The 141222-nt window shown below is 47.1% G+C and overlaps 6 protein-coding genes across 11 annotated transcripts in view; 3 read left to right on the forward strand and 3 right to left on the reverse strand.

Annotated features, from left to right (window-relative positions):
- Positions 1-4922: 4922 nt before the first annotated feature.
- CLDN19 (claudin 19) lies at positions 4923-17026 on the reverse strand. 2 transcript variants are annotated; one of them, XM_083628998.1, is made up of 5 exons: positions 16641-17026; positions 10002-10166; positions 8054-8138; positions 5684-5830; positions 4923-5507 (listed from the first exon to the last, which is right to left on the reverse strand). In XM_083628998.1, the coding sequence occupies exons 1-5, from the start codon at positions 16861-16863 to the stop codon at positions 5429-5431; spliced, it is 699 nt and encodes a 232-aa protein (XP_083485124.1). In that variant the 5' UTR covers positions 16864-17026; the 3' UTR covers positions 4923-5428. The 2 variants fall into 2 exon arrangements, with proteins under 2 accessions (XP_083485124.1, XP_083485125.1); XM_083628999.1 differs by having other exon boundaries at positions 4923-5321; positions 16641-17024.
- Positions 17027-24559: 7533 nt separating this feature from the next.
- P3H1 (prolyl 3-hydroxylase 1) lies at positions 24560-50151 on the reverse strand. Its single transcript, XM_083625921.1, has 15 exons — positions 49600-50151; positions 44210-44362; positions 42596-42785; positions 41595-41726; positions 40741-40880; positions 39521-39610; positions 39158-39210; positions 37502-37623; positions 36836-36963; positions 35398-35493; positions 32496-32646; positions 32057-32174; positions 30066-30141; positions 28351-28491; positions 24560-25380 (listed from the first exon to the last, which is right to left on the reverse strand). The coding sequence occupies exons 1-15, from the start codon at positions 50089-50091 to the stop codon at positions 25138-25140; spliced, it is 2325 nt and encodes a 774-aa protein (XP_083482047.1). The 5' UTR covers positions 50092-50151; the 3' UTR covers positions 24560-25137.
- Positions 50152-51172: 1021 nt separating this feature from the next.
- LOC310768487 (uncharacterized protein C1orf50 homolog) lies at positions 51173-55781 on the forward strand. Its single transcript, XM_083626611.1, has 4 exons — positions 51173-51367; positions 52479-52565; positions 53149-53280; positions 54482-55781. Exons 1-4 carry the CDS (start codon positions 51203-51205, stop codon positions 54665-54667), a joined length of 570 nt encoding a protein of 189 aa, XP_083482737.1. The 5' UTR covers positions 51173-51202; the 3' UTR covers positions 54668-55781.
- A 4702-nt stretch (positions 55782-60483) lies between these two features.
- LOC310769546 (uncharacterized protein C1orf50 homolog) lies at positions 60484-65091 on the forward strand. Its single transcript, XM_083629024.1, has 4 exons — positions 60484-60677; positions 61789-61875; positions 62459-62590; positions 63792-65091. Exons 1-4 carry the CDS (start codon positions 60513-60515, stop codon positions 63975-63977), a joined length of 570 nt encoding a protein of 189 aa, XP_083485150.1. The 5' UTR covers positions 60484-60512; the 3' UTR covers positions 63978-65091.
- Positions 65092-67429: 2338 nt separating this feature from the next.
- CDC42 (cell division cycle 42) lies at positions 67430-89416 on the forward strand. 5 transcript variants are annotated; one of them, XR_014551668.1, is made up of 6 exons: positions 67430-67555; positions 77488-77629; positions 81262-81334; positions 82895-83004; positions 83117-83860; positions 83900-89416. XR_014551668.1 is itself a non-coding variant. In XM_083629022.1 (6 exons), exons 2-6 carry the CDS (start codon positions 77525-77527, stop codon positions 86606-86608), a joined length of 576 nt encoding a protein of 191 aa, XP_083485148.1. In that variant the 5' UTR covers positions 67430-67555; positions 77488-77524; the 3' UTR covers positions 86609-89416. The 5 variants fall into 5 exon arrangements, 3 of the variants coding, with proteins under 3 accessions (XP_083485148.1, XP_083485146.1, XP_083485147.1); XM_083629022.1 differs by having other exon boundaries at positions 83117-83314; positions 86519-89416; XM_083629020.1 differs by having other exon boundaries at positions 83117-83314; positions 88020-89416.
- Positions 89417-112805: 23389 nt separating this feature from the next.
- The window catches only part of WNT4 (Wnt family member 4), a 53511-nt gene continuing 25094 nt past the window's right edge, over positions 112806-141222 (reverse strand). Inside the window, exons 2-5 of the mRNA XM_083628899.1 lie at positions 123905-124140; positions 117795-117926; positions 115858-116000; positions 112806-113879 (exon numbers count right to left, since the gene is read on the reverse strand). Of these exons, the coding sequence (XP_083485025.1) occupies positions 113412-113879; positions 115858-116000; positions 117795-117926; positions 123905-124140 (979 nt within the window). The 3' untranslated portion in view covers positions 112806-113411. The remainder of the gene's footprint in view (positions 113880-115857; positions 116001-117794; positions 117927-123904; positions 124141-141222) is intronic.

Here is a 141222-nt window from a genome sequence, read left to right on the forward strand (position 1 = left end):
AAATCCATCTTAGTCTGGTATTCTGTTGCCAACAGTGGCCAGCGGGATCAGGGGTGGCTGGTGCCCATTGGACAAAAGGGAGGGAGCCCAACAGTAGGTGGCGCTAGAGCCAATGACAGGCAAAGCCAAGCAATGCTAGCTTTCTCCCCATCCTCTTCCCTGCTGAGTTCTACAAGGGGTGACCCTGAGACTAAAGAGGAAGAGCACTCAAGAGAGAGACAAGATGTCAGGAGAGCAGGCAACTCTTAGTCTCAGGGCTGTGGGTTCAGGTTTCCTACATTGCAGGGGGTTTGGACAATTGATGCAAACGGCCCCTTCCAAATCTACAATTCTATGACCTGTGATTAAGACCACATCTTTGATGCAGAAAAGGCCAAAAACCTCTCCCTCTCTTCCTGTTTCCCAAGTCTGCAGCTGGAATTGTCACACGTGCTTGTTCCCAGTGCCTGCAAAGTGTGGGTGCCTCCTCTTGATGCTGAGTGTTCAGATAACAGGTTGGGGCTGCCATTGTTGCCATGAACAGTTAAATCATTCTCACTGCTGCTTCATTTGCCTTGAGCATCAGACAAGAGGCTGCTTGCTGGGCCCTTCCAAACAGAAGTGTCTGTTAAAGCGGAAGAAAGAGCTTCTGTGTTTGGTATGAAGCATTCTGGAGCTCTGCCAGACAGCTCAAAGTCTTGAGGCCGGTTCAGGAGGGCCACGTAGATTGCTTTGTTGCCTGGGGTTCCGAAAAGGTTCAGAGAAGATCATTTATCAGACTTTTCAACCAGGTCCACCCTCCCCCTCCTCTTATCTGGACCAAGGATGGATAAGTCCAAAACCTCCTGCAAGATGAGCTTTGATGTTCAAAGACAGCGCAGGGCACACCAGCTATTGGGGGACGTAAATCTTGAGCTGGGAAGTCTGGCCTGACTCAAATCTGATTTTTCTTTTCATTGCCATGAACTCACTAGGCGAAGGTTGGCAGGTCACCATTTTCTCAGCCCTGACTTCTTTTGTTTGTGACATGGGAAGTAAGAGCACTTGTAAGTTTGTAAGCCGTTACGTCCTTTGCCCCACAGGTTTAAAACACATGCCTTCCCACAAAGATTCCTGGAAATGGTTGCTTATTATATGTGCTGGCTGCTGTGGGGGGGGGGGGGATGACAGTTCCCAGGTGTCTTCCGGGAATACATGTCCTTTACATGTATGGTGGGTGGGCAGCAGAATTCACTTTGGGTATCCTTTGGAGGAGAGCATGCTGCCATTTTTAATATACTGTATGTAAAAAGGTAAAGGGGTAAAGGGACCCCTGACCATTAGGTCCAGTCGTGACCGACTCTGGGGTTGCGGCGCTCATCTTGCTTTACTGGCCGAGGGAGCTGGCGTACAGCTTCCGGGTCATGTGGCCAGCATGACTAAGCTGCTTCTGGCGAACCAGAGCAGCACACAGAAACGCCGTTTACCTTCCCGCCAGAGTGGTACCTATTTATCTACTTGCACTTTGACGTGCTTTTGAACTGCTAGGTTGGCAGGAGCAGGGACCGAGCAATGGGAGCTCACCCCTTCACGGGGATTCGAACTGCCGACCTTCTGATCAGCAAGTCCTAGGCTCTGTGGTTTAACCCACAGCACCACCTGTGTCCCATACTGTATGTAATACTGGCTTATTTACAAATATATACATGCCATTGGTGGAAGTGCAATTTTCAGAGTCCTGGGCCAGGGGTCAGTGTGTGCCATGTATTTGTTGTTTTGCATGCCATTTTCAGAGGGGAAATGCCGAAGAATGCAGATCATTCTAGCCTTCCATTTGAAAGTCTGTTTGGTCCAAGTCTGGTTTAAAGACAGAGAAGCAGAAGAAAGGAGATAAGCTAGTTCAGTGGTTTTCAACCAGTGTGCTGTGGCACCCTGTGGTGCCTTGAAAAACGGTCAGGGGTGCTGCAGGAAACACTGGCATCTGCCCCTCCTTCCCTCCCTTCTCTGATGCCCTCTCTTGTCTTCCTCCCAAAGGCTTGCACAGCTATTTGTTGCAGCAGCCCTAGCTACAAGCTCCCCAGGCGAATGGTGCCTCTAGGGCTGACCAGGGGGTGCTTCCCAGATCCCTGTGGGGCAGTGGGAGGAGACACCTCTCTATGGGGCAGGGAGGGCAGCTCAGAGACCAAGGGCGGCGGCATCGGCTGCCTGGAGGACTCCCAAGGAGAGGGGAGAGGAGGCTGAAGGAACACTCCACAAGGGAGGATGTTCAAAAAAGGGTGAGAGGCTGCCAGCTCTGCAGGCAAGGGGGGACATAACTGGGCTCCTGAGCCCCATAGTGTTGCCGCAGAAAGAATGCAGTTGGTCAAGGGAGCTGTGGACTCAAAAAGGTTGAAAACCTCTGAGCTAGGTAGACTGCAGTCTTCATCTGTATCCAACAGCAACCTGCTCCACTACTGATCGACACCCCTGTTTAGATGGCTTAAAGAAGAACTGAGCCCAAACCAGTTTCAGGCTGGCTTGACACCCGAACACATACACACACCGCTTTCGGCAGCTCATGATATCTTTGGGCCCAGCTGGTTTTTGCAGAGGCTTCTGAAGCTGCCTAGAACTTCGGAAAAGCAGCTCCAATTAGCCCACATTAGGCACAAAAGCCACAGGGGAGAAGATTACCTCTCCTTTGCCCCCCCTCCCTTCCCATGGCATCCTGCGTGTGCAGACGGATTAGGTTAATTAGCGTTTCCTGCATTCATCAGTCCACAAAATGGGAGGAAAGGTGGGGGAGAGAGAGGAATGAATGATTTGGCTCAGAGTGGCTAGTTACAGGCGGCAGCAAAGCTGAGGCTCCCCAGTAGCAACTGGACGACTAGCAAGTGGGGGGGTGGTTCCATCAGAAGCCAAGCAAAGCAGGATGCTGGCACACCAGACACAACATTATGGGGTCAAGAGAACCAAGCTGGCTGGTGGTGGGAAAGCCAGGAGTTAATTTTGTCACCAGGGATCTGCAGCTACAACCTTGGGTTGGCTGACTTTATTGGTCTTCCCAATACAGTGGTACCTCGGGTTAAGTACTTACGGTAATTCGTTCTGGAGGTCCGTTCTTAACCTGAAACTGTTCTTAACCTGAAGCACCACTTTAGCTAATGGGGCCTCCTGCTGCCGCCGTGCCACCAGAGCACTATTTCTGTTCTCATCCTGAAGCAAAGTTCTTAACCCGAGGTACTATTTCTGGGTTAGCGGAGTCTGTAACCTGAAGCGTCTGTAACCTGAAGCGTATGTAACCACTGTATGGGTTTCCCCTCAAGCTATAGGGATAGGCAAAGCATCCACTTTGCATGCAGAAGCTCCTAAATCCAGTCCCTGGCATTTCCAGACCGGGCTAGGAAAAGGCCGCTGTCCAGAACCCTGTTTTGCCACTCTTGACTAAGCAAGATGTACGGGTGATCTGACTCAATGTAAAGCCACTCCTATGTTTATATGGCTGTGTACGCACCATGCATTGAAAGCACATTTCTCTCTCTCCCCACCCCCACCCCAGTTCCAAAGAATCCTGGAAATTGCGGTTCATTAAGGGTGCTGGGAATTGTAGTTTTCTGAGGTGCCGACTGCAATTCCCAGGTTCTTGGGCTGTGTCCATGCTGAAGTACATTCAAAGCACCTTCCTGCCCTGAATGAATTTTGGCCGCTGTAGTTCAACCCTCAGGGACGCGGGTGGCGCTGTGGATTAAACCACAGAGCCTAGGGCTTGCCAATCAGAAGGTCGGCGGTTTGAATTCCTGTGACAGGGTGAGCTCCCGTTGCTCGGTCCCAGCTCCTGCCAACCTAGCAGTTCAAAAGCACGTCAAAGTGCAAGTAGATAAGTAGGTACCACTCTGGCGGGAAGGTAAATGGCGTTTCCATGTGCTGTTCTAGCTCGCCAGAAGTGGCTTAGTCATGCTGGCCACATGACCCGGAAGCTGTACGCCAGCTCCCTCGGCCAGTAAAACGAGATGAGCGCCACAACCCCAGAGTCGTCCACGACTGGACCTAATGGTCAGGGGTCCCTTTACCTTTAGTTCAACCCTCACAGAGTTACAATTCCCAGCAAGCCTTAACAAACTGCAATACCCAGAATTCTTTGAGAGAAAGAATTTGTTTGTTTACTTTAAATATAAGTATTTTACCTGCATGGTTTTTACTGCTGCTGTAACTGAAAACCGGGACACGGGTGGCACTGTGGGTTAAACCACAGTGCCTGGGGCTTGCCGATCAGAAGGTCAGTGGTTCGAATTCCAGCAACGGGGTGAGCTCCCGTTGCTCTGTCCCTGCTCCTGCCAACCTAGCAGTTCAAAAGCACATCAAAGTGCAAGTAGATAAATAGGTACCGCTCCAGCGGGAAGGTAAACGGCGTTTCCGTGCGCTGCTCTGGTTCGCCAGAAGCGGCTTAGTCATGCTGGTCGCATGACCCGGAAGCTGTACATCGACTCCCTCGGCCAGTAAAACGAGATGAGCGCCACAACCCCAGAGTCGGCCACGACTGGACCTAATGGTCAGGGGTTCCTTTACCTTTACCTTTAACTGAAAACCAGTACAAGTCTATGTAGTAAGTAAACCATATTTTAAACTTGCTTTCCAGTCTGTTCTCTGATATCTTTGTTAAGCAGAGTAAGAAGGGGAAAGCTAGCCTAATTCCTCTGCTTCAGTTTTGCTGCTATGGGTGGGACTTTTAAAACTCTGTTCAGTCCACACCTGTTTTGCATGCAGAAGGTCCTGTGTTCAATCCCCCGCATCTCCAGGTAGGTCTGGGAAGGTCCCCTATGTGAAGCCCTCAATGCAGAGAATATTGAGCTAGCCTGGCTGAGTATATAAGTTTCTTTACTACCCGCCTCCCCGCAAAATGTGATGGGTAGTGAACTTGCTGGACCGTTCAGTTCAGCACTTATAAGGCACCCCAGAATCTGAGGAGGGATACAACAAACTTTAGAAAGCTGGCAATAAAAATATTTTAATAAGACAAATGTTTAGTACAAACCATTAGAAACATTTATATATTTTGTTGTTGTCGTTGTTGAAAAGGTAGAACCATATTGTCAAGCAGTATAAACGGTACCATGGGGAAAAGTTAATGCAACCTTTTTACATTTCGAAAACGAGCAACTTTCATTTTCAAAGATGCATTTCTGGTTTTTCATTTTTCTCTCTCCCAATAAGGAAAAGGGGTCTTGGGGAAACACAGTGGGGTGTCTGCTTTGTGTTTGTTTTTTTAAAATGTCCTCGCTATAGTCACTTTGGTCTCTTGGATTGAAAAGCTCAGGCCCAGAACCATGTCTCTCTCTTCCCCCCGAAGGCATTACACGGACTGATCTCCCCTTTTTACAGGGGGCCTGAAAAATGAAGGGGAAATAAAAAGAGAGCTGTTAGTTTCAAGCCCACAGATACACAACAGGTGGGTGGAAAACATATCACGAGGTTGGGACTCCCTTCCCACCGCTCACACGGGCCCATCTGTGATGCCATTTTGCAGAGCTGTGGGTGGGGAAGACGTTCCAAATCCCTTCTTGCGCATGAATCTGAGAAGGAACCAAAAATAACAATAATAACAACAACCCCTGAGATATTGTGCCTCTGGACTTTCTAGCCTGCTTGGAGCTGCAAGAGGCAACTTGGCCCTCTCCATTCCACAGACATGTAAAGGAACCACCCGTCACTTGTCTCCACTCTTTCTTCCCTTGGGATTCAGACGTACTCTCTAGCCGTGGAAGGCTGCGACTGCCGGTAGTACTGCTGCCCTCTCTCTTCCGGTTTGGGGCAGGAGCAGGACAGGAAAGCTCCACCCAGCATGGTCAGGCTGCCTGCTGACCACCCCACAAAGAGAGCAGGTCCAAATTCATACCTAAGGCCAAAAAAGAAGAAGAAAAAGTGTAGATTATAACAGCAGACATGTTGAGGTGTACATCCTGATAAATCGGCTCCACCTCTTTGTGGGGACGCGTTGTGGGCAAGCCGCCAAGCCTCCCCTCCTACAGGGAACCAGGCAGAGGACCTTCTCGGTAGTGGCACCCGCCCTGTGGAACGCCCTCCCACCAGATGGCAAAGAGAAAAACAACTACCAGACTTTTAGAAGACATCTGAAGGCAGCCCTGTTTAGGGAAGCTTTTAATGTTGAATAGGTTATTGTATTTTAGTGTTCTGTTGGAAGCTGCCCAGAGCGGCTGGGGAAACCCAGCCAGATGGGCGGGGTATTATTATTATAATTATAAAAAATTATAAATTATAAATTATAAATTATAAATTATAAATTATAAATTATAAATTATAAATTATAAATTATAAATTATAAATTATAAATTATAAATTATAAATTATAAATTATAAATTATAAATTATAAATTATAAATTATAAATTATTATGGCGGGCGGGACTGTGTCCCGCCTTACACTGGGGAGGCCCGGCCACGCCAGTTAGCCAAGTGGCCAATCAGGCGGCTTGGGGGGCATGTCTGGGGTCAATTTAAACCACAGCACAACGCTGAATCACCCCTTTTCAGCCTCACACCACGGATCTCCTGCCCTCCCACCCTTTGTTCAGGTTGCGTCATTGGCCTTGCCATGGACTTCGGTTGGTCGCCGTTGAGGGGCCTGGTAGGACTTTTTCCACTTGAAAAATTGGCACTGGCCACTTGGTTTTCGCCTACCTCGTAGCAATCGTCACAACTTTGTAAGGTTAGGCGGTTAGACACTGGAATAGCAATGTGGGGGTGAGGGGAGGTGCGGCCATCATCTGCCCCTCCATGCTCAAGAGTATTCCGTTAAAGCATGGGTAGACAAACTAAGGCCTGGGGGTCGGATCCGGTCCAATTGCCTTCTAAATCCGGCCTGTGGACGGTCCGGGAATCAGCATGTTTTTACATGGGTAGAATGTGTCCTTTTATTTAAAATGCATCTCTGGATTATTTGTGGGGCCTGCCTGGTGTTTTTACATGAGTAGAATATGTGCTTTTATTTAAAATGCATCTCTGGGCTGTTTGTGGGGCATAGGAATTTGTTGATTATTTCTTTTCAAAATATAGTCCGGCTCCCCACAAGGTCTGAGGGACAGTGGACCGGCCCCCTGCTGAAAAAGTTTGCTGACCCCTGTGTTAAAGTAATCCAGGGGTGTGGATCTCGTCCAAAGCCCGGGGAGGGACTAGGGCCTTGCCACGACCCCAGCGGGAACCCAGGGGATGCTCGAGTCGATCCACATTGGTGAGGCTCCCCCTGCTGGTGGTTTACCCCTAAAAGACTCCCTGCAAGGAGGGCAGGAGTCTGATATAGTCTGTTGATGCCAGTGCCTAAGCCAATACCGCTCACATTCTGTAATCAATAAAGTTGTGGCCTAAATTTTGCCCATTAACATTAACCTAAATTCTGTGTCCTTGTGTCTTCATTCTCCTGGGGGTGGCTTGGGGCTTTGACATGAAAACTCAGTTGCCTCAAGATGGCAAAAAATAAAGGGCCACAGTGGAGTGGCAGAAGAACAGAACACCTGCTTTGCATGCAGGAAGGGCTGGGGATCATTCCTTGGCACCCCCTGGGTAGGGCTAGGTGACAACCCTAGTCTGGAACCCTGGAGAGCTGCTGCCAGTCTCTGTAGACAACTGAGCTAGATGGTGTGACAATCAGCTCCCTGTTTCAGGAATTTATGGGAGGGATTGAAGTGCATATCAGAATTTGTGTTTGCACCATTATAGTGGGTTAACGTGCTGTGTTGTTCTGGTGCATTAAATCAGCGCTGATTTCCAGCGAGATCTCAGACAGCGAGGGCATGGTGCCGGCCCCATAGAGATGGGTTTGGGAGTGTGTATCGAAATTAGCCTGGTGTGCAAAGGTAACATTTACATTCATCCCTTTTCTCTACAGTCTTCCACAGCTGGCGTGTGGCCCTCAGAAGGTTGCCCAGAAGGCAATGTGGCCCTTGGACTGAAAAACGTTCCCCACCTGTGATTGAGGGGGGATGCTGTACACAACTGGGACAATCTCTCTGCGTTTTGAAAGGCACACATCCGCTGCTGTGATTTCTGGTTTGACAAGAGGTGTAAGAACGCACACTCTGGGTTGGCGCAGGCCCTGCTCTCACCTGGCGTTAACCGGCGTGCTGGGATTGAAAAACTCGTACGTCACCCGTGCCGCGTACCATGAAACAGCCGTCATAGTGCACAGACCTGGGAACAGAGAAGGCAACACAAATTATTTAGTTATTAGGAACTGGGGGCCAAACTACACATTACACTCATGTTCCAGGATTGGGAGTCATCATGAGAACATTCTGCTGAATCAGATGAGGAACCCACCTAGTCCAGCATTCTCTCAGTCTCTGATCGCATGCCTGTGGGAAGCTCGCAAGCTAGACATGAGTGCAACGGCACTCTCCCCACCTGCGATACCCAGGAGCTGGTATTCAGAAGCATAATATCTCTGACAGTGGAGGTAGAGCATAGATGATGTGGCAAGTAGCCACACTGAGAGCCCTCTCTTCCCATGAATTTGTCCAGTCCTCTTTTAAAGCCATTTAAGTTGGTGGCTTTCACTGTCTCCTGCAGGAGTGAGTTCCATAGTTCAACTAGGGGCTGCGTGAAGAAGGACTTCCTTTTATCTGTCTTGAATCTCCCAACATTCAGCTTTATGGGATGTTCTAATGTTGTGAGAGAGGGAGAAGAGCTTTTCTCTGTCTGCTTTCTCTATGCCATGCATTGTGTTATAAACAAGGGGTGGGGGGCAGAGGAGAAATACAAGCAAGCCCAGGAACCCGTTCTTAAAAGTAGTAAATGAACAGCTTGAATGGAAAATGTTTGAGGGGAGGAGCAGCCAAACAGAGATGGTCTCTTAGCAGAGCCAATAAGAATGGGCCCTGCAGGCCTATATGTCCTATGGCTGCTGCTGTCTTGTGTCACATGTCTCCAATTCCCCCAATATTCAGTGGTCAATGTACTTCATAAGGCTTATCTGCAGGCACAGGACCAAGGAGAAACTGCTATGTTGCCTGACCTACTGCCCTTACTAAGCCTCAGAGCAAGCTGCTATATCTAGCTTTTTCCTTTACTATCTTGAACACATGCTTGTGTTCCCCAAATCATCATTTAAGCACCAGTATAACAAGAACTTTGATATGCATTTCATGCTCCAAACCAGGATGTGCCCAGAACAGGTGCACCCGATAACCCTCTTATTGAGGAATAATCCACTTCATTAACTTGTTTCCACAAAGTTGTATTTGTTTTGAGCCACTTTGAGCCCACCGAATAAAACAAGGGTGGAGTGTATTTTTCAACCCCATTCTCTTCTGGGCAACCTTTGGGGGGGGGTATGTGCCAGTGGTGGGCAGCAGGCCAGAAGCAAAAGTGGGCGGAGCAATAAATATTACTCTTGTCTTACTGTATAATAGCAATGTAAGACTGTCGTCAGGCTGCAGTTCACTTGGCCACCAAGAGGTGTCACTGTCCACTTCAGTGTAGTGAGTGGTGGCAGATAGGCAGACAGGGAATCCGTGGGGTGACAGCAAGAGCACGCTGCAGCAGCCACCCAGCTCACTGGCTCTCCCACCTGCCAGCCTCAAGGGCCTTGCCCTCAGGATTCAGATACCTGGGCTGACCATTGGACTGCTGGTCACCTACCCCCTCTGCATCCCACCTTGGAATCTGTTGCTATTGATTAACAGGTAGAATGACAGGAGAAGCAGAGAGGTGGAAGATGCCCGGAAACATAGTCTGGCCTTGAATACTGCAGGAGCAGCAGCATGGAGAAGGCACTCAGCAGTGGCAGCCAACCAGCCTCCAGATCTGTAGCACAATCCAGTTTCCACGTGTTGTCATACACACACGTCTGTCCTCCATCCAGGCAAGCAAGAGGGATTCTCAGAGTTTGAGGACACAACCCAGCCAGACAACAACACCCAAGGAGAGTACAAATAGAGCAGGCAAGGGACCAGGGAGAGTCCCCAGGTTAGAGGGAGATGCCCAGAGGGCCCCATTTGGCACCCAGGCTGGGACAAGGCCCACAGGGTATATATTAGCCTTCAGCTTACTTACCTGCTAGTAGGAAGAAGACACCCCCCAACACAGCGATCCAGCTTTTCACCACGGGATTCTCGTCTCCAACTTTGGTGCATTTCATTCCGATCACGCTAACAACAGCCCCCACGAAGCCCAGGAGGATGGAGACCACCATGAGTGCCCGGGAAGTCTGGATATGAACTGGAAAACAAGAAAGTGCCTGTCTTTGGGGTGTCCAAGGGGGGAAAGAGGCAGCTGCAATTGCAGGGTTAAGTTGCTTAAAATGGCCCATAAAGGTAAAGGGACCCCTGACCATTAGGTCCAGTCGTGGTCGACTCTGGGGTTGTGGCGCTCATCTCGCTTTATTGACCGAGGGAGCCAGAGTAAAGCTTCCGGGTCATGTGGCCAACATGACTAAGCCGCTTCTGGCGAAACAGAGCAGTGCACGGAAACGCCGTTTACCTTCCCACCGGAGCGGTACCTATTTATCTACTTGCACTTTGACGTGCTCTCGAACTGCTAGGTTGGCAGGAGCAGGGACCGAGCAAGGGGAGCTCACCCCGTCGCGGGGATTCGAACCGCCGACCTTCTGATCGGCAAGTCCTAGGCTCTGTGGTTTAACCCACAGTGCCACCCGCATCCCTTCAAAAATGTCCCATAGGGTTGCCATATTTTGAAGAGCAAAAGACAGGTCACATTTGCTGACTTCTACTTTTAACTATAGGGACGCAGGTCGGTCACGACTGGACCTAATGGTCAGGGGTCCCTTTACCTTTACCTTTACTTTTAACTATGGATCACTATGATGACTCTAAACAGCGGGTGGCGCTGTGGTCTAAACCACTGAGCCTCTTGGGCTTGCTGATCAGAAGGTTGGCAGTTCGAATCCCCACAACCAAGTGAGCTCCTGTTGCTCGGTCCCAGCTCCTGCCAACTTAGCAGTTTGAAAGTGCACCAGTACAAGTAGATAAATAGGTACTGCTGTGGCGGGAAGGTAAATGGCATTTCTGTGCGCTCTGGCTACTGTCATGGTGTTCAGTTGTGCCTGAAGCGGTTTAGTCATGCTGGCTACATGACCCTGAAAGCTGTCTGGCATGAAAGCGAGATGAGCACCACACTCCATAGTCGCCTTTGACTGGACTTAACCTTCCAGGGGTCCTTTACCTTTACCTTTTTACCTCTACCCATGAAAAAGAGGATGTGACCTGGAAAAAGAGGACACATGGCAACCCTTCCAGGAACTAATTTTTAACAAAGGCATTTCATTTCATTTCATTTCATTCCCAATTAAGAGTGCCTTGTTCCAACCTCTGATGTATGGGCAAAGGGCTCCCTTACCTGTTAAAGGCCTCTTTGACACATTAGCTAAAAACTCTTTACAGCTCTACCCAATGACTCTCGCCCATTGACACATAGGCGAAGGGCTCCTTTAACAGTTATATGCAACACTTATGAAAAAGCTCTGACACAGAGGTGAAGAGCTATTTAACCCGGGCTCTACACCTTGAATCAGATCCACTGGCACACAGGCCAAAGGCTCCATCTGCTCTGAAAGGGGTCTCCAATGCAGAGGATAACAGACTCTCTCACACTGACACATGGGCGCCATTTTGAATCCATCTGTCAGGCCCAAACTCCGCCAATTTGGATGCCTCTGAAGATTTCCTAATTCCAGTTTGGCATGATGGGCTCCCGATAGTGAGGAGTGGGTTTTGGTCTATGTTTCTTAGATTCCTGGGGCAACACCGGGTGTACTGCCAGCTAATAAATAATAGTTAATCCTCAGCAAGCAGTTGCACCCATGCAAGAACATCGCACGCGCACAGTTACTGTTTTAGATCTTCGCTCTGTTCAGGGTTGCTTTGCCCATGCAAAGCACTTAGAGAAGAGAGCTGGTAGCAGAGCGATCTGTTGAAGAATCAGCATCCCTACTGACTGGTAGCTTTCCCCCTCCAGGGGATCTTCCACAATCTAATTGCATTAGTCAAAGCTGGCCCATCCGTGAGGCGAATCAAGGCCGTTGCCTCAAGGCGGCAGGCTCCAGACAGCCACAAGGAGTGTCAAATCCAGCTGCCAGGGAATGTGCACCATGACTGTCAGGCTCCTTTTCCACTGCATGCCCACCTGGCACGCTGGCACACAACAGCGGGCACACAGCAGTGGAGAAAGCATTTCCCACTTTGTCTCTAGCAGCGAAATGTCCTGGCCTGGCCCTGGCCCTGGCTTTAATGTTGGGTTTATTCTGGAAAGTCCATACACCACTCCTCTTTACAGTGGTACCTCGGGTTACATACGCTTCAGGTTACAGACTCCGCTAACCCAGAAATAGTACCTCGGGATAAGAACTTTGCTTCAGGATGAGAACAGAAATCGTGCTCTGGCGCCGCGGAAGCAGGAGGCCCCATTAGCTAAAGTAGTGCTTCAGGTTAAGAACAGTGGCAGGATTCAAGTTGAACAAGTCAAAGACTAAGGTTCTTGAGAAAAATTTAACACCGATTGAGAAAGAGAGGTTTCAGAAGGAGACGGGATTAACTTTGGTTAAGAAAGTAAAATACCTGGGGGTTAATGTGACTGCTAAGAACTTAAATTTGTTTAAAGATAACTACGAGAAATGTTGGTCAGAAGTGAAAAAGGATCTTGAAATATGGTCAAACTTGAAGCTTTCCTTGTTTGGTCGAATTGCTGTTATAAAGATGAATGTATTGCCAAGAATGTTATTTTTATTTCAATCATTGCAAATTTTGGACAAAATGGATTGTTTCAAGAAGTGGCAGAAAGAGATTTCTAGATTTGTCTGGCAGGGCAAGAAGCCCAGAATAAAATTTAAAATATTAACTGATGTTAAGGATAGAGGTGGATTTGCCCTGCCAGACCTTAAACTTTACTATGAATCAGCAGCATTTTGCTGGCTGAAAGACTGGCTGCTTCTTGAGAACACAGACATTTTGGATTTAGAAGGTTTCAACAATGTTTTTGGGTGGCATGCATATCTGTGGTATGTCAAGGTTAAAGCTCATAAAGCATTTAAAAACCATATTGTCAGAAGAGCATTGTTTAATGTCTGGACAAGATATAAAGACTTACTTGAAAATAAAACCCCAAGGTGGCTATCACCGATGGAAGCGAAGGCTCAGAAAAAGCTCAATATGGAGGCCAAATGGCCAAAATATTGGGAGATTTTGGAACAAGAAGGTGACAAATTGAAATTGCAGAGTTTTGAGAAACTAAAAGATAAAGTGCGAGACTGGCTTCATTATTATCAAATAAGGGAGGCTTATAATATGGATAAAAAAAATGGCTTCCAGGTGGAAAAATCAAAAGTGGAAACAGAACTGCTAGATCCCAAAACTAAGATACTATCAAGAATGTATAACTTGCTGTTGAAATGGAATACGCAGGATGAAACGGTTAAATCTGCTATGATTAAATGGGCACAAGATGTTGGACATAACATAATGTTTGCTGACTGGGAGCAGTTGTGGACCACAGATATGAAATTTACGGCATGTAATGCCCTAAGAGAGAATATTATGAAAATGATATACAGGTGGTACATGACACCAGTCAAGCTTGCAAAAATTTATCATTTGCCCGATAATAAGTGTTGGAAATGTAAGGAAAATGAAGGTACATTCTTTCACCTTTGGTGGACGTGCCCAAAGATTAAGGCTTTCTGGGAAATGATCTATAATGAAATGAAAAAGGTATTTAAATATACCTTCCTGAAGAAACCAGAGGCCTTTCTCCTGGGCATGGTCGGCCAATTGGTGCCAAAGAAGGATAGAACTTTTTTTATGTATGCTACAACAGCAGCAAGAATACTCATCGCGAAGCATTGGAAGACACAAGATCTACCCACCTTGGAAGAATGGCAGATGAAAGTGATAGATTATATGGAATTGGCGGAAATGACTGGCAGAATCCGCGACCAGGGAGAAGAGTTGGTGGAAGAAAATTGGAAGAAATTTAAAGATTACCTGCAGAAATACCGTAAAATTAACGAATGTTAAAATGATGCAGGATTGAAATGTGATGGTTTTAGTAACAAAGTTAAAAGAATATGCAAAAAAGGATTGTTAATTAGATGAAAATATGATGTTTAATATGTTAAGATTTGTAATTAAGATAAAAACAAAGAGGGAAAGGATTTGCTGAATTAACTATGTGAACTGGAATACAAAAAAGGGAGGTGTGAGGAGGTCAAGAAACGAGTAATTGAAATATAAGAAACGAAAAGAATGATTTATTTTTAATTGTTTTTTTTCACATATTTTGTATCTTTTTCTTTTTCTTTTTCTTTTCTTATATTGTAATTTTCTTTGTTTGTGAAATCTCAATAAATATCCTTTTTAAAAAAAAAAGAACAGTTTCAGGTTAAGAATGGACCTCCGGAACAAATTAAGTACTTAACCTGAGGTACCACTGTATTGGTTTTTTTCTTCAATGCATCTCCAACATTACTGCATGGAGGGGTGCTCTTGCAGAGCAATGACAATGGGATGCACCCCCACCCCACCCTGGATATTGAATACTGCAAAATAATAATTATCAATAGTAATAGTTTGTATCCAGAGTTAGTCCCACTCAAGAGTAAACCGGCTGAAGTTAGTAGACATGGCTAACTTAGGTTCATTACCGCATTGGCCCAAATATTAGCCTCACTTTCCCCCCAGATTCCGACTGTGGAAAGTCAAAAGTGTGGCTTATATTCGCGACCTTACGGTATGCAGCCAGGAGCTCCAGGAGCCAGTAGTCCCCTGTCCTCTTCCCCAAGGCAGGGAAGGGAGAGAGCGAGGAAGGGGAAAGGCCGCTGGCAATGCAGCACGGCTCGCCCCCCCCCCCCCAGTATGCAGCCAGGAGCAGCGAAGAATGGAGCAGCTTATATTTGGGTATTTTCCCTTTTTTTCTTTTCCCCTCTCCAATTTTAACGGTGTGGCTTATATTGGGTTGCGGCTTATATTCGGGCCAATATGGTAATTGCAATGGGTCAGCGAGTAGCACTTACTTGCAGACAGCCCCCAAATAATAAAGAGCCACCACTGTCACCCCGAAGCTTCCTTTGAGGCAAGGTTCACCAGGGGTCACTTGCAGCACCTTTACATGATGCCAGGGCTCAATGTGGATAGGAAATAGCACTAAATGTTAAACAATAATAAATATCACCTTGAGCCTTCCCTTGAGACAAGGCTCACCAGAGGTCACTCGCAATGCCTTTATATGATGTCAAGGTTCAGCTTGGATATGAAAGAATATGAAAGCTAATACTGTAATAAAAATAAAAGCAAAAGAGGAGGAGGAGGAGATATCAACTGTGTGGCATTTTAACATTAACAAGAACACAGGGAGTCCCGACAATCATGGATTGGCATAACAAGCTACAAGAATTTGCTGAAATGGCACAGCTGACAAATAGCCTGAGAGGCAACTCGAAACAAAAATTTATGGGAAAGTGGGATAGATATAAGATATACGTTCAAAAATACAGTAAAGGTTCACTATCTATGCAAGCATTTGATTGACTTTGGGGAGAGACTGAGTTGAGGAACAAGACCAAGGATACATATTGATATAGGAATGTATTAAATAAAATGTAAAGAAATATACAATAATAAGAGTCCATTCTTTCATTAAAAAAAGTAATATACAAAAGGATAGACAGCAAATCCAAAGTGTTGGTATATATATGATTTTGGAATAAGTTTGGAATAGCTTTTTCTTTGGGTTTTTTTTCCTTTTCCTTTTCTCTTTATGTATATAAAGTATACATACAGGTTGAAAATCTCAGTATAATAAGTTTTGTGATGTAATATGACAATGCCTGACAATGTAAGGTAAGAACTTAAACAAACAAACAACACAGGTCTCTGCCCCTAAGAATGTACAATTCAAAATTCAATGCACTGGAGACAATCGAAGGCAGTTTTTTGGTGGGGGGGGGGCGGGAGCTTTTCTTTTCTAATTTAGGAGAAGAGAGAAGCAGAGCGCTCAGCCGCCACCACCACTGCGTAGCTAAAACCCACCACACACAAACACGCAGCACGTTTGAGTGGGAAGGGGTTCCAGATCCGGGGATGCTGCCACGGGCGTAGCCAGGATTTATAGGAGGGGGCGGTAAGACACCCACCTGCCATCAACCTCTTTTTAGCAGATTCGGAATCAAATATCTCAACATTAGTGGTTTTAAATTTCTTTTGACCCCCCAAGTGCTCAGAAAAAAAAAATCTGTCCAAATCTTTCTACAATGTCTACTTTTAGTAAATTGCTTTTATTCATTTACAGTGGTACCTCGGGTTAAGAACGTAATTCGTTCTGGAGGTCCGTTCTTAACCTGAAACTGTTCTTAACCTGAAGCACCACTTTAGCTAATGGGGCCTCCCGCCGCCGCCGCCGCGATTTCTGTTCTCACCCTGAAGCAAAGTTCTTAACCCGAGGTACTATTTCTGGGTTAGCGGAGTCTGTAACCTGAAGCGTCTGTCACCCGAGGTACTTGATTTAGAGGGGGTACCTCGGGTTACAGACGCTTGGATGCTGCGCTACATCCCGTCAGGCGAGAGCCCCGCTTCCCGTACCCACCCGCAGGCTGTCTGCTGGACGCCAGCGAGGCGCAACCGCAGCCCTGGCTCTCCCTGCGCGCCCGCTCCCCCCCCCCCCCCGCCATGCACCCGTGGGACGCACCGTCGAGCGAGAGCAACGACTCGTGGAGCTTGCACTGGACCTGCCCGGTGCTCTGCGAGGCGCAGCTCATCCAGAGGCCCTCGTACAGCCCGACGGCCGTGATGATGGCGTCCCCGGCGTAGGAGCTCTGCTTCCACTGGGGCAGCGCCGACGAGCAGATGGAGCCCACCAAGCCGGCCAGGGCCATGAAGTAGCCCACCAGCTGCAGCCCCGCGCTGGCCATGGAGAGAGGGAGAGGACCACGGGGAGCGACGGCAGGAGGAGGAGGAGGAGAGGGCTCGCCTCTTCCGACGGGGCGATCTGCGGCAGCGACTGCAGCGGCGGCGGCCGACGATGTCAGGGGCCGCCCCCGCGAGGGAACACGCTCTGGCAGCGGACGAGCTCGCCCGCCCGCGCTCCCTTGCTCTCGTCCTCTCTCTCCCCCCACCCCATAGCAAGGCTGGCCCCGGAGCGGGAGGAGCCAGCCCTCGAGTCCAGGCAGCCTGAGCACCGCTGGGCCCTTCGCAGCGATGAGCAAAAGGCATCACATAGAACCGCAGAATGGTACGGTGGTACCTCAGGTTACAGACGCTTCGGGTTACAGACTCCGCTAACCCAGAAATAGTACCTCGGCTTAAGAACTTTGCTTCAGGATGAGAACAGTAATCGTGCTCTGGCACAGCGGGAGGCCCCATTAGCTAAAGTGGTGCTTCAGGTTAAGAACAGTTTCAGGTTAAGAACGGACCTCCAGAACGAATTAAGTTCTTAACCCGAGGTACCACTGTAGTTGGAAGGGACCTCCAACCCCAAGGCAGCAGGTTCTAAGTCCCAAGGGATGTGAGTAAATTTGTAGAGGATCAGGCTGTAAGGAACATTCTCATGCACACATGGAATGATGACCGAGGGCTTCCCCCACAGATATGCATCAAAAACTGGTGCATGCCAAGGGTATCTATTTGAATAAAATATTTGGGGGGGGGGCAGGTAGGCATGGGCGTAGCCAGGAATTGGGGGCGGGCAGTACACCCACTTGTCATCATCCTCTGTCTTGCTCTGTCTAGCAGATTTGGAACAATATTTCTCAACAACTGTTGTTTTAAATGACTTTATTTTGCCCCCAAGTGCTCAGAAAAATCTGTCCAAACCTTTCTACAATTTCTACTTTTAGCTAAGGTGGTTTTAGGAAGGGGGCGGCTGCCCTTCCTGCTTCCCTGGCTACACCTATGGGGATCACATAAACCAATCACAAGTTGCAGCACACACACGCACCACCACCCCCCATTTGAATGTGGCGCTGTGGTCTACAGAGCCTAGGGCTTGCCGATCAGAAGGTTGGCATTTGAATCCCTGTGATGGGGTCAGCTCCTGTTGCTCGGTCCCTGCTCCTGCCAACCTAGCAATTTGAAAGCACGTAAAGTGCAAGTAGATAAATAGGTACCACTCCTGCGGGAAGGTAAACGGCGTTTCTGTGCACTGCTCTGGTTCGCCAGAAGCGGCTTAGTCATGCTGGCCACATGACCCGGAAGCTGTCTGCGGACAAACGCCGGCTCCATCAGCCTATAGAATGAGATGAGCGCTGCAACCCCAGAGTCGTCCACGACTGGACCTAATGGTCAGGGGTACCGTTACCTTTTTACCCATCAACTGGGGAGGGTGAGGGGCAGTGCCAGATTATCAAATTAGAAGAGTAGGCACCGTCCTATGGACCCCACACTTTTGAGGGGCCCCACAACAAGAAATCGAAATAGCGTTGATTTGATCTTGAAAGAAAATTACAGTGAAACCGAGTAGAAGCTTTGAGATAACTTGCAAGGGGCCCCCTGAGATTTTGACTGCCATGGGGCCTCCACAGGGTTTAACCCAGCACTGGGGGGGGGGAGGGCTCCCAAATATTTTATTGGGGGGGGGCAAAGGGAGCTGGCTCCTGTGGTACATGGGCACATTGCAGTCAGTGTCAGGTGCCTCGTTTAGCAGGATCAGGGCCTCCGAACACAATGGCATTTGGAAAGTTTGACCTGCCCCACTCTCATTTCTTCAACTCCTGCCCTTTGTCTAGTAAAGTAGCCCTGAGCTGCATGCTAATGAGCATAACCTTTCCCTCTCCTTGTCCAAAGGCTTGCTTTGTGCCTAGGCCCCGTACGTGGGGGGCGCTTGGCATTTGGGCTAGGAATCCGGGTGGGCTCTGTCCGTAAACAAAAAACCTTATTGACACGAGACCGTTGGGAGTGTTTGGCTTCCTGCTGATTACATTGACTCTCCCCACCCTGCAAGTATGTGTGTAAAAGAAAGAACGCTTTAAAAAAAAAAAAATAATCCTGGTGAAAAAAACAAAAACCACAGTCACAAACAGACTATATCTTGCAGTTCAGTGCACGCAGCCTCTGCTGCCCCCAGCGTGAATCCTGGCCCGAGGCCAGAACTCAATTCGCGCCCTGCGCATTCCTGCCTAAAGCAGTTTGGAAAATTGCTCTGCAGGGTTGCCTTTGAGAGAATTGCTGGTGCGCTCCACCAAGACACATGATTTTTAGAAGTCGGTAGAATTATGCATGGAGTAGAGAAAGCAAAGAGCAAAACGTTTTCCTCCCTCTTCATTAACACCAGGACTCCAATAGACACCGGATGAAGTGGAATGTTTGGGGAGGGATAAAGGAAAGGACATTGTTGTGCAGCGCTCGGTTAATCTGTGGAACTCCCTCCCGCAAGGAGGCAGCGATGGCCAGCAAATTGGACGGCTGTAAAAGAGAACCAGACAAATTAATAGGAAAAGGTTATTGATGGCGACTAGCTATGATGGCCGGACGCGGGTGGCGCTGTGGGTTAAACCACAGAGCCTAGGACTTGCCGATCAGAAGGTTGGCGGTTCGAATCCCTGCAACGGGGTGAGCTCCTGTTGCTCGGTCCCTGCTCCTGCCAACCTAGCAGTTCAAAAGCATGTCAAAGTGCAAGTAGATAAATAGGTACCGCTCTGGCGGGAAGGTAAACGGTGTTTCCGTGCGCTGCTCTGGTTCGCCAGAAGCGGCTTAGTCATGCTGGCCACATGACCCGGAAGCTGTACGCCGGCTCCCTCAGCCAATAAAGCGAGATGAGTGCCACAACCCCAGAGTCTGCCACGACTGGACCTAATGGACAGGGGTCCCTTTGTCTTTACCTTTACCTAGCCATGATGGCCACAATCTGCCTCCATGGTTGGAGGCAATAGTGCTTCTGAAACCACAGAAGACAGAGAGGGCTCTTGTGGTCAGATCCCACTTGCTGGTTTATCCCAGACATCTGGTGGCTACTGTGAGATCAGGAAGCTGGGCTATAGGAGCCATTCGCCTGATCCACCAGGCTCTTCTTAATGTTCTTATGTGCAAGAGGAAGGCCTTTTGGAGAAGCCTCAACGTGGGGCTACCCTCTAAGATCACAGAATCATAGAACTACAGAGTTGGAAGGGACCATGCGGGTCATCTAGTCCAACCCGTCAATGCAGGATTTTCTGCCCAAGGTCAGACTCGAACTCGTGACCTTGAGATTAAGAGTCTTATGCTGTACTGACTGAGCTGTTGCAGATGGCTTGGAAACTTCAGCTGACACAGAATATATTCATAGGCTAATAGGTGTGGAGAGGCAGGTTTTCTGAGGGCCCGTTTCACATGTTCTTGTCGTGCATTCTTCCTGACCTGCTTGCACACAGCTTATGCAGAGGTTAGTTTAGCCTTTATTGAGCATTCGTTAAGATAGGTGTGCATACAGTTATGCAACCATGAGCACTTACATTCATGCTCTGATTCGCTTGTGGGGCACTTACACGTTCAGTCGTTGTTTCGTTCCAAACTTTTCACTGCATTCCCACCCCCCAGTCCCATTTCACTTAGGGCAATTTGCAAAGGAAGGGCTATAGAGGAGGCGGAATACTCCTGCCTTGCATGCAGAAGGTGAAATTCACAGAATCTCCGCCGAAAGAGGATGGCACATTAGCAGACCTGGGGAAGAATCTGGAGAAGCAGTAGACAAAAGTGGGCGAGATACCATCAGAGTTGATATAATGCACAGCCTGGTATCCTTCCTTGAGGGAGGGGCATAGTTGAGGAGCAGGAAACCCACTTCGCATTCAGAAGGTTAAACGTTGCACCATTGCCATGTCCTTTACCTGAAGCACTGGAGACCTCTTGCCAAACAGCACTGAGCTAAGGGGACCTGGGCTCTAACATGGTATAAGGCAACGTCCTTACATGGCTCAAAGGAAGAGCACCTGCACTGAGTGCAGAAGGTCCCATGCTGCAACAGCTTGAGGCAGCTATGTTCCTATGAGGGAGAGGGTTGTGTATAACTGTGTGTGACAGTTGTGCAGCTGGAATACAGTCTGTTGCCACATTTAGAGAGGTAAGACTACCGCTTGGACTACTGCAATGCGCTCTACGTGGGGCTACCTTTGAAGGTGACTCGGAAACTGCAATTAATCCAGAATGCGGCAGCTAGACTGGTGACTGGGAGTGGCTGCCGGGACCATATAACACCGGTCCTGAAAGATCTTCATTGGCTCCCAGTATGTTTCTGAGCACAATTCAAAGTGTTGGTGCTGACCTTTAAAGCCCTACACTGCCTTGGCCCTGTATACCCGAAGGAGCATCTCCACCCCCATCGTTCTGCCCGGACATTGAGGTCCAGCACTGAGGGCCTTCTGGTGGTTCCCTCGCTGCAAGAAGTGAGGTTACAGGGAACCAGGCAGAGGGCCTTCTCGGTAGTGGTGTCCACCATGTGGAACGCCCTCCCAGCAGATGTCAAGGCAATGAACAACTATTTTACTTTTAAAAGACAACTGAAGGCGGCCCTGTTTAGGGAAGTTTTTAATGTCTGACTCTGTATTGTTTTTGGTATTTGGTTGGAAGCCGCCCAGAATGGATGGGGTATAAATAAATTATTATTATTATTATTATTATTATTATTCTTCTTCTTCATATCAACTGACCTGCCCACCTTTAACACCCAGCCCTTGTCCACCCCTGGAATGTGGCCCCCAGACTGTTCTCCATAAGGGAATATGGCCCCCGGGCTGCAAAAGCTCCCCACTTCCTTAGAGCACTTGGATTCTTCTCCTTTCCTTTTTTGCAACGTTCCCGGCCGTGAGATAATTACTTTTGGGGGCCCACCAAAACATCATGCACCCAAAAAGCTGTTGAGACTCGAACCACAGTCTGATTCCCCATCCCCACAGCTGAGAAATGGCCCCTGGCCGAGAGTTGCCCTCTGGGCCTGGTCCTTGCCTGCCTTCCTCTCTCTCCTCCACCTCCGAGCTGCAAATATTTAACTCTCCCTGCTCATTAGCAATCTGCTCACGCTTTGCAATCTGGCTTTCACCTTCTTTCCTCACAAGGAGAGCGTGGCAGATTCTCATGTGCTGTGAGGAGGCAGCGTAGACATGATATGAGGTTTATAGAAGGAACCAGAGAGATATTCTCCCCACACCCTTATTCAGTTGTAATGCCCAAAAGCAGACAGAGGACAGTCAGAAAGGCAGAGGGGCTGTTACTCTATATTTGAAGTGTGGTGAGGTCCAAATCCAGCTTAAAGGTAAAGTTAAAGGGACCCCTGACCATTAGGTCCAGTCGTGGCCGACTCTGGGATTGTGGCGCTCATCTCGCTTTATTGGCTGAGGGAGCCGGCGTACAGCTTCCGGGTCATGTGGCCCGCACGACAAAGTCGCTTCAGGCGAACCAGAGCAGCGCACGGAAACGCCGTTTACCTTCCCGCCAAAGCAGTACCTATTTATCTACTTGCACTTTGACGTGCTTTCGAACTGCTAGGTGGGCAGGAACAGGGACCGAGCAACGAGAGCTCACCCTGTCGCGGGGATTTGAACCGCTGACCTTCTGATCGGCAAGTCCTAGGCTCTGTGGTTTAACCCACAGCGCCACCCGCATCCCTTAGCTTAAAGGTAGAGAACCTCAAAAAGGAATAGGAGTGAGCCTCACAGGTGCTCTCCATAGCAGGCACCTGGTCAGCACACAGTGGATGCCTGGACACAGTTTTCCCCTATGTGGTACACAATAATCTGCCTTATAGATTCAGACCGCTGGTCCATTTAGTTTATTATTGTCTGCATTGACTGGCAGGAGGACTCCAGGATTTCAGGCAGGGGACATTCCCAGCCCTACCTGGAATGCCAGGTACATCTGAGACCAGATGCACTAGCCCTGACCTCTGGTCCTTCCCTTAAACATAAAGATTTTGGTCCTCCTGTTTCTGGATAAAGGGCTGATTTATATAGGAAGCTGCTTTCTATTAAACAAAACCACTGGTCTGTGTTTAGATCAGTGTTGTCTATGTTGTTTGGCAGCGACTCTCCTGAGTTTACTCTCCCAGCCTTACCTGGGAGATTGAACCCAGGACCTTTTGCATGTGAACCACTTGCTTTGCTGCGATAGCCCCTTTGTAACTGAAAGACAAGGGACGCGGGTGGCACTGTGGGTTAAACCACAGAGCCTAGGACTTGCTGATTAGAAGGTCGGCGGTTCGAATCCCCACGATAGGTGAGCTTCCATTGCTCGGTCCCTGCTCCTGCCAACCTAGCAGTTCGAAAGCACATCAAAGTGCAAGTAGATAAATAGGGACCACTCCGGCGGGAAGGTAAACAGCGTTTCCGTGCGCTGCTCTGGTTCGCCAGAAGTGGCTTAGTCATGCTGGCCACATGACCCAGAAACTGTCTGCGGACAAACGGTGGCTCCCTCGACCAATAAAGCGAGATGAGCGCCACAACCCCAGAGTCAGTCACGACTGGACCTAATGGTCAGGGGTCCCTTTAGCTTTAAGTGAAAGACATCACATTCCTCCTCTCCAGGCTCCCATTGGGCCTTGTTCTTTCCATTGCTCTCTTCACTGTCACTGTGTTTATTGTCCTTTCTTCTCTTCACTAGAAACATCCTTTTTCTCCTTAAGAAAGCGCTTCTCTCCCCTTCATCTGCTTCTACAGTCCCTTTGTGTGTCTCTAACCTTGCAGACCTCCTCCCGTTTCGTATAACTGCTTATTTTTATGCCGCAAAGCCTTAATTAGGAAATGACATTCCTTCAAATATCCACACCGCTCCACCTAAAAACTACTTTTGAAGAAACCTCCTAGAACAGGGCAGTCCAGCTTTTCATACCAAGTGGACAGAAAGAGTATTTTGGCACAGAACCTACGGGCTACGTGCCGAATTAAATTGTCCCTATTGTAAATTGAAGGGTTTGCAATATATTTAAACTCATTTAATATACACCATGTATTTAATTAAATACATATTGAAATACAAAACTAATAAGATTTAATTGTTAAACAAATTTAATACACAGATTGCATGCGCTTTTGCTAATAGTGCATGACATAAAAAATAAAATTTTAAGGCTTTAAGATTATTTTTTTCTTGAATGTTGCCAAGGGCTGCCAAAAAGGCTGCAGATTGAACTGCCCTGTCCTAGGACATACATTTTCCTTCATCTCACTGAACGTTCACCTTTTTTGAACTCCTTTTCCCCATTTTATGTCAGCCCATCATCTCATTTCCTTCTCCCTCCGCTGTTCAGTTTCCTCTTGTGTCGTGTCTGCTTTAACCTACAGGCAGAATCTTTTGTCTACTTCGTTTTACATACAGTGCCCAAGCCACTGGGGGACACTCAGAATCATAGAATTTTAGAGCTGGAAAGGGCTTTGGAGGTCATTCCGGAATTAAAACCCCTTTGCTCAACGGAGGACTCAACTGCAACACTCCTGACGAATGGCCATCCAGCCTCTACTTCAAGGTAGGGAACATTTTTTTCAAGCCAAGGGCCACCTTCCATTCTAGGCAACCTTCCAGGGGCCACATGTTCATGGTGGGCGGGGCAAGAGGCAAAAGAGGGCGGGGAACTAATGCAAATTTTACCTCTGTATGAAGAATGGTTTCCACCTACAAGAGACACTTACTTGTTCCGGAGCAGGAAAGTGGTATCCATCTTATTTTATTTGGTACATTTGCATCCCACTCTTCCTCCACAGATCTCAGGGCAGGGCCTGTTGGGCTGCCCCTGCTTTTATCCTCACAACAACCCTGTGAGGTAGGTTAGATTTGGAGACGGCGACCGGCCCACAAGTCGCCTGCTAAGTTTCGCAGCCGAGTGGGGATTTGAATTCAAGTCTCTGGGCAGCAGAGCTATCCCTGCCACCCCAAAACTGGCTACCCCTCCGGACCCTTAAAAAAAGAAAAGGAAAAAGAAAACACAGTTGGTGGTGTGGCCCCCTTTGGAGAAACAGAACATCAGGGGAGGGGGAGAGGGAGGGAGAGGCAGACAGAAACCGGAAGCTTCCCCCTTCTCCCCCCAAAGAAATCCTCCTGGGCCACACCACCCTTATGTAAGGCACTTGGGAGGTGGTCGTGTTCAGTCTTGTTTGTGTGCCAGACGAGGGTCCCAATCCACAGGCTGGCGGTCCACTATGCTTCTCAGTGTCCCAAAAGTTCTGCCTGTTGGTGCCTCTCGTTGGGCTCTCTTGGTTGTGTACATTTGTGTGTTGGCGTCCGGGAGATTACAGCTCGTCTTTCCCTAAAGTGGCGTCTTGCTCGGGGTCTTCCGCTGGGGCTGGCGTGGAACTCTCTGCCACGATCTCCTTCTCCGTCACAATCTCTTTCTCCGCCACGATCTCCTTCTCTGCCCTGATTTCCTTCCCTGCCACGATCTTTTTCTCCGCCATGGTCTCCTTCTCTGGAGGCAACTCTGTTTCCTCCGTGTTGAACAGCATCCGCACCAGGTCGTCGGCCTGGACTCTCTCCTGCGGCGGATGAAGAAGGAGACTTTGTTACAGGGGGTGGGGTGGGATGGGGTTCAGCTCTCATTATTATCTGTCAGGGTACTGCCATCGGAACAGGGTAGGGAAGCAGAGGGGCAGTTGGGTTACAGGGAACCTCCGGAAATCTTGCGAAGCAGTTCCTCTTCCTGTGGTGAGGAAAGCCACACCTCCAGTGGGGAAGAGGGGAAAGGACCAGAGGATGCTGCTGGGAGCCTCAGCACCGCTCCTGGCCAAGCCGGCCAGGAGGGAAGCATGCCCCTTCCGTCGCCCACCCTGCGCAGAGGTGTAAAACGCAAAGAAGGAAGGAAAAGGCTGGGGGTGACGAAGCTCTTATGTTGGGGGAGGTCCCGGAAACAACCACTCCCGGATTCTCCTAGCAATTGAGGCAGACATGAACTTGTGGCTCTGCATTGTAAATAGTTTTGCACCAAAATAAAACCTGCAAAAGACAGGTTGGAGTCCTGACTGGTTACTCACGAGCAACCACCATTGCCATCTGACATTATCGATTCTACCACAGGGGCTCCCAAAATGCGCTCCGCCTGGGAAATTCTGCATGCAAAGCAGGTGCTATGGCCACGAAACTGCAGCCGCACCCAAAGCAGCTTCCCATTGTGCAGGATATTTAAATGCAGTCCAACCAACGATTCATTTTGCCAGAAGGCGCATGAAGGGGCTGAGGGTCACAGAGTGTTCCTGCAAAATTGCTAGAGAGAACTCGGTGGTCCTGGCAGGAAGAAGGCATAGCTATATATCCTCTTCCTTGCCTGGGCTCATCCTCTTTCTACCCTTCTCAGCCATGAGAACACCTGCAAGTTCAGACTCCATCTTAAGCTAGACTTTAGCATGTTTTAGTAACTGAATTGCCACTTTAAGCCTGTCTGAACAAACCGGCTGCATCTGTTATTCTTCAGGAGGCATACTGAGTGACTCGTGTTATTTTTACCCTTTACAAGACTGTGTGGTTGCAATTTTAAGGGGGAGAATAGGCGGTAAATAACAGGAAAATCCAGTCTGCCTTAAAGCATCCTGGATTGCTAACACTAAAAGGTTAACACTAGGCTATTTAAGCTTCCCTTTTAAGTTGCAAAGGGATAGCACTCTGCTGAATGCACAAATGTGAGGAAGGAGGTGTAGTATCTAATAAATATATCCTCCCTTAGCATCTAATTACATCCCAACACATTTCTCCACAGGGCTGCCTGGGAAATTATGAAAGGTATGAGAGGAGAACAAGGTGAGCAAACTAGCAAGCCTTCTGTAGAAATGCATCGTTGGTACATCCCTAAGAGGTCATCCATTCTAGCCCCCCGTTCATTGTGGGGTGCAGCTTCAGCCAACCAACCTGCAGGCAAGGAGAACACAATCAAACAGCTCTTGAATATTTCGGTCACTGACCAGAGTGCAACATATACAACAGCAGAGAGCATACAAACATAAATTGATTAATATTAAGCTCTGCGAGCTAGTACACAATAAATAATTCAGATATAAAACAGCTAAAACATATAAACTAAAACCTTAATCACTAATTTAAAACATAATTTAAAACCACTGGCTGGGTGAAACACTCTCTCACAAGAGACCAGGGATTTGACATCCTTCTGCAGGGCCTGCAAGATGGAGCTGTTCCACCCGGCCTTTGGTCAGGGTTCAGTCTGACTCATTTTCCATTTGTATAAGAACAAGCACGAAGGAGGTTTCCCAGCCCACTCACAGGGTATTATAATATCAGTGGAAACTGGTTGGTCCTGGTGAGTATTAACCGCTTTCAGTTTTAACCTGAGGATTGTCATTTGTCCAGTTTGAACTTTACTTTTAATTTATTTAAATTAATTTTGGGATGCATTTTAATTGATCAATTGCTTGTTTTTATGCATAATGTATTGTTTATATGATGTTAGCCGCTCTGAGCCCGGCTCTGGCTAGGGAGGGCGGGGTACAAATAATTTTTTAAAAAAACATATTCTTATTATACTTAGACATTGGTCGTTAGATTCATTCAAAGCTTATAGAAGCAGCACGGAATTTAGCCACTTTGAAGGTAGTGTCTGGTTCTCTGTTCTCTATTAAGTATTTTAAGTAATAATCATCAGTTCTGCTTGGGGGTTTGCTGCGTGACTGGAGTGACAAATATAGAGCGTATAACCTTGTAGTAATGACAGCGCAGTAGGGCTTGAGTAGCAGTTTCAACTTCCTTCAAACCACAGAGGCATGTTCGTTCTGAATATGGTTTGCCTTCAAATCTGCCATGCTGGTGGAAGGACATTACACCTGGCAAGCATAAAAAGCTCTTCTAAATTTGGGTATTTCTATTTTGGATAAATACCTCCCTTTGGATAAACCCCCCTCCCGTTAACTTTAATTTCTGGATACCTTGTCCTTTCAACTCATGTGGTATTGCAGCTCAACATCACCCTATTCGTTGCTTAATTGTGGATTCAGCTTTTTCATATCCACAGGTTATCAGAGCCTGCAGTGTGAACCCTACGTTTCTCTTGGTTTCTCTTGCAGTGAGGATTTCCCCATTTTTGTTTTGCATGTGTCTGTTAAAGTTAAGGGTGCCAGACCCTACCGGGAAGAAAAATTAGTTTTAGCCAATAATGGATCTTCAGAATCCATATCTGGGACCTAAACAGTTCTTGCCATCTAGCAAGTGCCTCCAAACGCTTAACCAAAAGATCTCCTTCGATGCGGCGCCTACCCACTAGGCTTCCTTCCTCTGCCCTCTGCATAACAACCAGGTGTTTTAGAAAGCAATTTCTTGGGAGAAAGGGCAGAGGCAGAAAACTTGAGGCCGATTCGCCTGCAATGCAGAAGTGAAACCCAGCAAAACCCTCTTTTTTTTGCAGAATTTTACACACAGGCCTGGATATGGGGGCGGGAGAAAAAGAAGGGCATGGTGGGGTTGAGAAAGGAGGAGTGAGGCAAAGCAACAGCCATTCTACATACCCGTTCGCTGTGACGGGGGTCCAGGGTGAACCACAAGGCAATGGCACAGCGCTGGCCCTTGGTCACGGCTTTCACGCCATGTGGGTTTTCGGAGCCTGATGAGAAACCCACAGCCCGGCCACACTGGGGCTGAACCTCTGCCTGGAAACCAACAAAGGGAATAATAATAATAATAATAATAATAATAATAATAATAATAATAATTTGATTTATACCCCGTCCTCCCCAGCCAAGACCGGGCTCAGGCGGCTAACACCGGGTATAAAAACAATTGATTAAAATACAACTTAAAAACAAGATTAAAATGCAACATTAAAAAATGATCAGAGGACCATTTTGATTTGGACAGCACACCCCAAACTGAATTGCTCCCTGCCGGGATTGCTGTGCTGACTGGAGCTGATGGGAGTTGTAGTCCCAAACACCTGGAAGGCAAATGGCCTTTCTAGGCCAGTGGGCATATTAGGATTCATGAACAAATACTGGTGGTATTTGACTCCTAGTAAGTTTGAAACAATGTATGGAACAGGTACAAATATCTACTGGTAATGTAAAGAAAAAGAAGGTACTGACATCCCAAAGGAGCAGAAAATACTTTTTATGTACAGCCGCTCGCATGTTACTAGCCCAGAGATAGAAGGAAGACAAAGTCGCTACCAGAGAGGAATGGCAAACTAAGCTGAAATGGCAAAGCTGACTGGGAAACTCAGGAACCAAGAGGACAAAAACTTTAAAAAAGAAGGGAAAAAAATTATAACTGATCTAGGAGACCACTACAAGCAGATGGAAACATTAGCAGGATTTTAATCTCACTTGTAATGATAATTTGGACTGATATGAAATATAGAGTATGGAATAATATGCAGCTGTAAATGTTAATAATAGGACCCACAGAGGGGGTGGGGAGCAGTCGCGAGATTCAGAGTAATATCTACATGTGGATATGCATTTGGAATGTAATAATTTTATATCTGTAAAATCAAATAAAAAGGATTTAAAAAAGAAGAAAAAAAAGGATTCACCCACACCCTTCCCCTTCTGTCTACTCCCAGAAAAGAGAAGGAAGGAAGTGGGGAAGAGTGTGACTTTTCCAACTTCCTCCTTCTAGGAAGGAGGTTTCAGGGGAGACAAAGCGAACCACTCTCACCACCTGGCAGCTGAGGGCCACTGAGTGAGTGGGAAGGAGGCTCAAAGACATTGTGGGCACTCAGGGGGGCACCGGTGCATCTGTTAGTGAGCCCTGGTATAACTGCTAACATTAAGCGGAAGAGACAGAACCAGGACTCAGCTACATTGGCAAAGAGAAATCGCTTTATATGCGTTGGTTTATGCATTCTAACACCATGACACCAGATGGCACTGTGGAGTTCCGTTTTTGCTAATTCGATTTCTTATACAAAGCTTGCAATGCATTGAACTGGAACGCTTCTTTGATGTGTCCAGATCTAATTATGCTTATTTGCACAATGTACGAAAGACGTCAGAATCCAGCACAGAAGGGGCATAGCCCCGCTGAAACGAATTAAATCCACTAACTTCAGTGGGTCTACTCTGAGCAGGGCGAATATTGGAGGCAATACAGGGCTGGCTCATTTGCACCAAGGGTCACACACAGACTGTGGAGTCCAGCAAAGATGACCTCCGGGGGGGGGGGATTCCCTTTGCCCAAAGACACACCAAAGAGCACAGAACATAAAGAGGAACAATCGACTCACAGTCACCGTCGTGGCATCCAGCTCCGTGAAGTAAAAAGCTCCTCCTTCAAAGTCACCGTTTAGGTAGAGAATAGCACTAGAATTAGCAGAGGAGAGGGGGAGATATTATGTCAATGCCTTTCCTTCTGGTGGAGCAGAGAAACACACAGACTAACGTTCACCTGGTTCGTTTTGGAAGTGTCCTTAAAGGACCCTCTTCCCAGGGACTGTCAACGTTTTTTGGCCACTGGCCTCATTTGCCTTTTTAAGAGAGTGTCGTGGGCACTTCCACGGATCTGAGACTTGAAAAAGGGCACAGAGCTGGAGGAGGAAGAGGGAAAGAGCGTCACACTTCCCCTTTCAGCTCTATGTTCTTCTCAGGGGAGAAAAAAGATAATCGGTCTTTTGCTACCACGTGGCCATGGGGTGGGGCCCTCAGAGGCTCTACAAACACCAGGGGAAGACCACAGGGGCACCATTGCGCCCATGGGCACCATGATGGCAACTGCTGCTCCAGACTCTAATTTGCAGTACATTATGGAGCAAAGGCAGACTCTGTTATAGTGCAGGGAATATGCATCAGAACTGCCTACCCTTTTCCTTCCTTCCTTTTTTTTTTTAAAAAAGAGAGGGATTCTAGTCCTCATTGTTCAAGATGGAAATTGGAAACCCCGCCAAGTCCTTCTGAGCAGAAGGGGCTGAGCAAAATGTATGCAGATAGGTGAACCAAACATGTTCCCTTGGGTGCCAGCGTTGCAGCCCACAGAACAGAAAACAAGGTTGTTATATCTCACTTGGGACAGCCTGTTTGAAGATGGCTCTATCCTATCAACCTCTCAGTCTCCTCTTCTCCAGGCTAAACATACTCAACTCCCTCAACCGTTCCTCATAAGGCTTGTCTTTCAGACCCTTTAATCCTCTTGGTTGCCCTCCTCCGCACATGCTACAGCTTGTCGATATCCTTCTAAAACTGTGGCGCCCAGAACTGGACACGGGACTCCGGCAAGTTGCTATTTCAAGAATAACCTGGCAGAGGTTGGCCACCATGCCTGACATGTCTTTCCTATGTTGGTCTTTTGACAGGCTGCTCTTATATTGTTTTAAATTGGTATTTTAATCGCTTTACTCATGCTGGGTAACATGAGCCTTTGGAGCGGCTCTGAGGCCCCCTGGTGGAAAAACCTGGGATAGACAGGTTTTAAAGAAAATAAACAAGGCAGATGTCATGACATGAGCCCAGTGTGTGTTTGTTTGTGTGAAGTCTTCCAGGGATAGAGGGAGTAAACTATGCAATCCTGTAACACACATACCCCTGCTGAATGACCTGGCCCACCACCAGAAAAAAGGGTTCCCCACCACTGTCCTAAAAGGGCTGGTCTTCAGGCAGGTAGACCTGGCCAACTATCTTAAGAACAAGGTGAGAGACTTTTGACTTTCCAGAGGTTGCTGAGCTACAACTCCCACCTCACCCCTGGCTGCTGGCCATGCTGGCTGGGGCTGGTAGCTCCTGCAGTAGCCCAACAACATCTAGAGATCCTCAGGTTCCCCATCAGCAGAGCAGCTACTCATGCAGGGACACAACACACAGCCTCCTTTCTGGATGGTGCTCCCAGGAGCCTTTAGCCCAGGAATGAGGAAGCTGTGGCACTCCAGATATTATAGACTATAACTCCCATCTTCTGTGACCAGCGGGTGCACTGGCTGGGGTTGATGGGAGTCGTAGTCCAACTACATCTTGATCAGCGGTTCTCAACCTGTGGGTCCCCAGATGTTGTTGGACTACAACTCCCATCATCCCTGAGCTCTGGCCGTGCTAGCTAGGGGTGATGGGAGTTGCAGTTCAACAACATCTGGGGACCCACAGGTTGAGAAAGGTTGATCTGGAGGGGCACAGGGTCTGTGCCGTTCCTTAAGAGGTCAAAAAGCTGCTCAGGAGCACAACCACCGCAGTGCCTTGCTGTTGTCAGTGGAGAAGGAATTTTTCATTCTCTCCACTTCCTCACAGCCATTACCTGTAGTCCCGAAATGTGTAGGCTGGCGGCTCTTTGACACACACTAAAGCCTCTGCGTTAAGGATGCAGTTGTCCACGTGTACAGGGTGGCTCGGATCCGCCCGGTCTTCCTGTTTATCTGCAAGGGAGACAGGCAGCGCTGAAAGTTTGCAGCACTGCGGCAAGCCTGCCACACTTGGCAGCGAAGATTCAATTACCCGAAGGATCCGGCTTTCGAAAGAAAGCAGCCCTTCACGTTCCTAGTCCTCATGGTGCTTTTGGAAAGGCAAACTCCAGGCAGGCAAGAGGCCTGGCGAGAGTTGGAGGACACATTCCAGCCAGGCCAGAAACACCCAGAGAGGGTGTGAGGCAGGGCTGGTGAGGGGGTGTGGCCTGGTGAGGGGGTGTGGCCTGAGGCAGGGTGTTTTGCGCTAGAGGATGTGCAGAATGCCCTACTTGCCTTCAATAGCAGTGCGGCACACCAGGTGGGAGTAAGAGAAATGCAGGGGGGTGTCGAGGCGAAAATAGGACTCCATCACCAGCCGGACCTTCTCGGTCACATTGTAGTAGAGGTAAGCACTTTGCATGGGCACTTTGCCTTCCTGTCCCAGCTGCGGAGGCATAATAATAATAATAATAATAATAATAATAATAATAATAATAATAAAAATTATTTATACCCTGCCCTTCCCGGTTCAAAAACTGGGCTCAGGGCAGCTAACAACAAATTTAAAACACTTTAAAACACTTAATTATAAAAGCAGCATAAAATATAGTATAAAAACATGAATAACAATAAAATTCAAAAATCAAAAATCAATTAGATAATCCCCAGGGCTAGCTGGCTGAATTGGTCCTACTTGGGCCAGCGAGGAGGCCAGAGGAGAATTAGCTGTGGGGTCTCAGAGCAGGTGATCTTCATAAAAGGGGAGGGGGAAGGAGGAGAAGGGAAGGGAAATAAAAGATCAGTCTGAATTCAAATTAAAGGCCAGGTGGAATAACTCTGTCTTACAGGCCCAATGAAAGGAAGTTAAATCCTGAAGGGGCCTAGTTTCATAGGACAGAGAATTCCACCAGGTCGGAGCCATCACTGAAAAGGCCCTGGCCCTGGTGGAGGATAGTCTGACTTCCTTAGGGCCCGGGACCTCTAAACTATGGAACTTAAGGTCCTCTGCGGGGCATATCAGGAGAGGCGGTCCCATAGATACGAGGGCTCTAAGAGGCACACAGAGGAGGTTCAAGTCCCGGATAACAACAACAACAACAACTTATTATTTATACCCCGCCCATCTGGCTGGGTTTCCCCAGACACTCTGGGCGGCTCCCAACAGAATGCTAAAAACACAATAAATGGTCAAACATTAAAAACTTCCCTAAACAGGGTTGCCTTCAGGTGTCTTCTAAACATCAAATAGTGGTTTATTTCCTTGACATCTGATGGGAGGGCGTTCCACAGGGCAGTTGCCACCACCGTGAAGGACCTCTGCAAGGTTCCCTGTAACCTCACTTCTCGCAGGGAGGGAACCGCCAGAAGGCCCTCTGGGCTAGACCTCAGGCTGAATGATGGGGGTGGAGACGCTCCTTCAGGTATACTGGGCTGAGGCCATTTAGGGCTTTAAAGGTCAACACCAACACTTTTAATTGTGCTCGGAAACATACTGGGAGCCAATGTAGGTCTTTCAAGACCAGTGTTATATGGACTTGGCAGCCACTCCCAGTCACCAATCTAGCTGCCGCATTCTGGATTAGTTGTAGTTTCAAGGGTAGCCCACGTAGAGCGCATTGCAGTAGTCCAAGCGGGAGATAACCAGAGCATGCACCACTCTGGTGAGACAGTCTGCCAGCAGGTAGGGTCTCAGCCTGCATACCAGATGGAGCTGGTAGGCAGATGCCCTGGACACAGAATTGACCTGCGCCTCCATGGACAGCTGTGAGGCCAAAATGACTCCCAGGCTGCACACCTGGTCCTTCAGGGGCACAGCTACCCCATTCAGGACCAGGGAGTCCCCATACACCTCCTGCCCCCTGTCCCCCCAAAACAGTACTTCTCTCTTGTCAGGATTCAACCTCAATCTGTAGGCCGCCATCCACCCGCCAACTGCCTCCAGACACTCACACAGCATCTTCACCGCCTTCACTGGTTCCGATTTGAAAGAGAGGTAGAGCTGGGGATCATCCGCATACTGATGATCACCCAGCCCAACTCCCCTGATGATCTCTTCCAGCGGCCTGTCCCTGGTCCCTCACCGGCTTTAAAAATGGACTACTGCCCCAAAGACAACAGGTCCTGCGCTCCATCTTCCCTGACCCAGGCACCTGGTTCCTTTGTTTATTTCATGACATTTCACAGAATCACAGAACGGCAGAGTTGGACGGGTCTTCAAGGGTCATCTAGTCCAACCCCCTGCAATGCAGGAATCTTTTGCCCAACTTGGAGTTTGAACCCACGACCCTGAGATTAAGATTCCTGTGCTCTACCAGCTGAGCTATCCTAGGCCTGCCGCTTGATGATACACACACAGCAAAAACAACCACCTCAATAGCTGTTTACAAAAAAGACAAACGGGGAAGATCTGGAATCGGCACGGCGAACTGTTTCAAAAGGACTGGAGCAAATTTATATTTGATATGAAAGAAAACTGCAAACATTTGAAAACGTTTGTAGGTTTGAGTTGGAATGTTTTGCAATGTGAATATAAGGAAATGATTTACATATAATGAGGTGAAATGTTAAAGGGAGATAGAAAGTAAAAAGTGGGATATAGAGATGCTAAGAATTTAGTAAAGATGTCAGAAAGAGGGAGGGAAGGAGGTCGGTGCTCAGTCGAGCAATGTTTAAGGTTATTGATATATATAACAAAATGTGATTATGACAAATATGGAAAGCTCAATAAAAATTATTATAAAAAAACCAAAACAAAAATAATAAACGTTTATCGGTAAGAAAAATTAACAACGACAATTCAAAACTCCCCAGAAGTTGAGGGAACAAACAGCCATGGTTTATTATTCCATAGTAAGGTTGGGATCTAGCTAAGGAGGCTGCAATGCTTTCTGTGTTTGTTACAGCCCAAACATCACTGAAAGCAACTTCCGTCTGCGTCTTTGATGACAAAGACAGAGATTTACACAGGAAACAGGCCCATTCAAGCAGGCAGCGATGCTTCTGAATACCAGCAGAACCACAGGAGGGGAGAGGGGTCTTGTGTTCGAATCCTGCTTGTGGGTTTCCCACGGTGCAAAGAGGATGCTGGACTAGGTCAACCATCGGCCTGATCCAGCAGGCCCCCCCCCCTAGATTCTTGTGTCCTGGATTCCCCCCAGAAGTCCGAGCACAGCTTTCTGCTCTTTCAGAGACTTACCTTGAGTGCTTTATAGACGGTGACGCCATAGAAAGTCTCACTGGGGGTGTGTGGGGAGGTCTTGCCACGGTAGCCGTCACCGGCAGAGGCAGCTGCCTGCATTGGGAGAGGGTAGAGAAGATATATATATAAAACTGAACATTTATCTCTCTCTCTCTACTTGTGTGTGTTAAATTTTGTGCTTTACAATTTAGAATATTCATTTATACAACCTTAAAATAGCAATGACTTCCCTTCTGTCTCCATGGTTCATTTTACATAGCATAAATACCTTCATATTTTATATAAACTAAACCATTCCGTATTCCATTATTACTTCCATCGATACTTATTTACATTGTTGGATTTATCTTAATGCTGCCAATGTTTTCAAGTGTACACAATTCCCCTCCCTGCCATGTATTCCATAAACATTTTCCAATCTTCTTTAAACGAATGTTCTTCTTGTTCTCTTATTCTATACATTAGATCCCCAAGCTGCGCGTATTCCATCAGTTTAAGTTGCCATTCTTCTTTGGTTGGGAACCTCGCTCCATTTCCATTTTGGAGCTAAAAAACATGGGCTGCTGTAGTGGCATATAAATAACCATTTTTGACACCTGGGAATTTCCATCTGAATCATCCCCAACAAAAAGGAAAGGTGCTTTTAAACATTTTTTTCCAATTCATTATAAATTATTTCCCAATACTCTTTTACAGGTCCATCACACATGAAAGAACGTACCCTCAACCTCATTGCATCTCCAGCACTTATCTGATTCAGTCTTACACATCTTAGCAAGTCTACTCCAAGTAAAACTGAACATTTCAATCCATTTTTTCTTCTGGGGTTGTGGTGAAAACCCCAGGTAAAAAAAGAGAGTAAAAGACCTCTGGACATTTAAGTCCAGTCAAAGGCGACTATGGGGTGCGTTGCTCATCTCGCTTTTCAGGCTGAGGGAGCCAGTGTTTGTCCACAGACAGCCTTCCGGGTCATGTGTCCAGCATGACTAAACTGCTTCTGGCACAATGGAACACCATGATGGAAAACGGAGCGCACGGAAACGCCATTTACCTTCCCACCACAGCAGTACCTATTTATCTACTTGCACTGGCGTGCTTTCGAACTGCTAGGTAGGCAGGAGCTGGGACAGAGCAACAGGAGCTCACCCCATTGTGCAGATTTAAACTGCCGACCTTCTGATCAGCAAGCCCAAGAGGCTCAGTGGTTTAGACCACAGCGCCACCCGCGTCCCTCAAGCAGGATTCATCTCAGGCCAAATGGCAGAACCTGAGAGCAGTCCCCTCGTGGTTCAATCCCCGTGCATCTCTAGGGTCAGACAAACAGCTAAGGCAGCTGAGCTGAGAAAGAACCACCCTGGACCAAGATTCTAGAGTGAGCTGCAGCCTCCCGGAGCATCCACAGTGCTGTGTTGGGACCTGAGGGGCAGCTACTCACATTGGTCAGCCTCTGCAGTGCCCGACACTCCTCTTCGGACAGAAAGCCGTCCACCACCACACGCTGGGAGCCGTTGAGCAGCTTGGAGTTCATGGTGATGCCAAGCCCGTCGTACACCAAGGGGCCTCCTGTGTGAGGCAACAAGAAGCAGCTGAGGCATTCTGGAACCTGGAGGCCCTTCAAAATGCTGTTGGACTCCACCTCCCATCAACCCTCAACCCATAGGGATGCTGGGAGCTGTAGTCCACCGTTCTCTGGGGAAGCCAATTGGCCGCTGGGTGCAGCTGAGGTCCCAAGCCTCGTCCTTCCAGTCAGCAATCTCGAGCTCTGCCCTAGCTTCAGTTTAGGAGCCGTCTTCAAGGGCGGCCCCATGCGTAAGTCACTGCAGCAGTCTAACCAGAGAGGAGGCGGCAGAAGCTAGGTTAGAGGCATGTAAGGGGTGTGGCCCCTCTGGATGCTGCTGAAACCTGTATCATCTCCAGTCAACATAGCCAACGGTCAAGGTTAAAGGGAGTTGGGAGTCCTTATGGAGGGCTGCAGGTTCCCCATGCCCAAGAAAAGGGATTAGTCCCTGCAGTTGGGACACAAGAGCTGGAGACACAGCTGGAGCCATGGGAAGAGACCCCTTTCCCTTGGCCACCAAAAACCCCTAGGCTGCCCTGTCACCTTCTCGCACGAGCTTGTTCATGTCCGTGGACTCCTTCGTCTTCTCCTCCACCAGGTTCTCAATCTCCTTCATGAGGTTGCCTATCTCTTCCGAGATGCGGGCTGCCGTCTCGCGCTCCACCCTGCAGAGAATGGAGAGACAGGGCGGCGTCATCGGCTGGAAGGTCAACAGCAACTCACTGTACGTGGGGCTGCCTTTGAGACTGACCCAGAAACTCCAGAGGGTGCAGAATGCCACAGCGAGACTCCTTACAGGGTCCTCGTCGCGGGATCACATTCACCTGGTGCTATACCAGCTGCACTGGCTCCCAGTGGAGTACAGGATCAGGTTTAAGGTGCTGATTTCAACCTTTAAAGCTCTATACGGCCTAGGATCCTCGTACCTATAGGACTACCTCTCCTGGTTTGTCCCACGGAGGACCTTACGGTCTTCAAATAAAAACATCTTGGAGATCCTGGGCCACAGGGAGGTTAAAGGTAAAGGAACCCCTGCCCATACGGGCCAGTCGTGTCCGACTCTAGGGTTGTGCGCCCATCTCACTTAAGAGGCCGGGGGCCAGCGCTGTCTGGAGACACTTCCGGGTCACGTGGCCAGCGTGACGAAGCTGCTCTGGCGAGCCAGCACCAGCGCAGCACATGGAAACACTGTTTACCTTCCCGCTATAAAGCGGTACCTATTTATCTACTTGCACTTAGGGGTGCTTTCGAACTGCTAGGTGGGCAGGAGCTGGGACCGAAGGACGGGAGCTCACCCCGCCGCGGGGATTCGAACCGCCGACCATACGATCGGCAAGTCCTAGGCACTGAGGTTTTACCCACAGCGCCACCCGCATCCCACAGGGAGGTTAGGCTGGTCTTAACCAGAGCCAGGGCTTTTTCGGCTGTGGCCCCGATCTAGTGAAACACTCTGTCACAAGAGACTAGGGCCCTGCGGGACTTGACACCTTTCTGCAGGACCTGCAAGAAGGAGCTGTTCCACCAGGCCTTTGGCCAAGGCACAGTCTGACCCCTCCTTCTGTAATCCTCATAGAACACTAGCCCAATGGTTGCCATTAATTTGATTCAGAATTGATTTGAGAATGAACTGATTTTAGAATGTATTTCAATTAATTGATTGTGATTTTATGTAAACTGTGTTACTTTTACTGTTGTTAGCCGCTCTGAGCCCAGCTTCAGCTGGGGAGGGCAGGATATAAATAATTTATTATTATTATTATTATTATTATTATTATTATTATTATTAACAGGTAGACCTTGGAATGGAGCCAATCGCCAGCCTGGGCGGTGCGGTTGGGGAGAAGAGTTCCCATGCAGATGTGGGAAGGAGAGCCAGCTTCAAAAGCCTAGCTCCGAGCTATAAGGCAGCCAGAGAGAACAAGCCAGGCAGAGACATAAGCAGAGAGCCAACATGGTGTAGTGGTTAGAGTATTGGACTAGGACCTGAGAGACCAGAGTTCAAATCCCCACTTCGCCATGAAGCTCTCAATGGGTGACCTTGGAGCCAGTCCCTGCCTCTCAGCCTTGGAGGGCTGTTCTAGGGATTAAATGAGGAGGCGAGCCATGGAAGCCACCCTGGGGTTCCTTGAAGGAAAAAGTGGGATATAAAAGCATTAAAAAAGGGTGGGGGAGAGAAAGTCTACTGAAAAAGGCGCTCACTTCTGCTTCTCTTGCAGCCTCTTCGGTATCACCTCTTCCGGTGTCCAAGTGTCCTTAAAATCAGGGGGAGAGAAAAAGAACTTAGCGCAAGGAATTTCCCCAAAAACTTAAAACCAGGGGTGGTGGAATTCTGGGCCTGCTGAGCTTCCTGGTCTCAGCTGCCCAGTCGTTGTACTCAGAAACTGGGGATGATGGGAACTGTAGTCCAATAACATGTAGCTCTCCACAGATCCCTTCCTCCTTGACTCACACAGCGCCAGCTCTGTCACCTCCCCACCTCAAAGCCCTAGGCCCCATACTTTGCACTTTCCCCTCATCCGCCTTTCCTTAAAAAAAGGGCAAAAGGAAGGAGCCGCCTCTTACCGGGTCCACGAAGGGGATCCCAAAGACGTCGTAGGCGAAGAAAAGCTGCTCTTTCTCCAGAAGGCTGCGTCTCCAATAGAGCTCAACATCCTGAGCGGAGAGGGGGAAAAGGAGGGCAGAAAAGTTAGAAGCGGGCAAATTAAACAGATTCCTCGATTAGCCAGCAAAGGGGTGGGGAACCTTGTGGCGTGGTTCAGCTGAAGGACCAGATCTCCCTCAGCCTGGGGTCTGAGATCTCCTAGGGAAGCCTTTCTCTTAATCCTGCCACCCTCCCAGGCGTGTTTGGTGAGAGAGAGGGGCTTAGTAGCTGCTCCCAGATGGTGGAACTTCTTTCCACGGGGAGCCTAGGCCAGTAGGGGTGTGTTGAATTGTTTCAACTTTTGAATTCCAAAAAAGGAGGGGTGCTAAAAAGTCGTAACACGACTTAGGAATCTGAAACATATTTTGATTGAATTGATATAATCTACTTTTGCTTAGTAAGCGAAACGTGTGTAAAACTGCATAGAAATAATCAAAAATGGCTGCCAAGCACTTTCAGTTATATTTATGGTTACCTGACATTTACAGAAGGTAAACTTAAAATCATTTGGTTTCCGAAAGCTGTTTATGTGCCTCTTCATCAAACATAGACTTATCAAGCTCAATGTTGTCCGATCACAAAAAGAATAGCAGGTTTGAATTCCTCACACCCCAAAGCATATTTTTAAGACCCCACTCACTGAAGAAATTTACAAAAAATAAGTTTCACTCCATACTAGGATGGTCCCCTCTCTGCTTTCCTCTTGCTGGTAGGCAAAGACTTCCTTTTCTAATATAAATGGGATAGGCAGTAATAAAAAGATATAAAATAAGTAACTACAGAAAGGAGGAGAGTTAAGTTGAAGAAAATGCAGAATAAGGATTGATGTAAAAAAAATAATAATTAGCAAATATGTGTAAAATGGAAAAAAATGACATTTATCTAAGAATCCCTGTGGGAGAAAAGACTTTATTTTCTTGTTCAGACAGGTCTTTGGCCACTAACTGGCTGTTGTGTTTTGGCAGGCCTTCTGTGTGTGTATGTGTGTTATGCTTCCCACCGCATTGTTGTGTTTTTAAAACGGTTTTGTTTTGATTCAGTGCTGTTTTTTATAATATGCTCTTTTATTTAGTTTCAATATTTATTGTGTGCTTTTCATTGTACCCGTGAGCCCCTGTACTGCACCCACCGGGACACTCACCTTTCTGGGGCGTACGGGCGTGGCCAGGTTGTCCCCCAGCACAGCTGTGTAGTAGGCCAGGTTCTGTTTCATCACTTCATCATTAGGGAAGAAGAGCAAATAGGTTTTGGCACACTCAATGGCCTTCTCGTAGTCGCCGCCTGGAAAAGGGGAGAGAACCTGCATAAGGACGTAAAAAGAAGAAGACGACCTGCATCTGGATCAGGCCAGGCACCCATTTGGTCCAGAGGGGCGGATTATCAGATCCCCCAAGGGGAATCTTGCAAGCAGGACCTGGGAGCAACAGCAACTGCTATTCAGAGGCATAGCAGTGGAGGGAGAATGTACAGTATTTTTTTGCTCTATAGGACGCACCCGACCGTAACACACCTAGTTTTAGAGAGGGAGAACAAGAAAAAAAAAATCTCTCCCTCTCTGCGCAGTGCTCCTTCAGCGAAGCAGCAGGAGAAACGGAGCCCATTCCATTTCTCCTCCCGCTTTGCTGAAGGGGCGTTACTTCCGGGTTTTGCCGCTCGCGCATGCGCATGATGTCACGCACATGCGCGGAAGCAGCGAATCGCGACCCGCGCGGGTTACATTCACTTCAGGATGCGAACGGGGATCCAGAACGGATCCCATTCATATCCAGAGGTACCACTGTACTTGCAAACCGCTTAGAAGCCTCTTTGGGTGTTACAAAGTGTATATATTAACACATTATCTAGGCAAACACATTTATTGTATACTGTACAATGTATGGTGCGTTTTAGGTATGTGATATCATGAGGGTGCAAAGGATAATTTGGGGGGAAGCAGGCCAGTTTCTTACCACAAAAATAAAAACCATTGTGCCTGGACCTTTTCTCTCAACTTACTGTTGTAGTAGGCAAACTGAAGGTAGTTGAAATGAGATGGGAGGAAGTCTTCAATGGGCTTCTCACTTCCGGTTTGAGACGCAAGTTCTGTGACGCAGCCTTGCTTGCAGCTCAACACTTGTGTGTAGTGATCTGGCAAAAAAAAAAAAAAAAGACGGAAAACCAGGTTTCTTCTTAAAAACAGGACCAGAGAGTTTTGCAGGCCAGAGGCAGTAACCTACACGCTGTATGCCATATCAGACCCAGGACAGAACAAACCATGGCTTCCTACCCCACACCTAATGTTATATGTGACGTCAGGTGTGGGGCAGGAAAGGCTGTGGCTACAAGGAAAAATCCTTAAAGTGAGCTCCTGACTGCTCCTTTGCAAACAGGACTTGCCATTCAATGCAAGCTTTGCCCCTTTGCAGCTGTGGTTTGGATTTAATTTTCCCAGACTGCATTGGCAAACCAACTCCCATCCCTCTTCACTTCGTATGCTCCTGAGTGGTTAAAAAAAAAAAAAAGGTAAAGGACCCCTGGACAGGTAATTCCAGTCAAAGGCAACTATGGGGTTGCAGCGTTCATCTCGCTTTCAGGCCGAGGGAGCCGGCGTTTGTCCTCAGACAGCTTTCTGGGTCACATGGCCAGCATGACTGAACCACTTCTGGCACAACAGAACACTGTGACAGAAACCAGAGTGCATGGAGATGCTGTTTACCTTCCCGCTGCAGCGGTACCTATTTATTCACTTGCACTGGCATGCTTTGGAACGGCTAGGTTGGCAGGAGCTGGGACAGAGCAACGGGAGCTCACCCTGCTGCGGGGATTTGAACCGCTGACCTTCTGATCGGCAAGCCCAAGAGGCTCAGTGGTTTAGACCACAGCGCCACCCACGTCCCCTGCTCCTGAGTGGTGCAGTCCAGCCACAAACTGAATGGGGCGCTTCGGCATTTAGAGAAAAGAATTCATGGAGTTTCTTTCGCTCGTCCACAATACTCAGGCCTCTGGGTGGGGCTCACCAATGATAGCTTGGAAAAGATCCGCGTTGTACTCGAGGTAGTTGTAGCCTTCGTAATCGTACGGCCCCTCGCAAAGGGCTCGACACTCTGTGTCAGCGACCCAGTAGGCTTCTAGTGCCTTCTCCAGGTGCAAGATGGCCGCCTGGGGCTTCTCCTCCGTGTAGTAACTCACACCCAGGCGGAATTCTTCCTACAAAAAAAAGGGGAAAGCATGGGAAACAGTCAGAACTTGTGCGAGAGATGGGAAGCACAGATTGGAAGCTAGTCCACCAACCTCAATCTTAGCTAGACTGCACATAGCATATGCTTGGAGGAATCCTTTCTCAGACTGTATTAAGGCTCACGGCAAAGACCCTTTTTATCTAGCTGGCAAAGCCTGTCAGAACAAAAATTCCTTCAGTTATTTCTGGAAAGCACAGAGGGTGGGTGCCTGTCGGATTCCCCAGAATGGGGCACCCACCTTGGAGGCCCTGCTGCAGGTCAATGAGGAGAGGGCTTCTGGGATCTTTGAAACCGGAAGGAGGTACGTAAGGGAGCAGGCCGTCTCTCAGGTGTACAGTAAGAAGCACCATGCATTGTACGTCAGCGCCTCAAACCTGGCCCAGTTGCAGTTTGGCCAGCAGTGCAAATCCCACAAGCAAGGTGTTATATGCTGGAAGTAGTTTGGCTCGACAAGCAATGTAGCTGCTCTGGTCTGGACCAGCTCACCCCATTGCTCCCGCCACTGTCAGCAAGAATGAGGCATTCCAGCATGTGGTATTGCCACTCATCTTGCCTGCCCCTGAGCAGAGAACTCAAGTTGCAATGCTTTGGGGAGAACCCTGGCTCTTGCAAGAACTGGAAGGTTCAGGCAATAGAAGGGGAGCGGGCCAGCAGCAATTGCTGTTTTGTCTCAGGCGGTGAAACAGGATTTGCCACCTCTAGGCCCTGTGGTGGGAATTTTCCAGTCAGGAACCCAAGCAGCTGCTGTGGAGAGCTCCAGTCTTATGGCTGGAATGACCGTGTTTGAACGTTGAGGGATGCTGGAGATTATTTTTTTGTGGCGAGGGGGAGGGTTCTGCCTGCCCTCCTCCTTACAGGTGTCCCCCGGTTTCAGGCCTGGACAGGATTGAACCCTGACACCTACTTGCTAAGTCTCCTCTGCAAAGCCACACGGTTCACAGAAAGACCAATTTGGAGACCACATTTGTGGCTCAAAATGTGGAATTTATGTAGCCCAGGCTAGATTCTGGACCAACTTAGGTAGTAATTCATAGGCAGAATCAGAGGTTTTCAATATTTTGAATAAAATATTGGGGAGGGGGGAGGTAAGCCCCGCCCCTCATAATCGATCATATAAGGTGGTGCACGCACACCATTTGAATGGCAATGCCCATCAACTTGAGGGGGATGGGACAATCCCCTCAAATATTTTATTTGGGGGGGGGTGGAGATCTCTCAGGCCCTAGGAGTTGGCTCCTGTGGGCAGAATATGGACTCTCTCTATGCATATGTGTGTTGGATATGGACTCTCTCTATGCATATGTGTGTTGGATATGGACTCTCTCTATGCATATGTGTGTTGGGGGGAGAATCTGGGCGCGGGTGGCGTACAGTGGCCAATGGCGTTCTCACCATGTGCAGCTTGGCCTCCAAGTCCACAAAGTCAGAGTCTTTGACACCAGCCATCATCTGGTAGTAGTCCAAGTTCTGCCGCATCTCCATGTGGTCAGGGTTGGCCACAAAGAACGTGTGGGCTGCGGCCACGGCTTTGTCGAGTTTGTTGATCTGAGGGAGGGAGGAATAAAGACAGTGTTGAGTGCATGAGATGAAACTTGGTGGACCAAAGGTGGGGAGCCTTTCACAGTCTGGGGGGGTCTCATTCTGTTTGAGCCAAACCTCTGTGGGGCGGGGAATATGCTAGTAAAGAGTAGTATCAGAGGCCAAGTGAGCGAAGCATTGAAAATAATAATAATAATGATGATGATGATTAGGTGTCTTAAAGTGCACAACAAAAACAGACCTAACAGACATTAAGATCAGATGCAAACACACCAGCAAACAAATCGTTCTTTTTAAATATGTATGTATCTTAAATATTCTCCCTACCCCACTTTTAAAAAATGAGCATGAAAACAGCCAAGTTACATCCAAGTGACCTTCCCAATTAAAAACCAAGAGCCTGGGCAGATAAAATGTTATACTTTTGTATAACAGTCCAGTTTCTACACATGCAGAGGTGCTGAACCTGAGATTACCAAAATTGCAACAACAAGCCCTGCTGTTTGAGAGCTTCAGGGCCAGCCAAAGACATTTTGCTGCCCGAGGCAGAAAAGGCTGCCCCTCCCACACCCCATTCTACCACCATTCAAAGCCCCCTCCAAATTGCTTGTGTGAATTCTGCAACAGTCCACACACATCATTCTGCTTTATTCACGGTTCTGTGATGCTTCCCTAGGGTTAGCCCATTATTGCCATCTGGAGGGGCAATTCTGGAGCTACAGCACATCAAAGGAGAAAAAAATGAATGAGATTTCTTATGGCCACTCCATTCAAGTTTGCTGAGAGATATAGACAATGAAATGCTTCCAACATTTCTGCTTTAGAAGTCATCTTGAACAGTGGCGTAGCGTGGGGGGTGCAGGGGGGGCCGGCCGCACCGGGCACAACATCTGGGGTTAGGGCAAATCCATGGGTTAGGGGGCGCAAATCCACAGGTTAGGGGGCGCAAATCCACGGGTTAGGGGGCGCAAATTACTTGCCTTGCCCCGGGTGCTGACAACCCACGCTACGCCACTGATCTTGAACAAGCTGGCCAGATCCCTCTTAAAGGACCTCCCCTATTTCTTAGTAAAAAAATTGCTGTTGCTGGGTTTTTAATTGGTTTTATTACTTGGAAAATCATTCATATATTTTAATTTTTAAAAGATATACATATATATATACGAAAGGGCTTTTGGAGGAAAAACCTGATTGCTGCTGTTATTAATGCCTGCTTAGTGATTTGTTGCTGTTTTAATGGATTGTGTTTTCTAAAAACAATAAAGCGTAATTGTTAATCAAAAAACAAGAACCTGAATATTTGCGAAAAGATTCCAGCAGGAAGTTTTGGAACAGGCATCAATCGTAAAAGAAGGCGTGTCTCTGTGCAACGCGTCTAACCGTCCTGATGACATCATGAGCACAGCTTTGCACGAACGCACAATGAAAAGGATTTCTAGAGAGGGCCCCCCAAAACTAACAGGAAGGCATGCAAACACCCCACAAGCAGTTCACTGCGAAGGCAGGGCAGCCAACTGGAGCACATAAATCACCCTATCCGATAGACAGGAATAGCAGGAGGATTAAACTGCGGGTTTTCGCCTTTTAAGAATGGGGAGAGCTTAGGAATCAGCCACAGAGAAGCCAACGGGGTTTTGGTGGGGGAGAAAGAGAGCCTGGCTCTTTCCATATTTGCTTTCTCCACTCCAGTTGTTGAATTGGCTCTGAAACCTGAGACCACGGGGGAGGGCCCCCCTCTTTTGCGTCTTCCTGCGCAGCCCCTCTATGGACGTGGCACATCACCCCTCCTAAGGAAGTAGGGAGGAGAGAGAGACGAGAGAGGAAGGGCTGAACTTCTGGCCGCAGGGGAAGGAGCAAGAAAAACGCTTTCTAAGTGGCTAGAGTGAACATGTGGCAGACAAATGGATGGAGACTATAAGAGAGACAGGCCGGGTCAACTCTTCAGAACTGGAAAAGTGATTAAAGGCAAAACCCTTTCTGCAATAACTGTCCATGAATCCAGGCAGCTCAAACTCATCAGCTCCTCCATCTCTGCTTTGTTCTGTTCAGACATTGCAACCGAGACCCAGGGCTTTCTACAAGGCTGCTTCCTATATAAGGACAAAGTCTTCCTTCGTTTTCCAATTGTGCTACAGGAAATCTGGAAGGACCTCAGATTTCCAGCGGCAGATTCAGTTGTCCAACTTTTCCCAGACTTCCAACAAAGGGGAGATACTTCCAGGACTCGGGCAAAGTCCAGGCATTGGTCAATGGCATTGCAGCTGACCCAGCCACCGGTGCATGAGGCAAAAGAGAAAGCCCATAGGTTCATCCATGGGGGCAGCGGCAGCAGGATTGGGGCTGAAATGCAGTGGCAGGTCCAGTCCTAAGCATGGATGTGAGACAGATCTGATGCATGCTGGACCAAGGCTAGTGGCCCACCTGGTTCAGCATCCTCCTGCCACAGTGACCAACCAGAAGTCTCAATGGGAAGCCTGCATGCTAGACTGGAGGGCAACAGTGCTCTCCTTGCTTGCGATTTCCAGCAACGGCAAAACCATTTCTCCGATAATGGATGCTTTTCGAGATGCAGATGGTGCTGTTTTTTGCTTGCTCCTAGTGTGATTATTTTCACCCACAGCTGCAGTTTATTACACAGATACGATTAATAATATGTTCAACCTCTGTATGGCACTTTTAAGCACTTGGCGTATTTCACATGCATTTATCTAGCTGCAATCCTTACGAGCTTGCACGATAAACCGCTATCATTATACCCAATTTTGCAGGTGGAGATGCGAAAGAGAGTACAGCTTTTCAGCTCTGTCTCTTAGCGGCTTTGCAATATCTGTTTTCTTTCTCTCTCCTTCCTCCAGTCTCAGTACCTGTAGCCTGGTTTCTCTGTTTCTTTCCATCGAACCTATTAACGTTTCTTTGACCTCAACCTACACGATGTCAGATGGCAGGGAAGTGTTTTCCCTACTGCCAGGACTGCCTAGTGGAGGGACGGGGACTCTTCTTCAGCCAGGGGACAGCATTCCCTTCTGGGAAATCTTCTGAGGGCCATGACCTAGTGATGGGGAAGTATCTGGAGTGCAAAGCAGAGTTGTCAAAAGGCCTGGGGAGATTTCCAAGGGCCAGATAAATGGGCCTGGAGGGCCATACTTGACCTCCTGCCCTAGCCACTAAACTTCAGCATCCTGTTTCTCCACAGTGGGGGGGGGGCGCTTCTGGGAAGCCCACCAGCAGGGCATGAAAAAAATGTGTTTTGTGCTAAACTGCCTCTGAACCTGGAGGTTCAACTTAGGCATTTTGACTAGTGGCCACTGATCTTTTTCTTTCAAAAGCCCACCAAGTGGCAGTGAGGTCCATAGGTACAAGCCCTGTCTCTCAAGCTTTTTCCCTATTCTCATTGTTTCCCTTGTTTCTCAGTTCCATCTTTCCTAAATTATCCCATTGCTGTATCTTCAAAATAAAAACTTTGATTCAAAGGAGATTTCTTGCCAAATCAGAGTAAAAGTCCATGTTGCCCAACAATCTGTCTCCAGAAATACATTGAATGCATTGAAGGCCACAAGCATGGGGAGAGAGACTGCCATTGCTATTTAAGTCCCATCATAAGAGAAGGTATACTGCTCTGAACTGGGGAGGCTTTGCTTTAGCTACCACAAATGTTTGTGGCATTTGTATTGACTTTAGGTTGTGTCCTGAACTTGCTATCGTTTTAAATCACTGAAAGGCCACACAGCTTACTGTTCAAGAAGGAAAATAATTTCTCACCCTGCATGCCAATCAGAAGTAAGCATCACCATGTTCAGTGAGGCTTAAAGTGACAGTGGTGTGGAGACAGCACAATTTTGGACATGAATATTAAAATCAAAGTGAATGTTGGAAAATCAGGGATCGACAAAAGAAAGTGCTTCTTCAGACAGTGAATGAACTCGCAGGTACGTCCAACAGGTAGATCGTGATCTACTGGTAGATCAGTGGATGTCTGTAGTAGATCACCAGTAGATCACTGGATTCCCCAAAGAAGTCTTGCTCCCCTAAAAATGCTCAACCTTTTTTGCCCTGCGCCTCCTCCTTCAAGAAAGCTCAACAACTTTGACCTGAACCCCCCAAAAGGGGGTAGATCACTGCTAGTCTTTATGAGTAGATCACAGTCTCTTGGGAATTGGCCAGCCCTGGGGAATTCAGAGGCAATGATGGCCATCAACTTGGACTGCTTTAAAAGAGGATTAGCCAAACTAAGGCTATCAATGGCTACTATCCCTGATGGCTATGTTTCTGCCTCCACTGTTGGAGGAAGCAATGCTTCTGAATATCAGTTGCTGGAAACTACAGGAGGGGAGAGTGGACACGGACGACTCAGGGCCTGCTTGCCAGTTTCCATGGTACGGAATTGCAGAATTGTAAGAGTTGTACAGAATTGTAAGAGTTGGGAGGAAGGGGACGTGCGTGGCGCTGTGGGTTAAACCACAGAGCCTAGGACTTGCCGATCAGAAGGTTGGCGGTTCGAATCCCCGCAACGGGGTGAGCTCCCGTTGCTCGGTCCCTGCTCCTGCCAACCTAGCAGTTCGAAAGCACAAAGTGCAAGTAGATAAATAGGTACTGCTCCGGCAGGAAGGTAAACGGTGTTTCCGTGGGCTGCTCTGGTTCGCTAGAGCTGGCCACATTACCCGGAAACTGTACGCCGGCTCCCTCAGCCAATAAAGCGAGATGAACGCTGCAACCCCAGAGTCGGCCAAAACTGGACCTAATGGTCAGGGGTCCCTTTACCTTTAAGAGTTGGAAGGGACCCAATGGTCATCTAGACCACCCTCCTGCAACACAGGAATCTTCTGTCCAATGTGGGGCTCGAACCCACGACCCTGAGATTAAGAGCCTCCAGGTCTGCTGACAAAGCTGTCCCAGTAGGCATCTTGTTGGCCACTGTGAGAACAGGATGCTAGACTAGATTTGAGCTCTTCTCACATTCTTAAAGGAATATTAAAATTAGTTAGGGCTCCAAGCAGCAGCATCAAACCATCTCTTCCAACCCCCTCTAACTTTTGCTAAAACTGAATCCAACTGAACTCGACGTGGCCTACTTCCCCGGTAAATACGCAGAGAGGATCAGGAGGAATCCAAACCAAGCTGAATAGATCCTCCAGAGGGGCTCCCGTGACTCCTTTCCTCCCTGAGAAGGTCCCGATCCATTTGAAAAGATTCCCCCCCCCCCCAATCCTATCGCCATCAGTCCCCGATCCAAGTGAACAGGCTACCTTGAAATAAGCCACTTGGAGATAGTTGTACGGACTGCGCTTGCGGAACTCCAGCTCCGTCTCCTCGCCGAGCTGGTAGCGGGAGGCGCCGTCGGGGAGGCACTTGCGGAGGCAGCCGGCGCGGCGGAGGAGCTGCCCGAAGAAGCGGAGGTCGTCCAGCGGGCGCCGCTCTCCGACGGCGGGAGGCGCCGGGTGCTGCTGTTCGTCCTCCGCCGGGCGAGACGGGGCTCCGTCGGTGCTGTTGGCAGCGCAGCGCAAGCGGCACTGGATCAGGCGCGCCCGGTGCGCCTCCCGCGCCCGCAGCGCCTTCTCCATATGCAGGATGACGGCGTTCCAGTCCCCGCGGGCGTAAGCCTCCGTGCCCGCCGCCAGCAGCATATCCGCGGGAAGCGAGGAAAGGTCCGTCTCGGCCTCGACGGCAGGGACGGAGAGCTGCGCCACCAGCAACAGGAGCCCAAAGAGGGGCCGCGCAAGCAGATCCCGGGGCGCCATCGTGGCTCGCTCGCCGGCTGCAAAGGGGCGCGCAGGGAGGCTGGCCACGCCCACCCCGACGGGGAGGAGGCCCCGCCCTCGATAGCAAATAGCCCCGCCCCTCTCCCGGAGGCCCCGCCTTCGGCATCTCTTCTTCCAGAGACTCCGCCCTCTCTGCAGAGACGTCTAAGGTTGAGCGTACTCCCAGTTTTGTGCATAAGCACGCCGAATTTTTTTATGGGTGCTTTTTATTTTTAATGCTCGGTTTAAATTGTGTGTGCATGTGTTCTACTCTCCTGCAATTCTTATTCAGCTATTTTTATTTGTTCATTGCAAAGCTTGATGCGCTGCTTTGAACCTCGATGTGGTTTATAAAAAAAGAAGGCGGCTCAAGAAATAAAAAAGAAACTCTCAGAAGCAGCTGTTTAAAACATTCAAGATTCAACCATAAAAAGCTAAAAATCAAAACACACGTCCGTGTTCTGTTGGATGGACTTGACTAAGCAAAAATGTTCTTGGCAGGTGCAATGCTAAGTCCACTTACATGGGAGTAAATCCCCTTTAATTCAGTAGCCTGCTTCTGAGTAGACATGGGTAGGGCTGCACAGCTACACCGCAGGCAGTGAGATTTCTTTCCGATTGCGCTTCTTAAATGTCACAACCGAAACAACACCTGGATCAGAAAAAGGAGGGACTTTCTCTCGCTTGGCACTTTCCGCCCTGACTTTGTTAAGTCACAGCTAACCTTAAAACTTTGGGTTTCCCCTTGGGTGAAAAGAGGGGGGGAAAGTTCGGCCGATACCCGTAATACTACTTCAGAAGCCTAGTGGAAGTCTAAAATTTTAGCAAGTCTATGCACCGCTCCCAGAAGCTCCGCCCATTTCCTGCCTTCTTTCTCGAGGGGCTTTGAGTGGCCACGCCTACAAAAGCGAACCGCGCCTCAAATTTCCTGAGGCTCCGCCCCTCCGCGACTCGTCCATCCACTCCGTTCCCCGGTTCGTGGCCTCCCTATTGGCGGAAAGGCTGGCTCCGCCTACTCCGTTCTGTCCCCTGGGCGCCCCGCCTTCTTTCTGACGTAAGGCTATCGGAGGCCAATGGGCGGTCCAAGGGGGCGGGGCTTGTGCCACGAGGAATGGCGGCCAGGGCGGAAGCGGAGTCCGAAGCCGGTGCAGCTGCTGAGTCTCCGGCCGCCTTGTCTCAGGAGGCGGCGCTGGTGGAGTCCAACTTCCAGCTGGCGCCGTCTGCGCGGAAGGCTCGGCCTTCGGACTTGGTGGCTCTAGCAGAGCAGGTGCAGAAGGTGAGCGAGGAGGGTGCCTCTGAGAGCGTGCAGAGCTCCTGTGTTTGATGAGCCTCCGGGCACGTGCAGAGTGGGGGGTTTTTTTGTTTATTAATGCCTGATTGAATGTTCGGTGGTTGTTCCGTGGGCCTTGACAATGGTGGCCTCTGGATGACAGCTAGGGTGAGCATGTCAGCGTTTCCCCCAAACTGCACTTGCCGGTTTCGTGTAGTGTTTAGAATGCTGGACTTGGACCTGGGACACCGGGGTTCATAATAATAATAATAATAATAATAAATAAGTAAATAAATAAATAATTTATTTATACCCCGCCCATCTCGCTGGGTTTCCCCAGCCACTCTGGGCGGCTTCCAACAAAACACTAAAATACAATAACCTATTAAACATTAAAAGCTTCCCTAAACAGGGCTGCCTTCAGATGTCTTCTAAAAGTTTGGTAGTTATTTTTCTCTTTGACATCTGGTGGGAGGGCATTCCACAGGACAGGTGCCACTACCAAGAAGGCCCTGTGCCTGGCTCCCTGTAACTTGGCTTCTCGCAGTGAGTGAACTGCCAGAAGGCCCTCTGCGCTGGACCTCAGTGTCCTGGCAGAACGATGGAGGTGGAGACGCTCCTTCAGGTATACTGCACATCCCCATTAGGCCACAAAGCTCTCAAAGGGTGACCTTAGGGCAATCATTGCCTCTCAGCCAAACCTACCCCACAAGGTTGTTGTGGGGATTAAACTAGGAGGGGGAGAACCATGTACTCTGCCTTCAGCTCTGTAGAGAACAAAACACAGGATATAAACACAATAATAAATAAATAAATAAATAAATAAATAGGGTCACTACTGCTACTCACATATGCCAAAATGTTTGAGGACACTAATGTTGGTTACACCCCTGAGTACACACCTTGAAATTAATGGACATGACTTAACTTTCTTCCATTAATTTCAATGGGTCTTCACTGATTAAAATGCATTATTATTGTTCATTTATGAATGTCCTTCTGTGCAAATGTCTCAAAGTGCTGTACAAAAACCACCCTTGAACTTTTGTTGCTTATATGGAGACCCAGACTTCCAATCTCCTTTTAAAAATATTCCTGTTTCCCTTCTTTTCTACAGGCTGATGATTTCACCCGAGCAAATGCCTGCAACAGACTGACCGTCATAGCAGAACAAATCCGGTACTTGCAGGAACAGGCCAGAAAGGTAAGTGTGGGGAAGGGAAGAACTCCATTATCAAAGCCTTGCACAGTTCTAAAATAACACACCGTAGAGAGGTTTTTTCTCTACCTCCCTGTTTTATCCTCACAGCAACCTCATCTCTAACCAATTGGCTGATTTGCTGCCGCCTTCAAAGCCAAATGCAAAGAGGTCCACAAGATCTCTGCAGGCAAAAGAAGTCCCCTGAAGTGATTGCCTGGGTGATGGGCCATTAAGGGGGAATAAAGGAAAAGGACTCTGTGTGAGATGGCAGATGGGTGGGCCCCCTTCCCCAGCACAGGCTAGTTAGAAGGACAAAGCCAGAGTTCAGAGTTGAAAGTTGCAGTGATGTGGTTTGGGAGGAAAGCAGCAAGCTTGAGAGGAAGAGCAATATTTCATAGAATCAAAGAATTGTATAGTTGGAAGGGACTTTGAAGACCACCTTGCAATGCAGGAATATGCAGATGTCTCATATTGGGATCGAACCTGTAATCATGGCGTTATCGGTGCCATGTTCTGGCCAACTGTTTATATCCAAGACTCTTTTGGGGTGCTGATGCGCTCTCTCTCTCTCTCTGTGGTGTTTTAGGTTTTGGAAGAGGCGAACAGAGATGCTGATCTGCACCACGTTGCCTGCAACTTTGTGAAAAAGCCGGGCAATGTCTACTACCTGTACAGGCGGGATAGTGGCCAGCGCTACTTCTCCATGCTTTCACCTAAGGTACTGACCCCTTCTTTTAAAAGGGTTTTGAGTTTTGAGAAAAGGCAAGTAAGAGGCAACATTATAGAGGCTTGTAAAAATAATGCCTGATGTGGAGAAAGTGAACAGAGGAAAGCTCCCCCCCCCCAACCCATAAGAGTAGAACTGATGAAAATCCAATGAAGATGAATGTTGGAAGACAGATAAAAGAAAGTACTTATCCACAGTGAGTCTATAGCTAATCTATGGAACTCATTTCCACAGGAGGCAGCAATGGCCATCTGCTTGGATCGCTTTAAACATGGGTTAGACAAATTCATGGAGGGCAGTAGTTACTAATCCTGATGACTATGTTCTACTTCCACTATTGGAGACAGTACGCTTCTGAGTGCCATTTGCTGGAAACTGCAGGAGGGGAGGGTTGCAATTATGCCCAGCTCCCGCTTGTGTGCTTCATAAGAGACATTTGCTTGGCCACTGTGAGAACAGGATGCTGGATTAGATGGACCACTGGCCTGACTCTCTTTATGGATTGTGTCGGAATAAGAAAAAAAGTATCTTCTTTGTATTGTACTAGCAAAATGCTTAGCATCACTTTGTGGCAAGGAAGATCTGTCTGCTTACAGAACGTCCCAATTCCAGCCCCTGGCTTCTCCAGGTGATGGAGAAAGGCTTCTTGGCTGAGGCTCTGGAGATCATGGCCTGTAGCCCTCTAGATTTTACTGTACTTTTGCCTCCATCATCCCTGACCACGGGGCATGGTGGCTTAGTGCTGGTGGGATTTGGAAGTCCAGCAATGTCTGCAGGAACTCATGTTCCCGACCCCAGCTGGAGACCTTAGACCCCGGAGAACTGCTATCATTCAGGGTAGGATATGCTGGGACCAGTGTACTTGGAGAAGGCTGCTTTAGGGGTCGGCGAACATGCTTGTCATAGCATAGTGCAGGGTTCTTCAGGCTTGCACCCCAGATGTTTGTGGGCTCCCATTTTCCAACCATCCCCAGCCAGGTCAGCCAGTGTTCAGGGGTGATGGGAGCTGTGGTCCAACAAGAAGCTAAGGACCCAAGCCTGAAGGGCACTGGCCTAGCAGTAGAGAGCATCTGTTGTGCATGCCGATTTTGAGTGATTTGGTGTAGCATGGTGTAGACACTTTCTGCTGGCATTCTGGGGACTTGATAAGTGTTTCTTTCCTTCTCTCTCTCTCCCCCCCCCACTTTCATAGGAATGGGGGGCCAGCTGCCCAAGCGAGTTCCTTGGTGCCTACAAACTGCAGCACGACATGTCCTGGACTCCTTCGGATGACATCGAGAAGCGCGACGCTGAGCTCAACGTTCTCGAGAAGCTGCTAAACCAGCAAGTGGCGCTACCCCCCTGCAGCGAGCCCAACTTCCGAGGCCTTACTATGTAGTGGTGGACCTAGACCAACTCCTCCTCCCAACCTGGTTCCTTCCACACACCTTGGACCACAACTCCCATCAGTTCCAGCGTTGTTGTTTTTTTTTTTGGACTACCACTCCCATCAGTCCCAGCCAGTTCTACTTTCTGGTGCTGATGGAAGTTGTAGTCCAATATATCTGCAGTGCCCCAGGTTAAAGGAGCACATGGAAGGCTGTAGCTGCATACCAGGTCAATCTTACTGCTGAACAAGGAGGCTCCACCCCAATATCATCATGACTAATTAAAACAAAACCAAAAAACCACACAAGAATTATCCTGCTATATCAGGGATGGACAGAAGACAGATCAGGATCTGCTGGGAGATCTCCAATAGATCAAGAGGTTCTGACTCCTTAATTTATTTACGGTGCATCCAAATAAGCTATCCTCGAACAGATCTGATGAAATTAATAGAAAATCTATTGAAAATAATATGTCAGTATTATCAAGAGAACTCTTGGGTTGTATCCAACTAAATCCTATTCAGAGCTATGTTCATCTTCTTCCATGGGTCTGCTCTGAGTAGGACTAGCATTGGCTACAACTCTGTGACTCCAAGGTCTTTCTCCTAGTCAGTTGTTCTAGTTTGGACTCTGTCAGGGTCTGACTTTAGAGGTGATGATCAGAACTGGAGGGCAATCTTGCAGCGCAGGGTTAAAACAGGGGAATTCATTCCCATGGGAGGCAGTGATGGTCACAACACGGATGGCTTTAAAAGAGGATTGGACAAATTCATGGAGGGAGAAGGCTATCGGTCGCAACTACCTATGATTGCTATGCTCTGCTGCCACAGTTGGAGGCAGCAATACTAGTTGCTGGAAACCGCAGGAGAGGAGAGTGCACTTATTCTCGATTCTAGAATCTGGGTGGGGATAGGACGCTGGACTAGCTGGGCCATTGGCCTGATCCAGCAAGGCTGTTAGCTCTATACATAAGGCTGCTGTAGTGAGTGATTCTTCCTACAGAACATTTGGCTGTTGTTCAAAGAGAGAACACAATTATGTTGTTCTTTTTGAACTAAGAAGTTCAAACTGTGATGATGCTTGGTGTTTTTTCCTCAATTAAAAACAAATGCTTGCAAAAGAGGACCGACTCCAGCACATGCATTAGGAAGTGGGTTTTTGACTCCTCCCACAAGTTGCCTACAAAGGATATGCAACTCTCTCTCCGGAAGAGTGCTGGTACTTGCCAGGCAGAGCTGCCCCGAAGCTGAGCGACTGACTTGGGTTTCTTTTCTATCACACACTTTGGTCATAAAAGTGTCCTGTGGTTAGGAGGCTTGACTCCCAATGCGGATATGATGTTTTACCATTGCAAATATTACAGCAGGGTAGAGAGCCTCAGGCCTGGGGGCCAAATGTGGCCCCTTCAGGACTCCCAAGGCCCCACCCCTGCTTCACAACTTCTTTGCCAAGCTGGAATGTGTCCTTAAAGTGTGCTTACTTGTATTGAAAGGCAGATGCGTATGTGAGGGTGTTTGTAAGTGAATGCAGAAACCTCTTGTGGATGAGACGCAGAAACTCAATACTAATAATAATAAATTTAATATTTATACCCCACCCATGTGGCTGGATTTCTCCAGCCACTCTGGACGGCTTCCAACAAAACACTAAAATACAATAACCTATTAAATATTAAAAGCTTCCCTAAACAGGGCTGCCTTCAGATGTCTTCTAAAAGTTTGGTAGTTATTTTTCTCTTTGACATCTGGTGGGAGGGCATTCCACAGGGCGGGTGCCACTACGAAGGCTTTCTGCCTGGTTCCCTGTAACTTGGCTAATAATAATAATTTACCCCTCCTGCTCTGCGCGCCACTGGCCTACTGCCTCCCTCAAACTGAAAATGATTCGCCACTCCTGTCTTAAGGTACAGGAGCGAATCATAGCGGCAGCAGTTCTAAAGCTTGTATGCTGGGAACTAAGTCTCATAGACCCAGTGCTATTTCTTAATGAATTAGAAAAAGAGATGTTGGCACTCTTATCTTGATAAAATTGCTGCTGGTGGCTGAAAAAAATGGCTGCCAAGGGCAGCAAAATTAAAAAAAAGAGGTGACAGGACTGCATACCAGTGAATACAGTCATAAAAAGAGCATTGCGAAGAGTTACATTTTTAAAATGTTATCAGTAAAAATGGACACATATTGATCAACTGAGATTTGACACCATGATAATGCAGAATAAGGAAGCAAACTATTGGCTGTTCCACTGACGTTTGAGGAAGGAAGAAAAGGGCACCATGGGGACAGTGCCATGACATATAAGAGCCTGAACCAGGACAACCTCTCCAGTACTTGGGAGACAAAGCTGGATTAATGTAACTTAATTTCTTTCATAATTGATTTTTTAATTTAAAAACCCCTTTAATCAATCCATATCTTAAGTATTGGGAGGCCTAAATGGAAAACATAGTAGTAATATCAACAAACATGCTCAAAAGTTGTTTAGTGGCCATTAAAGTTATATCCAGTTAAGGAGATGCTTACTGTGAAGAGTATTGCCAAGTGGTTCCAAGGAATAGGGTGAAATAGGGCAATAATACCACTTGGCATGGGGACCAGGAGGGTGTAAGAGAAGGGCACCTGGTGGGTAAATGGACAGATCCTGGTGGCACTTGGTTCTACAGAATGGAGGACTGGAGAAGCTGATCTGCTGAGAAGCATCCCCTGCCAAACCAGGCAGAAATTAACCTGCCCAATTTACTCTTACCGTGCTGGTGCTGTTTTTATTGTAATTATCTCTATGTTTTTAACAGATAATATATAGAGAGTTTTAATTCTATCAATGTTTATTTTTAATGATTTCCCCTGCTGTATTTCTAGCTCTTCTTAACTTTATCCAAAACAGCCTTTAGTCCATAACAGGGAAAAAGGCAGGGTATGAATAAATATAGTAATATTTTATTTCGTAATAGTAAATACCACTCGCTCAGACGTCTTCTGCCAGAGATGCTGAGGAGGCTAAACCCTGAGAGTCATGGTCAAACTGTCTAGATCTGCCCACTCCCTAAGTCCAAGGCCAAAATTAATAATAGCCAGGAGTCTGCTTGCTGCAGCTTTAAACAGGCAGGCTTAAACTACAGTTCTGGGAACTGTCTGGTATTTGATCGTAATAAAGATGGATTCGTTGATTGCAGTTCCCAGGACTGGGACCTGGGAGAGAAGTGCAGAGTTCGGATCCCACCCCTTCAGCGATGAAGGCTCTCACCGGGTGTGACCTTGGAGTCAGTCTCGGCCGACCTCACAGGGTTGTTGTTTTGGGGGTATTGTATTGAGGAGTGGGGGAGAGAACCGCGTACACCCCCTTGGAGGAAAAGGAATGCCCTATCACCGCCATAAATAAATAGAAATAGGCTCCGCTCATCCGCTCCCCCTCCCACCCGAAACGACGAAGCCTCTGTTCCGTTCGCGGAGCCCCGCCTCCTGCGGAGCGCGGTGACGTCAGCGCGCACGCCCCGGCCCTCCTCCCCCTCCCGCCCTTGCTGCCCAGGCGAGGAGACCCCGCAGCGAGCTGCCAACGCCCGGCGGAGGAGAGCGAGAGCGCCCTGCGTGAGGTAAGGCGCTGGTGCCGCCGAGGCGAAGGCGGACGGGCCCGGGTGTGTACGGAGAGGGGGCGCGGGTGGAGGGGTGGGGGACGTTTTCTTCTTGGCGGTGGGGCGGAGGCGGCGCGATGGGGGGAGACGCCGCCGCTGTCGCCCTGGGTTTTTTTTATCCTTTTCCGCTTGATTGACGGGGGGGAGGGGAAACGGTTTCCCGAGCGAGGTGGGGGAGGGGCGACCGGAAGCTCCGTGAGGAGGAGGAAGAAGAAAGGAAGAAAGAGGGGGAGGGGGGCTACTGGCGGAGGATGGGGGGGGCGTCCGTTAGGCTCTTTATCCGCGCGCCTCGTTTATGAGGAGACAGTTCCTCTTCTCCCCACCAGCACCATCCTGAGGGCGGACACCGGGCCGCCTTTCCGCCGGCTTCCCTTATCTACCGGCTGGCCTCCCCACTCGGTCTTTTTCCCCCTTTCTTCCTGTCTCGGTTCCCCCCTCCCCCACATTCCTCCGTGTATATCCCCGCCGCAATCTCCCCCCCCCAAGCTGGGCGTGGACGGGGCCCTCGCCAATGCAGAGGAAGGGGAAGAGGGAGAATAGGGAGGGGGCCTCCCGGGGACAGGTCTCTCCCCCCCCATCCAGGCCTATATGGTGCAGGCCTTTTCAGTTTGCTTCAGATCCGCTTGAAAGAAAGAAAGGTCTCCCCCAAATGCACGTTTGGGTTAAAACGTGCATTTCTAATATATAAAAACATTTTGCCATATATATGTTTGAGTGGCGGGCGGTGCTCCTGTTGGATCAGGCCCCCGACCCAGCACCTGGAGACCATTCGTGGCCGGATCTAAGGGGGGCTGCCACAGGAGCCCCTGCTGCCTCAAATATATATATGTGTGTGTGTATAGTGAAAAGAAATCGGTCCCAAAATGCATGTTTGGGTGAAAAGTGTGTCCTGGGCCTGAAAAAGGCAGAAGAGACTTGGTCTCTGGCCTACCAGAATACAGGGCAGGGTGAGAGGATCTTTCTTGAGGTGGTGGGGATGTCCCTTTGCCTCCCCGCTGGGAGCAGCACCCTCCCCCATGACAGGCCCTCTTAATGCAGGACACTGGCAAGAAAGAGGCAGGAGGAGGGGGAGAGAAAAGGGGGATTCCATTGAATATGACCCTGCCCTCCCAATCTTGTGAGGGGCTTGCGGAGCAGATGGGAGGACAGGTTCCTTACCCCTGGGAGGGACTTGGGAGGAGAGGACAGACCCCTTCTTCCAGTGGGCTTCCAGTGGAGCAGAGAGGCTGGAGGAGGAAAGGGGATCTCTGTTGGCATGCCCCTGCCTCTCTCCCTTGCCCTCAGGGGGGTTACAGAGAGTGAGAGAAGAGGTCTCTGCCCCAGAAGGGATTACAGAGGATAGGATGGTAGGCCCCTGTCTCTTGACAGGTCTGTAATGTAGGACACTGGCAAGAGAGAGATGGCAGTGAAGGGGGTCCCTGTGGAAGAGGTCTCTTCTTCTGAGGGGCTTGCAAAGGGTGACAGGGCAGGTCCCTGTATTGCAGTATAGAAGGAGATACGTTGAAGAGGGAAATGGAGTTTTGTAGACAGGTTGTTGTCACTGAGAATCTAGGAAAAATCAAAACACACGTCCGTGTTCTGTTGGATGGACTTGACTAAGCAAAAATGTTCTTGGCAGGTGCAATGCTAAGTCCACTTACATGGGAGTAAATCCCCTTTAATTCAGTAGCCTGCTTCTGAGTAGACATGGGTAGGGCTGCACAGCTACACCGCAGGCAGTGAGATTTCTTTCCGATTGCGCTTCTTAAATGTCACAACCGAAACAACACCTGGATCAGAAAAAGGAGGGACTTTCTCTCGCTTGGCACTTTCCGCCCTGACTTTGTTAAGTCACAGCTAACCTTAAAACTTTGGGTTTCCCCTTGGGTGAAAAGAGGGGGGGAAAGTTCGGCCGATACCCGTAATACTACTTCAGAAGCCTAGTGGAAGTCTAAAATTTTAGCAAGTCTATGCACCGCTCCCAGAAGCTCCGCCCATTTCCTGCCTTCTTTCTCGAGGGGCTTTGAGTGGCCACGCCTACAAAAGCGAACCGCGCCTCAAATTTCCTGAGGCTCCGCCCCTCCGCGACTCGTCCATCCACTCCGTTCCCCGGTTCGTGGCCTCCCTATTGGCGGAAAGGCTGGCTCCGCCTACTCCGTTCTGTCCCCTGGGCGCCCCGCCTTCTTTCTGACGTAAGGCTATCGGAGGCCAATGGGCGGTCCAAGGGGGCGGGGCTTGTGCCACGAGGAATGGCGGCCAGGGCGGAAGCGGAGTCCGAAGCCGGTGCAGCTGCTGAGTCTCCGGCCGCCTTGTCTCAGGAGGCGGCGCTGGTGGAGTCCAACTTCCAGCTGGCGCCGTCTGCGCGGAAGGCTCGGCCTTCGGACTTGGTGGCTCTAGCAGAGCAGGTGCAGAAGGTGAGCGAGGAGGGTGCCTCTGAGAGCGTGCAGAGCTCCTGTGTTTGATGAGCCTCCGGGCACGTGCAGAGTGGGGGGTTTTTTTGTTTATTAATGCCTGATTGAATGTTCGGTGGTTGTTCCGTGGGCCTTGACAATGGTGGCCTCTGGATGACAGCTAGGGTGAGCATGTCAGCGTTTCCCCCAAACTGCACTTGCCGGTTTCGTGTAGTGTTTAGAATGCTGGACTTGGACCTGGGACACCGGGGTTCATAATAATAATAATAATAATAATAAATAAGTAAATAAATAAATAATTTATTTATACCCCGCCCATCTCGCTGGGTTTCCCCAGCCACTCTGGGCGGCTTCCAACAAAACACTAAAATACAATAACCTATTAAACATTAAAAGCTTCCCTAAACAGGGCTGCCTTCAGATGTCTTCTAAAAGTTTGGTAGTTATTTTTCTCTTTGACATCTGGTGGGAGGGCATTCCACAGGACAGGTGCCACTACCAAGAAGGCCCTGTGCCTGGCTCCCTGTAACTTGGCTTCTCGCAGTGAGTGAACTGCCAGAAGGCCCTCTGCGCTGGACCTCAGTGTCCTGGCAGAACGATGGAGGTGGAGACGCTCCTTCAGGTATACTGCACATCCCCATTAGGCCACAAAGCTCTCAAAGGGTGACCTTAGGGCAATCATTGCCTCTCAGCCAAACCTACCCCACAAGGTTGTTGTGGGGATTAAACTAGGAGGGGGAGAACCATGTACTCTGCCTTCAGCTCTGTAGAGAACAAAACACAGGATATAAACACAATAATAAATAAATAAATAAATAAATAAATAGGGTCACTACTGCTACTCACATATGCCAAAATGTTTGAGGACACTAATGTTGGTTACACCCCTGAGTACACACCTTGAAATTAATGGACATGACTTAACTTTCTTCCATTAATTTCAATGGGTCTTCACTGATTAAAATGCATTATTATTGTTCATTTATGAATGTCCTTCTGTGCAAATGTCTCAAAGTGCTGTACAAAAACCACCCTTGAACTTTTGTTGCTTATATGGAGACCCAGACTTCCAATCTCCTTTTAAAAATATTCCTGTTTCCCTTCTTTTCTACAGGCTGATGATTTCACCCGAGCAAATGCCTGCAACAGACTGACCGTCATAGCAGAACAAATCCGGTACTTGCAGGAACAGGCCAGAAAGGTAAGTGTGGGGAAGGGAAGAACTCCATTATCAAAGCCTTGCACAGTTCTAAAATAACACACCGTAGAGAGGTTTTTTCTCTACCTCCCTGTTTTATCCTCACAGCAACCTCATCTCTAACCAATTGGCTGATTTGCTGCCGCCTTCAAAGCCAAATGCAAAGAGGTCCACAAGATCTCTGCAGGCAAAAGAAGTCCCCTGAAGTGATTGCCTGGGTGATGGGCCATTAAGGGGGAATAAAGGAAAAGGACTCTGTGTGAGATGGCAGATGGGTGGGCCCCCTTCCCCAGCACAGGCTAGTTAGAAGGACAAAGCCAGAGTTCAGAGTTGAAAGTTGCAGTGATGTGGTTTGGGAGGAAAGCAGCAAGCTTGAGAGGAAGAGCAATATTTCATAGAATCAAAGAATTGTATAGTTGGAAGGGACTTTGAAGACCACCTTGCAATGCAGGAATATGCAGATGTCTCATATTGGGATCGAACCTGTAATCATGGCGTTATCGGTGCCATGTTCTGGCCAACTGTTTATATCCAAGACTCTTTTGGGGTGCTGATGCGCTCTCTCTCTCTCTCTGTGGTGTTTTAGGTTTTGGAAGAGGCGAACAGAGATGCTGATCTGCACCACGTTGCCTGCAACTTTGTGAAAAAGCCGGGCAATGTCTACTACCTGTACAGGCGGGATAGTGGCCAGCGCTACTTCTCCATGCTTTCACCTAAGGTACTGACCCCTTCTTTTAAAAGGGTTTTGAGTTTTGAGAAAAGGCAAGTAAGAGGCAACATTATAGAGGCTTGTAAAAATAATGCCTGATGTGGAGAAAGTGAACAGAGGAAAGCTCCCCCCCCCCAACCCATAAGAGTAGAACTGATGAAAATCCAATGAAGATGAATGTTGGAAGACAGATAAAAGAAAGTACTTATCCACAGTGAGTCTATAGCTAATCTATGGAACTCATTTCCACAGGAGGCAGCAATGGCCATCTGCTTGGATCGCTTTAAACATGGGTTAGACAAATTCATGGAGGGCAGTAGTTACTAATCCTGATGACTATGTTCTACTTCCACTATTGGAGACAGTACGCTTCTGAGTGCCATTTGCTGGAAACTGCAGGAGGGGAGGGTTGCAATTATGCCCAGCTCCCGCTTGTGTGCTTCATAAGAGACATTTGCTTGGCCACTGTGAGAACAGGATGCTGGATTAGATGGACCACTGGCCTGACTCTCTTTATGGATTGTGTCGGAATAAGAAAAAAAGTATCTTCTTTGTATTGTACTAGCAAAATGCTTAGCATCACTTTGTGGCAAGGAAGATCTGTCTGCTTACAGAACGTCCCAATTCCAGCCCCTGGCTTCTCCAGGTGATGGAGAAAGGCTTCTTGGCTGAGGCTCTGGAGATCATGGCCTGTAGCCCTCTAGATTTTACTGTACTTTTGCCTCCATCATCCCTGACCACGGGGCATGGTGGCTTAGTGCTGGTGGGATTTGGAAGTCCAGCAATGTCTGCAGGAACTCATGTTCCCGACCCCAGCTGGAGACCTTAGACCCCGGAGAACTGCTATCATTCAGGGTAGGATATGCTGGGACCAGTGTACTTGGAGAAGGCTGCTTTAGGGGTCGGCGAACATGCTTGTCATAGCATAGTGCAGGGTTCTTCAGGCTTGCACCCCAGATGTTTGTGGGCTCCCATTTTCCAACCATCCCCAGCCAGGTCAGCCAGTGTTCAGGGGTGATGGGAGCTGTGGTCCAACAAGAAGCTAAGGACCCAAGCCTGAAGGGCACTGGCCTAGCAGTAGAGAGCATCTGTTGTGCATGCCGATTTTGAGTGATTTGGTGTAGCATGGTGTAGACACTTTCTGCTGGCATTCTGGGGACTTGATAAGTGTTTCTTTCCTTCTCTCTCTCTCCCCCCCCCACTTTCATAGGAATGGGGGGCCAGCTGCCCAAGCGAGTTCCTTGGTGCCTACAAACTGCAGCACGACATGTCCTGGACTCCTTCGGATGACATCGAGAAGCGCGACGCTGAGCTCAACGTTCTCGAGAAGCTGCTAAACCAGCAAGTGGCGCTACCCCCCTGCAGCGAGCCCAACTTCCGAGGCCTTACTATGTAGTGGTGGACCTAGACCAACTCCTCCTCCCAACCTGGTTCCTTCCACACACCTTGGACCACAACTCCCATCAGTTCCAGCGTTGTTGTTTTTTTTTTTGGACTACCACTCCCATCAGTCCCAGCCAGTTCTACTTTCTGGTGCTGATGGAAGTTGTAGTCCAATATATCTGCAGTGCCCCAGGTTAAAGGAGCACATGGAAGGCTGTAGCTGCATACCAGGTCAATCTTACTGCTGAACAAGGAGGCTCCACCCCAATATCATCATGACTAATTAAAACAAAACCAAAAAACCACACAAGAATTATCCTGCTATATCAGGGATGGACAGAAGACAGATCAGGATCTGCTGGGAGATCTCCAATAGATCAAGAGGTTCTGACTCCTTAATTTATTTACGGTGCATCCAAATAAGCTATCCTCGAACAGATCTGATGAAATTAATAGAAAATCTATTGAAAATAATATGTCAGTATTATCAAGAGAACTCTTGGGTTGTATCCAACTAAATCCTATTCAGAGCTATGTTCATCTTCTTCCATGGGTCTGCTCTGAGTAGGACTAGCATTGGCTACAACTCTGTGACTCCAAGGTCTTTCTCCTAGTCAGTTGTTCTAGTTTGGACTCTGTCAGGGTCTGACTTTAGAGGTGATGATCAGAACTGGAGGGCAATCTTGCAGCGCAGGGTTAAAACAGGGGAATTCATTCCCATGGGAGGCAGTGATGGTCACAACACGGATGGCTTTAAAAGAGGATTGGACAAATTCATGGAGGGAGAAGGCTATCGGTCGCAACTACCTATGATTGCTATGCTCTGCTGCCACAGTTGGAGGCAGCAATACTAGTTGCTGGAAACCGCAGGAGAGGAGAGTGCACTTATTCTCGATTCTAGAATCTGGGTGGGGATAGGACGCTGGACTAGCTGGGCCATTGGCCTGATCCAGCAAGGCTGTTAGCTCTATACATAAGGCTGCTGTAGTGAGTGATTCTTCCTACAGAACATTTGGCTGTTGTTCAAAGAGAGAACACAATTATGTTGTTCTTTTTGAACTAAGAAGTTCAAACTGTGATGATGCTTGGTGTTTTTTCCTCAATTAAAAACAAATGCTTGCAAAAGAGGACCGACTCCAGCACATGCATTAGGAAGTGGGTTTTTGACTCCTCCCACAAGTTGCCTACAAAGGATATGCAACTCTCTCTCCGGAAGAGTGCTGGTACTTGCCAGGCAGAGCTGCCCCGAAGCTGAGCGACTGACTTGGGTTTCTTTTCTATCACACACTTTGGTCATAAAAGTGTCCTGTGGTTAGGAGGCTTGACTCCCAATGCGGATATGATGTTTTACCATTGCAAATATTACAGCAGGGTAGAGAGCCTCAGGCCTGGGGGCCAAATGTGGCCCCTTCAGGACTCCCAAGGCCCCACCCCTGCTTCACAACTTCTTTGCCAAGCTGGAATGTGTCCTTAAAGTGTGCTTACTTGTATTGAAAGGCAGATGCGTATGTGAGGGTGTTTGTAAGTGAATGCAGAAACCTCTTGTGGATGAGACGCAGAAACTCAATACTAATAATAATAAATTTAATATTTATACCCCACCCATGTGGCTGGATTTCTCCAGCCACTCTGGACGGCTTCCAACAAAACACTAAAATACAATAACCTATTAAATATTAAAAGCTTCCCTAAACAGGGCTGCCTTCAGATGTCTTCTAAAAGTTTGGTAGTTATTTTTCTCTTTGACATCTGGTGGGAGGGCATTCCACAGGGCGGGTGCCACTACGAAGGCTTTCTGCCTGGTTCCCTGTAACTTGGCTAATAATAATAATTTACCCCTCCTGCTCTGCGCGCCACTGGCCTACTGCCTCCCTCAAACTGAAAATGATTCGCCACTCCTGTCTTAAGGTACAGGAGCGAATCATAGCGGCAGCAGTTCTAAAGCTTGTATGCTGGGAACTAAGTCTCATAGACCCAGTGCTATTTCTTAATGAATTAGAAAAAGAGATGTTGGCACTCTTATCTTGATAAAATTGCTGCTGGTGGCTGAAAAAAATGGCTGCCAAGGGCAGCAAAATTAAAAAAAAGAGGTGACAGGACTGCATACCAGTGAATACAGTCATAAAAAGAGCATTGCGAAGAGTTACATTTTTAAAATGTTATCAGTAAAAATGGACACATATTGATCAACTGAGATTTGACACCATGATAATGCAGAATAAGGAAGCAAACTATTGGCTGTTCCACTGACGTTTGAGGAAGGAAGAAAAGGGCACCATGGGGACAGTGCCATGACATATAAGAGCCTGAACCAGGACAACCTCTCCAGTACTTGGGAGACAAAGCTGGATTAATGTAACTTAATTTCTTTCATAATTGATTTTTTAATTTAAAAACCCCTTTAATCAATCCATATCTTAAGTATTGGGAGGCCTAAATGGAAAACATAGTAGTAATATCAACAAACATGCTCAAAAGTTGTTTAGTGGCCATTAAAGTTATATCCAGTTAAGGAGATGCTTACTGTGAAGAGTATTGCCAAGTGGTTCCAAGGAATAGGGTGAAATAGGGCAATAATACCACTTGGCATGGGGACCAGGAGGGTGTAAGAGAAGGGCACCTGGTGGGTAAATGGACAGATCCTGGTGGCACTTGGTTCTACAGAATGGAGGACTGGAGAAGCTGATCTGCTGAGAAGCATCCCCTGCCAAACCAGGCAGAAATTAACCTGCCCAATTTACTCTTACCGTGCTGGTGCTGTTTTTATTGTAATTATCTCTATGTTTTTAACAGATAATATATAGAGAGTTTTAATTCTATCAATGTTTATTTTTAATGATTTCCCCTGCTGTATTTCTAGCTCTTCTTAACTTTATCCAAAACAGCCTTTAGTCCATAACAGGGAAAAAGGCAGGGTATGAATAAATATAGTAATATTTTATTTCGTAATAGTAAATACCACTCGCTCAGACGTCTTCTGCCAGAGATGCTGAGGAGGCTAAACCCTGAGAGTCATGGTCAAACTGTCTAGATCTGCCCACTCCCTAAGTCCAAGGCCAAAATTAATAATAGCCAGGAGTCTGCTTGCTGCAGCTTTAAACAGGCAGGCTTAAACTACAGTTCTGGGAACTGTCTGGTATTTGATCGTAATAAAGATGGATTCGTTGATTGCAGTTCCCAGGACTGGGACCTGGGAGAGAAGTGCAGAGTTCGGATCCCACCCCTTCAGCGATGAAGGCTCTCACCGGGTGTGACCTTGGAGTCAGTCTCGGCCGACCTCACAGGGTTGTTGTTTTGGGGGTATTGTATTGAGGAGTGGGGGAGAGAACCGCGTACACCCCCTTGGAGGAAAAGGAATGCCCTATCACCGCCATAAATAAATAGAAATAGGCTCCGCTCATCCGCTCCCCCTCCCACCCGAAACGACGAAGCCTCTGTTCCGTTCGCGGAGCCCCGCCTCCTGCGGAGCGCGGTGACGTCAGCGCGCACGCCCCGGCCCTCCTCCCCCTCCCGCCCTTGCTGCCCAGGCGAGGAGACCCCGCAGCGAGCTGCCAACGCCCGGCGGAGGAGAGCGAGAGCGCCCTGCGTGAGGTAAGGCGCTGGTGCCGCCGAGGCGAAGGCGGACGGGCCCGGGTGTGTACGGAGAGGGGGCGCGGGTGGAGGGGTGGGGGACGTTTTCTTCTTGGCGGTGGGGCGGAGGCGGCGCGATGGGGGGAGACGCCGCCGCTGTCGCCCTGGGTTTTTTTTATCCTTTTCCGCTTGATTGACGGGGGGGAGGGGAAACGGTTTCCCGAGCGAGGTGGGGGAGGGGCGACCGGAAGCTCCGTGAGGAGGAGGAAGAAGAAAGGAAGAAAGAGGGGGAGGGGGGCTACTGGCGGAGGATGGGGGGGGCGTCCGTTAGGCTCTTTATCCGCGCGCCTCGTTTATGAGGAGACAGTTCCTCTTCTCCCCACCAGCACCATCCTGAGGGCGGACACCGGGCCGCCTTTCCGCCGGCTTCCCTTATCTACCGGCTGGCCTCCCCACTCGGTCTTTTTCCCCCTTTCTTCCTGTCTCGGTTCCCCCCTCCCCCACATTCCTCCGTGTATATCCCCGCCGCAATCTCCCCCCCCCAAGCTGGGCGTGGACGGGGCCCTCGCCAATGCAGAGGAAGGGGAAGAGGGAGAATAGGGAGGGGGCCTCCCGGGGACAGGTCTCTCCCCCCCCATCCAGGCCTATATGGTGCAGGCCTTTTCAGTTTGCTTCAGATCCGCTTGAAAGAAAGAAAGGTCTCCCCCAAATGCACGTTTGGGTTAAAACGTGCATTTCTAATATATAAAAACATTTTGCCATATATATGTTTGAGTGGCGGGCGGTGCTCCTGTTGGATCAGGCCCCCGACCCAGCACCTGGAGACCATTCGTGGCCGGATCTAAGGGGGGCTGCCACAGGAGCCCCTGCTGCCTCAAATATATATATGTGTGTGTGTATAGTGAAAAGAAATCGGTCCCAAAATGCATGTTTGGGTGAAAAGTGTGTCCTGGGCCTGAAAAAGGCAGAAGAGACTTGGTCTCTGGCCTACCAGAATACAGGGCAGGGTGAGAGGATCTTTCTTGAGGTGGTGGGGATGTCCCTTTGCCTCCCCGCTGGGAGCAGCACCCTCCCCCATGACAGGCCCTCTTAATGCAGGACACTGGCAAGAAAGAGGCAGGAGGAGGGGGAGAGAAAAGGGGGATTCCATTGAATATGACCCTGCCCTCCCAATCTTGTGAGGGGCTTGCGGAGCAGATGGGAGGACAGGTTCCTTACCCCTGGGAGGGACTTGGGAGGAGAGGACAGACCCCTTCTTCCAGTGGGCTTCCAGTGGAGCAGAGAGGCTGGAGGAGGAAAGGGGATCTCTGTTGGCATGCCCCTGCCTCTCTCCCTTGCCCTCAGGGGGGTTACAGAGAGTGAGAGAAGAGGTCTCTGCCCCAGAAGGGATTACAGAGGATAGGATGGTAGGCCCCTGTCTCTTGACAGGTCTGTAATGTAGGACACTGGCAAGAGAGAGATGGCAGTGAAGGGGGTCCCTGTGGAAGAGGTCTCTTCTTCTGAGGGGCTTGCAAAGGGTGACAGGGCAGGTCCCTGTATTGCAGTATAGAAGGAGATACGTTGAAGAGGGAAATGGAGTTTTGTAGACAGGTTGTTGTCACTGAGAATCTAGGAAACGGAAAGGAGGGTGACAACAGGGAGAGGAAAATGGAGGATGGAGGGAAAACATACTGTATAGTTATTTTGTATTCAGGCTTAGCTAAAATAGGGGATGATAATAATGCTGATCTCTTAATTAGGATTGCAGCCAGTTTATGTGTGAAGTGCTGTGAGTTCTAAATGCTATGGATTGCATGCAGTTTTGAGTACAGTAGTTGCATTGAAATCCATAGGACAAGTTAGTCATGATTTGCCTCAAGTCCTGTCGATTTCATTGTGAGCTACATGCAGCAAACGTAGTCTGAACCCAAAACTGGTGTAATATATTTCCCTTCTCTGCAGTATGAAAACCATAATCACTCCCTACCCACCCCACCCCCACTCCAAAGCTGGTGAATCAGTAGAGAGGTTTAGCTACTATTCAGGAAGTATTTCTCTCCTCTTCCTTGTCCTCTGATGCCAGAAACTCCATAGGTGGGCTTAGATAAGGCATGGGGAACCTTTGGCCCTCCAGATGTCACTGATCTACAACTCATCAGCCATAGCAAGTATGGGCAATGACCAGGGTTGATGGGTCTTAGATGAAGCTGCTCCAACCTAAGACTTTCCCCATCTGTGATATTTGGAAGAGGATGCTAATACTTCTGGCCTATTTCATAAGACTGTTGTCAGGGTTGATGTAAGCTAATGTATATTGAGTACCTTGAACATTTTTATTGGTATTCTCTGTCCTGCCACCTGCCGTATTTGAATTAAAATGCCAGTAATTCAGTGGCTAGGAGACTGGAATTTGCTAGGTGACACATAGACAAGCCAACCTTTCTGTCTTAGCCTCGCAGTCAGATATACATTGCTATCCATGTATATAGATGTTTATGAAAGATCAAGGAGACAGATTGCTGATCTTTAGTGGTACTATATCACTGCCTTGTGTTAAGAAGATCCTCTAATTTGAGACCAGTGTTTCTCAACCTGTGGGTCCCCAGATGTTGGACTACAACTCCCATCATTCCTAGCCAGCATGATCAGTGGGCAGGGATGATGGGAGTTGTAGTCCAAGAATATCTGGGGACCCACAAGTTGAGACCCGCTGCTTTAGACAGAAAGGGATCCCATGCATCTGGGTGAATAAGTGGGAGAGGACGGACTCCCCCTGCCAGTCTCTTTCATTTTCATTTTGGCCATGAAGAAGGGGAAGCCTCCTTGTTTGTGGCCAGCCTGGAAACTAAGCAGGCATTTTTAATTTTATAGCCTGCTATAAGGGCCACTAGCTTACATTTTTATGTTGGCTGAGGAGAATCACAGCCCACTAGCCCACTTAGTAGGCAAGTTTAAGTAAGGCTAGAAACCTTAGTGACTTATTTATGAGGCTGTTGTTTCATGACAATAATAAGAGCAGAATTGAGGTTCTTAATGCTGCCCTTGAATCTATAACTTCACTGTGCCTGGGTGTTCACATTTTTTAAACGAATCTTAAAATTTACCACACAGAACAGAGTATATTACAGTACTTTCACAGAATAAATTGCACGTTGCAAACAATTGGCATATGGAGCTGCCTTGTACTGAGTCAGTCCACTGTTCTACGTACAGCTGGTGTTGCAGAATGGCAGAGAGCTATCATTTGAGAAAACCCTGATTCACATTTCAGCTCTGCACAAGTGGGCCTTAGGAAGGGTACTCTCTCCCAGCATCAGTCCTCTTCTTTCGCCTGCCCCCAAATCTGCAACATGGGGATAATATAGCTGCCTTAGAGCAGCTGTGGTCAACTTCTGACCTATATGTTGTTGGACTTCAACACTCTTCATCCCTGACAATGTGCCATGTTAGCTGGACTGATGGGAGTTGTAGTCCAGCAACCTCTGGAAGGCTTCAATTTGCACACCATTGCTTTAGAGAATGGTTGTAAGGATTATTTGAAGCACTTTGAATACACTATAAATTCTCAGATTTTATTATTATCTGTCCAGATTGGGGTCCCTGGAGTGTAAGAAGGAATTGGCCATCAAAGATGGTGTTAAGTGGACTGAGATTTTGTTGTGATTTTTTCGCTTGCAAGTTTATTAAAGGGGAAAACAAAAAGACAGTTTACTTTCACAATACAATAAACATCCATCTTAATTTACACACAGTTTGATACATGTTTTCTCAGTAGGTACCAACATGAAGTTGGTGTTTATAGAAAGTGCACTCAAATGTAGCAAGGTTTTGAGATCTTCAGACTATTGCCTAGTAGTCACCTACACATCTGTGTATGTGGCTGCCAGAAATAATTGAGCCTTCTGCACAACTAATTTGAGGCCTTCTAAATGCAGATTTGTTTTGTTGGTTTCATTGCAAAGTGAGGTGGTAATTCCTCCCCACTAGCTAATACTTGATGGCTAGAACATTGGCTTCTAAGAACATAAGAAGCTGCCTTATACCGAGTCAGACCATTGGTCCAGCTAGCTTTGTACTGCCAGCACTTAACTGGCAGTGAGTGGTCTGCCAGGGTTTCTTGCAGGGATCTTTCCCAGCCCTGGAGATGGCGGGAATTTAACCTTGGACCTACTATATGGAAGGCAGATGTTCTGCCACTGAGCTACAGCCCTTATTATCAGTCTTACTGCTGTGTGTTAAAGTACAGTGAGTTATTGGGTGTCCGCGTATTGAGACCACCAGAATCATGCTTTCTGTTAACAAATATTGTACTGGAAGAATGTTCACAGAAATCTTGTGATGGAAACTCCTTAGGTTGTTTGAGCCTGTATGCGTGCAATGAGATGTATGCAATACGAGGATAAGTTATTTATTTCAAGCATGGACACTAAAAGGACAGCCATAAAAGCCATTTTACTTTGTAATTAAACTCTCTGCATATGGCTGCAAACTTGTCTTTTCTCATAGTGTGCTTGTGCATGTGCTAATAATTAGATATTGATACATGTTGACTAGCATCCAGCATAGACTGAATCATGTAATAGTACTTTTTGGTGTAGAAAGCTCCTTACAAAGCTTCCTTTATGATAAGAAAGAAGCAAATGGTAACGTGGTACTTTCTGTAGTGGCTCTCTGTTTGTAGTCTTCTTTGGCTAGGAATTGATGCACTTAATCTGACCTTGAAGCTATGTACTGCCTGTTAGCTATAAATCAAATCCCCTAATGTATGTGTCCAGAGAAGTTAACCCAGATATTTCTTGTGCATTTATGCAGACAGATGATAGATGGTGTTAGAAAAAATGTCAGCCATGTTCACCCAGAATAATTCTCATTGATTACTGTAGGGCATTTGGAGGACTTTACTGTGGGTTAGTAGCCACCTAGGGAGTATGTGGGCAAATCTCAGTTTACAGAGAGAGTAGCGCCTCTTTACAATACAATTGGTTTTAGAGGACTATGTTTCTAGAAAGATGGGACAAATTATATACTGCTTTAACTATTGTAACACTTTAGTCTAGTTGAATTGTTTCTGCAAAAATCGTTGTTTACTTGTTTGCTTAGCAAAGCAATCAGCAAGCTGTTCTTTTATTTATTTTTAGTGCTTGTTAACCTAACAGTTTCCTTTTCCTATTGCTTTTTATCTCCATTGAATAAACTTGAGGTTTCTATCTGAGGATGGGGTGTGTGTGTGTGTGTGTGTCATTGACATGAATCTTTCGAAATTGTGTTTGCAAGAGTTCTACTTCATATTACTTTTCCCATGCAATTGTTTTCAGGTTTCCCAACCTTTCTGGGTCCTGGGAACATTTGGAAATCTAAGAAACTGTGGTGGGCACCACAGGATACAATTTTCAGAGAAGAAAACTGGCAGTGCGCAGACTCTGCCTTCAGCAGGCAGAGCATGTACATCCCCACAAACCAATAAAACACAGACAAAAGAAAAAGACTCTTACTATGCATACGAAGGACAGGCAACCCCCCCCCCATTACAACCCCAAAGCTTAAAAATAAACCCTCATTATTATTTTAAAAACCATAAAATAGAGATAGGCAGAGGGCCTTGGCAAGCATCAGTGATGTGTCTGAGAACACTGTGGTGCCCATGGGTGTTACATTCATCAATCATTTTTTAAGGAAAGGTTAAAAGTCATGTCCATTATGCATATGTGAATTTTTAATTCATATCTTATCAAAGCAATGCATTCAGTTGTATTTAGCATGTTGTTGAGGTCTTTTATTTTAATGGAACCTGGATCCAAGGGCTCATTGAGACATTCCTAAATTAACCTATTATATTGGACTGGTAGTATCATACATGCCTACTTTAAAGATCTTGACTATACTTTATATTTGTCATTTTAAATCAGGGTTTCTTACACTTGTGAGTCATGACCCATGTGAATACTAACATGTTCCTGTGTGGGTCACACAATGAAGAGCTATTTTCATTTTGGGGTCTTCCCTCCCCTTTTTTTGCTAGACTGATTGCTACCTGTTTATTATTTATTTGTTGCATTTATATCTCACCTTCTCTGAAGGATCTCAAGGTGGTGTCCATTGTTCTGCCCCTCTTCCCAACAAATCTGTTGAGGTAGGTTGGCTGAGAGGCAGTGACTGACTCAAGGTCACCTAGTGAGCTTCATAACTGAGCGGGGATTTGAACCCTGCTCCTCCCAGGTTTTTGTTTTGACACTCTAAACCAGGCATCCCCAACCTTCGGCCCTCCAGATGTTCCCATCATCTGTGATCACTGTCCTGTTAGCTAGGGATCATGGGAGTTGTAGGCCAAAACATCTGGAGGGCCGCAGGTTGCGGATGCCTTCTCTAAACACTACACCACACTGACTCTCTTACTATTATGTGATTCCTTTAAGACATAGGCTTGCTTTCCCCTGCCTCTGTCATGCTTAAAGTCTACTCAAATATATTCAAAGATGAAAAATGAAAAAAAAAATCAGTGTTAACTACTGATGAGGTAGTCTTAGCTTAGAAATGTTCATGAAGAACTTCTTTAAACCAAGCTATAACAATGCTCTCTCTTTTCTGTCTGTGTGTTTCAGAAGAAATTAGCATAGTGAGTTTAGGAAGAGTGCAGCTGGTTATTATTTGTGTGGAATTCAGGTAGCTTCTTAGATTTCAGGGCACCAGTAATTCTTTTCATCAATAATCCAGGGGTCTGTTGACTCTATTGCTAGGAGCTTCTGTGAAGCAAAGCATCTGCTCAGTGCTCTCCATCTCCTTGTTTCTAGTGTGTTTTCTTCTATTTGGAATATGTAATCTGAACAGGGTGATGATGTGTGTGGGAACATGTTTTTCATTTCACCTCAAAATTAGGAAAGCAAATACCAGGGTGAATACTAAAAAAAGGGCAGGATTGTATTTTTTGTTTTCTTTAAAAGGTATCATCCAGTGCTTTCAGGTTTAAAACAACAGTTGAAACTAATATATACCTAGTGTTAATCTCTAGAAACTCACTCCATACTTTCTAAAATATTTTTCTCATACTTTTACATGTAATGAGATTAGAGAAAAATCTACCTTTGGGCATCAAAGCATTATAAGTATGGCACAGTGTTTGTCATCTGTGTATTGTGGGCTTGATGCTGGGATCTAACACTAGCCCCACTAGTGTTCAGATTCCATCTCTGGTTCACAAAAATAATCCACTGAGCCTACCTATATGAGCTCATATTCTTGTTTTAAGCCCTTTAACTATCTAAATTTTGCAGGTATGACCACTTTCAGTTAATGTTTGTGGTTGTGCTAGTCCTTGTTCTGGAAAGGTAGTTATCAGAGTCAACAAATTTTGGCTTATTTGCCCAGCTAAAATGTATTATCGTGGCCCTGCCCTACCCCTTCCAGGAAGGGGCAGGGTCTTCTAACATTATGTTGAGTGTTGTTCGCCACAGCTGAGGAGAGGAATGGAGCCATGTCCCCATTCCATTAAACTTCAGAAAGCAGCAAGACGTCTTGTGTCTCAGGCTCAGCACAGGATCAGGAACAGCCCTTCCCATTTCCCAATGCTGCTGAAGTCAGACCTTCATGTTTTTCCAAGCATCAAAGAATACTGGAGAGTCTTGCTTGACCATGGGCTCTCTCCAGAGCAAAATACGTATTTTCAGGTCAGGGCAGTTGTGGATATGGACTGTGTTAGTAAAGCTTCTTATTTACTCTTATAGGTTAGTATAAAGGTTGTACATGTGCTTGACCACTTATGGCAGATTGTTAGCCTACACTTTGGTTTACAAAATGGAAACTTCATTTAAATTAGTCATAGCTGCATAATTGTTTGAACCAGGCCACCCTGAAAATGATCAGTGGATTTTCCTTTTAGTTTGCTCTTCTGTTCTGAAGGGTAGTATATGTAAGATTAGAAGAGCTACCTATCTTCCTTTGGTGGCTGGTATGGATAAGAATGGGTAACATTCCTGTCGGTTGACTTTTGTAGGAACACTTTGTGAACTAGGTAAAATGTGACACTTGTGAGGGAAGGAAAGTCAAGAAAGATCTACTGAGATTACATCTCACAGTAAGGTGTGGCTTGTGTTCAAAGTGGGTGGGCGTGCATCAGAAGGCCCTGTTAAGTAGTTGTGCTGCCATAGCTGAGCATCAGCATAAGGACTCTACTGAGTGAGGTATGCTTTGATGAGAGTGTGTTAACAAGTGTTAGCAAAGCTTTCTAAATAATGCTTCTTAACTGCTAAAGGCAAGCTAGATGTATGCCCTCCCACCTTATCCAATATTCCTCAGTACTTTTCCAGTCCTACTTCCGTGTTGGTGTGTCTCTGCAAAAGAGATAGTAAAGCACACAGAGGAAAGGAACAAGGCAAAGTACAGTGACTCAAAGGAGAACACACCCAACAGTAGGAGGGAGCTGTGACCTCATCGATCAGTGTGTATCTATGCTATTAGAAGTAAGAACAATGTACGTATCTAGATGAAAGAAATACAGTGGTGCCTTGGTTTATGAACTTAATCCCTTCCGGAAGTCTGTTCTTAAACCAAAGCGTTCTTAAATCAAGGTGTGTTTTCCCATAGCAGCAGGGGACTCAATTTACAAATGGAACACACTCAACAGGAAGTGAAACATGTTCTTATTCCAAGGCAAAGTTCACAAACCAAAACACATACTTCCGGGTTTGCAGCGTTCTTAATCCCAAGTTGTTCATAAACTAAGCTGTTCTTAAACCAAGGTACTTTTGTAGCTAGCTTAGCATTTCAAAAAGTGAAAATCTGGACAGAAAAGTCTTCAAGCTATTTTTAAGGAAAATTGCAAAAAACGACACTGCCAACATGGCTTGCCATACAACTGGATTTTCCCAGACACTTATTTTTTTGTGATTTCTACCCAGACTTCTTCTGACTGCAGTATTCTGGGAAATTCTGGACACATGGCAACCCTAAGATAGCTGTACTAAATGGGGCTTTTTAAAGGAAGTGGGCAGCATACCTATGTATGCATATGTAACTTGCTGAAATGTTTCATCTTCAGAAAAGCGCATTAGCCTCTCACCACAGTAATAGCAAAAAGAGCTGCATCTGATTTGTATTTCCTTTAATAACTGGAAACTGAGATAGAGCACCAAAGGGCGGAATTAGATGCCATGTCAAGCCATATTTTGAAGGGTTTGTTTTAATGTTATTGATTTTAGACAGGCCAAAAAGTGTGGTGCGAAAGGTAGTATTTTTCCTATGTAGTAGAAATTGTTTCTGAAATTAAAATATCAATTGTTTAGTGTGTGTGTCTGGTTGGCTAGGATGTCATTGTTACTTCTGGGTGTCTACTTGCAAAACAGGAAGGAAAGGGCTTGTGGTTAGAAGGCAGATTCCAGCTGTGGTACCGGATATGTAGGCTGGAGGTCCCCAGCTTGGCAAGAGCAAGACATTTAAAGCTTGTTATTAACTTTGAAATTCAGATCAGATAGAAATTGAAGTGTGTTGAGATGTATATATATATCACATCATTTCTTCATAGACAAAATCATACAAAATGCACATAGATCATACATAAATACTTGCTTCTTTCTTGTTCCTAACCTTATTTGAAAGTAGGGGAGCATTAATGTGTGAATACCTTTTAAATAACGTACCAGTAACATTTTAGCAATGTTTTTTCCACCATGTAGGCTCTTTGAGCTTCCATGAAGGTTTACTGGGTTTCCAAGTTATGAGGAAATAAAACTAGAGCCCAACTTGAAATTATTCTGTAATCAATTGTGGTTTCTTATCAGATGTTGAGAAGGAAAATAGATTCCTCCTGAAAGTCTCTTGCCCCTGAATTTTTTGTTTCAATTTTTTAGCTGCTTCAACTGTCATAGACCTGTTTGACTAAAGTTATTGGGGTGCTAATACAGAAGCTGTAATAGTGATGAAAAAATATTTCCCATTGTACAAAATTATAAAAATATGCAATTTTTTTCTTTTGTTCTTTCTAGATTAATCTTGGACCTGATAAAGTAGCAGACTTCAGCTATGCAGACGATTAAGTGTGTAGTTGTGGGTGATGGTGCTGTTGGTAAAACATGTCTTCTAATTTCTTACACAACAAATAAATTCCCCTCTGAATATGTACCAACGGTGAGTAAAGAGTAACATTTCCATATTTTTCTTTTCTGTGCAACGTGGGGAATAGGGAAACTTAACCTTGTCAGTTAAATTACATACTGGTACATGTATATCATTAGTTGATTCCTGTATTTTATGTGTTTTCACTTTTAGCGATATTGTGTATACATGATGTGGCTGTGGCGTTGTATTTTTGTATGTTTTACCATGTTTCTGAATCCATATTCTGTTTGAGGGATCAGTATTTCTCCTAGCATGTAGATATGGTAATTTGCAGCCTCCTTTGTTGGGGCCATTGGTTCTCAGTTCATATAAGTAATTATATAAGTCTCTAGTTTACTCTGTCAACTATCTATTTGATCACTACACAGGTGTAAAATTTCTGGATTTTTTAAAATAAAATTTGAAATGTATGTAGTACTTAAATCAGACTTTAAAGACCATAAAAAGTATATAGCACATAAATTGTACTGTTTGGTAACAGGTGCATTTATGACTCTTTAAATGACAGAAGGCTTAGTTTTATTCAAACTGTAATTACAGATGTATCCAGCATTTGAGATGGAGTAGCAAGCTGATGGGGGTGGGGGGGACAGAAAATCTGCAACACCAGAGGAGGCAGTGGGATAAGCATACTCATAAACTATAATCCCGCTTTCAGAGAGATTCCAGTTTATTTGCAACAGAAAAAACAGAACTAGAGACTGACTCTAACTTAAAAGGTCATAGTATTGATGATGATGATGATGATGATGATGATGATGATGATGATGATGATAATGATGATAATTTATTATTTGTACCCCGCCCATCTGGCTGGGTTTCCCCAGCCACTCTGGGCAGCTTCCAACAAAGATTAAAATACATTAAAATGTCACACAGGGCTGCCTTCAGATGTCTTCTAAATGTCAGGTAGTTGTTTATCTCTTTGAGATCTGATGGGAGGGCGTTCCACAGGGCGGGTGCCACTACCGAGAAGGCCCTCTGCCTGGTTCCCTGTAACTTTGCTTCTTGTAGTGAGGGAACCGCCAGAAGGCCCTCGGCGCTGGACCTCAGTGTTTGGGCAGAACAATGGGGATGGAGACGCTTCTTCAGGTATACTGGGCCGAGGCCGTTTAGGGCTTTAAAGGTCAGCACCAACACTTTGAATTGTGCTCAGAAACGTACTGGGAGCCAATGTAGGTCTTTCAGGACTGGTGCTACATGGTCTCGGTGGCTGCTCCCAGTCACCAGTCTAGCTGCCACATTCTGGATTAGTTGTAGTTTGCGGATTACCTTCAAAGGTAGCCCCACAAAGAGCGCATTGCAGTAGTCTAAGCGGCAGATAACTAGAGCATGCACCACTCTGGCGAGACAGTCCATGGGCAGGTAGGGTCTCAGCCTGCGTACCAGATGGAGCTGGTAGACAGCTGCCCTGCATACAGAACTGAACTGTGCCTCCATGGACATCTGTGAGTCCAGAATGACTCCCAGGCTGCGCACCTGGTCCTTCAGGGGCACAGTTACCCCATTCAGGACCAGGGAGTCCTCCACACATAATTTAATATGAATGTTGAGTTTTGCTTTTTTAGTTTCAGAAAAAAATGATCAGCTTGAATGTTGAGTTAAATTACTAAGTAGAACAGTGTTATAAATTTCTAATCACAGCACAAAGTAAGTGTAGTAGTAATTGTGGTCAAAATTAACCACATGAAAGCCACATGCCACTTTAAAAAATGTTTACCTATAAATCAGGCATGGCCAAACTTGGGCCTCCAGATGATTTGGGACTGCAGTTCCCATCATCCCTGACCACTGGTCCTGTTAACTAGGCATGATGGGAGTTGTAGTCCCAAATCATCTGGAAGGCCAAGTTTGGCCATGACTGCTATAAATACTAGCGTCACAAGCTTTTATTTATTCAGTAACAATGTCTGGAAGACACTGAAATTCAATTCTGAATTCTTATTTTACTTCAATAAATTTCAGAAACTGAAGGTTTCAACTGATTGAAACAAGCCTTTCTACTCTTTCTTAATCTCGGTATTCGTAAATATAGACAATGTTTTCACTTCATGGAGAATCAGGGAATTTGAGAGATCTCCATGTTTACAGTAAGCTAAAAGTGGAATTACTTATCACTTACCTTAAAGAATAATTACATGATGATTGGAAAGCATTTTGATAGTGTAAAGATAAAATAGTATTTAAAAACCTTGCCTTAAACCTTAAGGCTTAAAAGTATTTCCTTCATTCTGAAAAAAAACATTAGTTCAGAAGAGGTGTTTTTTTCGGGTTTTTCCCTATGTCTCTAATTTTTCCATTGGAAAACTTAAAGACTTTGGCAGAGTATTTTTTTCCCATTTGTCTTCCATACCTTCACATCTCTAACCCCTACACCTTAGCAGTTAATGGATCTTCTGTGCTGTACAGTAAATCCTTGTATTGTGTTATTTTGTTCTCACTTACCATTTCAAATCTTAAGGATGTGAGCAGCTATGCTTTGAGCTGTCTTCTTTTGGCATTCCTTTGATCTTCCCTTCAGGCTATCACACCTTGGTCCTCATAATAGCATGATAAAGCAAGCCAGGGCTTTCTGGTGTAAGACAAGTTCCTCTAGTTTTGATAAGAGCATAGACTCCTTATAAGTTACTGTGGACTGCTGCCTAACTAAAAGCTTATCTTTAGATCAATATAGTATCCCTTTAGGGCATTCCCCCCTCTGCCACTGAATTGGTTTTCATTTAGCAAGCATGTATCTTTATAGCTAAATAAAACATTAAAGGTGGTTGCTACAAAGTCATAATCTGAAGATTCTCACTTATCTCATTTGATAAAGGAAATTCTGTTGCAAGTTGGGGTCTGCAGAATAGACTGCCCAGACACCCTATTTCATACCGAATATCATTGAAATTACAATTCTTTATTTCAATTAGCATCTGAGAGAGGCTGCTGCTATACTGCTTCAGCAGTGAGACCAAGAAACAATGGCATGATACAAAGCATTATTGTATGGTTTGCTAAGCATGGGAAGCTTGCAGTTAAGATGTTCTGTTGGAAAGGATTGTGTTCTGTGGATGTTTGCTTGCACATGCGTGTAGTGTAGTAGGTAAAATGTTCAGCTTTGACTATTCTGCTACACCATAATCAGAGCCCTGAATCCATTTTTCACTAGTTGACCAGTGTGCTACCTGCATTAAGATATAAATGTTAACATAAACTGTTGTCTATAACTTGAACCTTTTTAAGATTTCAGTCTTAATAAAACTAGCAAATCTGCTTGTTCAGCTTTAAAAAAGAGAGAGAAAAAGAAACAATTGTGCTATTTATTTTAACTACTTGTTACAATCAGTTTTTTCATTTGATTTTCAGTAGACAAGAGTGGGCTATAGTTTTACTGTGTTGCTTACTTTATGCTTTGTACTTCATAACAGAGGCAACTGCAAATTTTGAAGAATATAATAAGGTTTTTGTAAGTTTCTTTTTATTGGCAGGTGTGCCAACTTCAATATCGTTGTGTCTAGTGGTAATAATTGAACTCAGCCATCTGATAGGTCATGAACACAAAGCCACACTTCTCTTTTGACTCTTGGTTTACCTGCCTGCGTATGGCTCATGTTTGGAAGGTGATGTTTTCACTCTGCCTCTTCTCTCTTATTCCCCAGGTGTTTGATAACTATGCTGTAACAGTGATGATCGGTGGAGAGCCATATACCTTAGGCCTCTTTGATACAGCAGGTAAGCTCTCTTTTGAAATTAAACCCATGGAGATAGCAGGTGACTTGATTTCCTAGATGCTTACCTAAATTTTCAAGACTGGCTTTCGATTTTTGAAAAAACTTTCAACCATCAAGTATACACAGAATTGCAGGATATGACTGTATTATGTGGTCAAAGCAGTGTTTTCCAGTTGGCCCCCAGGTGGTGAAGCTCAATCTCTTGTTATCCTGCATCCGTAACCTCTTAGGCAGCCTTTGAGCTCAGACCGTTTTGTGAGGGTGTGAAAGGGATTTAAAATATAGTGGAGAGACTCTTGCTCTTCTTGTAAAAGTGGCTGTTTCAGCTAGAATTGAGAACTAATCTGGCAGGCACTTCTCTTGGGGGACTAGAGAAGGAACAGAATGAAGATGAACAGGACAGTAAAGGGAAAGAAGTAAAGAGGAAGAAGCCATTGTAACAGGAAGAGTAGAAGGGAGGATATAGTATACTTTGTGAGAATGGGGGAAGATTTATTGTATTAGTTCATCTGAGGTGTATGAAATAGCATAGTTCACACTTTGTGGCTATGTTATGCAGTATGTTGTCTTAAGGATTGTGTGTGCACACTTCTGTTTCCAATCCAGGCAGTGGCGTAGCGTGGGGGGTGCAGGGGGGGCGGGCCGCACCGGGCGCAACATCTGGGGTTAGGGCAAATCAATGGGTTAGGGGGCGCAAATCCACGGGTTAGGGGGCGCAAATCCACGGGTTTGGGGGCGCAAATTACTTGCCTTGCCCCGGGTGCTGACAACCCACGCTACGCCACTGAATCCAGGAATGCTACTTTGGCAGCACTCTATCCTTTCTTGCCTTTAGGCAGGGTGGACATTGCCATTCATACAGCTTTCATGATGTTTCACAGTATTTCTAGGTTGTGAAATTAAGCACAGAGGGTGACTAAGGCTTCCAGTTCTTGCCTGGCTGGGATGGGCACTTATGCATAGATGGTGTAGTGCGTGTGAGTAAGCGCTGTGGCAGATCAGCAGGGAGGAAGGATGGTTCCAGTGGAGTTGTTGCTTGCCAAATTCTGGTCAGTGGAGAGCAGTGTCTGCTTCTCACAGGGTGATTTGGCAATTTGCAATGTGCATGGCAGTAATAGGCTGCTTTTTCTCTGGATGAAGTGGAGAATTGCTGCTGCTTATCTGCCTGACATCAGAGTAAGTCAGACTCATGGCACCTGTGGTATTGGTATCAAATAATTCTTGCAACATGGAACTGAAAATCTCAGGCTGAATTTCTTAGGGTATTTATACCACCATTCTATAAAATAATCAAGGTGGCTGCTTGATCTGGTTTCCGGTTGATAAATTGATATACTAGATGAAAATTGTCAGTTTTCTGTTGTCTGCCCATAATCTTGAGAGCATAGATAGGTGCAAGGAAGATAAGTTGTTTGGGGTGTAAGAAGTTATTAATCTATGGTAGTATTCTCCCCGCCCCCCCCCCCACCGTATGCCTGCATAGTTATCTGGAAAAAATAGCACATTTATAAGGCCTTCCCCCTCAATATAGGCTTCTGATGTCATTTTTTAATTTTAATAGGACAGGAAGATTATGACAGATTACGGCCCCTCAGCTATCCACAGACAGATGTGTTTCTGGTCTGTTTCTCAGTGGTCTCGCCATCTTCATTTGAAAATGTGAAAGAAAAGGTGAGTATGCTTTGACCCCCAAACTAGTTTTTGTCAGGCTTTGTAAAAAGTGTCCTGTGTTGTTGGATCCTGATATTTGCATTATGACCATCACATTTTATCTTCTCTTCAGTGGGTACCTGAAATCACTCACCATTGTCCAAAGACTCCCTTTTTGCTTGTTGGGACCCAAATTGATCTCAGAGATGACCCTTCAACAATTGAGAAACTTGCCAAGAATAAGCAGAAGCCTATCACTCCTGAGACTGCTGAAAAGCTGGCACGGGACTTGAAGGCTGTCAAATATGTGGAATGCTCTGCACTCACACAGGTAAGGCTTCTCATTTGTGGTGTTCTGGACTATTTCTTTCTTAGTAGAGTGGAATAGCTAAACATGCTCTTTGGGGAAGTGAGTTCTTTATGGTTCATTCTAGCTGCATGAGAAGAATTTAAATGTTTTTCACCTGAAGATACTAGAACTAGCTTCAAAAATTTATCAAGTATTTTTCACTTACTTTCTTGAGCATTTATTTCTGCAAACAAATTATTTTCCTTACACATGTTTATCATTGAGCATATAATAGAACAAACACAAATTTTGTTAGGATGGTTAATTGTTATGAAAAACGGCTAAATTATAGTCAATAAAGATGTGTATCTCATCATCATGGGTTCTGTAAGGGTTCTAGGTGATAGTGTGAGTGATTCTAATGCAAGAACACTAATTAAAACAAGTGGACCGGTATGATTGACAATTCAAAACCAGTCCTATATAACACATACAGAATTGAATGAGTTTCTCACCTACCTTTGATGCACAGGGAACACCTATTAATAAAAATAAACTGATATGTGAGAAAGCATACTTTATACTCTGGTTTCTCTTCAGATCGTATAAATCTTTCGCCTTTTATAGCTAATTTTAATGCATGTATGTTGGTGAAACATTAGTGGTGTTACGGAACTGCAATAGTAATTATACCTAATCAGTTGATTTTATGCATGAGAATCATGATGAACTTGCACAAATAGTAAATGGCTTAAGGTTTTGAGTTACTTTTCCCTGCATATTACTGGCACTGCAGCAAAACTACGACACCTTTTCAGAAATTAGGCTTTTTCAGGGAATTGTGACTTCCCACAAATCCCTTTCCCAAATCCCAACTAACACATAGTTGGACATGGAACTGTAATATCATCAAGCATAGGGCTGGAAATATTTCTGCTTATAATTCTCTGAATAGCATTAGGGCTTTACCTAAGTTCTCATTATCACTTGGTGGTATACGCAAGTGGTGAAACACACTGTAGTTTTGAGCTGTGACCACCAGGCACTCTCACCCATTGCTGCAGCAGGTCCTTCTTTCTGAGATTTCATAGATTCTAACTAGAAATTCCAGCCAAAATCTTCCACATAATTCTTCCAAGTTAAGGCAACCTTTGCCAACCTGGTGTCACCAGTTGTTTTGGACTACAACTCCCATTCGGTTGGTGGGAGTTGTAGTCCAGACATCCGGAGGGCTGCATATTGGTGATAGCTAAAGTAGGGAATCTCATTACTGTATGCTGTAGCCTGTAGTTGTCTCAAATGATAATATCACTTTTGGCTTTTTAAATGTTCCTAAACCCATTTTGGGCAAGAATTTATAGAAAACATAGTGAATTAAAAAAACAACCTGTTTTTGTGAAATGGCTTTTCAAAGGCTAGCCTGTCACAAATCTAAAACAAAGTTAACAAGCATGTTAAGCTTGAGATTGTATTTAGAACAGTTGCTTTCACACTCATAATCCAGGATCAGCTAAATTGCTTTTATGTATAAAGAACAAAGCAAGGGAGAGACTGCTGCTTTATGGTGTAATAGATTATACCATTACACTACTTTATTATTATTACTCTGATACTTGTGTAATGGAGTTGGCAAATGATTACAGCAGGCACTGGGATGCAGTCCCTGGTTGCAGGAAATCCCTTCTGTGGCTCTCCAGAGGATATTCAGCTGAGCTTACTACATGCTTGGATGATCATGTAGGCCTATTCCATGACGTCAAATCACTTAATCACTTACATCATTTCCCCCCCACAAAACCTCTGTTCAGTGCAAGATTGTTTATCTAAAGCAGACAGATAAATGAAAAATGATCTGTTTGGGGGTGGGGTGTTTGTGCTGGTAAGATGTATACTTGCAGGACCTATTTCTTTCACTCTCTGGGCTATTGGCTGCGTACAGCGCAGTAGATTTAGGCGAGTCCAGTGTCTTCAGTTTCAGTTGCAAATACTTATCTGTCAATTTGTGACAGTGGCAAATCTGTTACAGAGTTGCTGTTCCTTTTCTTAGAAATCCTGTTGCTGCAGATCATTGGTTTGTGCATTGATGTGTCTGTTGTAGACAGAAACGTTTGTTCACTTGGTGTTCAGAACACACAGTTGTCTAGAGCTCCCATTTCTGATTTCTTTTACCTGTCTTAGTGACCTCAGGGGCCATAATTGCTGTTGTTGACACAGTAACTGGAGCATACCATTTTATAAGCTGGTGTGTGTTCATGCCGAAACCAGTGTTCGTGAGCTGCAATAATCCTTGCTTCCCTGGACTTTATGGCAACCCCAGAGAGGTGGTGTGGAGTTGTCTTAACTCTTAACATGGTCAAGACAGTACTGATTTTTCCCATTCATTGAGAATTACTGAAAGATTTGTTGATAGCCAGTCCTCCCAACTGCTTGTGAACATCACTTGAGCCTACATTTACATGCATTAGGTTCTTCTACAGTTGGCAGAGCATGCTGTTAAACCATGAAAGTAGGTGGTGAGTATTTTGCTACTCATGAGTAGCAATATGAAATTGGAGAGCAGCAAATGAATTCCCGGGACATGCCACCCTATGAGGGTTCTAACCTCACCCATCCTTTGCTGTAATATCAGTAAGTTTTGAAATAACTGGAGGTTACATTTGGCCAAAAGTATTGCCTGTGGTGCTCTCCCTTCGTAAAGATCTGTGTAGGTAGGTGTTGCTGCTGAAATGAACTTGACAGCAGCAGATGGCCACCCAGAGCAAGTGCCATCAGGATGTGAAATGGGAGGGACTGCAGCTGAGCAGGGCGTACCCTTAGATAAGCAACTACCTTGTGATTTTCTTGGCAGTGGTGGCGGCAGTGCCAGGAATGAGCCTTCCTGAGTAGATTTTGTTTCATTTTGAGAGGGACATGCAACTTTGAGGTGTTCACTAACACAACTACTTTTCAGCTCTTCCTTTTAACTTACAAAGCTTCTTTTGGAAAGAGATACGTTACAATATTTCACTCATAGGGTAAGAAAACATCTACAAGTATCCAGGTAGCATTCTTGCTAAGCCTCTGCTGTGCTTGTCTTGTTTCCTCTTTCCCTCAAAGATCTACTTTGTTACAAAGTAAATCTGCTTTGCTGACCACCTTTATCCTGAATGCTCTTTGTATCTGCTTGTGTGAGTGTGTGTGTGTTTGTGTCTCTCTCTAATCCTCTAACCTGGCTACTATTTTTTTCTCCTTCCCTCTGTCTTATAGAGAGGTCTGAAGAATGTGTTTGATGAGGCTATCCTAGCTGCCCTCGAGCCTCCGGAAACTCAACCCAAACGGAAATGCTGTATATTCTAAAACAGTTTCCTCTTTTTTTCCTTTCTTGTTGCTGCTTCCTCTGTCCTGCTGCTGTAGAAAGTTGGTTGAAAAACAAATAAAACCATCCTGATTGAAAGAAGCTGTGTCTTTACTTAACGTCTTAGAGCAAACTCTGTATTAGCTTTTGGATTGGAAACTGCTTATACAATTCGTTATGGCTATGGAACATGAACTGGACTCGCTTAAACCTTTTGCTTCTTGGGTTGCTGGATCTTTAATAGCTTTATAAGTTAGGTTGCTAAGGGACTGAAGGTCTATTTCAAAAGTTAAACTTGAGAGGAATAAGTGAAAACCTGGTGAAGAGTTTTTATATCCAAATGAGAAGTGATGTGCAATTCATTTTCTCTCTTGTGGCTCTGTTAACTGTATTTGCATGATGATTGTACCTGACATAGTGACCTGCAAGTGATGCTGAAATGGTGAAGGATTTTCTGGTTTTCCTCTGTGCAGTGGGGCTTGCTGTTGCTTTGGCTGTTTGTGCTGTAGTGGAGTATTTGTTGGTCCTCTAAGTGGGAGGGGAAGGAAGTTTGGTGTACCTGCTACTGCTTGACAGACATCTTAACTTCTGTTTTCAGTGACACAGTATCACTTATTTTTACTCATTCTCAAAACTTGCAACTGTAAAATGTAAAGCTTCTTTAAAACAAAGTCATACCATTTGGCTTCTGTTGTCTGAAGGAAGGAAAAGACATACAATTGTAGTTCTTTACATTTCAAAATTAAAATTAGTTGTTTGTATAAATGCCTGATGAAGCATTATTCCTGTCTGCATTCATTTGCTTCAGTTTAACATTTATACACTATAGTACCTACCTGTTCATTTTCCCATTATTGAAGTCTACTACCATTCCTTGCTTCCAAGTCTACTTCTGCTGCTTCAGTAACACATGGTACGTCACATGGTACGCTTGGCTGATTTGTGCCAAAGGATTCTCCATTCTTGCTTGCTTGCTAATCTAACCTGGGTGTCACTTGCCCCCTTTCCTTGGATCATTACTTCTTTTTCAACACAGGGGATAATGCATTGTCATTAGCATGTGAGTTGTAATATTACTTACACACACACACACACACACACACACACACACACACACAGTCCATGGGAATTGCTTTAGTACATATACTTCATTTCTTGAAATATTGAGACTTGCTGAAAATGTCCTCAGGCTGTTTTATGGGCTTAAATGTTGGGTGCTCTGTATTATTATTATTATTAACATTTTAAAAAACTGATAAACAAGGTTCAAACACTCGGAAAGGAATATTGCTTCACTGCAGGATCGTCATCTCTACTCAATCTTTAACTTTGTCTTTGTGGGCTTTTTAAAACACGGTTTGCTTTTAATAACCCAGAAAATGAGACAGCCCCTTTCTCTTTGCCCCTTTTCAGAAAGGCCTAAAGAATGTATTTGACGAGGCGATATTGGCTGCCCTGGAGCCTCCGGAGCCGAAGAAGAGCCGCAGATGTGTGCTGCTATGAACATCCCTTCACGGCCCCCTTCTGCAAAGCTGGTGTTGATGTCATACTAAAAGCAATGTTGAAATCAAACTAAAGATTCAGATTTTCCCATTTGTTTTTGCAATAATGACAAATGTCGTGCACCCTCTTCCCATTCGCTCCATGTGTGAGATGCAAATGTTAGTGCTCTTCCTCCAGTGCCCTTCAGTTAGTTGAATTTTTTTTAAAAAAATAATAATAATATTGTATTTCAGCAAACACTGATCAGTACTAGGGTTTTTTGTTTGTTTACTGTTTAATTTCTTTGTTTTTAAAATTCAGGCATGCTTGTGGTGATTTTTCTCTGTAACAGACTAACTTTTAGGCTCTGGCCTCCAAGCCTTTCCCCATCATGCTAGGCTGGCGCTGCTTGGATTCTTTGATCTTCTGTGGCCAGCTTGCAGTCTAGGGGGAGCAGGTTTCAGTCCTTGGAACGTATTCTGGAAATGAGAATGTCCCAAAACTGGTGCTCCATTGAAGAGGGGTGTAGTTCATCCTGCACCTCCTCTGAAGTTGCCTTCGATCTGTTTCCCTTTCTTTTCTCCAAGCAGGTCAGAAATTCCCATCTTGCCCTTTAAAACATGAAATGTGTAAACAAGTCTTTTGTTTATATATTACGCCAAAAGCTTTGTTTTTTTGGGTGTGTAACGCACACACACACATCTACACAAACCCCACCTAACTTTGCCAATTACTAATTCTTTTGTAGTTAGTTTTCAAAACTTGACATTATTAGGCATTAATTGAAAGGGGAGAACTGCATCTTTTTAAAGTTAGTGCAGTCCATTGGATTTGCTAAACAACCAGCCTCTCTCTTGGCAAGCAGAGGCTTCTGATCAGCCACATGAGTGAGATTTTGAAACCCACTCACATGGCCTTTGCCTGCTGTAATGGAGGTTGAAGCTAACCAGCTGACTATACCGCAAAACGGTTTAGCATTCTCTTTGAAGAGGGGGAAGGAGATACGCCTCCATCAGGAGAAAATATGGATGGGAAAGATGTTCAATACGGCACCTTGGGGACCAGTAGAGGAATTACCTTAAAAGTGCATTGTGTGTCAGCAGCTCTTGCCTCCCCAGGTTGTTGCTTAGTATAACACACCATGTGAGGGTCTTTGACTCCAGTGTTAATAGGGATCTTACTAGAACTATACTCTGGCTTAATATTTCTCAGTCTTCCCAAATTCTAATTCTTATAGTCTCGTTAGTGTTGAACTGATGCTTTTTTCCATGTCTAAGTTCTTTGTATATGCATTTTTCAGATGTATTAAACATAAAGTATCTTCACAAGCCCGACTGACAATACTTTTATTTATGATTTATGTCTGAAGAGTTGAATCCAGCTAAATATTACTCACTATAGACCCATTAGAATTAATGAATCTTAGCTCATCATGTCTATTAACTTCAATGGGTCTACTCTGAGTAGGACTGAGATTGGAGACAACTTATAGTCTGTGTGTCTTTTTAAAGAAATAAGCACACTTTCCCTCCCTGAATCTCTTCTTTAGCTATGAGTTCAGGACATGCCCCCCTTTATATATATATTTTTTTTCAGGACTCACTTTTCAGCAACTAGTTTAAAACTTCCCTCCATGCTCTGCTGACTGGAGGCTCCTTGGCCAGTTTTGAGATTTATTTTGCCTTGTAGGGAGGATTTTGGAGATTTTGTTTTTACTTTGTGCATTCCAGAACCCTGTAGCTTAGAAGAAAATGTCCATTGATTACTTTGTGCTTGTGGTTTGGATTTAGTATCCAAATGTGGTGCCTTTCCTCAAAAGAGAAGTTTGTTCTCTTGTTGTAAAATAACGGCAAACAAATAAACTTTTTGGGATGTCCATGAATAACCTCTTGCACTGTGAGCTTCTAGCTATTAAAGCACTTCTCAAAGCCTAGTTGAAGTAAAACATCTTCAAGAAATTCCTAGAGTAGTAGCACCCTGAGAATGGGTCACAAATGAAATGTGAGTGTTGGCTTCTAGCGCCTACTATGTATTTTGTGGGTAGGTTTTTTTTAGTGATCAGTTATTATGATGTACTTGGCTCACAGCAGTGTTCTTTATATTTTGGACAAGTCTTGGCATCTGTTCATTCAACCTGTGAGTTGATCATCCTCTGATACAGCAATTTCAATTCTGGATTTTTCATCTAAGTGTGCTCTGGTAGGGGCCCTTGCTAGAGCTGATGCTTTAGTCCAGGGGTGTATAACATTTGGCCTTCCAGATGTTACTGGACCGGACTACATCTCCCACCCTCCCTGTCCATTAGTCCTGTTGGTAAGGGCTGATGGGAGTTGGCGTCCACCATCGTTTGAAGGGCGCATAGGCTAGTCATCTGTGTCCTGTTTGGCCTTACTATAGTAGTTCAGTTTAAAGTATGTAACGTTTAGCACTGCAAGATCCATACTTCATTTAGAGGCTGTTTTGCAAACAGGAATTGTTATTCAATAAGCAGAATGGAAAAGAGAGGCCGCTAAATGTTGCTTTTTTTGATCGGTGGATTTCCTGCCCTCGCTCCTGATTTTTGAGCTTTCATTGGGCATTGTCCGCATGGTTTTAAAAGTGATTTGAGACTTCATGGTTAAAAGGGAGCTGGAAAGGGCAACCTGCCATATTCCCTTTTTTTTTTTTTACGCTCCTCCCCACGGAAATCTTTAGTAAAAGGCGAAAGATTTATACGATCTGAGGAGAAGCCAGAGTATGCATATTCCCTATTATACAGTTCTGGATGACAAAGTGATTACTCTTTTTTTTGTGGGGGTAAGCCTCTCCAACAACTATAGCTAGTGTGTACATAATTGAACCATATACTCTGCAGGTCTGAATGAATTGCCAAATGGAAGGGTGTACCTACCTGGACTTTCTTGAGTTTCTTGCCTTCAGTCCAGGCTGAAGAAAAACAAGAGTTTTTCCTCAACCACCAATCAGCAAGGTGAAAAAAGAGCTAGTGTTCTTTTTTGTGTGTATATATGCAATATCAGAATATTGCTAGGCATTCTTTTTTCTGTCATGACACTCTGTATTAGTACAGTTGTGTGTTGTCTTTCAGCTTGGGCTAGAGAGGCTTGGGGGGTGGTGGTCCAGAAACTTTTAACTGCATTTAATTGCTGTCTGTCAGTGCACTTAAGGTAGCCTGCAGTTTAAAATACTGAAATAGGACAGAACAAATAAAACAGAATTTTCTCAGGCCACTAGTAGTCTCTTCAGCAGCTGATAATTAGTTCCTTGGCCTGTTTCTTCATCTGCAGCTCCCAGGAATTATTTGTGGGGCCCGTACTGAATGAAAAATTAACAGAAGGCAGCTGTGGTTTTTCTATGCATACTCTGCTCTTCCCCCTCCTCCCTCTTGTAATATGTATTAGAATACTTATTCCTGTGATACTGTATTCTGATCTTTGGAATGCTTTGGTCCCAACTTGGGGAATAGGACCTATGTGTTAAGTGAGACAAAGCCAGGTTTTCCTGAGCTGGTGTTTTTTACAGTGGTACCTCTGGTTACGAACTTAATTCGTTCCAGAGGTCCGTTCTTAACCCGAAACCATTCTTAACATGAGGCGCGCTTTCGCTAATGGGGCCTCCTGCTGGCTCACAACTTCTGTTCACATCCCAGGGCAAAGTTCGCAACCAGGAGCATCTACTTCCGGGTTAGCGGAGCTCATTACCCGAAGTGTTCGTAAGGAGGACAGTACGTAACCCAAGGTTCCACTGTAGTTGTTGCTAGACTGCAACTCCTGTCATCCATAACTATTGACGATGCTGGCTGGTGCTGATAAGATTCCTAATAACATTTTGTATTAAATAGGTAGTACAAGAAGGTTTCCTTTAGAAAATGGAAGAGTTAACTCAATCTAAATAACAAAAAGAAACACAAACTTTGAAAAAGAAATGCAAGATATTGGATGGCCCTGCAAGAGCCCCTGCCTTGCTTGCTAGGTAAGAGTAGTTGCGCCATTCCTGGACTATAACCCCTGCACAAGATGTGATTGTATTGTACTAGTTGTTGGAAACTGTAGGAGAAGACAGTGCTGATGTGCTCAAGTACTGTGGGCATCCAGATGTTTCTGGGCTACAGCTCATAATTTCTGACCATTGATTGTGCTGGTTGGGACTGATGAGAGTATTAACAGCAGCTGGAGAATCACAGGTTCCTATCTCCAGAAGTAATGAAGGGCTTGCGGCATGAAGTAATATTAACCCCTAGCCACTGGAACAGTTTCTGGGGAATACTATGCACCCCTTTAATATAAAACTCATTCCCAGCATACAGCCTTCGTTGTGTACCAACCCATATCATATTCTGAGCTGCAAGACCCTTCAGAGCCAGATTGGTATACGTTCTGCAGGAATTTAGGATGGAACCAACCTCTGTGCACTTCTGAGGGGGGCCACTAGATGGTGAAAGTGGACTGCCTTTGCCAGCAATGCTGCTCTGTTGCTTCCCCGCCCCTCCCCAGAAAGAGGGAAGGCTTCTGTTACAAGATGTCCACGAGAGGCGTGACATATCCTAGCAATCTCCGGCTGGGGTTTGCATGCAGTCATTCATGTTTCCAGTGTCTCCGCGTTAAACTCAGTGCTGGCTGCATGGAGCGGACAAGCTGCCGAGCTGTTTACAAATGTGCTCCAAAGAGATCAACAGAGATTTCACTCGAAGAGCTGAGCAGCTGGGCCCAGGCGTGTTGAGGACCAGATTCTGCTCCAGAAAGTCTGCATGGTACAACTCATGTCCGCATCCTACTGGTTCGTGCAGAAGTGTTGTCTCCTCTCTGACGGGCAAATGACTTTTTATTAAAGAGACAACGGTGTCTCCAAGGTTGCAGGCTGCTCCATGGGCAGTTTGAGAATATCTGGAGAGCTACCTTGGACAGCTGCCCACACCACAGTTCAGCATTCCAAGTTTCACCTCATCCTTCCTGTTTCTAGAGCTAGCGTCACCCGAACTTTCCCATTCGTCTTCCTTGAACGTGCATTTTACCACTAGGAAAAGTAAACTAAGTCGAAGAGCAGGCTGTGGTTGTTTTTAATTTTCTCTTTTATAACCTGGGCTTTTAAACATCCTCTTGTCTAGCTGTCTCTGTTGAGTAAGATTGGTTTCCACGAGACACGGCGGGGGTATGGGTGAGGGGGCAAGTAACCTGTCGATTTTTCTGCAGCTCTTTAAAACAATGGAAAAAGAGAAAGACTTGGAGAGCCTAAAGTCTTCCTCTGAAACCTGAAGTGTGTGACATTGGCTGTATGCACACCATACATTTAAAGCACGCACATGCACACACTGGAATCCTGGGAACTGTAGTTTGTTAAGGGTGCTGGGAATTGTAGCTGTTTGCGAGTTAAGATTCAGTTCCCAGGATTCCTTGTGGGGAGCTGTGCTTTAAATGGATATGTATGCAGACTGTTGCCACCCCCAAAGTACTTAGGTGTGTGGGCTGCCTTTCAGACCACCATGCAGTTATTGTAAAGTCTGTAAAGGTTTATAAATTGCATTTGGTTGATCCCTAATAAGACAGGATTTTATTACTCTGTCTGTGTGGGAGGGGGAACCTTTCTATGTAGCGCCACATTCCCTCCTCAGTGATCTGCCAGGGGACACCTACAAGCAGTGGTTCAGGTGGGAGCCAAAAGTAAATGGACCACATCCATCTCTGCTTTTCTCTTTGTGCCTTTCTCTTTCTCCCTCTCCCTTTTTCACCCCATTTTTCTTCTTTACCACTTATTTGATATTAGGCTGAGGGCCACAGGTTTCCCTCTCCTGTCCTTGCAGTAGACATGGGTAACCTTTGGCCCTTCAGATGTTACTGATCTACATCAGCCATAGGAAACATAGCCAGGGACGATGACAGTTTTAGCTCCCCATACTTCTGTTACTGCCTTGAACGTGTTATTTGTTTCTTTTACAATTTACGTTGTAAGTTCTGCAGCGTAATCCACAGGGCTGTCATACCGCCGATGCACTTTGAGGAGAAGAGCAAGGCCAGCTAACTAAGATCTTGATGTTTCCATCCTATAAATCTGCCTGCGAGAGCCTTGTGGCTATAAACCCTGAGTCATGTGATCAAAACTATTTCCAGCAGGTGGAGTCCAACTCTTTAGAACTGCTTCTTTGTTCTACACAGCCAGCCAAGGTCCTCATATTTGGTGAGGAAACCTGTGCAGCAACTTTCCTCAATAGATCTCAATTCGCCGGCCACTCACCCACCCCGTGGCTTGAGCAAGTAGATGAGCGGTCACCAACTCGGCACTTGTGGGGGCAGTGGGGCCCTTCTGCTGTTCTCATGAGGCCTGTGAAGTTTCTCCACTTCTTCCTCCATCACTTCCCCCTTAGCCATGAAGTGGTGATGGGTGGTTGCCTTCTTCTCCCTTGAAAAGCCCATAAAGGCGAAGTTGGAAGGTTGACTCTCATTCCCACTTCCTCTTTCAGCTCTGTGCTTTCCAAGGCTTGGGTTAATTCTACTAGACTTTCCCCCATATCTCTTGGGGAAGTGGGTGTGCACACATTTTTAGTCTTTATGTTGTGGACTGATCTGAAGGTGTGAAATGACGAGAGGAAGTGGTGCCCACAGCATATCCAAATGTGCCCACGGGCCTAAAAAAGTTAGCAACCCCTGAATCACAGCCTTTATGGAACTCATGGGAAGCCCACATCACCTAAGTATGCATAGTTAGGAGAGGGGGAAAGAAATTTGTGTAGAAAGCAGTTCTGGTGAGTCACAACTCTGCTTACAAAACACTCCTGAGCAGGACACCTTGCTTTGTTCGAGCAGCTCAGGGAGAGCTGGTGCTTTCCCACTCCCCAAGTGCTTCCTGGCCTTGGGTCCTCACATTGCTGTGCTCTACTGCTCCTTCCCAGTCTGGAAGCTGGAAACGCCCTTGGAGCTCCCTCCCTTCTTCTCTCCCCCCCCCCCCCCCGGCCGTTGTTGTTTCAGCTGTAAGTGTTGAAGCAGTGTTGGCCAGCACGCCTGGGTCTCTTGCCCACACAGGTGCTGTTTGCAGAGTATTTATATCATCTCAATGGAGCTCTTCGAAAGCCGGAGCTGTTTTGAAACCACAGCCACGGCCTTGCATCGCCCGTCCTTCCCTTCCACCTTTAGTCGTGACGGGGGGTGTATGTATCTGGGGCAGGGGAAGAGTTCTGCATACACAGGGCCTTGTTTCCTCCTCCGTCCTCTTCTTCCTTGACCCCAGGCCCTTGGAACACAGGCTGCCTTTCTGCCGGTTGCTGAGTGGACTCGTATGTATGTTTTTTGTGTGTGTGTGAGAGAGAGTGTGACTTGCTGGCCGGGCCGCTCTGCCCCTCCAAGGCCGCCTCTTAACCTGAAGAAGCCCTGAGTTATTTGTGTTGTTCTTGGCAAGACCGGCCTGGTCCTTTTCAAACACAGAAGTGAGTGTGCACAGAGGTGCCGAGTGGGAGCCAGCGCGTGCTGTTTGTGTTGGAGCTGCGGTGCAGGGAATTAGTTCAACTCTGCTGCTAATTGCTCCTGAAGTGCAAGGCTCTGTGAAAACACACAATAAGCGTGTGAGAGAAGGCGGGGGGGGCATTAGCGGTGTGCTTTGTAAGCTATAGCAATTGCCGGGTTTCAAGTTGGGATGGTGGACTGCCGAAGCACTCTGGCCGCAGCCAGAAAACCCTCTTATAGGGGTCCCAGAGTTCAGCTTGGGGGTCTATGGCCTGCCCACTTCATTGCTGCTTGGTTCACATGCAGCTGCTACCCTATGGCAGGTGCCATAGATTTGGAAGGGTCCCCAAGGATCGTCCAGTCCAACACCCTACAATGCAGGAATGCCAGCTACAGAATCCCCAATTTAATCTCTGTTTAAAAACCTCTGGTGAAGGAGAGTCTGCCGCCTTCCATCTTGCCCTTCTGTTAGCTGAGGGCTGGAGAAACCTAATCCCAGAGGGCAAATGTGGCCCCCTGAGACTCTTTGTTTGGCCCTCAGGAATCAGCCCAGGCTACACCCTCCCCATGCCCCACTCCTCCAGTTTCCCCCTACCCTCCTTGAAGCTGGGATGTCTCCTTGAACAGCAATAATACCTCTTACTTACCTGGATATATAAATTTCGATGCAGAAGAAACCTCTGACCATTACATAGCTATAGTACAATGATAAGAGGCACAATCGTTGCACCACCATCTGCTGCCATGTGGCCCTTGAGAGGTTGCACACTAGCAAACTTGGCTCGGGGAAAAGTTCCCTACCCCTGTTTTAGTGTATATCAGTTAGATGTTAGGTTGGCTATTCCAAGAGGCTTGAAAGCCATTCTTACTGAATTTCTGTGGCTGTGAGTGATGGTATAGACTTGGGTGAACATCATCAGGACAGGGAGGTGTGCAAGATGAAGGGGGCATTTTAGATTGAACACTGTGAGCATGCTAGTAGATTGTCTTCTGCTGGTGCCTTGTAGGTTGAAGGGTGCCAAGACGGGACCATTTTAACCTGGTTGTCAAAAGCATCAGCTACAGAGTCCTAAAATATATATGCTTTTTTTAAAAAAAATCCTTTTTGCAAATTCGTAAAAGAAAGAGGAAAACAATACAAAGAGAATGACACGCATACCCTTCCTGGTCAGCTCACATTCACAATACATTTCAACGTCAGTACATTGGTCTCAGTTTACACATACAGATCAATATAGATGGCATCCAAATATATGAAGCTGGTATTTATATGAAGTGCAGTCAAATATAGCAAGGGTGTTGAGGTCACCAAGCCATTGCATTATTGACGGTGGATATTTATCCTTCCAGGCTTGAAGCAGAAGTGTCTTGGTGACCATTAGGGCACATAAAATCCATTCCTCTTTTCCTGCTGTTAATCCCGGTACAGCAGGAATATGCTTTAAAATTACATGAAGATCTGCAAATATCAAGGATATTCACCAGCTGCAAATTCGTGATGGACATACATATTTCTATCCCACCTTTTCCTCCAAGGAGCTCAAGGTGGTCCACATCATTCTCCCTGCTCCAATTTGCCCTCACAATAACCCTGTCAGGTAGGCTAGGCTCAGAGACCGTGACTGGCCCAAATTCATCCAGTAAGCTTCATGGCTGTGTGGGGATTCAAACCCTTGTCTCCCAGGTCATAGTCCAGCACTCTGTCCGTTACACCACACTGGCTTTCTTCCAAGAGTGCTCATGCATAGAATTTCAAGCAGTTGGTGGCATGTAGATCAGTATTGTCTGTACAAATGTTTCTCAACCTTGGGCCTCAACCTGTTTTTGGACTACAACTCCCATCATCCATGACCAGTGGAGGCGCAAAGCTGAGAAACACTGGTCTATACATATAAAGGTAAAGGGACCCCTGACCATTAGGTCCAGTCGTGACCGACTCTGGGGTTGTGGCGCTCATCTCGCTTTATTGGCCGAGGGAGCCGGCGTACAGCTTCCAGGTCATGTGGCCAGCATGACAAAGCCGCTTCTGGCGAACCAGAGCAGAGCACGGAAACGCTGTTCACCTTCCCGCCAGAGCGGTACCTATGTATCTACTTGCACTTTGAAGTGCATTTGAACTGCTAGGTTGGCAGGAGCTGGGACCGAGCACCGGGAGCTCACTCTGTTGCGGGGATTCGAACCGCCGACCTTCTGATCGGCAAGCCCTAGGCTCTGTGGTTTAACCCACAGCGCCACCCTATACATAGGGTTGCCATATTTCAAAAAGTAAAAACCATGTGTCCCTTTCGGGAAATCCCTCCAGATGACAATTCTGCCTCTGAAATACCGGTAATGTCTGGGAAAATCTGGACATACGGCAGCCCTGCTATACCATTGGTCTTCGACTGGTGGATCAGGACCTTCAACCGAGTCATGGCCTGATCTAAGGTATATCACAGCAGCAGCACTACCACCATATCAAATGGGATGGGTGGATGGGAGCTTTTAAAGCCCAAGGACCACATTTCCTTCTGGGCCACTTTCCAGGGGCAACATACCCATGGTCGATGGGGCCAGAGGCAAAAGCTGGTGAAGCAGATAACTGAAGTCTTGCCTTTGTACTGTAAGCTAGTTGCTACCCACACACCTCTCTCCCCTCCACCTAGGCAAGAGAGAGATACCATCAGAGTTTGAGGACATGTTTCAGCAAGCGAAAACACTCAAGGAGTGTGTGAAGCATGGCTGGTGAGATTTCAGCCTGGAGAGAGCCCCAGGGGCCAGAGAGAGAGTTGGTTCCTGGCTCTGAAGTTTCCCACCCTTGATATAAATGTATGATTAAGAAAAGATCCATAGAATTGTAGAGTTGAAAGGGATCACGTGGGGCATCTAGCGCAACCTCCTGCAATGCAGGAATCTTCTGCCCAACATAGGGCTCAAATCCACGACCCTGAGATTGAGAGTCTCATGCTCTGCTAACTGAGCTGTCCGCCCAAGCCAATTCTTAAGAGAGAAATGAATGGGTCCCTAAACACAGGTTTGGATTAGAGGTGGGCCCAGGGGTCTGTATAAGCAAACTGTGACTGGCAGTGGCACCTCTAGGGTTTCGAGCAGGGGACATTTCCATCCATGCTGAGGACTGAACTTAGGACCTTCTGCTCACAAAGCAGATGCTCTCCCTCTGAGCTATGGCCCTGAGCTACAGAAGAATGATGCCTGTGTAAACAAGCACAGCCCGTGCTCCTCCTCTTCTGTCGGAGCCTTGGAAATCAAGCTATAACTGATTGCCGTTTGGAAAAAGGAACAGGGAGAAAGCAGCCTTGACATGATCTTGGTCCCGAAATCAGGAGCGTAGCTGACAAAACGCTCGTTTTTTGGTCTTTATTAGCACCTCCTCAGCCATGGAGGGGTAGTTTGAACAGACCTTTTCTGCTTCTCTCTCTCTCTCTCTCTCTCTCTCTCTCTCTCTCTCTCTCTCTCTCCCCCCCCCCCCCCCCGGTGTCTGTCTATACTCCTTTCTAGCAGATGGCAACCCCAGTTTGTGCTCTATGTGCATGCACTGTAGGTGTCTGTGCCTTGCATTGACATAACCAGGCAACAGCTATGTTGCAAGGCTGGACAGGAGGATAATCTCAGCAGAGAGGGAGAGTTGGAGCAGGAAATCAGGTAGACTTAGAGAAACAATACACACTTGTCAGGGCATTGCTGATTAAGATAGCTTTACACGCGTTAAGTCCGTCGGAGCTGGGTGATTATAATGCTCTTTGAGGTGGAGAAATTTATTAAGGCAGCACTCGAGTAAAACGATCTGAGGCCTTTGCCACCAAGAAAGGAGAAAGAGAAAGAGAGAATAGGCTTTCCGTGCTTCGCCGTGGTGAAAAGCAGAGTTGAAATGCCAGATAAAAGTGTTTTATCTGAAAACCGAGAGGCAGGTGAAAGGGATAAAAATGACATAATTCTTGGAGCAACGCAATATGTTGGAATTACCGAAGGATCAGAGATGTAATTTGGAAGGTAATATTAGAGAGAAAGAAATGGTTGATATTAGGTGAATGGAATAGAGGGAATAAGTAGCTTTCAGTGACTGCTTTTAATTTTTATGGAGGCAATCAAGATTCATAGGGAAACCTTTGCTGGGTTAGCCTGAGGAAGGGTCATAGCTTAGTGGTTGAGCCTCTGCTTTGTATGCAGAAGGTCTCAGGTTCAATCCCCACCATTTCTAGGTAGGGTTGAGATAGAACCCTGCCTGAAGCTCTGGTGAGCTGCTGCCAGTCAGTGTAGACGATGCTGGGCTTAGAGGGACCAATAGTTTGACTTGGTTTAAAGCAGCAGCTTACGTTCCTATGAAAGAGATGGGGACTTCCTTAATGCTTTTAGAGGTAACTACTGGTTGCATCTTTCTCAACCACAGATACAGGAAGCAAGCAGTTTCTGCAAGGCAGCACAGTTTTTCAACCACAGCTCGGAGGCAAAAGTCCTAGCAGCTTTTACTTCCTGCAGAAGCATTTTCCTTTTGTAACACGCAGGCTTTCCTGGGGCCAAACTGCTTTGCAAGTCCCAGGTAGTATGCTATTGAGAGAATAGAACACACACACACACACACACACACTCACTCACTCACTCATAATGCTTCAATATGAGTTTGTAATTCATTGAAAGGGTTGGAGAAAATGAGCTGGCAGCACATTTTAAACCCTCTGTTGCGACAACAAAGTTGTACGCAAAGCTTGCAACATACCATTCTCTCTTCCCCCCGCCCCAAGACGATGATGATAATCTGTGGGCCAGGATGGATGGGGAAATTGAGCAACGAGCAAGGAGACCTTGAACAGCTGTCAGAACGTACGTAAGATATTTGGGTAACTTTGAATTGACCACATGTTCCTTTGGAACAAAATACCTTTTTTAGCTGCCCTTGTTGCACATGGATATTCAAATGGGAAGCACTTTCCTGAAATCCTTGTGGAATTTCTGCTAGTTTTAGATAACGGTCCTTTTACAGATGTTCTCATCTTATACTCCCAAGCTTATAATTAATGTGGCTCTGGCATAATTCAAACTCTGGACAGTAAATATCTTTACATAGTCCTCCAGCAACACCTAATTTCTATTTAGAAAGAATTGTCCTCCTTGCAGAATAGCATTGCTGGCAATACCTGTTATACTTAAGCTGGAAGGCCTCTCTGTGTTGCAAATCACAACATGCACATCTGTTCCTGTGGCAGGTGGATAAGCACTTGCCTTTGCATCCCACAAATCTCTTAAGGTTGACTGCTTGGGGATGGCAGCATTGGGGGCAAAGAACTGGCTGACGAGGAAATCTGGAAAAGGAAAGAGATGAAGCGAGAGACATGGTATTTCTCAGTTATCTGAAGGGGATGGAGCAGGCTTGTTCTCTGTGGCTCCAGAAAACAGCATTAGAACCACTGATGGGAACTACAGGGAGTTGTATCTCAGTTAAATGTTAGGAGAAACGTCCTAGTGGCAAGTTCTGTCTGACAATGAGACAGGCTGCATCAGGAGGTTGGAAGGTTTCTCCTTCGCTGGAGATGTTTAAGCAGAGACTTGATGGCTATTTGTCAGGCATGTTGTACTTGCTTCCTGCCTTGAGCCCATAGTTGTGCTGGATGACCTCTTAAGGTCCCAGCCAGTTATGTGATTCTCGGAGCCCACTGCTTTTAAACAGGTGGAAGGTTCTATAAAGCGACTCGGACTTTTAAATCCAAGCTGAAGGCTCAGGGGCAAGAGCTGTGGGAAGGCCAAACCAACAGTAAGCTTCTAAAATTGAGCTCAGCATTTCAGTTTTGGTCAAATGCATCCCTTAAAGAGCTAAGGATTGTGCTCAACAAAGATCTAGTCAGAGCAGACTCGTCGAAATAGATGGACCTACGTTAGAGATGCCCATTAATTCCGTTTTGTTTACTCTCAAGTAGGACTAGCACCGGATAAACCGAGCAGGTGCTCTTCCCCTGAACAGCCGCCCTTCCTTTTAACCCTGGTGGTAACAGTTAAAAATGCAAATAGACCCTACAAGCACTGGCAAGGAGCAGAAGGAGACTTGTTGAATACACTCCCTGCTAGGCCACCAGGTGGCATTATTCTAAGTCGAGAAACAGCGTAACTGGAGCATTGCCTTGCTGGATCAGACTAGAGGCCTGTCACTGGACACTTAAAGAGCAGATGTTTGCACAGTGCCGGGGGGGGGTCTACCTAGGGTCACACGAACAACAGCCAGGACGGGGCAAGCATCTTCCCGACTGTTCTCAAGTACATGTCATGTTCGGGATAAACAGTGGAGTGTCCCCACGGCTGTGCCCTGCCCTTTCCCTTGATTGGTCCATGCTGGAAAGGAATCTTCTCTTCCGACTGCCCCAGGTTTTGCTCTGCTTTCTGCTGGTTGTTTTCCCTGCGCACTTAGAACATGCTGGGTGCCCCATGCGTCTTTGTTCCTTTTCCTTTCCCCTTTTGTTTATTCCTCGGCTGAGGACAACTCTGCGGAGGGGTAAAAGAGAAGTGTGTTTCTGTTTCTGTTTTGTTTTATTGCTCCGCCAGCAACTTAACTTATCTTGCATTGAGAACATCCTTCTTGTCAGTCCCGCGGGGCTTCCTGCCAGGCTCTCTCCCTTTCTTTTCAGGAGAGCTCGTCTCATTCTTGCTGTGATCGCTGACACTTTTGATGAGGCACTATGTGTGTAGAGACCCTCCTGGTGCCGGCAGTGACCCTGTCTCTTCCCATGGGCACTGGCGGGCTTTGAAAGAGGGTTGGACAGATTCATGGAGGATAAGGCTACTAGCCACAAAGTCTATGTTGTAAAGTTCCTACACTGCCAGAGGCAAGTCCAGCATCTAGTTTCTCACAGTCGCTAACCACTGTATGGTAGGATCAGAGGTCTGATTTTAGTATAAGTCAGCTGCTTGTTCGTTTACCCTTACATAGCGTATTTTTCGCTCCATAAGACACACTTTCTTCCTGCTAAAAAGTAAGGGGAAATGTCCGTGCGTCTTATGGAGCGAATGTGTGGCCCCTGGAGCTGAATTGCCCAGGGGCGAAAAGCAGATCATGCTTTTTTAGAAAGAGGGAAGGGGGTGTTGAAACAAAGCCACTGAGCAGCTGATTGGCAAGCGATTGGAAGGGAGATGAGGGACAATAGCGATAAAGGAGGCTGCCTGGGAGGGAGGAGGTAAAAGCACATGGATCCTCAGGATTTTTACATTGGGTCACCCCAAATTCACCATCAGATCACATAACATGTCCGTGGCTACAGCCTGCACAAAAAAACACACGCATCCACTGTTTCTTGGGGCCGCAGTGGCACAAAAACTTGGTTACAAAGCATGGATCCACATGGATCCTCAGGATTTTTGCATTGGGCTACCCTAAACTCACCGTCAAATCACATATCATGTCTGTGGCCACAACATAAACCACAAAAAATCATACATCCACTGTTCAGAATATTTTTTCTCTCGCTTTCCTCCTCTAAAAACTAGGTGTGTCTTATGGTCAGGTGCGTCTTATGGAGCGAAAAATACGGTACATTGAAAAGCACTTGCCACTTCCCTGCCCATTCACCCAGTTTAGAGAACTCTTTTTGGAGTTTGCTCGCTTTCTCTCTCTCTGGCTTGGCTGTTTCCCTCTGCCCTCTCTCCTTCCCAGCTGCTGGGAAAAGCAGCCAAGCTCAATCATCAGGAAATGACGGCATTTGGGCAGGGATGCGCTCCCTGCTTTCTCGAGGCAGCCATGCAGCCCTTGGATGTGCTACCATTGAGGGACGAGGGATTTTTCGGGATTCCAAATGAGGTTGGACTTCAGTGCCCATCAGCGTAGCCAGTGGTCAGGGATGATGGGAGTTATAGTGTAACAAACATCAAAAGTGTGCTGCATCGGCTGCCCCTGACATAAGCTGATTTGGGATCCCTACTGGACCACACCTAGGTGAAAAACGCAGCATTGACATTGCCGTCTCAAACAACGGTCAGCCTTGTACTCTAGAGGGTAGCCCAGGGATGGGAGACTGGGAGACCAGTGGGGTTCCAGATATTGCTGAACTACAACTCCCATCATCCCTGATTTGGTTATTCTGGCTGAGACTCATGGGAGCTATAGTCCAGCATAATCTGGAAGGCCACAGCTTCCACCTCTACCTGGAACAGAGGTGTTGTTTCTCCCACTGGTGGAATAGGGGAACCTCAGACCAGGCCCTTAGTCCTCTCTACCAGGCTGTCGGGACTCTTCCCAGTCCACACCTCTGTTCTCAGGCTGCGCCTCTCAGTGACCCTGTTCCCTCCTTGAGTGCTTTTGCCTGGCTGGATTGTTTTCATGAACTGTGATAATCCCTCTTGTTTTCCAGGATGGAGAGATATGTGTGTATGTGTATGTGTATGTGTATTTAGTAACCTCTGACTTTCACTATGCAAAGGCAAAAGTCATGCCTGATCCCTCACCCACTTTTGCATATGACACCACCCACCATGGTTCTGCAGCCCCCACAGATTGCCCATGAGGGAACATGGCCTCTGGTTGCAAAAAGTTGCCCACCCCTAGGCTACAACCACAGGGACTAGCCCCATGCTTCTAGTGAAAAGCTCAGATTTGGCAAACGGATATTCCAGCCTTTACTGAGCCTTTCTAAATGCTGAACATCTCCCTGTCCTTTCTCTTCCTGGCACAAGAGAAGCAGAAGAGTTCTACATTTAGCAAGGAATATAAGCTCAAATGAGCGGAACACATAATTGCCAGAATTACAGAAAAATCTCCCCCTCTCTCTCTCTCTAATGGGAAAGAACCACTAAAAAATGTGAGTCAGGCTACATGATGGAAATATTGCAGCCAATCATACAGTATAAAAACAAGGGAGACCAAGGTTCAAAAAACAAGAGTCAAAAGCACCATGTGGTTTGGAATAGTAGCATCCAAAGTCTCGCACCAGCCCAGCTTCCAAGCAAAAATTTTGTGCCACGGGGGGAAACGTACGAGGGAAGTGGTCAGCCTTGGCTTTCCGCTCTCCTGAGCTGCCAATGGAGAGCAGAGCTCTGTGACAGCCAAAATGATTCAGAGAAGGGCAGACCCAAAATTGTCTGCGGCAATTTGACGTTGTTTCCCATTTGGATGGGGGGGGGGGAGGAACGCCATCAAGGACAGTCCCAAAGGGGTTTGCGTTGAAACCCCTGCTAAAAGGAAGGTTTCTTTCCTCCTTCCTGCCAGCGAGGTTCTTTGAAGCCCTGATATCAGGTGATTGACAGACAGACGGCCCCACCCACCTGCCCAATGTGACCTGCAATACCTATTCCAATAAGGATCGGGTGCGTAGAATCGGGACGCGGATGGCGCTGTGGGTTAAACCACAGAGCCTAGAGCTTGCCGATCAGAAGGTCGGCGGTTCGAATCCCTGCAACGGGGTGAGCTCCCGTTGCTTGGTCCCTGCTCCTGCCAACCTAGCAGTTCAAAAGCATGTCAAAGTCCAAGTAGATAAATAGGTACTGCTCCGGCGGGAAGGTAAACGGCGTTTCCATGCACTGCTCTGGTTCGCCAGAAGCAGCTTAGTCATGTTGGCCACATGACCCGGAAGCTGTACGCCAGCTCCCTTGGCCAATAAAGCAAGATGAGCGCCGCAACCCCAGAGTTGGTCACGACTGGACCTAATGGTCAGGGGTCCCTTTACCTTTTTACGTAGAACCAAAATGGTTCTCCACCCTGGATTAGGGGATGATTGGCCTACTGGAGTTGCCACTACTGCAGTGATGTGGAACCCCAGGCCTGGGGGGCCAAATGTTGTCCCCCCCCCCGCATGCATGCCTCTCCTTCCTTACCTTGATGGGAGTGTAGAGATATGTATGTGTAGAAACTAGCCTACCGTACAAAGGTAAAAGTCACCTTCATTTTTGCCCTTAGACCCTCCCACAATGGGTATGTGGTCCAAGAAGGTTGCCCAGAAGAGAATGCGGCCGTCCAACTAAAAAGCTCCCACCCCCCTGCTCTACTGTGTAGTTATGGCTGGAAGTGAACCTTGACAAAACTGCAACCTCCATGAAAAGTAAAGTTTGGCCTCTGTGGGTATCAAACGCTTGCTGTTGCAAAGGCCACCTGGACCAAATGAAGAACAGAAGTTCCTTTTGGAAGATGTCCCTAGCTGGAGGATTGAACATGAAAATCATAAACAGTTATTAAGAATGGGTTTTTTTGGGGGGGTAGTGGGATACCTGCAGGTTCTATTACTGGGAGCAAGAAAATGAATTTGAAGCATTTAATTTACTTTGCATCACTTAGGTTGCTTCTTCCCACCCCCTGCTTTTTGCTTTCCTTCCAGAGAGGATTGACAAGAGTCACATAGGAAGCTGTGACCTATTTTTCTGTCCCTGCATTGTCTATGCCCTGCATCAGGGAGCCATCTATGATTCTATGTGGCCCATCTCCAGATGTTGATGAACTACAGCATCTGTCACCCTTCTCCATTGGCCATAGTTGTTGAGGGCTGATGGGAGTTGGAGTCCAGCAATACCTGAAGGTTCCCCAGGTTCCCCAGCCTTGGCCTACACTGATTGGCGGCAGCTGTCCATGGTTTCTCCCACTACCTACGTGATCATTTATTACCGGAGCAGTGGGGGATTGAACCTGGGGCATGTATTCTGCTGCTAAACCATGACCCTTCCCCAGCTGGGGGGACCGTTGCTTGACAAATCAATCTGGTAATGTCCATGTGCCCAATCCTGCACTCAGCAAACCCACAGCAGTGGAGAATAGCCCTGCCATTATGCTCTTCCTGTCTGAGTTCCTGGAGGAGGAATCTTCTTGGTAATGAGGGACTTCTTGGTAGTGGCACCCACCCTGTGGAACATCCTTTCTGGCGGTTCCCTCCCTGTGAGAAGCCAAGTTACAGGGAACCAGGCAGAGGGCCTTCTCGGTAGTTGCACCTGCCCCGTGGAACACCCTCCCACCAGATGTCAAAGAGAACAACAACTACCAGACTTTTAGAAGACATCTGAAGGCAGCCCTGTTTAGGGAAGCTTTTCATGTTTAATAGACTATTTTAATATTCTGTTGGAAGCCGCCCAGAGTGGCTGGGGAAACCCAGCCAGATGGGCGGGTTATAAATAATAATATATTATTATTATTATTATTATTATTATTATTATTATTATTATTATCCCTCCCACCAGATGTCAAGGAGATAAGTACAACTTTTAGAAGACACCTGAAGGCAGCCCTGTATTGGGAAGTTCTGAATGTTTGATGCTTTATTACGCTTTTATCTTTGTTGGAAGCCGCTCAGGGTGGCTGGGGCAACCCAAGCAGATGAGCGGTGTACAAATAATAAAATCTTTATTATTATCAAGCTAAACTTCCTGAATTGCTCAAGGCTCAGCCTGCATCTGGGTCCTTTGTGAACCTTTGGCTGGAATGGCTTTTTGTCACCTGGACTCTGACCACTGTGTTTGTATCTGAACTGGAATCTGGAGTAGGAGGAAAGGAACTGCACTTGATTCTGAACCAACAGCCTGTCCCTCAGCGATCCCTATAGCTCCAGGGAATTGGGATGGTTCTTTTTGTTTTGGGAACATAGGAAGCTTCTTTATACTGACTCAGACCATTGACCCAGGCCTAGCTCAGCGTTGTTAATGCCAGGGATTGAATTTGGGACCTTCTGCATACAAAGCCTGTGTTCTGCCTCCGAGCTATGGCACAATTTGCTTCGCACGCAAAGGAAGACAGGTCTGCTGTTCTGCAGCTGCCTTGAGAGCCGCTGGAACTCCAAGGCCGGAGTTAACCTCCTACCAGGGTTAAGGAGGCTGCTAGTGATGGATGGCTTCGTTTATTCATAAGCAGGGCCAGCCTTGGTCTAGAGCAGTAGATTGGGAAACTGAAACCCAGCTCATCACTCCCTGTTCCAGGCAGGCTACAGCACTCCACAGACTCTTCCAATTATCGCCAGCCAGCTGGAGCATCAGGAGAGCAGCCAGGGCCACCCAGAGCTTCCCAGCTGCCCCCTTATGTTGTGAGGCTGGTGCCTCAGCTCCATTCTGTGTGGTTGCTACCTTTTGCATTGCAGAACAATGCCAAGAGCTGACGGGGGAGCCCATCCCACAATGTCATCTCTGGTCGTGCATTCCCAGGAAACCGCTCCATTGCCCTGCCTTCTGCTACCACCCGTCACCATGAAAAATTCTCCAACGAAGACCACGGGTGGCTCAAGCCTCATCCTTGTAGCCATCTTCTTTTTAAGTGGCTATGGTGTGCAAAGGCACCCACAAAATGGCATTTGGAGGGATGACACCGAACCAAACCGGCCTCAAAGTTGATAGGACAAGAGACAAGGAGACCGACAGCAGAGGGAGCTAGTGCCAATGACAGGTGGAGCCGACCAATTCCAGTTTTGTCCCCATCCTTCTCATTAAGCCACACAAAGGCAGCGAGGAGGGGGAAGCTAACAGCCAGGGCCACCCCTTAAATTGGTTGTAAGAAAGCAGATAGGTCTGTTCTGATGAATTACAATCCACCTTGGCATGAATGAACGTCAGAAGCTGCTTTAGGCAGACCATTAGTACATCTAGCTCAGTATTGCTGACACTGTCTGACAGCAGCCCTTGTAGGTTTCAGGCACAAATTTATCCCATTCTTTCACTATATTGCGTGAGAGTATTGGTCCATCTAGTTCAGTATAGTCTGCACTGACTGGCAGACGCTTTCTGGGGTTTGAGGCAGGAATCTCTCCCAGCCATTCCCAGAGACTGAACCCGGGACCTTCTGCATGCAAAGCAGATGCTCTACAGGTAAGCTATGACCCTTCCCCAAATTTGCCTTTCAGATAATCCTGTTGTTGTTTTTAAGGAATTCATTTGTAGTAGAGGCCACTGTGGCATCTTTTTCAGTGAGTACTGTGAAGCCTGTTAGGTTTTTAAGAGGATGAAGGAAGAGGGAATAAGGGATCTTTGATGCAGGCTCTGTTGAGACTAAGGGGAGCCTCTTCCGCTCGTGACTGAGGGAGTGGGGCTGCTGGTCTGAGTCAGGATGATGCTGCAGAGCCGAAAACATGAGGAGCAGGAGGGCCAGTGTCAACGCTGTTTCATGTCAAGAAAAACAAATCCCTCAGCTAATTTCACTTGGAACTCTTTTTTTTTAACAGTCAACATAAATAAAAGAAAAAGCAAATCCTGGAGCAGGCTGACATTTACAAGGGTCACTCTTCAAGCGATGTGTCCAGGAACGCTAATCATACATGCTGATCTCGGTTGCCTTTCTTGGCTGTTGTCCTAGCTGGATCCGTGCGGGAAGCCTGACAAGTGTCCTGCTGGCAGCCACATCGCCGGACTCATCCCGAAAAGCGGGAGAGAGCGCCTCAACTTGAGGAGCTGCATTCTCATACCCAGCCTGGCAGCAAAGTTGTGTGAGCAGGAAACGGAGTGCGGGGCTGTCCAAAAAAAATGCCATTCCGTTGAATGGGGAAAGGGGTGGCATCCTGTTGAAAGCACCACTCTTCCTAAAGTTAGAAGCTGACTTCTACCCAGGCCAATGTTTCCCGAACTTGGGTCTCCAGCTGTTTTTGGACTACAATTCCCATCGTCCCTGACCACTGCTCTTGCTAGCTGGGGATGATGGGAGTTGTAGTCCAGCTGGAGACCCAGGTTTGGGAAACACTAGCTCAATATCTACGCCAGCCTTCCCCAACCTGGTGTTCTCCGGATTTTGTTCTGACTCCAACTCCCACAAGCCCCATGTTGATGGCAACTGGGTGTCCAACATCATCTGGAGAACATCAGGCTTTGGAAAGGCTGGCCTGTGTTGACCAGCAGTGGCTCTCCACAGTTTCCAGGAGTCTTTCCTAGCTCTTAACTGGAGAGGCCAGGGATTGAACCTGGGATGTTGTTTATGATGAGCACATGCTTTGCATGAGGCAGTGATGGCCACCAACTTGAATGGCTTTAAAGGAGGATTAGACAAGTTGATGGAGGAGAATAAGGTTACCAGTGGTGTTCTACTTCCACTGCCAGAGGCAATATGCCTCTGAATGCCAGTTGCTCGGGAGAGTTGCTGTGGAACTCAGGTCTTCCTTGGGACCTTCCCACTGGGCCATCTGATTGGCCACTGTGAGAACAGGATGCTGGAGTATGATAAGCCTTTGACCTGATCTGTCAATGGCTTCCCCACTGCTAGGGTTAATGAAGGGACATAAACCTTGTGGTTGTCCCTGACTTCAAGAGCATGACTATTAAGGATGTGTCGTCCTCATAGGAGCATTCAGCCATACATTTGGATTGGCGCTTAAACTGGAGATGTTCAGAATGTAGATTTTTTTAAAAAAGGAGGGCTAGCTTCTCCTTAGGGACGTAGGTGGCACTGTGGGTTAAACCACAGAGCCTAGGACTTGCCAATCAGAAGGTCGGCGGTTCGAATCCCCGTGACGGGGTGAGCTCCTGTTGCTCGGTCCCTGCTCCTACCCACCTAGCAGTTCGAAAGCACGCCAAAATGCAAGTAGATAAATAGGTACCACTCTGGCGGGAAGCTAAACAGCGTTTCCGTGCGGTGCTCTGGTTCACCAGAAGCAGCTTAGTCATGCTGGCCACATGACCCAGAAGCTGTACACTGGCTCACTCGGCCAGTAAAGCGAGATGAGCGCCGCAACCCCAGAGTCGTCCGCAACTGGACCTAACGGACAGGGGTCCCTTTACCTTTACCTTCTCCTTCCGTGCCATGAATCACACAGGGCAAATTCCACAACATCTATCGCTCACCTAGTGGCGAGTCTGCCGGAGGCTGAACGCCGGATGTATCCAACGGGTATCCAGACTTTTCTAAAACGTGCAGTAAGAAAGCATCATTTGCTAAAAGGCTGCTGATAATAGCGCAGGGATGCTTTTCAGCTCCCTTCTTTGCACACCCGCAGAAAACAAGCAGAATTGGCTTCTGCCACAAGTCAAGAGAGTCTACAGGGAAGACTGCGGATGGGGCAGGACGTTGGGTCCAAAGCAAGCTTCTGCCTCCTTCTCCCTCCTGGCAGAGAGAGAGAGAGAGCAAAGGGGCCCATTCCGGGCAATCGGCTCGGTTCCCAACAACTGAATTTGCTGCTGTGTCGTTCAGCGGCCAAAATATTCCAGCCGGACCTCATCTGGAGCTTGTTCCAGTGACCACAGCACTCCCCCGCCACATCACTGCCACAGCAGAGACAGCCTTGAATGTGTGCCTGCATCCCCCCCTCCCTAACCTTTCCCCTCACTCTGTTAGGAAGAAGAAAAACGCGAGGCCCATAGAGCAAAAGAAAAAAGTGCTCTGCTCATCCACCAATCCTACAAACAGTCCCAGAATCAAGCAGAAGGAGGTTGGGTGGTGGTGCTTTTCATGGGACTTTGGCTGCCTTATTAAGCAAATGTCCCCGAGACAAATGGGCACAGAGGTCCCCTATTGTATAGTAGTGGCAGGTAGGAGACTTACTGTATGTCTCATCTCAGAAACAAGGCCCATCCATTCCAGTGGGATTGATTCCTATGTACTTATAGACCCAAAGAATTGTAGAGTTGGAAGGGACCATGAGGGTCATCTACCTCAACCCCCTGCAATGCAGAAATCTTTTGCCCCCAACGTGGGGCTCGAATCCATGACCCTGAGGTTAAGAGTCTTGTGCTCTATCAACTGAACTGTCTCAGCTTGCCCTCTGTCATGGACTGCCATCAGTTGGCTTGCGGAGATTTACGGTTGTATCCACTCTAGCCCAGTTCAGAGTAGAGCCATTGAAGTGAATGACCCAACTAGGGTTTAGGCTGCTCAGCAAAGATGGATCCAACCTTTAGATGGGAAAGCAGTGGCCCTTAAGATCTTGCTAGACTCCAACTCCCATCGCCCTTGACTTTTGGCCATATTGGCTGGTGCCGATGGGAGTTGGGAGTCCAAAAACATCTGGAGGGTCCACAGATTCCCCCAGCCCTGGTTTAGATTTTCTGCTTCCACATGGGTGCATTTTTGAGGTGGACACAGATTTCTTCATCTACAACCAAATCTTCCATCTGGTAAGACTGGTCCTCACCGGTTCCTCTCTCCCTGTTCCACCAGCATCTCACTCCTACCTATTCATTTGTCCCATGTGGGTAGCGAATACCTCCTACTGATCACTACCTGGTCTGTCTGTGGCATCTTTGTTTGCCTTTAATATGTACCAGGGAAAGAAAGCAATGTGCCCAGTCCAGTTTGGACAGCAGTTCCATGGTTCTGCTGTGGAAAGAACACTTTTGATTGATTGTGCAGGGCAGGTAAGCCTCCTACCCATATTTTATTCAAGTTGGCACCCCTGACTGTAACTGTAAGTGGGGTCAGGTGGTGCCTCTGTGCATGTGCAAAGTACCCTTCCCACACGCTGCCCAGGCCCCACCCCTCACTGGCTCTGTTCTATAACCTCATCAAAGGCAGTGTGCCCTTGAACTGTGATAAAACCTCTCTCTTACCTGGATAGAGGGCAGAGAGGGCATCCAATCACACTCGCTTTTGCCACTCTCAGCACTAGCACGAGACCCCGAAAGGCTGTCCACAAGGAGAATATAGCCCCAGGCTGAAAAAGGTTCCTCACCCCTGGTCTAGGATCTACAACAGGTATAGGAAAAGCTTTGGCCCCACAGGTGTTTTGGATGAACTACAACTCCCATCATTCCCGGCCATAGCCCATGCTTGCTTGGGCTGATGGGAGTTGTAGTTCAGCAACATCTGCATGGCAAAAGGTTCCCCACATGTGATCTACATACAGAGTCCTGGCTTAGATTAACCCCCCTCCCCCAGCAAGTATTACAAATAGCCCTGGGAGTCGGGGTGGGGTGGAGGAGATAAGGAAGCTTATCTACAAGGCAGTGTTAGAAACTGAGATATCAAAGCTAGGAGCTTAATGGCACCTTACACCTAGGTTATGGGCACCATGTCTAGGCGCACTTTTTTATAACAAGAATACAAAGCTGAAAATGAATGAACCGCAGCTAAAATATTATGTTCATTTTTCACATGGTCTGGTCCTTCCCCTGCCCACCCCCCTAATATTCTTAAGAGGGTTTCTTCTCCAGTCTTCAGAGAGTAGCTGGAAGTGGGGAGGCAGAAAAAGGTCCTCCTTTCCTTCAGCTCTGCAGTTTTAATCTGAAATCTTAGGCACAGTACAGTGCCCAGCACTCAGAAACTGCTCACACTAATGAAATTCCCTGTTGCAAAGTGCGCCTAGAACAATGGGAGTTTCGAACAGTGCTACAAGGGCTTGTGACTCACAGGTCGCAAACCTCATTCTGCACAAACCCCATAGAAGTGACCCACAGTGATGCAAGAGTTCATTTTGACGAGACATGTCCTGGAAGATGTCTTGGCAGATTGCACCCCGCGTTTATTATGTGGGGAGATGCAGGAAAGAAGGGGGACGTTGCCCTTTAGATGATCTGCCTCAGACGCCCCCCAACCCAACCCCAACGTCTTCCTGGTGGAAAAGCAGTTGCATCCAAAATCGTTCTATAACACCACATTTTCTTTCTTTTTTAATTGCCCCCCCCTTCCAGGATCAGCCACTAGTCTCAAACATGCATTGTTGCAAAGGGCGATTTGTTCCAGGCGTGACCTTTCCTTTCCGTTTTAGGTCTGTAGGCGGAGGCAGGAGGGTCTCCGGGTGATGCAGGTGGGGGGGCACACTTTTCCCCTCAGCACCATGGAGCAGAGCAAACCCCTGTCCTTCACCCCCGCCCCCCCCCCCCAAGCCAGGAAGAAAGGTTTCTGGTTCTGGGCAATAAATACAGCAGGCCAAAGAGGACAATGACGACGTTGAAAAATAAAAAAGACAATCCCTATTGGAACTTTTAAATATTTTTCCTTAAAAAAAAAATCTGTTTCCCTTTGAAGCGTCTCCCAAGCGGGGCAACCCCGAAGAAGCGGTCTCTGGGCCCTGCTCTGGCCACGGAGTCTGCTCTGCCCACGTCACCGGCAGGTGTGCATCTCTGCCACGCGGTGGCACTGTTTACACTTGACAAAGCAGCACCAGTGGAACTTGCAGCTGCAGCGCTCCACTACCTCCACCTCGTCCGTGTGGAAGCCTCGGCCGCAGCACATCAGCTCACAGCCGTCGATGGCCTTGGAAGTCTTGTTGCAGTGCCTGCCGCTGGTGCCCAGGACGCCGTTCCTCAAGTCGTGCTCGCAGAAGTCGGGGCTGGAGTCCAGGTAGACCAGGTCCTCGTCCGTGTGGGGCTTGAACTGGGAGTTCTTGGGGACTAGCACCTTGGTGGAGCCCACCTTCCGCTGCTCGACCTCCGTGGCCCCGTCAAACTTCTCCTTCAGCACGTTGCCCACCTTGCGGAAGGGGGGCATGGCCTTCCAGCAGGTCTTCACCTCGCATGAGCCAGACACACCGTGGCACTTGCACTCCACCCGCATGTGGTTCAGGATGGCCTGGGTGGGGAAGGAGCAGAAATTCATTTACTTACAAACACGTTCCTTTCTTCCTTTCGTTTTTTAATTCCGTGCCCCCCCCCCCATAGAACAAGACACAAACAAGAAAGCGGCAAACGATGACAATGAGGACATGCCTGACATTTGTGATGTCTTACATCAAGACGATGTAAAGAAGGCTGATCGCCGAAGAATTGATGCTTTTGAATTATGGTGCTGGAGGAGACTCTTGAGAGTCCCATGGACTGCAAGAAGATCAAATGTATCCATCCTTAAGGAAATCAGCCCTGAGTGCTCACTGGAAGGACAGATCGTGAAGCTGAGGCTCCAATACTTTGGCCACCTCATGAGAAGAGAAGACTCCCTGGAAAAGATCCTGATGTTGGGAAAGATGGAGGGCACAAGAAGAAGGGGACGACAGAGGACGAGATGGTTGGACAGTGTTCTCGAAGCTACAAACATGAATCTGACCAAACTGCGGGAGGCAGTGGAAGACAGGAGTGCCTGGCGTGCTCTGGTCCATGGGGCTATGAAGAGCCGGACACGACTAAACGACTAAACAACAACAACACATCAAGGCGGCATGGCTAGCCAGGGAAGCTGAATGTTGGGAGATTCAGGGCAAGTTCATTCAGCTAATGGTTCAACAGCAGAACATGCTCCTGCAGGTGGCAGTGATGACCGCCAGTTTGGATCAAGAGAGGATTAGACAAATTCATGGAGGGCAAAGCTAGCAATGGCTGCTAGGCACAATGTGCTGTAAGCTGCCCAGAGTGGCTAGGAAAACCCAGCCAGATGGGCGGGTTATATATATTAAAATTATTACTATTATTAAATTGGCTATCATCAACCTCCGCTGAATACCAGTTGCAGGGAATTGCAGTTAGGCAGTTAGTGCTGTTGTGCTCAGATCCTGCTTGCGGGATTCCTATCAAGGGCACCTGGTTGCCCACTTTGAGAATAGGATGCCGGACTAGTTGGGCCTTTGGCCAGATCCAACAGGCTCTTCTTATGTTCTCAACTGTCTTTAATTGTTGTTGTTTTAAATTATATATGAAACTGCTTTTATTGCTAATGGGTTTTTTGTGTTTGTGTGAAATGGCTTCAAGATATTTCATGGAAAGAGATTTGTAAATGGAATTACACAAACTGCAAACACTTTAGGATTTTGAGGCAGGTGATATCCATTACCCATATGTCAGTGGGAGTAGGATGGGGGAAGTACTTTTTTCTGAGAGGAAAAGTGGGGGAACTCAACATGAAGCTTGTTTGTTTGTTTGTTTGAGGCCCAATCACAGTGGCATACCCAACACACCAGTAGTGTCTGATTAATAAATTCAAGCAGACAATGTTCTGGATTAGAAAGGGCCACAACTTTATTGATTACCGATATCGGTGGATTTTTGGCTCAGGCATTGGGTGTATATCCGTTCCAGTCCTCCAGACACCCCAAGTTCCTTCTTACAAAACCCAACCCTTGATGGTGGAGAAATGAAATATACCAAATGTACTGAGAGTAAAATTTAGTCCACATCTGCTAATGCTTGTCCACAGAAAGACAGAAGACACCCCCCCAAACATGGCAGCTATTTTCATTTCTTGCCAGTTCTGCAAGCTTTTTTAAACGTTGCATTGTTCACTTGGCCATGAGTGACATGGTAGGGCAACGCAGTCTTAACTGACCTGATGCCCTGCCTATGTGTTGGACTACAATTCCCATCAGCCATTGCTGGCTGGAAAGCTTTGGGGCCCGGAAAGAGATGAGATGATTCAAATGCACAGAGGAGGGCAACACAGAGTGCTCATTCCTCCTCTGGCGTTTGAAAAGGTTGACCAGCTGTTTCCCACACGTTCAAGTTTCTCTCTGCAGATTTAAGGGCTAGAAACTTGTTCTCTTCCAAAAGCCAGCAAGCACAGGAAGCAGTGTGTGGCTGCTCAACACCCCGGGAAGCAAGATACACAAGCCTGCTGCTCTTACCTTCCTCCCGGCTTCGTTGTTATGAAGGTTCATGAGCGCCCTGCTGGAGGAAGCCCCTTTGCTCCTCTCCCTGACGTCAACGAAGGACTGAGAGAAGGCCACTCCGTAGGCAATGTTGTCGGAACAGCCAGACCACTGGAAGCCTAGAGCAAGGAGGCAAAGGAAAACAAAGGGCAGCACTTAAGTGGGGAGGACAGCATGACTCATTCCACAGCGCTGCAGCCCAATGGCAAGAGAGGGACTCCCTCCATCTTTCTCCTCTGGGAGGCTACAGGGCAGGGGTGGGGAAACTCAAATGTGCCCCCCAGGCCTCTATCTGGCCCTCAGGACTCCCCCAGGCAACACCTCAGGAGACGCCCCATAGAGGCCCTGTTCTGTGCACACCACGATGCTTTTGCATGTCTTGAATGTGTCCTTGAATTGTGACACTGCCCCTTGCATGCCTAGGGGTGATGGAAGTTGCAGTCCACCAACAGCTGGGGAACCAAGTTTGAGAAAAGCTCATCTACGCCAACAGTGGCCTTCCAGATGACGATAATAATTTTATCATATATATGCTGCCCATCTGACTGTGTTGCCCCAGCCACTCTGGGTGGCTTCCAGCAAAATACAAAAACACAATAAAACACCAAACATTAAAAACTTCCCTATCCAGGGTTGCCTTCAGATGTCTTCTAAAAAGTCATATAGTTGTTTATCTCCTTGACATCTGACGGGAAGGCGTTCCCCACATGGCGGGCACCACTACCGAGAAGGGCCTCTACTTGGTTCGCTGTAACCTCACAGTGAGGGAACAGCCAGAAGGCCCTCGGAGATGGACCTCCGTGTCTGGGCTGAACGATTGGGGTGGAGACCCTCCTTCAGGTATACTGGGCTGAAGCTGTTTAGGGCTTTAAAGGTCAGCACCAACACTTTGAATTGTGCTTGGAAACGTATTGGGAGCCAATGTAGGTCTTTTAGGACCAGTGTTATAGGGTCCTAGCTGCTGCATTCTGGATTACTTGTAATTTCCGAGTCACCTTCAAAGGTAGCCCCATGTAGAGCACATTGCCGATATCCTGGAATACCAACTCCCACCAGGTCTGGCCAGCATAGTCAGTGGTGAGGGCAGATGGGAGTTGTAGTCCAGTGACATCTGGAGCAGGGAAGTTGGAGAATTCCAGTGGAGGTGGCAACGGGGACAGAAATTGCCAGCGTTTGCTTATTTTGTCCCATATCCGAAAAGGAAATACAGTGGTACCTCGGGTTACATACGCTTCAGGTTACATACGCTTCAGGTTACAGACTCCGCTAACCCAGAAATAGTACCTCAGGTTAAGAACTTTGCTTCAGGATGAGAACAGAAATCATGCTCTGGCAGCGCGGTGGCAGCAGGAGGCCCCATTAGCTAAAGTTGTGCTTCAGGTCAAGAACAGTTTCAGGTTATTAAGAACGGACCTCCGGAACGAATTAAGTACTTAACCAGAGGTACCACTGTAAATCAAGTGAACAATAGCCAGCATCTGCTGCTGCTGTTGCTTTCAGTCTGCAAAACGACGTGTAATTGCCATTCCTTTGCACGTACAGGGATTGGGGTGGAGTGATAATAATAATAATAATAATTTTTACTTATACCCCGCCCTCCCCAGCCAAGGCCGCGCTCAGAGTGGCTTACAAGCAATAATAAAAACAAGTTGAATGATTACAACTTAAAAACAAAATTAAAATACAACAACGGCAACACCATTTACATAAGCAGTTACATAAAACACGCGATTTGGGCGCTGCAGACAGCACAGCAAACAACGCAACTTTGGGTGGAATGGAAACAGCGCTGCATGCGACAAACTTGGTGCAGAGCGGAAAATGTCCTGATATCCCTGCTCTGGAGGGCTGTCTGCCCCCCACCCCTTCAGTGGTCCTACCTCCACCCCCTGAACTCCCACTCATGTACTTACCCTGAGGGCTGACCCCATGGACCGTGCGGTCGCACCCGCATTTGTCGAGTTCCCCGCTGCTGCATGCCCTCGTCACAGCAAAGGCAACACCAGCAGAGGATATTGCATACACAAAGGCGGCCTCCCGTGTCCCTGGTGGAGAAAGCAGAAAAGAAGAATAGAATTGTGGCATTGAAAAGGGACCCAAGGTATCATCTAGTCCAGGCTTCCTCAAACTCAGCCCTCCAGAGTTTTAAGACTACAGTTCCCATCATCCCTGACCACTGGTCCTGCTAGCTAGGGATCATGGGAGCTGTGGGCCAAAAACATCTGGAGGCCTGAGTTTGAGGAACCCTGATCTAGTTCAACCCCCAAAAGAGGCATGAGTTAGCGCATAACCTGTGCATGGGTGAGTGGAGCTCAGCAGTGTTTTGGGGGACAAACCTACACGTTACACGGATCTGGCCAAATGGCTCATTGCTCTGTACAAGCCCTTCACCAACCTGGTGCCCTCCAGATGTGTCATACTGATAGGAGCTGTAGACCAGAACATCTGGAGGACAGCAAGCTGGCGAAAGCTGTTCTGCACAAAACCTGCATGTTTATCATCTGCTTATCTCTCTGCTTGCTGTTCATCTTTGCATTGCTGTTGTTGGGAGAAAGATCCACAGCCCCCTTTTGAAATCAAAACAAAGCATGGCGAGCAATGGTCTTCCTTGCACAGAGATGGAGTCCGTGGGCAAAACTAAATAAGTAAATAAAAGTTTATTTATTTACTTAACCTCAGTTTTACCCATGGACTGCATCTCTGTGCAAGGAAGACCATCATCAGGTGAATTGCTCCTAAAAGGCACTAGAACTTCAGTCTGCACAAAAAGACATTACCCAAACCTCTGAGTTCATTGGCCCCTTAATGAACAAACAAACAACAACAAATTTATACCCTGGCCCACTCTGGGTGGCTCCTAACAGAATATTAAAAACACGATAAAACATCAAACATTAAAAACTTCCATAAACAGGGCTTGCTATGGGCCCCAAATTCTTAGGAAGGCAAATAAAACAAAGTCAACAAATATCAGTATATGACTAGCTTCTATTAATCATCAAATCACTTTGCTTTTATATCTTCGAAGGAGGGAAATGGTGGTGGTATAATTTTTTCTTCCAACACTATAAAAAAAAGTGAAACTCTGCACCTGCACACAAATTATTTAGCAATGAAGCAGCAGCCTCAAAATGCAGTTGTATTGTGGAATATTCGTATACAGAGGTTCCTCATTGGCAAAAGAAGTAAACTCTATTTCTGAGGCTCATAGTTCATTAATTAGTATTGCAGCATCCCTTGTGAACTAGGGGCAGCTGGGGCTCATCAACCTGGGAAGGTAGTTCATCTGGGAGAAGGGAAACTCTGATCTGAACCTGCGCTGCCTCACGGGATATCTTCGGGAGAAGAAAAGGCTACGGAATAAACCCAACACAAATTGGGAGTGGACTCCCTAAGACGGTTGGATGGCACCTTGTACGCCTCCTTGTGGCAACTCCTGCAGCCAAGCTGGTGCCAAACATTGCACTGCTTTCCTTGGGACCACATTAGTGAGACCGAGAGGGGGGTCTTGTTGTCTGGGCAGCCCAGGACCTCCACGCTTGCACCCTGGGGAGGTCACTTAGATGTTGTTAACATGGCAATTTGACTTCACCCAAAGAGGCGCGCTCCATCATCTCTACACCGCAAGCCAGTGTGGCGTAGTGGTTAAGAGCGGTAGACTCATAATCTGGTGAACCGGGTTCGCGTCTCCGCTCCTCCACATGCAGCTGCTGGGTGACCTTGGGCCAGTCACACTTCCCTGAAGTCTCTCAGCCCCACTCACCTCACAGAGTGTTTGTTGTGGGGGAGAAAGGGAAAGGAGAATGTTAGCCGCTTTGAGACTCCTTTGGGTAGCGATAAAGCGGGATATCAAATCTAAACTCTTCTTCTTTCAAGACAGACGGATGTCAACAACAATACCTTGTGAGCTGCTTTTTCATGCCAGCCCCTTTTTGAACCTTAGGTCTGTTTTCACTCCTGGCACAGTCCCATCGACACGGGGTGGCAGTGGGCAATGCCGACCGCTTTGGGAAACGAGTGTTCTGACAGTGCCTAACTCTGTTAATTGCTAACTCTTAAACCAGGGGCCAGCAAACTTTTTCAGCCAGGGGCTGGTCCACTGTCCCTCAGACCTTGTGGTGGGCTGGACTATTTTTTTTGGGGGGGGGGAAATGAACAAATTCCTATGCTCCACAAATAACCCAGAGATGCATTTTAAAGCGCACATTCTACTCATGTACAGTGGTACCTCGGGTTACATACCCTTCAGGTTACATACTCCACTAACCCAGAAATAGTACCTCAGGTTAAGAACTTTGCTTCAGGGTGAGAACAGAAATCATGCTCCGGCAGCGCAGCGACAGCAGGAGGCCCCATTGGCTGAAGTGGTCTTCAGGTTAAGAACAGTTTCAGGTTAAGAACAGACCTCCGGAACGAATTAAGTACTTAACCCGAGGTACCACTGTAAAAACACGCTGATTCCTGGACCGTCCACGGGCTGGATTGAGAAGGCGAATGGGCCGCATCCGGTCCCTGGGCCTTAGTTTGCCTACCTGTGTCTTAAACCTTTCCTTCTCTACCATGGTTCCAGACCCAGCCTGTATGCTTACTTGCTGCGTCAGTATTTGAACCCGTGCGGTTCCAATTAAAGCCTAGCAATTAAACACACACACACACACCCCTGTCCAAAACTCCTCTCAGTAGAGTCCAAACTCCTCTCTAATACTCTTTCTGCTCTGCTCCCAGGCTGGGAACATCTACCAAGCCAGGCTGAGAACTCCTCTTATTGCTTTCTCTCTGCAACTTTGCAAAAGCAGGGGGTGGAGGAAGAGAAGAAGAAGAAGAGGTGAAGCTATGTTGGTGGCTGTGTGTGTTCTTCTTTCTACCTCCCCCCCCCCCAGTCACCCTCATGTGGGTAGGTGCATGCGGGTGGAGTTAACGAAAGAGGAATATTGGTTTAGCAGTTCTCAATTATGTCTTGCAACACTCCGTCCCTGCCAAGGGGTGGTTAGACTGGAACAGACCCTTCTGTCTTGGAAGATCCTGGCACAGGCTCCACCGAGAGGCCTTTGCTCCATTCTCACAGCCCCAAACAGCCAGCAGGGAAGGACACAAATGCCCTTGAACACACACACACACACTCCCCAATCCCAGAGCCTCAACAGGAGAGAGGGGTGTCTGGGAAGGGGGGTGGGCGCAGAGAAATAAAATGTCCCGGCGGTCAGGACGGCTCAGGCACCAGAGACTCAAAGCAACCGAGCGACCTCCGAGTTAATCGAGGTTAATAGCAGGCCTAGCGTCCGTGGGTTTTGCTCTGTGGCCGCCCGAGAGGGAGACGACTTCACTCGTTGGTATTTCTGGCATTTCCAGGGCGAAACCTTTGCAAGCACAAATCTGCAGCCCTGCTCTGAAGACGGCCGGAGGAAAGTTAAATAAGGAGGTGCAGCGGTGGCGAGGATGGCAACCTGAGTGTGGGTGGGTAGCTGTAAGGTGGGGGGCAGTTCACAGAGAAGGGCAGAGGCCTCTGGGTTGTTGTTTTGTGTGTGTGGTGTGCGTATATAACTGAGCACCTGAAGGATGCCCCCAAACCAATCCCAGACCTTAATCCTGGACCCTTGAACCCTTGTACAAATTCATGGGAGGATGAATGGTCTGATTTGGTAGCTATCAGCTGTGCCGGTGAAATAGAACCTCCAAATCCAGGTGCAGTCTACCTTGGAATCCAGAGTGCTGCAAACAAGCAACCGGAGGAGTCTGCTGCCTTCATGCCCCACTTGTGAGCCCCTTTCCCAGAGGACCCTGCTTGGCTGCTGTATCTAGCGCACCTGAACTATGAGACTCCTGAGCGGGGGTGGGGGGGCGCTATCTTGTGGCCCCGCATGTGTTGCTGGACTCCAATTCCCACCAGCCTCATTCAAGAGGGACAATGGCAGGAGATGCTTGGATATTAATCCTGCCTATCTTCAACTTTGTAATGCATAGGACTCAGCAAAACTTTGCCAGAAGGAAATAAGAAATGCAGACAACTGCTGGAAATGTGGAAGTAAAAATGCAAACTTAGTACATATCATGATTAACTGCCCGATGATAAGATCATTTTGGTACGAGGTGAGGATATATATAGCAAGAGTAATAAAAAGAAATTGTTATTTAGGGGATCTGAATTTAATTCTAAATTATATACCGAAAATGTGGGAGATTACAAGGGATTAAAAAAAAATAATGGATGTACCGCGCCATGTTAGAAGCAAAGAAACTTGTTTTGATGAATTGGAAGAGCCGCAAAAAGATCCCATTGAGCACATGGATTGACAATATGGACAGACTAGTTACATACGAATGAATTGCATATCGACGCAAATTAAGAATGGATAAATATGAAGAAATCTGGAAGGAATACTTAAGTGATAAGGCGGAAAGTGGCGGGAAGTAGGGGCAGGAGAGGTGGGGAAATAGTGTCAAAAAGGTGTAGTTATAGGTATATCAGTACTCAAATCTGAATTGTTAAATTGTGTTATTAGTGTTATTGTGGTTTTCGTTGTATGTGTTTTTTGTGGTTGCTGTTTGTACTGAAAAAATGATTAAATAATTTTTTTTTTAAAAAAACAACTTTGTAATGCATAATGCTGGGCTGGTTGGTCAGTTACGTATCCTCCACATTGAATTGCATTATTTATTTATTTATTTATTTATTTATTTATTTATTTATTTATTTATTTATTTTAAAAATGATTTTAACTGTGAATCACCACCTTGAAGGCCGGGGTGGGGGTGGGGGTGGGGGGCGCGCTTTGGCCCGGAAAGCCTTTATAGAAGTATACCTCCCACCAATACGTATTTTCCCCCCAATCTTGCTATGCCCCAGACGTCTGCATCTCTCCTAATCAACCTGCTTCTTTAAAATAGGATAGCTGTTGCCTAAGTCAGACCATTGCTTAGAACTGGGCGATATCAGCTTTTCAACATTGCAGTGCATCGCCAGCCAAACATCACGGTTTGATGATATACCGCAATGTTGCAAAAACAAGATGCATGGGCCTCTGCCCGAGAGACACCGGGTGAAACTGCCTAGTTCTCACCTCAAGGCAGTTTCCCCCAGGCTTGCAGGCTGGGATAATGCAGTTTGTTCACACTGCTCAACTGGAGGGAGGGAAGGTTCCCGCCCCCCATCTGAAATAGCCCCAGTGCTCTTGCCGCTTATGCGTGAACCGCAAGAACATCAGGGCTCCTTTAACTGCTCACTGAGAGGTGCAGCAACCACACTCTCCCCAGCTTAGCAGTTTCACAGAGCCCCCACCCTGCTGCCAGCTTGCGGGAGCCAGTGCCGGGCTGGGGGCTCCTTTAACTGCTCGACTGAGGCAAGGGCAGCTGAACACTCCTCAGTTGAGCAGTTTAAGGATTCAGAGGGAGGAACAAGCTGTATCAGCACCTCACCGATACAGCTTGTTTCTCCCTCTCCGTCTTATGAGGGCAGAGTGTGATGGCGGTTTCACTCCGCGATATATCGCTGCTGAAACCGCCGCCGCTTCTGAGTCCCTCTGCTAGGAGCACTGCTGGAGGAAGGAACTCTGGTCCTGGGCGATATATCAATATATCGCCCAGGCCTACCATTGGTCCAGCTATTTCGTATTTTCCACACTGACCGACTGCCGCTCTCCAAGGTTTCTGGCAGGGGACATTTTCAGCTCTACCTGGAAACGACAGGGATTGGACCTGGGAGCCATTGCAAGCAAAGTAGGTACTTTTACAACTGTGCCATGGGCTTTCTATTCATAAAAAGCCAAGACACCAGTCCTCATGATTCTGAGAAAAGCTTGCTTAAACAGGGAGACGCCTCACCCCAAGGCAGACCATCGGGCCCATCTAGCTCACCGACTTGCGACGGCTCTCCAGGGTTGTCGAACAGGGGTATCTCTCAGCCTGGGGACTGAGCTCAGGACTTTCTGAATGCAAAGGGGAGGCTCTATCACGGAGCTATGGCCCTCCCACTACCCAGGGAACCTTCTGCATGTGGCCCAATGCACCAAAAAGGGGGAAACCTCACCTTGTGTCACCACTTTCCCAAAGACCGGCAGGCTGTCCAGCATGGAGCAGTTCCAACGGCGGTTGCGGAACTGGAACTGACACTCCTCAATGGCCAGCTGTGCCCCCCGGCGCACCGAGTCCATGACCTCCAAGTTCCTCTTGCACATCTGCACCTGCCGCTGGATCAGACCCTTCAGCTTCTCGCAGGTCTCTTCCTCAGAGATACTTCCCACAGAAGACAGCTTTGCCAAATATCTGCTAGGACGATATGGGGGTGGGGAGAGAAGGGAGGAGGAACAAGGGCAACAATGAAGTGAGCAGTGGATCCCGGCCACCTAACAGCAAACCCAGTAGCCAAGGACCAAACTGCAGGTTCAATGCATTTTTTTTTTTTTGCACTGAGCATGCAGGTTTAAGAAATGCAAATAGCAGTAGGGGTGTAAAGATCATTTAACCCTTTCCTCCATTGCTGTGGCCCAACGGCTTTGCCTACAGAAGGTCTCAGGTCTGATCCCTGGAATCACAGAACTGGAAGGGCACCCCAGGGGCCATCTAGCACAACCCCCAGTAATCTTCATGGAGGAGTGGGATATATATATATACTCTGAAGCAGGGGCAGAGAACCTGTTCAGCTCCACGGGCCAGGAGCTTATCAGGATCGGCCTCCTGAGGCCAAATTTGACAAGTGACAGCTGTCAATCAACTGATGTCCCAAATGACATCAGGTGCAAGGTGCTCTGAAGTCCTCAGGTTTTTTTGTTTTTGTTTTTGCATGGAATCTTGCAAAACTGAGCAGGATTCAAACCCCGGCCCATCAGGTGTTGAGTAAAAAGGGGTTAAATCCTGCTGTGTTGGCTACGTGCCCCATCTGTTCCGTAAGGGAAAAAGGTGCACGCATCCAATGCAGGGTTTAACCTTCCCCTCCTGCCCATCAGATGACATCACAAACCAAGTCAGCTGATGGGCAGGCGAGGTTTGTGGTTTCTGACAAATGGCCTCAGGGCTTTCCGAGATGGGCCCATGGGATGGAGATACCCCATCCTGCCAAAGGGAGTTATAGCAATAATGATCAGAATCGCAACAGACAGGAGGGCTACATAACCGTTGCTGCAATCCTGATGAAAATCCCTTATCTGAAGGTATTGCTTGCTTTGTGGGGAGAACCCCTCTCTGTTTCCCCCTTCCATATCTGTTGTGATTCTGATAATTATCAGTATATCCCCTGCCTCATCTGATGCGCTTTTGCATTCCCCCCCAAAACTTGCACGTTAAATGCAAAGGCACCCATAACGTCACATCTGCTTTGGCCCCCAACTCTTGTCCATACAACTTCATTCTCTTTAACATACCACCCATATTTTGCTCAAAGAGCTCCCCATGGTGGCTAGCCACATAAGATCATTCCAAACTCTAGTAAAATACATTGGAAACACCCACGAAAAGAAAAGAAAAATCCACAAAACAGCAGCAGGAAAACGAAACAGCAGCCGTGGCTACTCCATCTCTGACCCTGTCTCCAAACGCTTAGTGAAAAGAAGCTGCCTCCACCAGCTTTGAAAAGGTTAAAATAAAAGTGAGTCACATACATCACGTTGCCTAAAGAATCCTGGGAACTGTAGTTTACCCCACACAGAGCTATAACCCCCAGCACTCTGATCAAACTACAGTTCCCAGGATTCTTTGGAGAAAACGATGCGCTCTAAGTGTGCTCGAAATATATAGGGTGTGTGCAGCCATGCATGCAGCCAGCTCACATTTTGCTGCTTAGCGTAAAGGAACATAGGAAGCTGCCTTAGATGGAGTCATCCAGATAGTCCATCTAGTCCAGTAATGCCTACACTGACTGGCAGTGGCACTCCAAGGTTTTGGGCGGGGCCTCACCCAACCCAGCTAGAGATGCCGGGGCTTGAACCTGGGGCTCTTTTGTTTGCAAAGCGGGGCACTGCTGCTGAGAAACAGACTTTCCGCACTGCAAATACATGCACAGTGGTACCTTGGTTCTCAAACGCCTTGGTTCCCAAATGCTGAAAACTCGGAAGTAAGCGTTCCAGTTTTCAAATGTTTCTCGGAAGTCGAATGTCCGATGCGGCTGTCGGCTATTGTTTCCGGAGCGCCTGCACCAATCAGAAGCTGCGCCTTGGTTTTCAAACATTTCAAAAGTCAAATGGACTTCCAGAACGGATTAAGTTTTGCACTTTTGCTATTTATTTTGCATTTTTGGTTTCGAGGCTTTTTCGGTTAATTTGTTTTTGTGACTGTGTGGAACCCAGTTGAGCTACTGATCGATTGACTGTGTGACTGCGGAAATGGATAAAAGCCCCCCATCCAAACAATGACTATCATCAGCGCAGGTAAGAAAAAAAAATATTTTAATTTTTATCATCTACAATACTGTCTTATCTATTTTATAGTACAGTACATTGATTATTGCTTTCATTTTATGGATCAATGGTCTCGTTAGATAGTAAAATTCATGTTAAATTTGCTGTTTTAGGGGTTGTTTTTTAAAAAGTCTGGAACAGATTAATCTGTTTTGCATTACTTTCTATGGGAAAGCGCTCCTTGGTTTTGGAACACTTTGGTTTTTGAACGGAATAGATTAAGTTTGAGAACCAAGGTACCACTGTATAGAAGTTGAGCAGCTAAATGCTACCCCCAGGACTTGCAGTGAGACAGCCTGCTCCCCTGCACCCAGGCCAGCAGGCTAACTTAGGGAATAAAGGCCACACACTTCTGACTTCAGACACCAAGATGATATTGCCTGCCCACCCCCTGCCAACACCTAGTGCTTGCATTTGCCTAACAGCAGGGCCGGCTCTGCAAAGAGTTCTCCATGGGGATGGGCACCTGACCAGTCACCCCAAAAAGATTTCATCAGCTCCCCACGCTTAAACCATTACTGTCACAAGAACGAAAGAGAAGTTCTAAAAGCAAAGATTACGATAATCACCCACCAAGGAAGTGGATCGCTGTGAAACCACGACAATTTCTTTTTGACAAATTAAAAGTTGCAAATTGTTTTATTGCATTTTCATTCTGCCATTCCCCCGCATGCCACTGAAAAAGCTCAAGCTGACATACACAGTTCCTCCCATTTCACCCTCACAACAATTCTGAGAGGTAAGGCAAAGCCCTGGATGTATGACTGGCCCAGCGTCACCTTGGCTGGGCAAGCACTTGAACCCGGATCTCCCTGATGCTAGGATGACCTTTTGCTGATTAGGTCACCCTTGCCTTTCCCCCCTGGGTAACTGTTTCGAGGTACTGCCTGGAGAGGCCTGCCACAATCCTGCACCCTGCTTGCGTGGAAGTAAACCCCACTGAACTCAATGGGACTTACTTCTGAAGAGCGGTGAACAGGATTGCACCATGAGCCAGGAAGTGAAGCGCTTTGTGGATGCCAGGAATCTCCCCAGCAAATTGCCCACACTGCTCTGCTTCCTAACAAATGACTCTGTCATGAAAAAGAAAAGGAAGACTGGCACCAACACCATGGCGCTCTTTTAATCCTGTAATGGGGAACTTCACCCCCAGGAGCCAAATGTGGCCCTCCAAACCTCTGTCTGGCCCTTGAGAGTCTCTACAGGCCACACCCTCTTTCAACCTTGCATTACACTCTTCTGGAGTGTTTTCTGCCTAGTTGGAAGGTGCCCTTCAACTCTCATAATGAAAATATCATTCCCTCCCCACCAACCTTCTCTCTCCCTCTTTCTCCCCCCTCTCTTTGCCCCCAATGTCTATGACAATAGCATCTCATACCAAATGTATACAAACTGAAAAAAAGACTCTATGGCTTGAAAGTGAAGATGCTATATGTACTTTCCCTTTTTTATTTGTTTGTTTTGTACCACAAATCTTTAATAAAAAAATAATACTTATCACTTCCATGGATAGAGAGGAGGAGTGTGCGTAGAAACTAGGTAAAGGTAAAGGGACCCCTGACCATTAGGTCCAGTCGCGGATGACTCTGGGGTTGCGGCGCTCATCTCACTTTATTGGCCGAGGGAGCCGGCGTACAGCTTCCAGGTCATGTGGCCAGCATGACTAAGCCGCTTCCGGCGAACCAGAGCAGCGCACAGAAACACCGTTTACCTTCCCGCCGGAGCAGTACCTATTTATCTACTTGCACTTTTGACGTGCTTTCAAACTGCTAGGTTGGCAGGAGCAGGGACCGAGCAATGGGCGCTCACCCCGTCGCGGGGATTCGAACCGCTGACCTTCTGATTGGCAAGTCCTAGGCTCCGTGGTTTAACCCACAGTGCCACCCACGTCCCTTAGAAACTAGCTTAGTGTACAGAATAATATTTGCATCCATTGCTCCACCCACTTTGGGCCTCTGCTGCTGCCCACCACTGACTTGTGGCCCTTGAAAGGTTGTGCAGAAAGGGATGTGGCCCCCGGGCTGAAAAAGGCATCTCAGCCCTTGGCTAGTCAACTCATTTCATGGGCTTCGTTTTACAAAGCAGAAATAGACCCAAGCTTCCTACTTCCTCTTGCCACGGGATAGTGGCCTGACTCAACTCGAGTTCAAAAAGCTGTTGCAAGAGCTAGATGCTTTTGCAAACACATCACCCAGCTTTGAGCACTGGTCCATCGCTGTTCAAGAGCTTCTTTTGCTGGTCTTGCCAGTTCCCCTTGTACTTCACCACTTTGGGTGCTAGAGGGCGCCAGGATCCATTCCCCGAACATCCCTCAGGCCCCAGAAGTCAAGAGGTGTAGCGTTTACGTTCCACCCCGAAGCATGCAAAAGAAAGTGTATCTGCACGACACACTCCTGTCCTAGAATGCCACTCCTTAGCATCACACACTATTCCAAACTGCGCCGCTTTCAGCGCTCTGCTGGTTAGGAAGAAATTCAATTCTGTCCACATTTAAAAGCGAAGCTACTGAATTTACACTTTCTGAAACAACAGACAAAGAGAAATGCACACTTCTAAATGCACACACCTCCAGACTTGCAGTGGAGTTCTCCAACCAAGTAATGCATGCAAAATATATATAGGCAACAGTTAAGTGTGCGTAAAAATGCATATATTAGTGAAAAAGGCATTGGAAAATGCATTGGGGCGCATTCAGCTAAACTGGTGCACTAGTAGAAGCCAGAGCAAGGGCTCTTGCTAGTGCGGTGGGGATTTTCCCTCCCCTCCCCTCTCCTCCCCACACATATCCCCCCAAATCTGTTCTGGAGAGTCAGGAGAAGCCCCAGAACCGCACTCAATGGATTGTTCTGCCTGGCAAGCACAAATTCTTGTGCTAATGGAACAACCAGAGGATTATGACACTCAATTCCTCCCATTACATGAGGGAAAATTGCTTTGCAAAACACGTGTATAATTACTCAAGCTTGCATGCAAACATGTGTCCATTAGGAGGAATCCGAACTGAGTTGCTGACGAATATTTCTCGAGGACCTCTCCCCCGCCCCCCGTCTTTTAATCACAATTCAGCGTGGAAACATAAAGAATGGAACTTAGCAGCGGAGAATGGGACCCGAAACGGAGAGATTTCACTTATTCCTAGCTGCTACTGTACACAAGATGTACACATGGGCTTGGAGGTATTCCCTCCTCTCCCTGCCTCTTCTCCCCCCCCCCCCCCCCCGGCCTGGGAGCCTGCTGCTCTCCGGAGCTCAACAGCTGTCCTTTGTCTCTCCAGAATGGAGAGGGATAGGACTTGCCCTGTCAGGGCTGAGGAGTCACAGTGTATCCAAGGGCTATTAGGAGAAGCCAAAGTGGTGGAGAGCCGGCCAAAGTCAGCAGAGCGAAGGACACTGGCTGCCAGCGCTGGCTGCCACAACCCTCCCTCAGCACGGGCAGCGTTCTGATCACCAGAGGCTCCCTCAAAACCACTTCCCTCCTGAAGGCCAGGCTGAGCTTTTCCTGGCTCCCTGTTCTCTTCACAGAGTCAGGCCTTTCAACCACTGGGCAAGCCAGGCTGCACCGCCAGGAGAAGCTCAAGATTTGGGCAGAAAAATAGAAGGCCCCATATAGTGTGAGGCCCGAGTTACTCGAGAGGCTGCCTTGCTCCTTACAGACCCAGGAAGTGACAGGGGAGAGTCCCTCCTTTGTCCCCTCTGCCACCCCTCCAAGACTGGAAGCCCGCCCAAATTAACTCGGTGCAGGGCTTTCATCGTGGCTGCCCCCGTATCTCTGCTGAGATACGACAAGCAGAAGCATTTCAAGACATATTTGTTTGTTCTTTTCAGCAGGCTTTTCCAGTTGGGTGGAAAGGTATTTTCTGTGGTTTGTGCTGATTTTTTAACCAGCCTTTCAATTGGGGTTTTTTTTTTTTTGGAGGGGGCAATGTTTTCGTAAGCATTTGCAGATGATTTCCTGGTGTTTGTGTGGAGGTTGCTTTGAGACTCATGTAGAAGACTCCTTAAGCTAGTTGATTACTGTGGTACCTCGGGTTAAGTACTTAATTCGTTCCGGAGGTCTGTTCTTAACCTGAAGCACCACTTTAGCTAATGGGGCCTCCTGCTGCCGCCGCACCGCCAAACCACGATTTCTGTTCTCAACCTGAAGCAAAGTTCTTAACCTGAAGCACTATTTATGGGTTAGCGGAGTCTGTAACCTGAAGCGTATGTAACCTGAAGCATATGTAACCCGAGGTACCACTGTAATGAGAAGAAAGCTGATTGCAACAATGCTTGCATCCATCTGGCACCATGAGGTTGGCACAGACTGGCAGTAGCCCTCTGGTATTTCAAGCAAGCAAAGGACATTCCCAGCCCTGCCTAGAGATGGCCATTGGGGATTGACCCAAACTCCTTATTCCTGCAAAGCAGATGCCTTTTACCATAGGGTCCCAGCCCCAGCTGAAGCCTTTTGCAGACTAACCCACTGGGGACTGGGCACATCCTGTAGGGTCCCTGAGGCCCCAACCACCTCCAAGTCTCTCCCTTCTCTCTTCCAAGCCAAGCTGAGTGGTGGGGGAAGCAGCCTAAGGAGAGGCCTCCTCCATGTTTGGTTGTGAGAAGAAGCAACTTGGGATGGAATGGGACCAAGCCAGAAAAAGCCTTCAATCGACAGAGAGCTCAGTCCATCAACACCTCCAGCTCCTTCTGTCTGCCTGACGTGTTTGCTTTAAAAAATAAAATAAAAGTAACACTTGGGAACCATTGCTCTTCCTCTTGCAGCCGAACATGGAACAGAGGAAGCTGCCTTATTGGTCCACCTAGCTCTCAGTATCACTCACTGGTTGTGTCTCTCCAGAATTCCAGACTGGGATTTCTCCCAGTCCTACCTGCAGATGTTGGGGATTGAAGGTGGGACCTTCTAGACTCATAGAGTTGGAAGGGATCCCAAGGATCATCTGGTCCAATCCCCTGCAATGCAGGAATATGCAGGTGTCACTGGGATCGAACCTGCAACCTTGGCATTATCAGCACCACACTCTAACCAGCCAAGCCATCCGGATGCTGTATCCACAGCTCTTCCTCAAACATGCTATGGATTCTCCCCATTCCAAAGCCCACCACCAAACAGTAGCCGTTCTCTGCTGGCTCCAACTATACTCTGAACTGTGCATGGCCCACCCTAGAAATATCTCCATTCCTCGCTCTTGGTGATGGCTTTCCTGACTGTTCTGTAGCCGTAATGCCCACCAGAAGTTGAAGGGGCAGCAGCATTCTGTGCACCCCTGACTTCCCTTTCCACAGGGTCCATATTGATCTTCCTGGCTGTCGGAGGCGTCAGAAATTTGTCAATTTCACATAAGAATCTGGTGGCCTCTTTTAAGGTGGACATACGGACCGGCCATGCTGAGCCGTTGCACACTCTCAAGTTCATCATTACTCACTCTAACTGGTAGCAGTTCTCCATGGTCTCATGTCACCTGCTGCTTGGCCCTTTTAAACAGCAGATGCTGAAAACTGAGCCTGGAAGACCTTCCTTCTCCAAGTTACAGCGTCTCCAAATGGAGCAGCTTTGATGGGGGCAGGCATGCTTTTCAGAGATATGTCATTTTTTTCTGGCAAAGGGGTTTCTTTTTTTGCTGGATATTAGGGGTGAAGGAGAAATTCAATTCAGTTTGTATTATATATATATATATATATATATATATATATATATATATATATATACATACACACACACACACACACACACACACACACAGACACGCACACACCCACCCCGTATTTTTTGCACCATAACACTCACTTTTTTCCTCCTAAAAAGTAAGGGGAAATGTCTGTGCGTGTTATGGAGGGAATGCCTACGGGTGGCATGCCTACGGATTTTCCTCCTCTAAAAACTACGTGCGTGTTATGGTCGGGTGCGTGTTATAGAGCGAAAAATACAGCTTTTATATATATATATATATATATATATATATATATATATATATAAGCTTTTGAATTACAGTCATACCTTGGAAGTCGAACGGAATCCATTCCGGAAGTCCATTCGACTTCCAAAACATTTGGAAACCAAAGTGCAGATTCTGATTGGCTGCAAGAAGCTCCTGCAGCCAATCAGAAGCCGCGAAAGCCCTGTTGGACATTCGGCTTTCAAAAATAGTTTGCAAACTGGAACAGTTACTTCCAGGTTTGCGGCGTTCGGGAGCCAAAACATTTGGGAACTAAGCTGTTCAAAAACCAAGCTACGACTGTATTATTGATCCACATAGATCAATAAGCAATAGCAAAAATTCAATAATATGCCCAACTAAAGGCAGGTGTGGGAAACAAAAACGTATCAAATAGTAACACCCCATCTAAAATCATGACAACTGTATTTCTCTAGATGACACACGGAGGGAATTCAGTTTGCATTTAAAGGCAAACATCTCTAATTTACACTTTCTGAATCAACACCCAAAGCATCCTTTGAAACCCACACTTCTGGGAATTTTGCAAGGCAGCTCTCCAGTCCCAAGCAGCGTGTACACAAAAACACCTACTATGGTAAAGTGTGCCTATAGAGGCCTATATTCGTGGGGGGAAATGCATCGCATTAGGAGAAATTGCTTTGCAATGATATGAACATTAGGCAAAATTGTGCACAAAAAATTGCGCCTCTTAGCAGAAATTCGCACTGTAATGCCGGTGGTTTCTCACAATTTAAAAAAAATGCAAACTGAGATGGAAATATGGAGAACTGACTTTAAGAGTGGGGGAAATGAGAAAGAGAAAGAAGTCAAAGTGGACAGTTTTGCCCATTCATACTATATATCCACCATCAGCAAGCAGTCACAAGACTGGACTGCCAAAATCTGGCTCACGGCTCTTTCGGCAGTCCTCTTCTGCCCATGACCAACCTGCTGGAAATCCCAAGTGCCCCCTATTGCCCAGATGGGGAACTGCAGCCTTCTAGACATAGTTGGACTAGCCAGCATGGCCAATGTACGACCAAAGATGCTGGAAACTGTAGGCCAAGTGACACCTAGCATGCCATGGATCCCCCCCACTAGCTGTGTCCTACAGCCTCTGCAGTCCCTTTCCCAAGACCATGTTGCAAGCAGCATAAGATATCCCCAGCGGCAGCAGTAAGAGGTGCCAGGGAAGCATGGGAGAATTCCAGTTGGCAATGGACGAGAGCGCCCGTTCAAAGGCCCAAGATATTTCCCAGATCTTTCCAGATGATGGGAGCATCCGAAACTCAAGCGGAGGAGGAGCCCTTTCAAACGTTTCCAAAACAGATTCTCCCGATAAGAGCCTTCCCAAACAAACACTTATTGCGGCTCCAGAGGATGAAAATGAAGATAAGGCGTGTGGTTTCAGCGATAGAGTGGAGCGTCATGGCATCGGCTCTAGAAATACAGCTGCCAGATGTTGCTCCTTGCAGCTCTCACACCAGTCCCAGGGCCTCTCCTGGACTCGGCAAAAATGTCTTAAATAGGTGCCCCAGAGACTCTAATGATATCCCAGTCGCGGACCCAAATAGCCTTACGTTTAACTCATCTGGTCACCATAGACGACCAAGGATTCTCTGAAGGCATAGTGGATATTGAGCATGGAAACCAGCCTTGTAAATTAAAGCTGCAAAAGTTACTAGCCCATAACCCACCCGCCCCTTTTATTGATTTATTAACAAGTGCAGAAATAACAAAGAATCCAAAATTTAAACTACAAAGCGTCGTCGCCTGGAAGGATGAAAGTACAAAGATCCAGCACAGCTCCTATGGGAGAATAAACTCATACAAAGATTCCCTTTACAAATATAAAAAATAAAAGTATTATCCATTATTATTGAGAATAAAGGTTCTATGTAGTTAGAGAAGGTTCTGTATAGCCTTAGAAGAGCCAGACATCTAAGCCATATTTATTAGCTTCAGCGGGACTACTCTGAGTAAGGCTAGCATTTCCTGCAACCCTTAAAACCCATTGCACAAACTTTTAAATATAAATATCCATGCTGTTGACATGATCTATGAGTTTTATGACATTTATATGCCCTCATCTTAGCCAAAAAGGCTCTCAGAGCAGCTTGCAGAAATCAGGTCTCTCAGGCTGACAATTTAAAAAGACATAGCACACGAGGAAAAAGGAATGGAAGGGAGGAGGAAGCAAGGAAGCGTTGGCCCAAGTTCTTAAAGTTACAGTTCTTACAACACAAGACTTCACATTGCAAGTACTTACTTATATAATTTTAAATGAGCTCTGTTGTTTTTTGCAACTATTCCCATATAAATATAAAGCAAATGTTGTGTGAACGGTTTTGATGACATGTTGCAGAATGCACCCGCAAAAACAAAGCCCAGTATGAAGAGACTCACAAATCAATCCCCCCTGAAGTATTTCCCCTTTGAATGAAAAACAAGCAGTGCAGCAAGAATTACAGCCGACTTAAGTCTTACTCAGGGTAGACCCATTGCAATTAGTGAACCTAAGTTAGAACCATAGAACTGTAGAGTTGGGTCCATGCAATGTAGTTTAGTCATGACCACTGATTTCAGCGGGTCTACTCTGGGTATATATATAAAAAAGGGACGCAGGTGGCGCTGTGATCTAAACCACAGAGCCTAGGGCTTGCCGATCAGAGCGGTTCGAATCCCCGCAACGGGGTGAGCTCCTGTTGCTCGGTCCCAGTTCCTGCCAACCTAGCTGTTCGAAAGCACATCAAAGTGCAAGTAGATAAATAGGTACCACTCTGGCAGGAAGGTAAACGGTGTTTCCATGCGCTGAGATGGTTCACCAGAAGCGGCTTAGTCATGCTGGCCACATGACCCGGAAGCTGTACCCCGGCTCCCTTGGCCAATAAAGCGAGATGAGTGCCGCAACCCCAGAGTCGTCTGCGACTGGACCTAACGGTCAGGGGTCCCTTTACATTTACCTTTACTCTGGGTAACTCTAGCACCAGATGCAACTCTGAGTTCCTTGCATGTTCTAGAAACAAGCTTAACCTGCAGTGAGCTTTCAGCCGTGTGGCAAAAGTAATATAAGGGGGTGGAGAATAGCTTTTGCAGGTCAGTTAAGATCTGGTGCTTATGCAGGTAGGAGCAGGTAAAAGTAGGATTGTGGGGTGGGGAGGGAGAGGAAAAATAAATTGCAAAGAGAAGGAGAGAGATTTTCAGGGGAACATTGTTTTGAGAGCAAAGTCGGTTAGTTCCCTCTAGGCCGAATTCGCTCACGCCAATTGGGGGGGGGGAATGCGAGCAGCGACACGTCCCGTGAGCTTTTCGCTGTCTGACAGCTTGACAGGTTCTCCTCCCTTTCTTTACGGACAACAAACAAAATAAATGTTCTGCGGCTTCTCAGGTTTAGGAGAGTCCAAACAGAGAGAGGGAGGGAGAGAGAGAAAGCATCATTTTCGCCTTTGGAAGCCAACTTCTGGGGCACGTGTCTTGGCACAGAACTGAACGGGAGCGTTCTCACTCAGGTTTCCGTCTCGCTCAGGTTTCCATCTGTGCAGAGCAGGCCTGGCACCAGCACCCAGCATCCTCAAGCGCTTGCTGGGACCCCAAGCCACTCCCCCAGCAGGAATCGCCAGCACCGACGCCTATTCTAGGCATCTTACTCGGCAGTGGTAACGGCGGCAGCCAGCCATTTAATTTCCCCACAATGGCCTAGAGCAACAACAATGCATCAGGCACACCAGGGCATTGTGGGGAATTAAAATGGCTGCCCTCAGGGGCCAAGGGCTCCCTCAAATCCGAAGCCAGCCCTAGCAAATGCCCATGTCTCCTCTAGACTCTGCTGCCTTTAACACTAATCTCCTGAGTCACCCTCTCTTGGCTCGAAGCTGGTTATCTCACTCATTCCTTCTATCCCAACCTTCCTCCAAGGAAATGGTGTATGTGGCTCTCCTTGCTTTTATCCTTGCATCAACCCTGTGGGGATCAAGCCCAAGCAACTGGCTCACGTTCTGCCAATGAGCTATGTGGAGGAGTGGGGATTTGAACCCAGTTCTCTCCAGTTATAGCCCCACACTCTTAACCACTCTGCCAATCTTTCCACCCAGTCTGGTGCCCTCCTTCAGATGCTTTGGACTGCGGCTCCCAGCATCTCTGACCATGGGCCATACTGGCTGATGGAAGTTGTAGCTCAAAACATCTGAAGGACATCAAGCCAGAGAAGGTTGCACTATGCCATAATGCATTGTTCAGGGTTATTGTAAGGTCTATGAGATCATCAAAGGGCAGGACCCAAGAACCAATGGATTCAAATGACAAGAAAGGAGATTCTGGCTAAACATTAGGAAGAACCTTCTGACCGTAAGAGCTGCTTGACAATGGAATAGACTTCCTTGGAAGGTGATGGACTCTCCTTCCATGGAGTTTTTTAAGCAGAGGTTGGTTGACCATCTGCCAGGGACTCTTTAGCCGTGATTCCTGCATTGCAGGGGTTGGACTAAGATGGCCCTTGGGTTCCCTTCCAACCCGACAATTCCACGATTCTGTTTGTCAAAAACAGGCATAGGCAAACTCGGCCCTCCAGATGTTTTGGGACTACAACTCCCATCATCCCTGACCACTGAGCTTGCTTTTGAATCAAGAAGCTTGGATGGTGAATGAGGCCCTCATCCACCATGAAAGATTTACTCTGCGCAAACCATCTTAAGACACTGCTCAGCCATTGCTATTCCAAAGAGCGACCCCGACATGCTTGGGTTACTCATTATCAGACCAGAAAAACGCCAAGAGGCTCCCCCACAGACAGAAACATCTCATCAGTTTAAACAGAAACCCAGAATCCCATTTACGTTCACAACTCCGAGCTTCTCTTTGCAACCATCATAATTTAATACCTAAAAGGTAATCTCAGTCCCTTATATATTAGGCATTGCATTCTAGGAGACAACTTCTGCAGATACATTTTTATCAGGAAGACCGTTCCATATGATATAGGAACAGGGCCTTCAGTCTGGTGGCCCCCATCTTTTGGAACACCTGTTAAATATTAGATGGATGGTGTCTCTATTCTCTTTTCGGCACCTGCTAAAGACCTTCCTCTTTCAAGAAGACTTTCAAGAAGATATTTTGATCCTAATCCACATCTGTACTGGAACTGTTTTAAATTGTATTTATATGTGGGATTTTTAATTGCCTCTATTCTTTCTTTCTTTCTTTTAGTTGTTTGATTGTATTGTTTTATTAGTGATGTGTATGCCACCCTGGGCTCCTTTGGGAGGAAGGGAGAGATATAAATTTAATGAAGAAGCAAACAAACTCTAAAGCGCTCTCAAAATCAAGGGTGGTTGGGTGATCACAGGCAGTTCCTGATCATAATTATAAATCCAAAATATTGGTAAGCAGTTGCTATTAAGCTGCTTCAGTAGGAGCTTCCACATACAAGTGTGGACTAGGATCTGGGACAGACTCCCCACTGAGCCATGAATCTCACTGGGTGGTGTTGGGTCATTCGCTGGCCTCTCAGCCTAACCTATCTTACAGGGTCGTTGTGGGAATCAATCGAGAAGCGGGACAACCCTAAATGCCACCTTGAGCTCCTTAGAGAAAAAGGTGGGGTATAAATGCAAAGAATGAAAAATGAAACGTACTCTGGGGCAGAAGACAGATTGGGAGCTCCTGCTTTGTGACTTGTCACAGAATGGTGATTTCTTCTTCTTCTCCCCAAACCTTTGTATCAGACAAACATTACGTAAACATGTCAGAGGAGGTTCGCGTCATAATGTGCAGGACTGCATTATTTTGCAAACAAGGGAGAAAGTACAGCCTTTCAGTACAGGTTTTGTGAAATGCAGGGATCACAAAAGTCTAAAAATTTATAAAGGACATAAAAACCCCTTTTGAATTCCAGCTATTTGCTCAAGATGAGAAAAGGAACCACAAATATGAAATTGGTCTCTTGGACTGGGTGTAAAAGGGCTGGGAGTTCAGGTCAGTTCTGGTACCGAAACAACTTCTGAGGCTCAAAATGTGCTCCAACGAGGCATTCAGCTCTTTAATTCTAACTACATGTCCTTTGCACATGGCTCCAACTGGTTCTGGTAAAATAAAAAAATCCGAACCAAACTATTTCCCACAACTCTGAAATCTACCCACCTCTGCTTAAAGGACTGACACGGTCACAAGACAGGTCTAAGCCCCGAGGTGCTTACATATAGATCTGGGGCTGGACAGAGAGAGCACTAAACCCATTAGAATTAAATGGCATCAAATGCAGCTTTCGGAACTGCATTTTTAAAAATGATCGCCTAGCAGCCCTTAGCGCAGGGAGGCAACCTGTAAACCTCAAAATATCAAGGGAAAAAACAAAAAATATCAGGGGTGTTTCCTTTGACTCAGTTGCACACGCCAAGCTGTGTGTTCCTGGAACGTCGCCAAAGTCCAGGTTGCAGATTTGCTAGGTGAGTCGTCGGCGGGGGGTGCTGCCTGCCAGCTAACCTCTGATCACCGAGCGAGACCTCTTCTCCGCTTGGAGGTCCCGCCAAGCCAGGGCTGCAGAGAAGTTGCTGCCAACTCTGAAGAGGAGCCCTGCCTACTCCCGGCTAAGCCCAAGAGCTTCTGCTGGGAGGAGAAAAGGATCCCTTAAACCCACTCTTGTTTTTCTTGCAACACTAAAATTAGCTGCTTGCAGGACTCAACAGAGGGGGGAAATTCCTGTAGAGTTAAGTGGTAGCTTTTCTACGGCTTTACCCTGCTGGAGCCTGCCTCCCCCTGCTTCCCAGGTCATTCGCCCTACCAGTACAACCAGACTATTGTCTACATAGGGAAGGGGGAATCATTTTTTTCAAAAAAAGCCTCTTCATCACCTATGGGTGCTGAAAAGACAGTGTATCAGAGAACAGCTACAAAGATGATGCAAGCCCATGCTATTCAAACAACAACAGCCTGCAGTTCAGTGTTAGGGCATCTGCTTTGCATGCAGAAGGTCCTAAATTCAATGCCTGGCATCTACAGGTAAGGATTGTCCCATGCCTGAGAGCTGAGATAGAGTCAGTGTAAAGGTAAAGGGAGCCCTGACCGTTAGGTCCAGTCGCGGACAACTCTGGGGTTGCGGCGCTCATCTCGCTTTATTGGCCGAGGGAGCAGGCGTACAGCTCATTGGTCATGTGGCCAGCATGGCTAAGCCGCTTCTGGCGAACCAGAGCAGCACACGGAAACGCTGTTTACCTTGCCACTGGAGTGGTACCTATTTATCTATTTGCACTTCGTGCTTTCAAACAGCTAGGTTGGCAGGAGCAGGGACCAAGCAACGGGAGCTCACCCCTTTGCGGAGATTTGAACCGCCGACCTTCTGATCGGCAAGCCCTAGGCTCTGTGGTTTAACCCACAGTGCCACCTGTGTCCCTAGAGTCAGTGTAGACAGTGCTAAACTAGATGGATGTTTGTCTGATGCAGTATAAGGCAGCTTCCTTTGTTCTTATGTCTTAACCCCAGCTCTAAGCAGAACTGCATGGCTCTACGCTTCAATAAAATTGCAATCCCACACCAAGAGAAGTTGAATTGCGACACCGTTCTTAATTATAAGTGTGGTGTAGTGGTTAAAGTTGGTAGCACATGAGACTCTTAATCTCAGGGTTGTGGGTTTGAGCCCCACATTGGGCCAAAGATTGCTGGGGGTTGGACTAGATGGCACTTGTGGTCCCTTCCAACTATACGCTTCAAACTGGGCAGACCTGGGTCCAAACCCCTACTCTCTGCTGTTTCAGACAGGCACTATCTCTGTAGTCTCTTGGGCACCTGTTGAAGACATTGTTCTTTCAACAAGCCTTCTGAAGGGGAGGTTTTAAAGGTATATCCCAATGTATATGCATCCCACTGTTGAACAGCTATAACTTTCAGAAAGTTCTTCCTGATGCTTAGTTGGATTCTCCTTTTTTGTTACTCAAAGCCATTGGTTCAAGACGACCCTCCAGAGGAGGAGAAAACAAGCTTGCTCCATCTTCCATGAGACAGCCCTTCAGATATTTGAAAATGGCTATCATATCTCCCTCTTTTTCAGGCTAAACATACCCAGCTCCCTCAACTGGGTCATCTTGGTCGCTCTCCTCTGTACAAGTTCCAGCTTCTCAATACCCTTCTTAAATTGTGGCACCCAGAACTGGACACAGTATTCCAGGTGTGGTCTGACCAAGGCAGAACAGAATGGGACTGTTGCTTCCCTTGATCTGGACAATAGATGGATGAAAATTAAAATAGAATTGGAACCGTAAGAACAGCCTGGGTGCTGGATCGTCCCATTGACCTATCTCACTGCAGCCTATCAGGTGCCACGATGGGGAGCCAGAAGCCCATTCTATTCCCCTTGCAGTCCTACGAGGGGAGCTGGCTGCCCAGGTAACGATGTTTTCCGAGCATGCCCAGGCCAGAAAAACATTGCACAAACCTGCTGTCCCTCCTCTGCAGACACTGTATCTCCCGTACAGACAGTCCTCGGGCCATCTGCGTAAGAAAAACATTTACACAAAAACATCCAATCCGCTTAGCAACCGAAGCGCCGCTGCCTGGGCTCTTCTCTAAGTCAAGTCTTCGCCCCCAGGGCTGCCTCGCCACACACGCACTCTCGTAAAAAATAAGAGGCGAGGTGGTGGCGCCACGCCCTCAACCCAGCCCGAGGTGCCACAAGCCCCTGTCCTGCGGTGCCCTTTCCAAGGCCAGGGAGGAACCAGAATGGGCGGCAAGCACCTCTCTGGAATAAGACAGTAATGGCCCTGCAGGATCAATCCAGTGGCCCATCTAAGTCCAGCATCCTTCTCTCACAGTGGCCAACCAGATGCCTCAAGCCAGACCCAAGGGCAGCAGCAGCAACTCTCCCCGCTTGCAATTCCCAGAAGCTCATATTCAGAGGCACCCTACCCTGCCTCTGGCAATGGGAAGTAGCCATTGTGGGTAGTAGCCATTGATAATCTTACCCTTCAGGATCCAGTTTGGTGGCCATCCCTGCCTCTTGTGGGAGCCTAGATTTTTGCCTGAGCATCTTCTTGACTG

Source organism: Podarcis filfolensis, assembly GCF_964270895.1.
Source record: "Podarcis filfolensis genome assembly, chromosome: 8".
Taxonomy (NCBI): Eukaryota; Metazoa; Chordata; class Lepidosauria; order Squamata; family Lacertidae; genus Podarcis; species Podarcis filfolensis.

Excerpts from the sequence above, each read along its gene's own strand:
- P3H1 (XM_083625921.1), bottom strand. The coding sequence starts at position 50,091 with ATGGCGCCCCGGGATCTGCTTGCGCGGCCCCTCTTTGGGCTCCTGTTG. Across the intron at positions 41,727-42,595 it reads TCTTTTCCAAGCTATCATTG|ATCACTACACACAAGTGTTG; the intron begins GTGAGCCCCACC and ends TTTTTTTGCCAG. Across the intron at positions 40,881-41,594 it reads TCAGTTTGCCTACTACAACA|GCGGCGACTACGAGAAGGCC; the intron begins GTAAGTTGAGAG and ends CCCCTTTTCCAG.
- CDC42 (XM_083629022.1), top strand. The coding sequence starts at position 77,525 with ATGCAGACGATTAAGTGTGTAGTTGTGGGTGATGGTGCTGTTGGTAAA. Across the intron at positions 77,630-81,261 it reads CCTCTGAATATGTACCAACG|GTGTTTGATAACTATGCTGT; the intron begins GTGAGTAAAGAG and ends CTTATTCCCCAG. Across the intron at positions 83,315-86,518 it reads AATGCTCTGCACTCACACAG|AGAGGTCTGAAGAATGTGTT; the intron begins GTAAGGCTTCTC and ends TCTGTCTTATAG.
- LOC310769546 (XM_083629024.1), top strand. The coding sequence starts at position 60,513 with ATGGCGGCCAGGGCGGAAGCGGAGTCCGAAGCCGGTGCAGCTGCTGAG. Across the intron at positions 60,678-61,788 it reads TAGCAGAGCAGGTGCAGAAG|GCTGATGATTTCACCCGAGC; the intron begins GTGAGCGAGGAG and ends TCTTTTCTACAG. Across the intron at positions 62,591-63,791 it reads TCTCCATGCTTTCACCTAAG|GAATGGGGGGCCAGCTGCCC; the intron begins GTACTGACCCCT and ends CCACTTTCATAG.
- LOC310768487 (XM_083626611.1), top strand. The coding sequence starts at position 51,203 with ATGGCGGCCAGGGCGGAAGCGGAGTCCGAAGCCGGTGCAGCTGCTGAG. Across the intron at positions 52,566-53,148 it reads TGCAGGAACAGGCCAGAAAG|GTTTTGGAAGAGGCGAACAG; the intron begins GTAAGTGTGGGG and ends GTGGTGTTTTAG. Across the intron at positions 53,281-54,481 it reads TCTCCATGCTTTCACCTAAG|GAATGGGGGGCCAGCTGCCC; the intron begins GTACTGACCCCT and ends CCACTTTCATAG.
- CLDN19 (XM_083628998.1), bottom strand. The coding sequence starts at position 16,863 with ATGGCCAGCGCGGGGCTGCAGCTGGTGGGCTACTTCATGGCCCTGGCC. Across the intron at positions 10,167-16,640 it reads GTCGTTGCTCTCGCTCGACG|TTCATATCCAGACTTCCCGG; the intron begins GTGCGTCCCACG and ends CTTGTTTTCCAG. Across the intron at positions 8,139-10,001 it reads TGTCTTCTTCCTACTAGCAG|GTCTGTGCACTATGACGGCT; the intron begins GTAAGTAAGCTG and ends CTCTGTTCCCAG.